This window comes from Macrotis lagotis, chromosome 6 (genome assembly GCF_037893015.1).
Source record: "Macrotis lagotis isolate mMagLag1 chromosome 6, bilby.v1.9.chrom.fasta, whole genome shotgun sequence".
Lineage (NCBI taxonomy): Eukaryota > Metazoa > Chordata > Mammalia > Peramelemorphia > Peramelidae > Macrotis > Macrotis lagotis.
This window is the reverse complement of record NC_133663.1, coordinates 100,552,006-100,683,867: the sequence shown is the minus strand read 5'-3', so window position 1 is coordinate 100,683,867 and position 131,862 is coordinate 100,552,006. Positions and strand designations below refer to the sequence as shown.

The window sequence follows — 131,862 nt, the reverse complement described above, 5'->3', positions numbered from 1 at the left end:
AAAACTGCCATCTAGGGTGTTAGCTTATTAACATATGCAAATCACTTCAAAGGTGTCGGTAAAACTTTAAAGTTAACATATCATCTCAAAGTTATCAGCACCATTGGTTTTTTCTGCTTGTCTTATTATAGATATCTGGAACTTCTCTGAGATTTATATATCACAGAACCAAAAGTCTTTGACAGCAGAGCCCAGGCCTTCCCATTAATCATCACCTCTTATGATAATATGATTTTTTTGATTAATATATGATAGTTTGCAAATTATCTGCCTTGATATTTGGGACAGTGATTTTCAGGGCCAAAATTTCACTTACTATTACTACCTTATACTTATAAATTTATGTATTACCCCAATTAAAAATCAGGGAATTTTCTCAGGGACCAGGAAAAACTACTATTTTAATATACCTCCCCTAAATGATCTCTCTGCTTTTAATCAATCCATTCTCTAATCCAAGCTATTGTTATTGTTCAGTTGTTTTCAATTGTGTCTACCTCTTCATGACTCCATTTGTGGCTTCATTGGCAATGATATTGGAGTGGTTTGCCATTTCCGTCAGCTCATTTAACAGATGAGGAAACTGAGACAAATGTCATTAAATGAATTATCTAGGTACACACAACTAGTAAGTGCCGAGATCAGATTTGAACTCCAATCTGCCAAACTTCATGTCTGAAGCTCTATTCATTGTGCCACCTGGTTGCCCCATCTTAAGCAAAGTTGAAAACTTGATGATAATTATAAAAGTGCAGGTTTGAGAGCATCTCTCCCCTTGATCAAGAAATTTCATTGATTCCCTCTTGCTTCTTAGATAAATTACAGTTTCCCCTCTTAGGTTTCAAAGCATTCACAACTTGGCTATAGTCTACTTTTCCCAACTTGTTGCATGATGCCCTCCTTTATGTATTCCAGCAAAGCACTTACTATGTGGCAACCACTAAGATCAGAGCTAAAATTAAAAATGGAAAAGTTAGATCATCGCAACTTTCCAAAAACTCATTCTAATTGAGGAGACAGCACGTGAAAGTTGTAGGGTTATAGATATAAAGTTATAGATATAATAGATATAATCAGTTATAGATATAAAGGCTTAGCATCCAGTATCTTCCTGGAGGGATCATCACTTATGTATCTGTATTCTTCAAGTCAGTATGACCAGTCATTGTATCATCTAGTAGGAAATAAAAGGGTCTCTGGTACTTAGAACCATTAAGAACGTTTTGGAAGTTCAAACATCAAGGTGAACTTTTGAGTGAGCAAGTGGAATAGGAAAAGAACTGGAAAAGATCAAGGGAATGGGATATTGGCAGGAAAGTTGGAGAAAATAGGTTTCATTGGAATGTGGGCAAAGGATTCCATCAGCCTGGTTTAGGGAATAGAATAGCATAGAGTACTGTCCTAGATATAGTTAGACAGCTATGAACAAATCATTTCAAATATGTGATTCAAATCATCCTAATTTAAGTTAGATGAAACTGAGGTTCAATCATTGGTCCATGATTTCATGGCTGACTGAAAACTATGTCTTCTGAATCCAGCTCAAGCATCCCCCCCTCCCAACAGAGATGTTCTTAGCAGACTTGCATGATTAGAGCAAAACAAGGAAAAAGGAAACAAGAAAAATCAAAATTTGAGAATCCAAAAAGAATTTCACTAAGTCTGTGTTCAAAAGTTATATTTTTTGAAAGCACACAAACTTGCTTTCTCTGAATCCATTTTTGCTTATTTTAGACCCAGTTTTATCAAGTTTGACCTTTTTATTTTCATAGCCAAAGGAGAAAAGAATAAAGCATTTAGAGAACTATGGGTGCATCAATAGCAGTAACAAAGGCTAGTTCAAACTAGCAAGAGTTGAGACAAAAATATTAAAAGAATGCTTAAATTCTCATTAAAAAGACAGACTATGGTAGAGAATAAAACTATGCAATATATTTCAATAGCTTATTACACATAATTTCAAAATATAATATTAAAAATGATAATTGGTTTTAGTACTAGAAGGTATTAGAGATTATTAAATTAAATCAGCTCATTTTTATTGATTAGGGAACTAAGGACCAGAAGAGTAAATAGCATTATCTAAGGCCAGAAAGATAAGTAGAATTTTGTATTTCTGGAATAGTTGTGCTTTCCTGCAAGTTTGAGGAACAAGGAATAGACAGCCTGAGAGATCTAAGGAGCTTTCAATGATAAATAGATGAAACCAGGCAATATATAAGAATATACTTAAGAGTGACTACCCTTTCTAACCCACTGGGTCAGGATCTTCTTCCTATCTTTTGATTTGTTTTGTACCTCTGATACATAGCATAGTATCTGACACATATTGAAAACTTAAATGATTTTCAACTGACTGGCTAATCTTATGGATCAAATATATATAGACAATTTGGGCTAATAGGTGACTCACTATATATTAAAAAAATGAATTTGGCACCAAGAACCCAATGAGGAAAATAAATAGGGAGGAGGTGATACTAAAAAGGGGAAGAGCACAAAGGAAACATCAAAGGCAACATTAAACCAAGCCTTAAATGTCATATAAAAATGAACAAATTAATCAAGTTGAGTAAGACTTGTGGATGCAACCTGACCTTCTCCCTTTGAGGGCTTTCTACTGACTCCAAATGGCTATACCATGAAGTGTTCTAGATGATCTTTAGAGACCCAACTACCAGAGGAGAACAGAACCATACAAAATAGAATTGAGTAGAAAATCCCCAAATCATTCTGATCAAAGTTATTCACATGCTATATAAGAACATTTGGTATAGTGGAATGATGATTGAATTTAGAATATGAAAAGCTGTGTTTGAAACAGATATTTAACACTTAATTCTGGTGTCACTTTAGGCAAGTCATTTAACCTCTCTGAGTATGATTTTCCTCTTTTAGAAAATTAGATGATTGAACTAGTTGATCTTTTTAAGTTTCCTCTCTCTTCTAAATCCATAATTCTTCATTTCTTAAAAAGAGGAAGGAGGGGACTGTCTTTTCCCCATATTTAAGATATCTTTGGCTTCCACCAAATGAAAATCATACAACAATTGATAACAATGAGAGTTTTTATCTGGGTTACCTGACCATGTTCCCTTGTACAAAACAGTAGAACTTAGCATTGTTCCTTATCCATGGTAATTGATTAATAAATATTCCCTTGCTCTTTTTTCTCTCTTCTTTCTTTCTCAGGTTGACTTTCTCCTTTTCTTTGTCAAATTGAACTAAATTAAACAGCAACTATGAAAGCAAAAAGCAAAAAACATATTGATTAGTTTTTTTTGTCCCCTCCCCCCTTCTTGGAAAAACTTTTCCTCCTTCCTTCCTTCCTTCCTTCCTTCCTTCCTTCCTTCCTTCCTTCCTTCCTTCCTTCCTTCCTTCCTTCCTTTCTCTCTCTCTCTCTCTCTCTCTCTCTCTCTCTCTCTCTCTCTCTCTCTCTTTCTCTCTCTCTCTCTCTCTCTCTCTCTCTCTCTCTCTCTCTCTCTCTTTCTCTCTCTCTCTCTGTCTCTCTCTCTCTTTTCTTTCTTTCTTTTCTTTTTATTTCATTTAGAATTAGTCACTTAGCAGAGTGCAATACCCTTTTAAAATTCCTCAAAACCTGGAAAGATAACTTTTGAAAATTTTAAGCAAAGGTATATTGTACTTTTCAAGCAATTTTGTTTAAAATCGGTGGGGGGGGGGGGGATTTTATCTTCCTTTTCAATTGTGCTTTTTCAGTAGAATAATCCATATGCTGGTTTACCATACTGATCGTAATTCCATAACAAGGCCATGAAGAGGTGGTGACTATATATATGTTTTACAAGTTTATCGTACATACAGTATAGGGTAATTTAATTAGATTCGTCAAGCAGGAAAGAATGGTGGTTTTTCATGTTGAAAACCTGCAGAGCACATTAAAAGAAAGAATAGTAACTTTCCTACAGTGAGTATTCTTTGCACAGGCCTCCAGCTGTTGTAAGAACCTGATCCATGAAAGGTAACTTGAAAGCTAGATTGCTAGATCAAGAGATTGTCATTATATAATAAAGGCCCTTGAGAATGCAGTGAAGGTAAAGATATTTTAATTTTAATTCAATATATCAAATCAGAATGTTTCAATTAGATACTACCTTTATCTTGTAAAAAGAACAGTAATGAGCTTTTTTGATTACAATACAAAGCATTGTAGATAAGCTATTTCATTTTGTTGTTGTGTTGTTTTGCTCCCTGCCCCAAACTTGGTTGTTTTCTAGGTCACAAACTGTTTTGAATAAAGACTTGCTTGTATTTTAGTTTTGACAGAATAAGTCAATTTTATCTAAACATAAATAATGACCATTGTTGTTTTCCAAAGCCCATTATTATTTTGCCTCACAAGTGAGCAATTGTATTACCTGTACTATTTAACTTTAATGTCTATTTATCAGATAATTTTAAACAATTATTGTAAATATTTAACAATTCTTAAGGCCTCCCAATGTACGACTCTTAGGAGATTCACTCTACTCCTCTTTAAATATTGTTGAGAGGGGATGCATGCTTAGGTTGTGTTGGTTAAGTGGTTAAACTGGCTGGAAGTAACAGAGGTGGGCTTAGAACTACCTGGGTAAGAATTTCTTATCAGAGCTAAGAAATTTTCATGAGATGCATAGTGATATGAGGGAAATGGAAGTCTATTTTTGTTTTGTTTTCATTCTATTTCCAGGAAACTCCCCAATAAAGAGGAGAGAATGTGGTAAAAGCATTAAGATTAGATTACTTGTTATTTAAAGCAGAATGATCAGGAAAAGAGAGCACTTCACTGGAATTCAGGAAAAAGGAGCCTTAGAAAAATTGGCAAGGAAACACAATTATATCTGCTGATTGGAGAAAGAATATTGAGTTCTAGAAAGAGTGGGGATAAGTTACACTAAATGGTCTCTGTCATAAAAGCTGTTTAGAAAGAATGTCAGCAGAAAGAATGAACAAAGAAGCAGCAAAAGAACTTTTAGCAAAATCTCACAAAGAGCAATGAAGTAGGTAAACATAGTAGTACAGAAGATCAACTGACAATTTATAGGGGGATTTAAGTAGGTCTCTACAGGATAGATGTATAGCAATAGAAAATTTTGGAAAGGTAGGGATTTGGAAGACTATAGTAAATGTTTTGCCTAACAGGATTACCTCAATGTGAACAAACAGCCTTTAGAATCAAACCTCAGCTGATTTGATTATTCCCAGGTGGATTATAGCTAGAATCATAACTAGTTTGTTGAAACAATTTAAAATATGAGTTAATCTTTAAAAAAAAGTGTGACAGGCTGGGGGTAGGGTGGGGAGAGGAAGCTTGAAAACATTGCTGTCAACTGCAACTAGCTATCAAATAGTTATTGTTCCTTGTCCAAAACAAGATGATTTTTTAAAAAATCATGATTTTTGTAAAAATAGGTTAAAATCAATTTTGAACTCCATAGACAGTAGAGGAGTAGAAGCAACAAGCAAACAAAAAGCATTGGCAATTAGAACAACAGGGCTTGGACTAGATGACAAGCAAACTCATTTTTTCCTTATTATTATCTTAGTATTTCTGTTTCTTCTTGGAAAAAAAAGAAGACAAAACCAAAAGAAATAAACAACATCAGCACTTACCCCCTCAAAGAAACTCTTTGATGTTGAATAATTTTTAGAGATTTCATTTTTTTTTTACTGTATAGGAAAAGCTTTGGGGCTCAAATAAGATGAAAAATATGTTGAATATTATATATTGATAGACTAGAATGTATTCAATAGTATATATTGAACAAGATAAAGGAATAGTGAAGTTAGATGACATAGTGAATAGGGAACTGAGCTTGTATATTCAGCAAGACCTGAAATCAAGTCTGAACTAAGACAATTATTCAGGAATAAGTATCTGAGCAACCTCAGCTAAGTTACTCAACCTTTGTCTACTTCAATTTCTTCATCTGTGAGATCTGTAATAATTGTACCAACCTCCCAGTACTGCTATTCAGTTGATTCTTGTAAAGTGCTTAGTGTTATGACTGAATATAATAAGTATCAAATTATCTAGTATTATTCATTAAACATGTACTATATTCCTAACCCTATTCTAAATACTGGGAATACATAGAGAAAAATAAATGAATATAGAACTAACCTTTTGAGTGACAATTCTCTTTTGTGGTCTTCACCTCAATTTTTTTTTGCCCAATTTTCTCTGGGCGATTTTAACACTTTTTTCAGTTTTGTTCTTTCTCTTATCCCTAGTTCCCTCTGCTCCCAAAATTTTCTCCCACACTTGTTTTCCATTATCCCTTTATACTTCATCAGCTATTGATCAGTGGAAGAAAAGGAAGAGAAAAATGACAGTTCAATTTCATTCTGCTCCTATTTTAGTATGTGCAGATTGCAGAAGAGCCTCACATTGTGTGTGTGTGTGTGTGTGTGTGTGTGTGTGTGTGTGTGTGTGTGTGTATGAACCTTCATGGTTTCTTAATTAAAGTGAGAAAGTAATGAGATGTTATGCATTTATTATGTAAATTATGAGTGAGTAATTTTAGAACATTTTTTTTGCTAGGTGATAGAGTGCTGCATTTTAGAGCTAGGAGGAATGGAGTTAAAATTCTATATCAGATAAAACATAATAGGTGTTCCACTCTAGGCAAGGCAAGTCATATAACATCTTTTAGTCGAGATTTTTCATCTGTGAAATGGGAAAATAATAATAGCACAACACCCATAGGTTTAATGAAATAACATATATGCAATGATTTGAATGCTAGCTAATATGCATTATAAACAACTGGGTGAATAAGCAGAGGATAAAGGTTTCATCTTCCTGAATTCAAATTTGACCTCAGATACTCACAACTGTGTGACCTTCGGCAAATCACTTAACCCTATTTGCCTCAGATCCTCATCTGTAAAATGATCTAGTTAAGAAAATGGCAAATCCTTCTAGAGGTAGATGTGACTGAAAAACATCTTAAACACAATGTTGCTCTTCTTTTTGTTTCTTTCTCTTCTTCTTCTTCTTCTTCTTCTTCTTACTTTTTTTCTTCTTTTTGAATTTATTGGATTAAATCTGCAATTTAAATGTTATAGAGACCTTCTATAAGGAGGGAAACTTTCTTTACAAAGACAGATTAACACTTATTCCGTAACTTATAGTAGTGACTCATAACCTAGGATAATTCATTCTCCCAAGGGGTGGCTAGAAAATAATTCCAAGTTATATAAGCTTTGATGGGTAGAAAAATGCACTTACACACTATTCTATACATACGTATATACATATATATGTATAATTTGCATTAGTGTATGTATATAAATATATATTCATTAATTGTTGAAATTTAGCATTTTCTTCAACTATTTAAACTTCTTCTGAAAAGCAATCCATAGGTTTTACCAGTATAACAAGAGTGAAGAACACACCCCAAAATTTATGATTTCATGACAGGTTATTAGAAATTCATAAGGTAGCTGAGACTGTGAAGAGTGACATTACTTACCAAGGGTTACATAGATGGTATATGTCAGAAAAGACATGCGCAGATCTTCTAGTTCCAGAGACAAATCTTTGTGTTTGTAATCAGGGAATTGTCACATTGACAGAATTTAATAAATGTGTATTGATGAATTTATTAATTGGTTCACCAAACTGTGTCTCTTCTGTCTTTATTGAAAAAGATTATATATTTTAAATTGTCTTTTTGAACTCATTGTTATTCCCTTATTGAGCTCTTGATAATTCTTCTATAATTTGTTCTTCCTTCAAAGAGAAAATCTGAATGTGTTCTCTCTTTTGCAAACTATTTCCTTTAAGGTGACTTAAAAAAATCAACCCTTGGACCCTAGCTCCTAAAATTAATAGGGTCTTATTTTTTCCTGTTTGTACCAAAAAAGTCTTTAACACTGGACCATATTTGTTTTGTATTTGAAATTTCCAAAAACAGCTTGTTTGGTGTGACTAGTGAAATAATGACTGACTCAGTAGTATTTCACTCACCTGTCATTTCCATTCAAAGCTATATTCATATATATGTGTATATATATGTATATATACATTTATATATACACATATACATATATGTATATATTATAAACTACATTTTTGTGTGAAACACAAACAATAAATGTTTGGCTTTTTGAAAGCATAAAATTGATGGTTCAGAAAAGATGGGATACTGCAGAATTGGAAGCACTAGTTGCCTGCTGGAGTATGGGATTTTTTTCAGTAGGTGTGATAGAGGCAGTCTTAGTTGACTACAATTAAATATTTCAGCCTGGCCCTATTAAAACCATGATTCAGACTAATAGTCATATTTAAAATGGAAAAAAAGTAAATTTGCAATTAGTCTCTTAATAATCCTGGAACTTCTTTTTTTAATTCCTTGTTACAGATTCAAAGGTAACAGCTTATAACCCTAATTAAACAAACAGTTGCAGAAGAGTTTTAAAGGAACTATTTTAAGGGTGAAGAGTGGGAGTTTGTTTTTTTTTTTTTTTAACAATGACTTGTTCTTATTTCTCTTGTGATCTTTTCTCTGGCCATTCTGTAGCAATAGGACAACAAAACCCAAATGGTACAATCTGAATTTCTCCTTTTTTTTTCTTTCTTTTTTAAGACAAAAGTTCTGTGTATAGGTTGTATAGTCTTTAGATGATGTGGAAGGAAGAATAGGAATAAAAGCCCCACTAGGGTTCACATAGTAGACTAAGGGGAAGAAAAGACCCCCTTCCACTCCATTTAAACTTCCTGCCTGCTGTGAGGCAGAGGCAAGAACATAAGAACAGAGAGCAATGATCCTTTCCCACAGGAGTCACTCCAGGAAATGTGGAACTAGCATCTGGGTTAAGGTATCACCCAGGGAATAAGTAAAGTCAATGAGAAGCTTTATGGTCTTTGAATGTTAAAGGGAATATAAATAATTACAGTGCCTTGGCACTGGGAAGCACAATGAAACTGCAAAAAAGGAAGGATGGAGGATGAGTATGAATCGATGACTATATAACGAAATTGGCTTTGGTTTCCTATGGAATTTGGAAAAGGTCATATGAAAGTGAGAGGAATCTATTCAATCTTTTCAGATTGTGTCCTTGTAATCAAAAAAAATCATACTGCTGGCTCCTTGCCTAAGCTATATCAATAAAACATGGTATGAGTACAGGTTTGTTTGCAAATAATTGTATCATAACTAATTATTCCAGGTTGTTTGGACTGATAGGAGCCATAGCACAGATTGTGCCTGACTTTTTCCAGGTGCATTTTAAAGAGAAAGGGATGTAGTGAGAAGAGAGGGTTGGGGTAGGATTGGATTGTCAATTTTTGAGACTAGAAATCAAAGACCTCTCTTTTATATCAAGTCAAATAGTTACTCCATAGTTTTTGGAGGGCATTGAAAGAAAATTTTGTAAATATATATACATACATACACATACACACACACACACACATACACACAGACACACACACACACACACACACACACACACACACACACACACATATATATGCTAGAGATTATAATCACAAGATTAAGTAGAGTCACAAAGAACTCCTACAGATTAAACAATCCTATTTCCTTCAACTGTGTCTTCTATTCCAAGATTTTCTGTTTATCCTAAAATGTGTCCCTGAAAACTGAGTGCAATATGTTAAGTACCCCCTGACAGGAAAAATAAGAAAGGATTATCTCCTTTGATCTGAAGATTATTTTATATTATGACAGTCTATCATTGTATTAGTTTATTTGTCTGTTATACCATATTACATATGATATACTAGATGTATACCATGCATAAAATAAACTTTTACCAAATAAAAATAAAATTCTTTTCCACAAAATGGGGAAAGTTATAACTTTGCTATTTTTAAATCACTGAAGAATGATTTTTTCCAAACTAAGTGCTATACTTTCATATTTATCATTATGAATTTGACCTTATCATTCAGTTTATCATTCTAGCCTCCTAATCTATTTTAATCCAATTCTGTTTTCTAAACTTTAGTGAATCTTCCTATAATTATGTCATGAAAAGATTTTAAAATGATATCCAATTTTAACTGTTATTGAACAATATTTAAATGGCATGGACATTCCCTCAATTTCCAAGTTCTTGCCACCAGAATAGAATTGCCCCAGATATTCTTGTTCATATAGGTGCTTTTCCTTTTTTGTTGGTTTTTATCTCTTTTGGAATATAAACCTAGTTGTGGCATTGCTAGGTCAATGAATAAGCATAGTTTTATACCCTTTAGGCATAGTTTCAAATTGCTCTACAGAATAGTTGAATCATTAACAACTCCATCAACAATGCATTGTTATCTCATTTTCCCCACATTCCCTCCAACACTCATCATTTTCCTTTCCTTTACTTATAGTCCTATTAATAGATGTGAGATATTATGTCACAATTTCTTCAATCAAAAGTGAGTTGAATATTAATATGTGACTAAAAATAACATCCATAACCTTATCTGAAAACTGTTCATATCTTTCGATCATTCATCAATTGGGGAATGATTCATTTTTTTTTTTTTTGCAAATTTGACTCAGTTCTCTGTAATTTTAAGAAGGGAGACCTTCATCAGAAAATCTTGCTTCAAATTTTCTTCTCTACTACTATTATAATTTCCATGTATCCTATTCTTCCCCTCACTTGTTTATTCTATTCTATCTCCTTTCAACCTGTCCCTTCTAAAAAAAGTTTTTTGCTTCTGACTATCCCCTCTCACAAAATGCCCTCCCTTCTATCACCTTCTCTTCTCTTGTCCTCTTTTCCTCCACCTTTCCTGTAGAATAAGGTAGATTTCTAAAACCAATTGAGTTTCATTGTTATTCCACTTTGTGCTAATTTTGAGGAGAATAATGTTGACCTAATTCCCCTCAGTTCTTTCTTCTTCCTTTCCATTGTAAAAGATATTTCTTGCTTCTTTTATGTGAGATAATTTACACCATTTCACCTCTCCCTTTCCTTTTTTCCCAGTATGTTCCTCTCTCATCCTTAATTTTGTGTTTTAGATATAATCCCTTCATATTCAACTCACATCTGTGTATTCTCTCTATACACATATATACATATACATGCAAAACACACAACTTCTGACTGCCTAATGAAAAAGTTCTCCTGAATTACCTGTTTCATCTTTCCATGTAGGAATGAAAATGAATCAACATCATTAAGTCCTTTATTATTTCCCTTTACTGTCTACCTTACTCTGATTCTCTTAAATTTTGTATTTGGAAGTCAAAATCTTGTTTAGCTTCAATCTTCTCATCAACAATACTTGAAAGTCCCCTATTTCCTTGAATATACATCTTCCCTCTTGAAAGAGCATACTCAGTTTTGTGAAGTAGTTGATTTTTAGTTGTGATCCAAACTCTTTTGCCTCCAGGACTATCCCATTCCAAGTCTTACAGTCCTTTAAACTAGAAACTGCCAAATCTTGTGTCATCCTGACTGTAACTCCATGATATTTAAATTGTTTCATTCTGACTAGTTGCTATATTTCCTCTTCAGCCTGGGAACTCTGTAATTTAATTATAATATTCCTGGGAGTTTTCATTATGGGTTCTCTTTCAAAAGGTGTATTTTTCAGTTTCCATTTTATCTCTGTGTCTGGGTCTGCACTAATATGACCCATGATAGATCACGTTCCTCTCTGACTCTGATGCAACAGACCTTCCTGATGACCTTCCAAGTTGTCTTGGCCTAGAAAATTGTTTCATTCCAACTTTTTATGGATTCCAATGCTGTAGAATTTGTTTAAAGTAAATAATTAAAGGTATTTGAAAAAAATAAAAGTATTTGGAGAGATTTGGTGAAGAGTTCAAGGGAGTCCCTGCCTTTACTCTGCCATCTTGGTTCCACCTCCATTGTTTTAGTACTCATCCTATCTAGATTTGATTACAGTAATTAGTGTTCATGTGACCTCTTCTAACAACAACAACAAAGAAACATGCTTGCATTTACCTTTTTAGTCCTCAAAGTGTCTGGTCAAAATACTTACTAAATAATAAGGGTTCAAATGTTATTGAATTAAATTGAATTGAATTGAACAAGTATAGTAATTGAGGTAGTGTGACCCAGTAGACAGAGTTCCAGCTTTGGAAGAGCTTTCTATATTAAGAGTATTGAATTTTGAGGACAACACTCTATCTATTACTCATTTATTCATTGTTCCTGGACTATACCCAACTGAGTACATATTGCTACTTATCAGATAACATGTCCTTCCCTTCACACCATACTCTCACATACATGTACAAGTAAGAACTTTCTAATGATAACCATCATTGTATAACCATCTGTGTTTAGCAATATGTTCCTCCTAAATGTGTCTTAAACTGTTCAAAAATGTAAAGTGGAAATCAACACATTCAACAATGTTTTTAGAATGGATTGGATCCTAATTGATTCAGTTAATAGATAATGTTTAATATTTCATTCAAAGTAAACAATACCTACTTTAGTTTTAAAAGATAAGAAACTGGGGAAGAAGATTATTGCAGAGTCAGTGTTTCCTTAATTGTACCAGGAGACTCAGATACCATGTGTATGCCTTTGTGACCTCTCTATTAACAGCTTAAGCAAAGCTACAGAAAAGAAGGGAAAGATATAACTTTAAAAAATGGACAAAAGAAGGAAATTGAACAAGAAATACCATTACTGGTAATAGGAAGTACAAAAGATGTAATCAACATCTAACTTTTTTTTTTGGTGTTCAGTAATCAGGGATAAATTGACCCTCAAATAAAATACTTTTGTTACTGCTATGCTTTTCTGGATCACTTCTTCTAAAGAGATCATGGAAGCCTTTATTCTTTTCTCTGGGCAATATGGTAGGTCTCCTGTAAGGCATAAAAAATAATCATATATATATATATATGTATATATATATATATATATATATATACACATATATATGTATATATATATGTATGTATATATACATATATATGTATGTATGTATGTATGAAATGACTCATTCTTTCTATTATAGGTAGCATAATTTATGAACATTATCAAAAGAAAGAGATGTCAATTCAACAATATTTCAAAACGTGATGCTTATCTTTGAATAAAACCAAAGAGAAATAACTTAGAAGAACAGCAAATGGACAATGAATAAATGAACAATAGAAAAGCAATGAATTGGGATACTAGAACATAATTAAATTTCAAATACTGGAAGATTAAAATGTAAGAAATTGTAAAGAGAAAAATCAGAAATTACCATAATGTACATATAAATATGTGTATATATATATTATATGTGTATACATAAATCTAAAATGGAAAATATAACCAGAAATATAGTTATGAATGGATGCAAACAATTAATGAGGACAAAACAAGAGGGAAAAATTGCAAAGTTGTTATTGATGTAGTTATTTTGAAATATATTTTTTTGAAGTTCTTATGTGAAGCAGTGAACACTAAGAGTTATCATAGGCTTATGAACAGAGGCTATTTTATAGTTTTTTTTCTCAAAACACTGAATACTTTTATTTTTCAATTGATCTTCAGTAGAAACAAAAGTTATTTAATACATTTATATATTTATATATATATTTATATATTTATAGTATATATTTATATTTATATGTTTATAGTTCAGGGATATATTTATATTTAATATGTTTAAAGTTCAAGAATGTCTCTCTCTTCTATCCTCTCTCTCTCTCTCTCTCTCTCTCTCTCTCTCTCTCTCTCTCTCTCCTTTGCTTCTTGTTTTGATCTGGAATCACCATCAGGCAACTTATTCTTGAGATAAGTCCTCTTTGACAACCTGAACAAAAGTGTCCTTGTCAATGCCAGAAATCTTCAGCAACTCTGCCAGCCTCCCACTTCTTGCCATGATAGCAGGTAGTCTTTGGCAACCAAATGATATGATGTCAGGTTCCTGCACCATGGAAGCAGCCTCAATTTCTTTTCTGCCATCCTCATAACAATGGATTTTCATAGTTAGATTGTGGCTATAGGCTACCTAGACACTCTCAAGGATAAGTTTCTTATCCAGGAGCTTAATTATAAAGGTATTTAGCACTCAGATGTTGATCTTTTCTTTCTTCAGCAGCTCTGAAACTGAGAAGGCTTCATGGAGGTTCACTCCAGCTCCAATCACAGTCACCTGGCCATCCTTGCTCTTTAGGGCCTCCTTAGTCTGGCCATTCTGGAAGTTTTCATTGTTATTTTACATGACTGTATTTTCTGGACAACTGGTCCTTATGAAAACAAATCCTTTTTATTGGTAGCTAACTCTACTGCTTTCTTAGTGGTCCCAGCATCAGTTGGGTAAAAGACAGTCCCATTGAGGATATGCTAGGACATGACAAGATCTTCAAGGGCCATCTGAGCAGGACCATCTTCACTGATGGACACTCCAATGTGTGAGTCACACAGGTTGATACTACTGTTAGAAATGACTGCCAAAAGGATCTGGTTGAAGACCCTGGAGAAGAAGGCAGTGAACCTGCTGCAAAAAGGCAAAGGCCTGTCCAGTGTGGGACATTGACAGAGATGCTTATCATGTTCTGTTCATCAATGAAACACTCCATGAAGGGATTAAATGCTTCTTCTTAAAGAAATCTGAAAAGTTGGAATTTTTGGCTTCCCAATCCAGGAAAACCACACAATCACAGGGGTTTCCTGACTCAGCCAGGGTGATGCCATAGGTTTCAAAGGTATCTAGCTGGTCTCTAAGTTTGCAATTTGGGGGAGATGGTATTTGCATATTGGTGATATTAGCTGCAGAGACATCCTATTTGGGGAGAGTAGCTAGAATCTTTTCCTTGCTTTGGATTTTAACATAGATTTTTTGATGACTCGATGGCCATATTTTTGGCAGACTTCCCATGCCAAGATATCTTATCTTCCACACCTGAAATTCCTTTAATGACAGCCGATGGCTTATGCTTGCCCTGACCTTGCAGGCCTTGCAGAGCTCTTCCAGTGTGGCCATCCACAATGATTGCATTTCACCAAATGGTTTCACATAGCTTCTGGCAAGCTTGCACTTGGTGCTGTAGTGGGAAGGGTTGCTTTGGTCCAGCTGGTTAGTTGCAAAAAATGGCAACTAAGTTGTCCAACTTAGAGAATCCTGAAAAGGTCACAGCCTCCTACACCATACCTTCAGACATTTCCCTATTGCCCAGCAAACAATCTATTGTGATAACTAGCTTTGAAGAAGTCTAGCTCAAAACCCTTGACTCAGGAAGCCAATAGTCACATCTGTAATGGCTTGTTTAGGCTATCTAGATTGGAACAGAATTTCCTCACGTTCAATGGCTCAGTCTCTGGAAAGAAGTCAGCATCGGCCCATATTGCATAGAGGATGGGAAGTACATGACCTTTGGAGAGCACAAAGTGGTCATTGTTGGGGTCTGTGATGTCCTGAAGTTTGTACTTTATGGTATGGAAAAAGAACTTTTGTGATCTTGGACATACTACAGCATGATATGGGCTGTGGTGGTGACATGGATGGGATTGATGTGCAGTCAGTTGACAGTGTCCTTCAGGGCCTGCAGTTTCTGTTGGTCCAGTTTATGGAATCCTCCATGTCAACGCAAATTTGATGAGGAACCTGAGCTTATGGCAGAGGCTGCAGCAATGTGGTTAGAGAAGGGAGTTGGAAGAGGAAGGAGAAGGGAGAACTTCATTTTTTATGACATACATAGGCTAATAGGATAAGGAAATATTCATGATCAAAGCATGCTTTGATTTTGATAAAGCAAAAACACTCTCAGTTTATTATACTGGACAAGATCAAGATATGAAGAGGTATTGTTAGGTAAATAGATTGGTTGAACTCAAAATCTGGTAGGGAAATTTCTAGGTCTTTTTTTTTAATCCCTGGGATATGTTCTTAGTCCAATGCTATTCAACATTTTTTCTCTCCACAATTTACATAATAATATAGACTGTATATGTAGCCAATTTGCTAAAAATGAAAAAAAAAATTGGAAGGGCTAGCTAAGATAGAGACATTATGCATTGGTGAAAACATGAAGTTAGGAAAGAGCAAGTTTGTAATATTGCCTTGGAAAAAAAAATATGTATCATGATAATTGTTTTCTCTGAACTGTTTATTTTTCTCCATTTTGGTTGTATGAAGATATCCAATTTCTAAACCATACCAGAAACTTGGAATTCTATCATAAATCAGCCCTACATGTAAATTCAAAATGCTGAAAAGATACAAAGGAAAAGAGAGAGATGTCACAGAATTCTTAGTCACTAGATGTTTTAAGGTTAGATACAGGAAAGAAGAATTTTTTGCCTTTTCAGGTTTATCTGTGAGCTTGCTCTGCACTGCATAAGCAGTGATAAGAAAGAGTAAATGGGTACTGATAGTGAACAGACAATAACAACAACAAAAAAAGCAGTAGGAATGAGTGATGGTTTGAGGAACCAAAATCAGGGTTCAATACCATTTCCATTATTATTGTTTTTTTACTTGTGTGGCATTGGAAAAGTAATTTAAAGTTTCTTAGTCTCAGGTTTATAGATATAAAAGTAGATTGGTTAACATCCCTAAAACTCTATATCTCTTTTATTGATTTTATTTTTTTATAACCATGTTATGAAACTTTTTCAATATTCATCCATATGCCTATGCATATTTTTAAGTAGCAAAATTTCTTTCCATCCTTCCTTCCCAAACCTGCTCCCCTCAATGGCTAACAGTCAGGGTAATATTGTACATACACATTTGTGTAAAATATCTTCACAGATTACTCATTTTGGGGATGAAGAATTAGGATTAAAGGCAAGAAATACATAAGAAATGTTTATTTAAGAAGTGAATGTAGTCTTCATCAGATTCTGAAGGATTTTTGTTTTGTTTTTCTTCCTCTAGGTGGGGATAGCATTGTCCATAGCCAGTATAATAGGGTTGTCCCAGTTCTCTGAACTGCTGAGAGAAGCTGCTTCCTTCAGGGTTTATCAACTCACAATGTTGTTGTTGATATGTAAATGGTTCTCTTGGTTCTGCTCCCTTCACTCAGCATCAGATTCTGTAATTCATTCTAAGCTTCTCTAGAGTATTACCATTTATGGTGTCTTACAGAACAATATTATTCCATAATATTAATGTACTATAACTTACTTGACTATTCCCAAAATGATGGGCATCCCCTCAATTTCCAATTTTTTGCCACTACAAAAAGAACTGAGATAAATATTTTGGACCATGTGGGACTTTTACAATTTTTTTTATGATTTTTGTCTGTATATAGGCTTAGAATTGGAATTGCTGGTCAAAAGGTAGAGCAGTTTTTTTTTGCTCTTTGGTCATAATTCCATAACACTCTCCAGAATGCTTGGATGAGTTCACAACTCCTCCAGCAGTGCACTAATATCCCAATCCTCCTACAACCTATCCAACCTTGATCATTTTCCCTCATCTTATTCAATTTAATAAGTGAGATAATACCTCAGAGCTGTTTTAATTTGCCTTTCTCTAATCATTTTTCTATATGATTATATATAGATTTAATTTCTTCATTTGAAAACTGTCTATTGATATCTTTTGACTATCAATTAGGGAATGACTTGCAAACTAATAAATTTAATGGAGTTCTCTCTATATTTTTAGAAATGAGACTTTATCAGAATTCCTAGTTGTGAAGATTGTGTCCCAACTTTCTGATTTCCTTCTAATTTTGGTAGCATTGATTTTTATTAGTGCAAAATTTTTTTAATTTAATATTGTCAAAATGATACATTTTACAGTTTATAATGTACTCTATTTCTTATTTGGTCATACATTTGTCCCCTTTCCATAGATCTGATAGATAGAGTAATTCTTGGTCTTTTCTATGGTGTCACTCTTTATGTCTAAATCCTATACTTATTTTGCCCTTATTTTGGTATAGGGTGTGAGATGTGAATCTATGCCTAGTTTTTCCCATACTATTTTCCAGTTTTCCCAACAATTTTTGTCAATAGTGAGTTCTTATCCAGAAACTATTATCTTTGGATTTATCAACCAGTGGGTTACTGTAGTCATTCACTTTCATTTCTTTTTTTTAAGGTTTTTGCAAGTCAATGGGGTTAAGTGGCTTGCCCAAGGCCACACAGCTAGGTAATTATTAAGTGTCTGAGGTCAGATTTGAACTCAGATACTCCTGACTCCAGGGCTGGTGCTCTATCCACTGCACCACCTAGCTGCCCCTACCTCTGTTTCTTTTGAATCCATCCTAATCCACTGATCCATTACTCTATTTCTTAACAGGGCAGGTTTTGATGAAAGCTGTTTTATAGTACAGCTTTAGATCAAGTAGAGCTAGGCTACTTTCCTTTAGATTTTTTTATCAGTTCCTTTGATGTAGTTGATCTTTTGTTACTCTAGATGATCTGGTTCTCTTTCTATGACCCTCTAATCCAATGAGACAAGTATAGATTTCTCTCTTATAAAGAGAAATTGCAGCCCATAACTGGAATTTCCAAACACTTCATTTTTGTATTCATTCACTGTATGCTGTTAGTCCAAGAACAGTAGGCAATAAACCTGTATTTCCTATATGGTTTATTCAGAAAGAGAAAAGACACACGAGTATCAACAGCCTGAATTCTGTGTTTCCTAAACTTTTTTTTTTTGCATTTAGCATAAACTTTATGTTGTTTGGGTTGTGACCTGAGTTTAAGAGAGGCGTTCTTCTACCAAATATTATTTATTCTTTTTTTTACTTTCAAAAAGAGTAATATACTATAAATAATATCCAAACAAGCTGAGCAGTTTATTTACTGGACCATCTCCTCAACAGAAGATCACTGCTCACAGTGCAGTTGGGGTTTTCTAATGGAAACCACAATTTCATAATAGCATAGATTTAGACCAAATTATAAATCTTGAAAACTTTAGCATATAGCCTTTGGAAGTAGCTATAACTAAAATTTTATTACCTTGTCATTATTCTGACCTTATTATGGTACTTGGATAATAACATAGTCCCCAACTTATAGTTGAGTGACTGATAAAAATTCAATCAGTACACTCTCAATTCATCTTGTTTTATTTGCATATATATACATCACTCCATTTTGTTGAACAGGATAGCATAAGAATATTTGGTCTTATTAAAATTGAAATACAAAAGCAAAAACAAAAAAGTACGATATCTACTGTAGTAATCTTATCAAATGAGATTAGCATGATTATTATTATAAATTAATTTATACTGAGTAACAGTGACCACTTATTGGGGATAAGATCAATGATTTTTCTGCAATTTACACTTTTCATAAGATGTCTAAAGCATCAATATGTGAAATTATTTGCCCAAGATCAGTCTATAGGAAAGGTAAGACTGGAACCTGGGACTTTCTATTGCTGAACACTAGTAATCTATCCACCATACTATTTTGTTTCTAGTTTTTGAACTGTAATACTGTATCTAAATTATCATATGCCTTCCCTTTAATTTCACCTTTTAAAACTCTGCCAATAACTAGTCAAATTTGTAATGAAGTTAAATAAGCTATTTTTTGCTTTTACTTTTTTTTGATATTTTATTTTTCCAAATATATGTTACAAAAGTTTTCCAATATTCATCCATAAGCCTATGTATATTTTTAAATTACAAAATTTCCTTCCACTCTCCCTTCCCAGTCCCTCCCTTCAATGATGAACAGTCAGATTAAAATTGTAGATACACATTTTCATTAAGCACGTTTACAGATTAATCATTTTCAGTATGAGGAATTAGGATTAAGGGAAAGAAATATGTCATATACTTTTTGAAAAGTGAATGCAATGTTCATCAGATTCTGAAAGATTTTGTTTTGTTTTCTTTTCTTCCTCTCAATGGGTATAGCATTGTCCATAGCCAGTTGAATAGGGTTGTCTAACTCTCTGAACTGCTGAGAGCAGCTGCTTCCATCAGGATTTATCATTTCACAATGTTGTTGTTAATGTGTTCATTGTTCTCTTGTGAACCTCTTTTCGTAATTTTAAAATATCAATCTTAACAGTCTTGTGATATCTTCATCTTTTGTTGGTCTATTTATCACTCCATCTTGAAAGAAGCTTAAGAGCTTAGAAGTATCATTAAATATTGCTTTCAGCAAAATACATTTCATTGGGTCTTAGTATCTTTGAACTTGTTGATGTAACATAAGTACTATTGAACCAGTCCCTTCAGCTTCAATTTCCTATTAACAAGCTTGGTGCTAAGTCCTGCCCAGGTTTAATGTCATTCTCCATGGTAGAGAAAAGAAGAAGCAACATTAGCATGAAGTAACTCAACCTGCCCATTTGGAACAAAAGAAAATCCATATTATATCATATTGTTCCTAACATAACTCAAATAGGTATGTGGGACAGCTAGGTGACTTTGGAGTCAGGAGGACTTGACTTCAAATCCAGCCTCAGACACCTGACAATCACTAGCTGACCTAGGACTGGTCACTTTACCATGATTTCCTTGCATTCAGGGCCATCTCCAGGCATTCTGATTAACATCTGGCCCCTGGACCCAGATGATATCTTTGTGATGATGAAGAGCAAATATCATTATCATCACTGTCATCATCAAAACAGATACATTATCTTTAGCACTGAGCAGAATCTGTTTCTTTTTGTCTCCACCCATTGGTATATATCCTTCTGTTTCTTACAGGACAGTATTTCCTATTGTGTACATCCTTGGTTAGGTTTTAAGAACATTTAACATTCCCTCCCCCCAAGTTTCCCTTCTTTTTTGTGTTTCTTCATATGACCCAAATTGTCTTACTCAGCCACTCACTTTCCTCTTCTTTGAGTATACTCCTTTTTTTCTCCTCTTATTTTTTATAACATCATATCAAAGTCAACTTTACCCACATCTTCTGTCTATATATACACCTCTTACTGCCCTAATAGATCAACACTTCCCAAGAGTTGTCAGTATAATTTTCTGGTGTATAGACTGAAATAGTTTAATCTTAATGAATAATGTTTTTTTCCCTTTCCATGTTTACTTTTTTTAAGCTTCACCTGAGACTTGTATTTGAAGATCACATTTTCTTTTTAACTCTGATCTTTGAATAATCTGAAAATTAACTATTTTATTGAATGCTTTTTCCCCCCTCAAAGATTATGTTTAATTTTGCTGAGAAGTTGATTCCTGGTTGTAATTAAAATTCCTTTGTCTTCCTGTATATAATATTCCAAACCCTTTGACCTTTTAATATAGAAGTCTTGATTGTGTAATTTTGACTGTGATTCCTTGATAATTGAATTACTTCTTACAAATGCTTATAGTATTTTCTCCTTGAGTTTTCATTTTGGGATGTATTTCAGGATGTGATTGATGGATTCTTTCAATGACTATTTTATCCTCTGATCCTAGAATATGATGGCAGTTTTTCTAGATAATTTCTTGAAAGATATTGTCTAGCCTTTTTTTTTATCATGACATTTAGGTAATCAATAACTTTTTTTACATCATTCTTTTATTTTTACTTTTAAATTTATTTTATTTTTAAATTTATTTCTCTCAGCTACATGCAAAAGCATGTTTCAACATTTAATTCCAAAACCTTGAGTACTTAATATTCTCCTTTCTTCCCACCCCATTTTCCACAGTGAGAAAGCAAATTACTTTAATCCAATAATTCATTTTTTAATTGGTAAAATCTTAAGATTTTGCATCAATATTAATTAGAGAGATTGGTCTATAATTTTATTTGTATGTTTTGGTTCTTCCTGGTTTAGGTATCAATGCCATGTTGATATCATAAAAGGAATTGTGTTCCTTAAATATTTGATAGAATTTACTTGTAATTCCATCTGGACCTAAAGACTTTTTCTTAAGGAGTTTATTGATGGCTTCTTCAATTTCTTTTTTTCTGAAATAGGATTTTTAAGTAATCTATTTCCTCTTCTGTTAATAATCCAATAATTCATAAATTTTCTCTCTTGAATTTATTTTTTTCAGGTCATTTTTCCCCCAATGAGGTGTTTTGTATTTTCTTCTTTTTTTCATTCTCTTCATTTTGTTTGACTGATTGCTGATATTTCATAGAGTCATTAATTTTCACTTGCTCAATTCTATTTTTAAAGGAATTATTTTCTTCACTCAAACTTTTGTACCTCCTTTTCCATTTATTCAATTCTACTTTTTTAAGGTGTTGTATTCTTTAGGGGACTCCCCCCCCATTTGCACATTTGAATTTTTCAAGAAATTTTTTTCCTCAGTCAATTTTTACCCTTCCTTTTTCTAAATTTTTTTTTAAGGCAATGGGGTTAAGTGACTTGCCCAAGGTCACACAGCTGGGTAAGTATTAATTGTCTGAGGCTGGATTTGAACTCAGGTACTCCTGACTCCAGGGCCCATGCTCTATCCACTGCCCCACTTAGCTGCCCTGCCCTTCCTTTTCCAACCTGCTGATTCTCTCTTGTGGCCCCTTCATTTCTTTTCCCAATTTTTCTTCTATATCTCTTATTTGATTTTCAAAATTCTTTTTGAATCCTTCCAAAAAGACTGGGACTTGAAACCACTTCCTATTGCCTTTTGAGACTTCATATGTAGTCATTTTGATCTTTTTCTCTTTAGAGTTTGTGTTTAGATCTTCTCCATCATCACAGTAGCTTTCTATGATCAGGGCTCTTTTCTGTTCCTTCCTCATTTTTTAAAGTTAGCTCTGACTTCCCAGGAGGCCATCTAAGCAAGGTTCCTTCCCCTTTCACCAAAGTGAGAAATTTCCTGGAGTACCTCCAAGTTCTCTTTGGCCAGAAAAATAGTTTTACTCCTTGTGCATTTTATCCTTCAAGAATTATCTTAGAAACTTGATTTAATTCTGTTTCTGAGGGAAACTAGTAAAAGTTCAGTCAACTCCTTCGCTCCTTGTCATCATCATTGCTTTCTATGATCAGTATTCTTTTTCTTATCCTTCCTCATTTTTTTTTTAAGTTGAGTTCTGCATCTACTAGAGTACTCTTCAAAGCATCTTGCACCGGGATCCAGGAATATAGTCACTGACATTGTCCTCTATGCTTGAGATTCTATCATCTTTCCACTAAACTGAAATTGCCTGGCCTATTTGGGACTCTTGTGCTAGGATTCCAGGGCTCACAATTTCCCTTCTACCTGGGAACTGAAGACCTCTCACATCTGGCCTGTTATGCCAATGTTCTGCTGACCTAAAGCTACAGGAGATTGGTTGCAAATATATCCTGTGAGTAAGCCCTTCCAGCTGGCTGGCCAGGAAGTCATCAAAACTGGGTTCCCCTTCCCTATTACCTCCATATGTCTGAAAATAGTTGTTAGATCATAAAAAATATTCAATTCAGTTTCATTCAAGACACTTCAATTAAATATTCTTTATGTAAAAACTACCATTGAAGGCCTTGAGAATACAAAGAAAAACACAAAACTACAAATTATTGGCTAATCAGTGACTTTTTCTTGTTGCAAGGTATTGTCTCTCCCAAATTTTCTAGTTGCTTTTTAAACTCCTTCCTTATTTCTTCAAGGAAATATTTCTGTGCTGGAGACCAGATCATATTCTCCTCAGAGTTTCTAGGTCTCTCTGAGGATCTTTTCCTTCCAAGAATTTTACTGTGGATCCACCTTTCATCTGACCCTTCTTCATTTTGCTAAGACCTTGAGTTGGGGAGGGGCTGGTTCACAGGGGTTTGGTGTTGGGATCCCTCCAGGCTTTACTCACTGAGTAAAGGTGGTTGGCCAGTAGGAGGTGCTGATTGCTTTCTCTGGAGTGTCTGTGACCTTAATTGAGGCCTTCTCCCTTAGCTTGAAGGGAGGGGTTGAAGCTATTGAATCCTTTTGCCTTCAATCAATGGTAGGCTCTAGCCTGGGGTGACATCATCCCTCTCCCTATTGTCAGCTGGGCTGGTTCTTCTACTCATACACCTGTGCCTGAGGCAGAAGTAGTCTGTAATTGTTCTGGGAAGAGGCCTCAGGGGCAATGGAGCATGGACTCAGAGTTCCTCAGATCTGTGGAGCCCAGGGATGGTGTCTGCAGCTCTCCTGCACAGGAACTCTCCCCCCAGCCTGGTCAGCAAGCTCCAGAGGGTCAGCACCAACACTAGTGCCTCTGCTCCCTAGTTGACTCAAGCCCCCAAGGTCTAGCCCCACCACTGATCCAGCAGGTCTATCTCTCCAGCCCTCAGACTCCCCAGTTCCAATTCAGCAGCTAATCTGGCTGATCTGGGGCTGATCTGCCCTCTGCGCCCAGACTCACCTGCCTGGACTTGCCCAAGGCTGCTGCTAAAGACAAATCCTGAGGTAGATGTTCTCTCCCCTGGCTTTTCTTTCTGGATTTTGTGGGTCAGATTTCTGTTAAGAGGTTGGTTTCATATGATAGATGGGGAAAGATCAGGAGACTTTAGAACTGTGCTTGTTTTCTCTCCGCCATCTTGGCTGGAAGTCAATTCAATGACTTTTTGAAGAAACTCATGAAACAAGAGCATAGCCTGTGTTGCTTATTGAAATCTATCAAGATACCTGAAGTCCTTTGTCTCAGATGGTTTTCATCTTTGGTCCTTTCTAAAGACAAACTTTCTGAAATATTATTTTACATTTTCTTCCTTGTTTTTCATGACAACAATAGAGCACGGAAAGCTGTCATATTGTAAGTCCCTTTGTACAAAGTAGAGAAAGGTTTGTTGATCTTGTATGACTTTTTTCATATTTGGCCTAAATGAAAAAGAGAATCAAATAGTATCATCTTCTGAGGCAGCTAGGTGGCATAGTGGATACAGCACCAGCCTTGGATCAGGAGGACCTGAGGTCAAATTTGACCTAGAAACTTAATGATTGCCTAGCTGTGTGACCTTAGGCAAGTCCCTTAACCCCCTTGCATAAATATTTTTTTAAATTTTAAATTAAAAAAATTAAATAGTATCATCTTCCAATGGGAGTATTTCATTCTACCACTTTTATAACTTTTCTGTCTGCATATATACATACACCATTCAAATATTGATGATAATTAAAAACTGATGGTTACATATTATTTGACTTTGGGGATAAGATCACCTTGCTTTGAATGGAATATAAATAAGAACTTGCAACTCAGCTATAAGATTTAGAAAAGTGAAGGACCAAACAGAATAACAACTGAGAAATGCTTTGTGAGCACACAGACCAGACCCTAATTATATTTGAAAAATCTCCATGTAAGTTTGTTTTTATTAGGTTACCAGTAATATTTCTGTCAGAACAAGTATTATTTGTGTTTGGTTCTGTTTATAAAGTGGCCTTTGGGCAATCCCATTGATTTGAAATTCATCAGAAGTGTGAATCACAAGGTCCAATTACTTTCCTCACTGTACAGCACCTTAGCATTGGGCATGATTTATAATTATGATCACTATCTGTAGGAGCACACACACACTGTTCTCTGATTGACACACTCTGTTCTTTTGAATGTCAGTTTTGGAGGCAGAGATGCATTACAAATATGATAATTTTGGAAATTCTGTTTGCATTGAATATGTTTATGTTATCTTAAATGAGAGTTCAGATGATAACCAAGGGACATCACTTTAAAAATAAACAACCTTGTTAAAACAACTACACATTTCTCTGTTCACCCTTATCAAAAGTAAACTGTGCAATGGTATAATATATTGTGTTTGTTTGCTGAGATAATGCTTTATTAAATAAAGCAAAACTAAGTAAAAATGGAAAAAATAATATGTTGCTCCTGAAACCTACATTCCTCTGCAGAATAATTTTAAATAAGGAACAAGTTTAGAAAACCTACTCAATCATTTCTGCCATTGCATCAAATCTCACTAGTTTTGCTTTCTCTTCAATTTTAATGTGGAGAAATTCTAAATTTGTGTGTCCTTACTTTTATGGAACTTTCCATGTATCTAAGATTACTATGTAATGGGAGCAGATAGTGAATCATTGTGAGTTGTAGTACATATCTTTGCAGGACAGCAGAAATGAAGTTTTTCAGAGGTTAATGGATGGCCAGTGCTCCCTCAACATATTTCTAACATGTTCACATGTGCCCAATGGCATTTGACAGGGAGGTTATAGAGAAATCAAGTACTAGAAACTTCCATATGAGGATTTATAATTGTCAAAGGGCAATATTTCATTATAACATCTTCACATAGATTAATTTCTTCTATCATGCCAGTAATTTAGAGGAAGATCATAAGCTTGTGAAGCTGAACCAGTCAATTATTTATTCAAACAAAATCCAATTACATCTTATTCTCTATATTAATTTTACTTCTTCATCATGCTTGGCTTTAGGTAGAGTAAGTTGTCTATAGGGCTATCTATGTAATTTAAGATTCTCTCCCAATCCAAAAGAAAAATACATATTTTTAGATTAATGTTTCAGTAGAACTATGCTCTAATCCACAAATCACTTTACATGCTTCAGGTTTCTTTTATATATATCACTCAATCAACAACTTTATCTTAAGCTTCTATTTTGCACCAAGCATTTTGTTCATGGAATACTAGGTAGTTAAAATGTCATCTAGTATAGCTTATAACCAAATATGAAAGCCTGTTGCAATTTGCAAGACAGTGGTCAATTACTCCTGTTGAAGAGTCTAGTGAAGTGGATCCTGCAATTCTAGAGACAGTACATTCCTCTTTTTGATTGTTCTTTAAATCTACTTCTCTCACTGTTTTAAGCCTAAATATTGCCCTTGCAATCATTTAAAAGAAGCAAATTAGCAACTTGTTAATTGAAGAGACATTTACTATTCTCCTAGGAGCTATATCTGCCTGCACTTTAAGCACAGATGATAACTGTTTTTTTCATGGTAGAAATATAAATATCAAATGTTTGAATCAGGTCATTACAATATTTTATCTCCTTTTCATTCTTTCAGGAATAACATCTGAGATTCTTTGCTATTATTATATTGGCTCTCTTCGAGAACTTGTATGACAAAAATACTTCTCTATCTTTTCCTTTGTTGTCAGCTCAAATGTATCACCTACTTATCCCATACATCCTTTATGTTCCAAAATAGTAATAAAAAATCACTAAAATAGTAGTCTCCATTCATGAAAACTAAAAAAGGGTTCAGTCAATGTACTAAAGGCTTTATTCAAGCCTTTTTTTGGTTTCATCTACACCAGTGTAGTATTCAGGTTCTTCATCCTTTAGCCCTATATCTTTTCATGTATTTTCTCTACCATACTCTGCTTCTTACTCCACTAATTAAGCAAATGTTTCAGTGAAAATAATTAAGAGATTAGTGTTGTCAGTCACAGATTTCTCTAACCACTTCGTGATAAACAGATACTTTGATTTTTCAAATATAATGATGAATCAAACTTCTCAACCACTGGGATAATACATGTGTAAAAGAGAAGTGTTTTTGTCCAGGGTGGTTATTAAAATCATGCTGTAGTTTCCCAGTTATATTTCCTTGTATTTACATTTTTCAGTTTGGTGCACAATTATACTTTCATATGTACTGTCTGTTCCAAAGATATTTACTGATATATCATTTGAATGGCTTATTCTTCTATTTGCCTTAACTACCATAATTAATTTTTTTTAGGTTTTTGCAAGGCAAACAAGGTTAAATGGCTTGCCCAAGGCCACACAGCTAGGTAATTATTAAGTGTCTGAGACTGGATTTTAACACAGATACTCCTGACTTCAGGGCCAGTGCTTTATCCACTATGCCACCTAGTTGCCCCAAATTAATTTTTAAAATTTTTTATATAGTATTTTATTTTTCCCAATGTAAAAGCAATTAAAGTCATTTTTTAAAAACATGGATTCCAAATTCTTTCCCTCCTCCTTCCACCTTCCTTAAAAACCCCAAAATTTGCTATAAATATATGATAATTCTAAACGTATTTCCAGATTAATTGTTTTCTGAAAAAAAAAAGACAAAAATAACAAAAAAGGATTAAAAAGCTAAGTTTTTATATGCATTCAGATTTCATCAATTCTTTCTCTGGAGACAGAATTTTTCATCATTGTCAATTTTTCAAAATTGTCTTAGATCATTGTATGGTTGAGAATAGCTAAATTATTCACAGCTGATCATAATTTATTGTTACTATTACTGTATAATATTCTTCTGACTGTACTCATTTCACTTTGTACCAGTTCACATGTCTTTCCAAGTTCTCTGAGAGAGTCCTGCTTATTCTTTATGATAACAGAATGACATTCCATTACAGACATATGCTAAAAGTTCTTTAGTCCAATCCCAGTTAATAGGTATCATCTCAATTTCCAATTCTTTGCCACCAGAAAATGTTGCTACAAATATTTTTGTTCATATAGTCCATTTTCTTTTTTGTTTCTTATATCTTTAGGATGCAGACCTAGTACTGATATTGCTTAGTCAAAGGATACACATAGTTTTATAGTCACTTATGTATAGTTCCAAATTGCTCAACAGAATGGTTGATTCAGTTTACAACTCAACCAACAAAGTATTAGTGTTTCAATTTCCCACATCTCCTTTTCTTAGATAATAGTCAATCAGATAGGATGGTAGTATAGAGTTATTTGATATTGCATTTCTCTAATCAATAGTGATTTACCATATTTTAATTACTATTGATAGTTTAACTTCTTCATTTGAAAACTGTTTATATTTTTTGGACATTTATCAATTAGGAAATGATGTTAATTTTTATAAATTTGAATCCACTCTCTATTTGAGATGGGAGGACTTAATAAAAGAAACTTCCTATGTTGCTTTTTCCCCAAAGTTATGATTGTTAATCTAATTTCTCTCTCTCCTCTTTGCCCCCTTTTTGTTCTACTCTTTTACCCTCCTTTCACCCTGTTGCTTCTCAATGATATGTTGCTTTTAACTATTGCCTCCCTCATTTGCCTTCTCTTCTATCACCTTTTTTAAACCCCTTTCCCTCCTACTTTTCTTTAAGGCAAGATAGAATTCTATACTCAGTTGAATGTATATATTATTTCCTCTTGGTCAATACTTCTTAGTTTACAGCTTCCTCTATATCCTTCATTTTATTTTCCTCTGTAAAAAAATTTTCACACATATTAGATAATTTACCCTACTGTAGCTTTCCCATCCATTACATTTATTATAAAAATATTCCAACATATTCAACTGTATACACGCCTTCTAACTGACCTAACAATGATAAAAATCTTAGGAATTACAAATGTAATGTAGGGAAATAAATAGTTTAACTTTATTGAGTCCATTATGGGATCTCTTTCCTGTTTCTGTTTACTTTTTTATGCTTCTCTTGAGTACTGTATTTGAAAATTAATTTTTTAAAATTTGTCATGAACACTTGAAATATTCTATTTCATTGAATATCCATTTTCCCCTCCGGAAGGAGTGTTCTCAGTTTTGCTGGGTAGATAATTTTTTAGTGTAATTGTAGTTCTTTAGTCCTACATAATATAATATTCTAATCTGTCTGATTCTTTAATGTAGAATCTATTAAATGTTCCATTATCCTAAAATATTAGAAATGCTTCTTAGTTGCTTGCTATTATTTTCTCTGTGATATGGGAGTTCTGTAATTTGGCTATGAAATTCCTGAGAATTTGCATTTGCGATCTTTTTCGAAAGTTGATAGTGGATTCTTTCAAATTCTATTATACACTCTGATTCTAGAATATTAGGGATGTTTTCCTTGACAATTTCCTGAAAGATGATGTTTAGGCATTTTTGGTTTTTTAATTACGGTTTTCAGGTAGAAATAATTCTTAAGTAATTTCTCCTGGATATACATCCATCTCTCTCTCTCTCTCTCTCTCTCTCTCTCTCTCTCTCTCTCTCTCTCTCTCTATTTATATCTATATATCTATATCTATATATACATTTTGTAGTGAGTTATTTTTCTGATGAGATATTTCACATTTTCTTGTATTTTTTTCCTCTTTTGATTTTGTTTGTTTCTTGATATCTTGGGAAGTCATAAGCTTTCATTTGGTAAATTCTAATTTATAAGTAATGATTTCTACCACTGAGCTTTTGTAATTCATTTTTCCTTTGGTTAAAACTACTATTTAGGCTTCTTATTGGATTTTTGTGCCTTCTTTTACCATTTGACCTTTTCTATTTTTTAATTTGATATTTTCTTCAGTTTTTTTTATTTCCTTTACCAAGTGATTGACTATTTTTTCATGTTTTTCTTGCATCAGTTCCATTTCTTTATCCATTTTTTCCTCTCTTATGTGATTTTTAAAATGATTTTTGAACTCTTCCATGTCCTGTGATCAGTTCACATTTTTTTTGATGCTGTATAGTTGTTTTGACTTTATTCTTTTCCTTTGAGCTTGTCTTTTGTTCTTTGTAATCACATGAGTAATTTTCCAGGAAGAAGATTTTATTTTTGCTGTTTACTCATTTCCACAGCTTATTTTTTGACTTTTAACTTTACATTACAAGTGTACTCTGTTCTTAGGGTCAAGGAAGCAATGCTCCATCCTTCAGATATTTTGTGCAGCTGTTTTCAGTATTACTATTGGGTGTCTATAAGCTTTCTGAACTTCCAAGGAAGTGTGATTTAAGAAAATATGTTTTGATACTCTCCTGGCCTGTGCTCTGATCTGTGAGGGACCACATGTAATCTTTTCTGTCCTGGACATATGATCAGGGTTTCAACTACCCTGAGGTCATAAGCTCTGTTGTTCTATTCATTCTGAAATTGTGACTCAAATATGAGTATGGTTAAGACAACAGGGTCCTGTACCCAATGACACCAAATAGATTCCTGTAATCTTCTGACCATTTGCTTGACTCCCTTGTCATCTATGACTTGAGCTCTCTAGAAAGTCACTGGTGCTACTGATGCAATTAACCTCAGTCACTATTCCTGGTTTTCTGGGATGCTGCCAGCACTGAACTAGCCAGCATTCTACTTTCATCCAGGATTGAGACCTTTACTTCCAACCTTCAAATTTGATTTTAGCAAGAAAATTGTTTCATTTATTCCTTTAATGTGCCTGTTGCTCAAAAATTTGCTTTGAGATGTTATTTAAAGTTGTTTGGAGAGAAATTTGGAGAGCACAGCTGAGTCCCACCTTTTCACTACTTTGTTGATTCTATTCCCCACATCTTTCTCTTGATGGCAGGGATGTTTCTTTTGTTGACTGTGAAAGTGATTTTTTTAAATAATCATAGACCATATGGAGAAAACCATTATAGTCTGTGACTTAATGAAATCACCACAATCGCATCTAGAAATAAGAACATCTTCTAGACACCATCTTTTCATTTGGAAACTCATGCATGGACTCATCCTTGACAGTGCTAAATATTATTGATAAGATGATATCTCCCTGCTTTAATCATCACTTGAGGATCATAGTATCAAAATTATTATGCCATCATCACAGTGGTATTTTATATTTTCTGCTTCTTTAAGTCATTAATTCGATGATTGTAAATACATGTTATTTCTTTTAATTCCATATTCATGAAATAACTTGCAAAATGATCTAAACTGCTTTAATAGACTACTCTCTTCAGCAGAGATCTCTGTTGTCAATTCTTAGGCTATTTTAATTGTCCTTTCAAGCTTCATGTTAGTAATTGTTCTCTCACCATTTTTGCTTGATCTCTTAGAGATTTAGATTCTAAATTTCAAATGAGGCAAAAAATTAAAAGACATTACTAAGGGTAAATTTATTCACATTTATTCTAAATCACAGATAGGGAGCTGAAAAGAACTTGTAGTACTCTTGTCCAAATTTCTTATTTTACTAAATAGAAAACTGAAGCCAAAGGAAGAAACTTGAATTACCTAAAATCTTTCATGTTCAGGTACATTGCATAGAGTGCTGGTTCTGAATGCAAGAAGATTCATCTTCCTGAGTTCAAATCCCACTTCAGACACTTCCTAATCATGTATCCTTAGATTAAATCATGAAAACTGACTTGTCTCAGTTTCCTCATAAATAAAATCAGCTGAAGATGACTAACGTAGACTATGGCAATATCTTTGCTAAGAAAAACTCAAAGAAGCATGGATAGAATTACAGGATCTGATGCTGAGTGAAGGGAACACAACCAAGAGAACAATGTACACATTAACAACAATATTGTGAGATGATAAACACTGATGGATGCAACTTCTCTTAGTAGTTCAGAGTATGGGACAACCCTATTAGACTGACTATGGACAATGTTATCCCCATCCAGAGTATATGATAGTATTAGTGAAAAGATTTCTTTCTCTAAATCAGAAAGGTTGAATATGTGTTATCTTATTAATAAATATTCTCTGAAGATCAATATAATACATAGCATTTGCAAGTCTGAATGTGTCCATTCTAACGTTCAATGATTTGTTGGATAAACTCAAGTATGTTTTGTCTGCCATTAGACTATAAACTCTTTTTTTTTAGTCAAAAACTAGATTTTTCTTCTTTTTGAATCCTTAGGGTTTAGCCCAATATTTAGCAAACAGCAGATTTCAGCAAATGTTTATTGATTGATTGATGGTCTGATTTACATAGTAAATGATTACAAAGAGTAATGTTCCTTTCTCTAAATTATATTAAAAATATTTTTTCAACTCTGAAATGTCTTTCTCTTGTTAGTTCCCTCTTTAAGAGTGGGGAAATGTAAAAAATGTTAGTCTTCAATTCTGTTTTCCAAGCTTCTTTCCAGGGTGGTGTACATGACCAGAAGGAAGTTTTACCTTATACCCATGTGATGTGAAGGTATGACAATAGGCATTTATTAAATACCCATGTTAAAGTATGTACCATATTAAGCACTGGAGATACAAAATGTACAGTTAAAAATTAAAGAGGAAAGGTAGAGACACCAATAAAAAAACAAACATTTTTAAGTCATGATACACAATTCAAAGTCAAAATCTCATCTAGATGAGTCAGAGGAGTCCAGGGATAGTAAAAGGCAATTTTGTTATTAGAGGTACATATTAGCTCAAAGAAATTTCAGTGTATTTCAGGGTGAAAATAAAAAAAATATCAAATTGAATGAAAATAGTAATTTTTGGTTCCATTAGGAAAGGACACTTTTGAGGAGGTGGGCACTAGCATTAAGGGGGAACAGAAAAGACTGTTTGCAGAATGTGAGATATTAACTGACATGAAACAATTTAGAGAAGCCAGAAGGCAGAGGAATGGTGGAAACATATTCCAGGCATGGGTAAAAGCCAGTGAAAATTCACAGAACTAAGAGATAGAATTTTGGGTATGAGAAAGAGCAAAGAGGTGAGTTTCACTGGATTACAAAATATATGGAAGGGAATAAACCATAAGAATACTGGAAATATTGAAAGGCAAATAGTATGACTTTATTCTCATTGATTTAATTAGAAGATGGCTGTACTTTTCAGGAAAAAACAAAGAAACAAATATATATGACAACCAAGTTAAGAATGGACAAACTGAATCCTCTCATGTTATTATTGACAAGAAATAATTCAGAATATTCAAGAGAACTGGACAGTATCTAATATTGTAGAGCTATCCTTCACAGAAGCACAGAAAGAGTAGCCTCAGGGTCAAATAAATTCTTAATCATGTCTTCAAGGAAGCAAAAAGAATATTTCAGATTCTTATTGATCATAAATTCAGCATATAATCTTCACCATGACTCTTTTAGATGTATTTGAAGTATGGATCTTAGACTTGAATTCATGCACACTTAAAGAAGTATCTATGATATAAAAAATAGTTATTTGTTCTACATGACAATGAAAACATGTTTCATCACTTCTGCTCTTGTATTAGGGAAATCAGGTAGAGAAAGCAAAAGATGTCTTCTGGGAATGAAACAACAGATTGACTCCAATTAGGATTTCATTGAATCTAAGACTATTACCCTCAAGTGAGGAAGATGAAAGCTTTTGAATTGGTGACTTCAGTAGCATGACCCATCATGTAGATTTGTTTTTCATATCTCACAAAAATATGCTCTAGCCTGAAGCCTGTTGCTGTTGGGGTTGTTTTTCATCAGTGTACTCTGATTCACTAAATGAAGTACATTTCCTCCATATGTTTATTAGAGGAAATTTCCATGTCTTTGGAATAACATAAAAAAATAGATCTAATCTCAGTCACAATTTTGAATATTTCACATTTATATAGAACTAAATGATTGTAAAGCACCATATAAAATTAATTTTTTTGCATCCTATTAGCAAACTGGCAAAATATGTAGCACGAATTCTATTAGCCCCTTTAAAGATGAACAGATATTTAAAGAGAATAAGCTACTTGCCCAATCTCAAAAATAATACTCAGGTCATACTGTCTCCTAAGTATATGTGGTGTTCTTTCAATTATACAATAGAGATTTTAGCCATACTAAAGTCATTATGCACTGCTCTAACTACCACAACTGTGCTGTCATTTTTGAACTTTTTTTTCCTTTCAGGCACATACTCTCATTTGAAAATACAAAAATTAAACTTTGTGCTCTTCTAGATCTCATATATAGAATCATATCATGCTTTATCTTCATTGCTGCTTTTTTTCACCTTATTAATGTTATGCTTTTCACTTCCACATTTCTTTCAATCATGATTTGATATTTTCTATTGGGTATCATAATTAATTTTTATCAGCTCATTTTAAAATCAAAGCAATAAAAATGTGAAATAGAAATGGGGAAAAGGACTTCTCCAAGGTTCTAGAGATAAAACTTTTTGATGAATGAAATAAACTATTAGTCAATTTCATGGCAGAAATATTATTGAGTTTTGTGATGTAGAAATTATTTTGGAATGAAAAATCTCTTTCAGACTCTCAACCAGATCAAAGAAAGGTCAACCTTAAGGTAAAATTAGGAGCAATGACAAAGATAGGAAGAATATTCTACATACAATGTCCATTTAATTCACCTTTTCAATAAAAATATACTTTATATCAATCAACTTTTCACTAAAATATAAACATTCATGTGATAGCAATATATATATATAGTCAAGCACAGAATTTAAAAATGAAATTCTTGCATTGGTCATGTCACCAAATCATTACATCTAACCTGACCTCCATAAAGTTTTACTCTGAATTCCAACTGAATGAACAAAGACTATGTTGATAAGGTTACAGTTTACAAATTTTTGAAAATTTCAAATATGCTACTGGTGGTAGATGAAGTCTCACATAAAAAGCAAAGAATGACTAGCAAATTAACTGTAAGAATTTATTCCACTATTGAAATTTTGGGGAGGAATTAGACATTGAAAGTTTGACAAAACTTCAAAAAATAAAATTGCCTTTGTCTTAATTGTTAACTGCTGCTTGAGTGAGTTCAAAAACAATATTTAATATGTAATTGTCCTGAAGACCAATGATAAAATTGATGTTTTAAAAGGAAAAAAGATAAAAGGATTATGTATATAAGTATAATGATTCCAACATTTCTTATTCAAATATATTAGTGCTGTTAAAAATGGAATATAGTTAAAAGGAAAAATAACATGACAATTTCTTGCATAAAATTAATAGATGCTTTTATGATGAGAAATCCAAAAGTAACTAAAAAGTGCCTGATAAAGATTTTCATTCATATTTTATTTTCCAAATGCATGTTATGAAATTTTTTCAACATTCATCCATATATATGTGTATGTATTTTTGTTACAGAATTTTCTTCCACCTTCCCTTCCCACCCTCCTCCCTTCAGTGGGTAAAATTCAAATGAATATTGTACATACACATTTGTGTTAAACACAATTTCAGATTAGTCATTTTTCATATGAGAAATTAACATTAAGGGAAAGAAATACATTAGATACTTTTTTTTTCAGTTTTTTTGCAAGACAAAGGGATTAAGTGGCTTGCCCAAGGTCACACAGCTAGATGTATTTGAGGTCAGATTTGAACTCAGGTACTCCTGACTCCAGGTCCAGTACTCTATCCACTGAGCCACCTAGTCACTCCTATGAGATACTTATTTAAAAGTGAATATAGTGTTCATCAGATTCCTAAGGATTCTTTGACTGTTGTTTTGTTTTGTTTTCTTCTTCTGGATGGGGTAGCATTGTTCATAACTGGTCTAATACAGTTGTCCTAGCTCTCTGAACTGCTGAGAGGGGTTGCATCCATCAAGGTTGATCATCAAACAATGTTGTTGTTACTATGTATGTTGTTCACTTGGTTCTATGCCCTTCACTAAGTTCACACTGTAGCTCCTATACTTCATTCCATCCTTCTCTAGAATCCAACCATTTATGGTTTCTTATAGAACAATAGTACTCTATAATATTCATATACTTGTTTAACCATTCCCCAATTGTTGAGCATTCCCTCAATTTCCAATTCCTTGCCACTACAAAAAAGAACTGCTATCAATATTTTTGAACTTGTGGGACTTTTCCCATCTTTTCTGATTTCTTCTGGATATAGGCCTAGAATTGGAATTGCTGGGTTAAAGGTCATGATCAGTTTTATTGCTCTTTGGGCATACATAGTTATATATTGCTCTCTAGAATGTTTGGATCATTTCACAATGCCACCAGCAATGTGTTAATGTTCCCATCTTCACTAACATTCACTAACTTCACTAACATTGGGCATTTTCCCTTTTTGTCATCTTGGTCAATCTGATATGTGGTAAGGTGATACCTCATAGCTATTTTAATTTTCATTTATCAAATCAATAATGATTTGGAGAATTTTTCATACGATTATATATAATTTTAATTTCTTCATATGAAAACTAGCAGTTCATATTGTTTGACCATTGATGCAATTCTCTATATATTTTGGAAATGAGACCATTATCAGAACTCTAGTTGTAAAAATTGTTTCCCAGCTTTCTGCTTTCCTTCTAATTTTGACAGTATTTTTGCACTTTATTAGTGCAAAACCTTTTAATTTAATATGGTCAAAATCATTCATTTTGCAATTAATAATTTACCCTATTCTTGTTTGGTCATAAATTTGTTCACTTTTCATGGATCTGATAGATGGAGTTTTTCTTGTTCTTTTAATGCATCGATGGGTGTCACCCTTTATGTCTAAATCCTGTAGCCATTTTGACCTCATTTTGTTTTAAGGTGTGAGATATGGGTCTATGCCTTGTTTTTGCCATATTACCCCCAGAAACATTAGCTCTCTCTCTGGAAACCAAGGAAAATAGTGATTCACAATAAAATTTCAGTGGAAAAATTCAGTAGAGGGGCATGGTAGGATATTCAAAACATACTTGAGTTTATCCAACAAATTAATGAAAGTTAGAATGAACATGTCCAGACTTACAAATATTATGTATTATATTGATCTTCAAAGAATATTTATTAATATAACACATATTCAATCTTTCTGATTTAGATAAGTCTTTTAACTAATACTATAATATAATGACAATATTAGTGATATAGGATCATAGAACTACAGATAGAAAGAATTTAGAATCTATTGAGTTCAAACTCCTCCATTTAAAGATGAGACAAACGAGGACAGTATTTAGTGACTTGTTCATGATCACATAGTTAATTAGTATTTGAGACAAGAGTTGAGTCTAAATCTTCTAACTTCCAACTTCTAACCATTAATTTCTACCAACAACAGTGCTGTAAAAGAACATTAACTATATAGTGCTGATGTTGGAAGCCAACACTAATAACAGTTTTCAATGCTGGATTTAAATGTGTATATAGATTTGTTTATAGAACATTTTTAGACTCATTGCATAGCATGTAAAAACATTTTGAGATACTGATATTTTACTATAGGTGAATAGCAACAATAAATTTATTATAGGAACCTGTTATTTGTATCCTTTGCCTGTGAAACTTCATTAGTCTCTGCAATTCAGTTAGGTAAAATACAACAGTTACATTTCTGAACTTCTCATCTGGAAGAATTGAATTTAAAATTAATCTCAAATACTCATTTCGAACTTAAGCAAGTCACTTAAATTCCATTTACCTCAGTTTCCATAGTGGAAAATGGTATAGAATCTAACTCATAAAGTTGTTGAGGTCAAATGAGATGATACGCAAATCTCCATATTTTGACTTATATTGGAATGAGTTGCTTCAAGAAATGATATATTCACTAACCTGGAGATTTAATTTTTTTATATGATATCCTACTCTTCTTTGAAACTCTGCAATAGCATTTCTCATTTCTTTTAAAATGTTACATATTAGAATGCTTCTTTCATTAGTTTTCTCTGAAGGTTCTGCAGGCATGAGGAATATATTTATTTGTATTTTATGTTTTTGAGTAGCATGTAAAGATAGTTTTCCACATTAGCTTTTTTTTAGGTTTTTTTTTTTTTGGCAAGGCAAATGAGGTTAAGCGGCTTGCCCAAGGCCACACAGCTAGGTAATTATTAAGTGCCTAAGACCGGATTTGAACCCAGGTACTCCTGATACCAGAGCCAGTGCTTTATCCACTACACCACCTAGCCACCCCTCAACATTAGCTTTTGTGAGATTCTGAGTTGCACATTTTTTGACCTTCTTTCTCCTCCCCTTCCCTAAGTAGCAAGTAATTTTATATATATACATACATATATATATATATATATTTGTTCAATCATGCTACACATATTTCTATATTAGTAATTTTCTAAAAGAAAAATCAAAACAAAAGGGGAAAAAACCCATGAGGAAAAAAAACAAAAAAAACTTAAAAAATGAAAATAGTATACTTCGGTCTCCATTCACACTTCATATTTTGTTCTCTAGATGTGGATGGCATATTCCATCACAAATCTTTTGGTATTGTCTTTGATCACTGTATTGTTGAGAAGTTAAGTTCATCATAGTTGATTACCACATGATGTTCTATGTTTATGTAAACAATGTTCTCCTGTTTCTGCTCACTTTAATAGCTCATTTAAGTTTTTACAGGTTTTACTGAAATCTGACTGCTCATGATTTCTAATGGAACAATAATATTCCATCACATTCTTTACCACAACTTGTTCAGTCATTCCTCAAATGATGGATATTCCCTCAATTTATAAATCTTTGCCACAACAAAAAGAGTTGATATAAATATTTTATACATATGATTTCTTTCCCCTTTTTATGAACTCTTATTGAAGAATTATTTTAAGGGGATATAAATTATCTATAGATAATTCTCAATCAAGTTCCAAGAAGAAAGCTAATTGGCATTCGTTTGTCCTAATGTTTTTATAACCAGACTTGCTGTTACAGTACAAATGATACATTTTTTTCTTCAAAACATCTAAGAGCAGCAATATTTGTTTCTTAAACCATAACTTAATAAAAAGAAAAATGACTATCAAGAATATAAAATGTGTTCTCTCTCAGTATCTTTCTATCATGCTGGGGATACCAAAAAACTGAAAAACTTACACTCAGGTAATTTATTTTTTTATGGCATAAAGTCTTGAAAAATAATGGAAGTGGTCTTGGAAGATAGACCTAATAATAAAAGGAAAGTGGCATTGTATGCTACTTCACTCTGAGAATTAGGTAGCATTATTTTCAGATAGATTAATCTATTGTTTGAACTGGAAGTGACTAAAAATTCTCTAGTGTAACTCACTTACTTTACACATTAGAAAGAACAACATTAAAGACAATTAAGTGACTTGTCAATGATCAAATAGCTACTGACAGCTAGGCCTTGATTTCAAGATTTTTGAGTCCTTGCCAAGTGCTCCTTCCATTGCGTCATTTTCCTCATATAAAGAATGAGTTTCACAACACAAAGCATATATTTTGGAAAATGATATATGCAGGATTTCATGTATAGTTAATTAAGGAAGATATATCAGTCTCAAGTATAAATTATTATGAGTGATAGAAACAATCACAAGCACATGAAGTTGAATAAAAAGGTTAATTATCAAAGTCCAGTTTTGTTTTTAAATATTCCACATTACTCTCATTTCAGAGAGCTGATTTTAGGAAGTATGATTTTTAGGGGATAGTAACTGAACCTGTGATTTTATTCCTGGCAGAAAAATGATCTAAATAAGGACACCACTTCTACTCAATGAGGTTTAGTATCTTTTCTGCAATTTAAATCTTAAGGAGTTATCTATGGGATTAAGAGATTAATATTCTTGTCTGAGAACATACAGATAATATATGTCAAGTCCAGAAGTAAATTTTAGTCTTCCTGGATCTTAGGGCTAACTATCCTCTATGCTATACCATTAGGTTTTTAGAAATCATGAAAAAATGCAAAGTAAAGAGAAACACAAATATATATCTATATATATATATATATATATATATATGTATTGTATATACAGATATACATATATATATATATGTATCTGATGAGCTGTGTCAAAATCATATTTTAACACTCAAAACTTTCTGCAAACCGGACCTTGAATGATTATAGTAAATATTGTAGAATATATCTGAACCCTGATTTGACTGATGAATAAAATTCTATACAGCTGAAGATGAGTCCAAAATATTAACATTTAACATTTTTGTATTTCTTTGATATTCAGGTCTGTTTCCTTGACTGTGTCAATTGAGAGAGTAAAGCAACAGGAAAAGTAACAGAGTGTAACATTGTCTATGTCTGTCCCAAAATGAACAATTCCGAATTGGGCATCACTCCAGCTTAACTTCTCCAGTGTTCAGTTTCAGTGAGTTGAAGAGGTAAGCTGACAGGCAGAATTACCTGTCTCACAGATCACTGACAGAACTCTAGTATGATGGACAACATATGCAACAGTGGTTGTGAATCAAACTTCAATAATACCTGGCATCATGGAAGAGGAAATTTAGTCTTTTTACATGAAAGTATATGCAACAAAAAAGCATGTAACCATATAATCCTTAGAGGAGAGATGACAGGTCTTGGGCTACTAAAATTTTTTTTCAAAATTTTAATTATGAATACTATAACATTACAAAAATAGATTAACAATTAGCAACTTGAGTGGCTTAGAAATTGTTTGACACAAACCAGAAAAATAATAATAAAATTAAGAGAGAAAATTGGGCTATATTTAATGTTGAATAATGTGTCAGTTTCACTCTTTAACAATATAGTTAAAGATGAATTCTCTCTATTTTGTGGAAGCTACTTTGATCAGGAAATATGTGAGGTTTCATTTCTTCAGTTTATGACCAGGACCTGTTTTACCCTTCTTAAGTAACCTAAAGATTTCTTGCACCTGAAGTTTTATAATATTAATGTCAAGAACTGGAGACTATTAATTTGCTTAGTTCACTGCAGCACAGAACTATTATATTCAAGAGATGTATCTGTGTGAACTTCTCTGGTGGCAGAGATATCAGTAAGGCGCTGTAATGTCTGCTGCAGGTCATGCTTGTTAATAAATAATTTCAAAATTTCTAGTGGTGGAGTCCCTTTAAATGTTTATACTTTCCTCTTTATACCAGTCTCCAATCACATTCCCTATAATGATTATTGTAAAACTTTTCATCTCTTTTTATTTCCCTAAATTCTCTACCCCGTTGTCATTCTTTACTGATGATATAAATCCATTTGACAAAGGAGATTAACAGAGTGCTCATTCTTTCTTCCTTCTCGTCAGTTTCAAATGAAGCAAGCCTCTTGCTTTCAGAACTCTATGATTACAACTCTTTTTTCTATTTTTCAATAACCTATAAAATATTTGCAAAACTTATCAGCTAAAGTATTATTTGCTAATACTTACATTCTTTTGTATTTATTTTTTTTCTAATTACATGTAAAATTTTATAATCTTTACAAGAAATTTTCAGTTCCAAATTTGTTTTTGCCTTCATCTCCTCTCTCATTTTGAAGGCAAGAAATATGATTCAGGTTATACACATGCAGTCATGCAAAACATTTTCATATTAGTCTTGCTTTTCATTCTCTGCAGGTAGATATCATATTTCATTAAAATTATAGATTGTCATAGTTTTTTGAGAATGACTAAATCTTTCAGCTAATCATTGTGCATTTTGCTTGCTGTGTTTGTTTAGTGTTCTCTTGGTTCTGTTCATTTTACTTTACTTGAGTTCATGTAAGTCTTTCCATGCTTTTATGAAAGTATCATACTCAACATTTATTAGAGCAGAATAGAATTTCACTCATACTATTAAGCAATAACAGATTGTTTTTATGATTACCAATTTGAAATACAATTTGAGATCTGGTCTGCTAAACCACATTGTTTAATATTTTCTTCCAGATAAATTAGGTTGCAATTTTTATACATCTCTCTGTTTTTTTCCTAATTTTCTTTCCATGGCACTAAAAAGTAAAGAAATTTAGGTAGCATTGCCATTTTTTAATTATATTGGCTTGTTTTATTCATTACAGTTAATATTGTTTCAGTTGTTTGAATCTGTTTTTGTGTGAAAAGTGTTTATAATTGTGATCACATAATGCCCTGGTTTGCCCTTGCTAATAGACTTCAAAGTCTGTTATATTGTCTGTTGTCATTTTATTTTATTTTATGTTTTACTTTTTTGCATAGCAATAGGTTTAAGTTACTTGCCCAGGGTCACACAGCTCCAGGGCCAGTACTTTATCTACTGCACCACTACCTAGTTGTCCAACATTTTAAATGGAATTTTTTTTCTTTTTCTTCCTGCAAGGATTAGTGTAAGTCATATATGGAAATGTTAATATTTATGAGTTTATTTTATATTTTGCAACCTTACTAGTTATTCATTGTTTAGCATATGAGTATATAAATATATTTATTGATGTATACTCTCATTTATGCCATTCTCTAATCACACACATATACATACATGTATGTTTATAAATGATAAGTGTATATTTACACATGTACGAATTATGTATTTTTCCCTCTTTTCTTCAATTCCAATGAGACAGAGGTTCAAGCATTCCCTACCACACTCTGTCTCATCTCCTATTGCACAGGGAAAAAAATTCTTTCTTGTGAATCTTTTTACATGGAGTTGATTTTCTCCATTTTTCTTCTCCCTTTCTTCTTTTCCAAGTAAATCTCTTTTTCTTGCTCCTTTATTTTAATTTTTTTGCATCATTACTATGGTTAACTCAAAATTATTCTTTTGGCATGTGTATACTCCTAACTGTTTCAATAATCTTAAAATTATTAGAAGTTACATGTATCATCTTTTCATAAAGTAATGTAAATGTTACTATGCTCCTTAGCATTTCTTTCTCAAGTTTACTTTTTTATGTTTCTGTTGTCTTTCGAATTTTGTTTAGATCTTGTCTTTTCTTCAAAAAAAAAACTTAACAATCCTCTATTTATTAATTGCCTCTTTTCTCCTGAAGGACATATATTCAGTTTTATTGGGTAGGATATTCTTGGTTGTAATACTATTTCCTTTGCCTTCCAGAACATCATATTCCAAACCTTCTGTTTCTTTAATATAGAAGCTGATAAATTTTCTGTGATCTAAATTTTAACTTAGATTCAGATTATTTCTTTCTGACTTCTTGCAATATTTTCTTGATTGGTAAGCTCTGAGAGTTTTCATTTTAGGTTCTCTTTTATGAGGTGATTGGGGAATTCTTTCAATTTCTATTTTACCCTCTGAATCTAAAACAATAGGACAGATTTGTAATAACTTCTTGAAATTTGATGTCAAGGCTTCTTTTTCTTTTCTTTGTTCTCTTTGATCATGGATTTCGATTTCAGGTAATCTTAAAAATTCTTCAATTTTCTCTCCAAGATCAATTTTAAGGCCAGTTATCTGTTAACAGGAAAATTCTGTATTGGGGCTTTTGCCCTCATTAAAGCATCAAATCTCCAGGAGAGAGAGTTAAAAAGGTAATTAAAATATCAAAATAAAATAAAAAGTGCATATATATGAATATATCTGTGTGTGCATACATATGCATTTATATACATATAAATTTAATGTTCTTCCTATACATATGTATATATTTGTATATATTATGCATATGTATAATTATACATATATTGTATACATATTATACATATAGTATACATATATACATATTATACATAATATATATGCATAATATATATTATACATATGTATATATGTATATATATTTATACATATGTATATATTTGTATATATGCATGGGTATAAATATTTCTATTTTTATTTCTATATAACTTAATTTGTCTATCTATCTATCTATCTATCTATCTATCTATCTATCTATCTATCTAAATGCATGTCCAAGACTGGAACAATAGGATTACTAAAATTGATTTATCAAATTTCAATAATTACCCCCCTCCCATGCTGCTAGCTATACACAAGTGGTTCAGCACCACAATTGTCCCTGTATTGATGATCTATCCTCAACTACAGCATTCCAACCTCTACTACCTATAAATTTTGGAGCTGGCTTGGTGATCAGTTCTTTAAACAGAACACAGTCACCATTAGGACCCACAAGATAAAAACCACAAACTAGTATTTTAGCAATGAAAATCCTGTATTGCAAAACATAATTGCAACCATAGACTTCAATAGTGCTGTACAGTCTCTCTGTAAGTGTTTAAGCGACAGGGTTTCTACTTTAATCCCTCTTTTACCAGGTTCCTTCCACAATGAGTTAGTCTTTTAATAAGAAAAAAGGTAGAAATCACATGAAGTATTTCTTTATAAACCATAGGGAAACCATGAATGGCAAATATGAAGTTTGAGGATCTTGGCTCCTACAGAGACATCAATTCAAACAGAAATAATAAGCACTTTTAGAATAGGTAGTGGATCTATAATGCTCATATTAATGACATAACAAGCAGAGTAGGAGTAGATGAATAAAAAAATGCAATAAATCAGTAAATTTAGGGGCATCAATTTCTTTTGTAGCTTCCATTAATTTCAGGCATTCTGGTAAACACTTCCTGTGCATCTTTCAAACAACTGTGTATGTATCAAGGTGAGTTTGTATAGGAATTTCCTTGACCATCTCCATGGACCAGGTCATTAGGAAAGATTCTCTAGATAATGCTGCGAAGTCCAGTTAGTGATAAGACTTTGCCTTATTTAGTAAACCATGACACCATGACAAAATCTAATAAGATTGACTTTCTAGTAATTAGATTATGTGGTGAGAACTAACTCAAACCATATGGATTTAAAAACTATTAACAACAGAGTGATAAGAAGAATAACAAAATAGGAATCCATTATTCATCTTAAATGTAGAGAAATTCAATTTTTACATATCACCTACTCTTTTCTTCTTTATCCAAACTCAGTATCAGTTATGGACAATGTCATCTACAAGTAGACTTAGAAAATAAGCCTTCCTGTTCTTTAATATTGTTGCACAGATACTTTGATGTAGAGGGGAAAGAAAAGGTTTAGCATTCTCTGAAATTATCAAGGTAATTATATAACTCAGATTTTCCTGATCCATGTACTTTCTCGCATATTATTTTAAAGCAAAACAACCAATATATAGTATATTAAATTGATTTACCACAATCATCATAACAGGAAAAAATCTTACTGTAAATGAGATTACATGATGTTTTAGTTTTCAAGCCAAATTATGAAGAAATAAAATCTGAATTTGTAATTACTAATGTTAACATTAAAAATTTAAGGGTCATTTCATGCCAGCACCCTGAATTTCAGGACCTACTTCTTATAAATTTGTTCATTTTTTATAGTGGTGTCTTTACCTCATCATAACTTATTATTCTGTAGATATGTTCACATACATACTTATACACATATTTATACATAGAGACAGATATTGGTTGCTTGTTTTCCTTCATTCTTGAAAAGAAGCAACACTGCCTGACTGGTTGATCAGAACAATAGATCTCTGAAAGGTCTATACACATTGTTTACATGAACATTTGAAGTGAAGATATCTCTAAATTTGTGCATCCTGTGTTTCTTTTGAGCTTCTTCAATTATTCTACTTTGCTCATAAAGTACAGTGCCTTCTTTCATGTGGGTATGACATAATGGGTATAATTATATATATATATATATATATATATATATATATATACCTATGTCCTATTTTTTCCCTATGGGTATTATTCAATGCATATTTCTTTGTCCACTACAGTGTTTCTAGGATTATGTTACTGTAAACATCAGTTCTATGACTGCAAAACATTATCTGAATTTGAAAGCTTCTAAGACACCCTCTTCAACCATGATTTTTATTTTCTTTATGCAATGTTCCAAGACTTCAAATAGATCACTTTTTAAAAATACATATTTAAACATTTCACATATTTATTCTCAGTTTGTTTGTTCAAAAGATTCATATTTTATTTTCTTTTTTGTGCATTGTGAATAATCCTATTAAGAAAATTCAAAAATGGCCTTAATTTCATCTTTATATAGTGGGTAGAGTTTAGGATAGGGCCATCATTATATGAGCAAATGCTTTTTTTGTTTGTTTTTGGTTAAAAGTTTCAATTTTTTAAGGTAGATTCTATTGGTACATTGAACTTTGACTTCTTTGTTTCTGACCTGAATTTAGGTCATCTGACATCTCTCTATTTTAGGAACACCCCCACCCAGATTGATATCAATAATTGACTTCAGTCCTTTATAGCTCAGAACACTTGAGTTCAAACAATCTTCCAATTGCAACCTCCTCAGCAACAATGATTACAGGCATGTGTCTTCATGACTGTCTCAAAACACTTGGATACATATTGTATGGTGGTCAAAATGCCATGTCTAACCTAAAATGAAAATCTACTCATCAGTTATTTAATGTGACAGAATTAGAAGGTTTCCTAACTCTTTCTCTTTCAGTTATGAATCATCGAAAAGATGTCAAACATTATTCATTTTGGGATTGAAAATATTTTCAATTTGAAATAAGGCAGGCATTTTTGGTTTCATCTGCATATATTTTTGAGTGGGGTATCTCTTTAAAAAACTTTATGAAAAAGTTATGTTTAGATTGCACAATCAAATTTCAAATTTTCATTTCCTATGAGTGAGGACACATTAATAGAGAATTTTTGGAGAATTAATCTGAGATCATATCTTAAAGATGCTAAGGTATAGATAAGGAATATGGTCACTAGATATAATTGTGACTTGATACAATAAATGTGAAAGAAAAATGATCTAGATGTGTTGGGAGATAAAACAAATAATTTTAGAGAATGGTCATATTTCTATTTGCTGAAACTGCCTTAAGCTGCAAAAACTATTTCAATTTTTTCTGCTCTTTTCTGAAGGAGGTGTATATGGTAATTAAGATCACCTCGACCGATTTTGTGTCTGAGAGGGCAGGGCATCTAAGGAATAATAAGACAACCCAATTTCAATTGTATTAATAGTCATTGGTCTTCAATTTTCAGCATAGAGAATTTATAAAGTCTTAATTTTACTGGTAGATATAAAATGTATAAATAATTTGAAAAATTATAAATAATGCATAAATAAATGTATAATTTCAATGACAAAAACCAATGTATGCATAGTCTGTGTTTATTTTATTTAAAGAGATAAATTAGACTATCATATTCTATTGGCAAACATTTTGTAAATTACAAGAATCTGAATGGTTCTGAAAGTTCAAATACATTCATATTTTGTTCAATTTATTGCACATATTGTATTTTTCTTTTTAACAAATATAATAAGATCATCATTGTTATAATTATAGTTCATTGAGCTTTAAAAAAATCTCAGATCCTTTATCAATGTCTCCTCACTCAGCTTTTGCTTCTTTTATAACTTAGCATACTAATAATCTAGAGATTATTATTTTATTATAAATTGCAAACCAAAGTTCTCCTTCATATTATTATTTCTTGACCACATTGTTTTCTTCTTTTTGTTTTATAAAACTTTGTGCCCACTGCCAGACCTCAGGGCACATTTATTTAATTTAAAAACATATTGACCAAACCATCAAACACAAAGAACTCTTGAAGTTGCTACCATAACTCACAGCCAAAATCTCCTGCTCAGCTACTCCTTCAGGCAAAAGATTAAGTATTTGTGCATTTAATTATTCTGCCTTATGTGTGCCACTTTTCATTTGTGCTCATTGAATTTCATTTTATTGATTTCATCCTATTCTCCAATTTTTCAGAATTGCAATGCATTTCAAAAAATATTTGGGTTATTTTAGTGTCCTTTGAAACTTTGAATAACCTGTCCTCCTTCCAGTGTCTGCATCTTTAACTTTAGTCAACCCTGAAAATTAATGTATTCCTGCTTAAGAATATTAACTCAATATATAAATATACAAATGTATCGAAAAGCTGAGTGAGAAGGAAAAAGACAAGAGATTAATTACAGTGACAAATAATATACTCAGTTATACTCTTAAGTAATGAGCTCCTCTTCTACCTATTAAGTATTTACATAAGGATCATCAAGCATTTAACTGAAATATTGGAAGGTATATATACATTTAGCTTTAGAAGCCCCTTTCAATCAAAGATCAATTTGAACTGAATAGAAAACAATTCTGGAATTGTAAGAAAAATCTCAATTCTACTTTGAACTGGATGATTTAGCCTCTCTCATATGCAGTTTTTGTATGTATAAAAAGGATTTAATATAGTTTGTGTGATAACTGTCACCTCTGTTTTGAAACAATCATTGTATATATTTTAAAGCGCTGTTTAAATATGAACTATTATGAATCTGATTATCATCATTTTATTTTTCAATATAGATAATATATGACTTTCCACAGTTATGGGAAAAAGTGTTAATCTGCTAAAATTCTTTTATTTTATATTATTTTGTCTATTATATGAGTGAACAAAATAACTGTTTTGTTTTTATAATTGAGTAAGAGTTTGAAGCATAAAAACTCATTTTCTGAATGCTCACCAAAAGTTTCCTTGGTTAAATTCAATAACAAACTGCAAAACAGAGATAACTTGGACTTTCATCTTGCTCTCACCTGATTCTGATTCAGTTTCAAGACTTTATCATTTTTTAAGTGAAAACAAAGAATTTATTAGATAGTATTTAAGTGTTATAGTGAAATTTTTCGCATTTAAGAAAATGGCAGATCATTATTTTCATGCTATTATGTTGTCACAAAATTAAGGATTTGATCTTTCAATATGATTTTTAAAATAGTTACTGACTTATTTGGTTTATATCATCCTTCGTTCTGATAAGTTTCCCCTTTCACCTCCCCAAAGCCATGCTTTATAACAACATTTAAAAAAGGGAAAAATGAAATGTTCACAAACCAATTAGCATATTAACCAAATCTGAAGATATGCAGTATTCCTTGCCTTTGATATACCAACTCTAAAAAGAAGAAGAAAAGTAGCTTTAGGGTCCAATTTGGTCATTATCATTAAATAGCATTCTGTTTGTTGTTGTTGTTGTTTTTTATTATGTCTTTGACTGGTTCTGTTTGCTTCACTGTTCATCAGTTCCTAAAAGTCTTTCTAAACTTCTTTGAATTTGTTATATTCATCAGTTCTTTAGAATGGTGCAGTAACATTTCATTATATGAATATAGCACAAGGTGTATAAAATTGTCCTAATTTTTACTTTGTCAAAACGTGCTCTTGTTACATATGGGGCTTTCTCTTCTATCACTGATCTCCTTGGGGCCAAAGAAGCTAGGTTTGAAGAGATCAAGACAGGTTAATTACAAAGCAATCAAAGTTTTTAAAACTCTAGTTATATTTAAAGATCACTTGATAAGTTACATATATATATATATATATATATATATATATATATATATATATATACATTATGGTTACAATATATAATATATGTTAGGGTTATTTGCTCTTTGATCTCAAAGAGGACCAAAGACATCAGGAAGATGTTGCCATAACCTGCAAGTGAACTGAATTTAGCCTCCAGAGTCATCTGTGTACAGTGGCAAGATATAAATCAGAAAAATTGGATATAATTCTGGATGCAGTTGGGAGTCCTTGTCCTTTGTGAAGATAAGGTCTTTCAAAGGTCTTAATTTGTCTGATGAAGGCTAATAGAAAATGAAGCCAAAATGATCTTTACCTAGTCAAAAAAAAATCAGTCTTGAAGGGACCATCAGATTTTCTGGTCAAAATATAAATAATTATTATTTTAATATTCTCAGACACATAATAATTACTTAGCTGTGTGACCTTGGGAAAGTCACTTAACCCCTTTGCCTTGCATAAACCAAAAAAATTAATAATATTTCCAGTCACTCTGAACCATCAGAACCAAATAATGTCTAAGTGAAGCTTGAAGTAGGACCTATACTTGGTCAACATTTGACTGTCAGGTGATTGGGTTTAAAGCATGGTCCTTAAAAAAGAAATCAAGGTCATAAACACAAAAATGTCTTGTGATGTTTCAATTATCAAAATTTATATTTCTTTGGAGAGAATAGCAGCAGGTAAGGGTATGATTCCCTACAGGCAAATTTAGATGAGGGAAACCAGGGACATGAGGGAGGGAGGGAGAGAAGGAAGGAAGGAAGGAAGGAAGGAAGGAAGGAAGGAAGGAAGGAAGGAAGGAAGGAAGGAAGGAAGGAAGGAAGGGAGGGAGGGAGGGAGGGAGGGAGGGAGGGAGGGAGGGAGGGAGGGAAGGAGGGAGGAAACCAGTGACAAAAGCATATAAACTTAAGTAAATAGAAAATCTACGTTAAATTTCACACAAAGTTTGAGAGATGGAAGGGGGCCTTAGAGACCATCTGGTTCCACCTCCATATTTTATAAATGAGACCAAGGAAGTTTGGGTGGCTAGTCCCAGGTCACTCTGATAAGTTCAGAGACAGAATTTAAACCAAGATCCTATGGTTTCAGAGCTGGGACAATTTCCACTGAGCAAATCACTTTCAGTAGTTTAAAGAGATTGACCCTATCACACCAAACATATACATTATTTCTGGACTAAGAGAATACAACCACCTAATTGGACTAAATTCTCTTAACTTTTCCTTAACATATTCTCTCTTGAGGAAGAATAAAAGGAAGATATATCTGATTAAATTTGTTTTAGGGCAACCTTTGCTTAGGTTCACTTAATTCTCATCTTTTATGTATCAAAAATATCATCCTTTGTAATTTTATTTTTGGTTTCAAGAAAATAAAGTTGAGAAATGTGCCCCTTAGCCTGTCTGGGGTAAAGTAGAACTCACAGGTTTACAATACTTTTTGTCAATTCTGATCTTCTGGCCCCCTTGTCTAACACAATCAATATCAATATTCTGATATCAGGGTATCATTTCATCAACAAGATTCACATCTAAAAATGACAAACAAAATAAAATAAATGTGAATGATGATGGTGAAGCATTTAATTTACTTTTTAAAATTGTTTCCATATATTATAGATGAAATTTATCTTTTTCGAGTCAGGTTTAATTTATGAAGGTTCTAATAATATGAATATGGATTAATTTGCCCAGTTACCATAGAAACATCAATAATTAGGTATTTCATTTAAATTATCTTTGTCTCTAGGTTATTTTGGAATTTTTTTCTCAGTCTACAAATCCTCCCAGGTAATTTATTGGCAGAATGAGATACTTACTCTTTGGGTAGTGTGATGCCCCTTTCAGAAAATTAGTGTACCAGTAACGATCTGGAGCTTTAATTATCAAATGATACCCTTGTTGTTTAAGAGATTGAATTGAGTCACAGAGAGTATTTTGCATGCTGAGATAATATAGATCATTTAAAAGAACTACTGAGAAATGGAAATTTTATAGTTTTCTTTAAAAAAGAGAATTGCAGTGACTTAAAAGTGTAACAAAGAGACAGTGTGGCATTGTAGATAGAATATTGGGCTTGGAATCAGCAGTATGCGGGTTAAAATTATCACTGCAAAAGACTTCTCCAATCTTGGGCTGCTAAATAACCTAGGAAGGTTTCAGAGATTATTTATTCTAGATACATTGTTGTTCTCTCTCAGAGGAAGGTTTTTCAGTATTAGGAGTTCATAGATCTGGATCAAAGATAACAAAAATAAAAATAATTAGAAAATTATTTTACATTTCTTATTTATTCTATGGGATCTAGAGTATTTTCTTATTGACATGCAAGTTTCTGAAGAACACCTGATAAAGTTTACAATCAATTAGAGATATAGATTTATAGATGTAGAGATATAAGGGACCACAGAGAAACAAGCAGAAATAGAGCACAGACAGGTACACTATCCTCTGACTTTGGTGCCATAACACTTTTCCACTACAATAATATCAGCAAATAAGTGGAATTTAGAGACCTGGGGGTGGAGCCAAGATGGCAACAAGAAGGGATCCAATCTTAGGGGCTCTCTGATAAAACTCATAAGCTAAGGATTTTAACTAAATGTTTGAGAGACAGAACCCACAAAGGGACCCAGTGAGGCAGTTCTCCTACTCAAGGTAACCTGGAAAAGAGCAGAAAGGCTCTGCTCCCCGGGGTCTAAGGGGCAGGCCGCCAGAGCAAAAGAACTTCAGCCTGCCTGAGGCAGCCCCAGGGCGCTGTGAGACCCGGCTCACAGCAGTGGAGGAGTCTCCTGAGCTGCACCCCAAGGAGCAACGGGCACAAAGTGGGGGAACAGCGGGGGTCTTCTGCCAGAGCAAGCACATGGAGCCCAGCGCTCAGAGCACACAGCAAGCAGCTTGGTCTTTCAGCAGCCTAGATCCAGAAACAGAAGCAGGTGGAGCCAGTAAGCAGGAGCCCCTAGGGCATGAGCCCATTGAGCTCAGGGAGGGGAGTGAAGAGAGACTGCAGAGCTCTGTCCTCTGCCTCTGGAACAGGACTCTGGAGCTCTGACCACATTCACCTCTTAATCACAGTCTAGGGCCCCCATAGAACAGCAAGCCCCTCCCCCCCCCACCTCAGCCCCGTGGCAGAGAGGGGCGCTTATGGTCATTCACAGACCAGGAGGGAGGACAGAGCCTCACACACTGAGACCCTTGTGGGAGTGTTCCAAAAGCTCAGGAAGCACCCCAAAGCCAGGCCCAGGCTGGGAAAATGAGCAAGCACAGAAACAAGAGGAAGACCATTGAGAAATATTTTGCATATGAGCCCAAGAAGGATCAAAATACTCAGTCTGAAGATGAGGAACCACAAACTCCTGCATCTAAAGACTCCAAGAAAAACAGAAATTGGGCTCAGGCTATGACAGAGATCAAAAAAACTTTGAAAATCAAATGAGGGTGTTAGAAGAAAAACTGGGAAAAGAAAGGAGAGAGATCCAGGAAAAACATGAAAATAAAGTCAGCAGCTTCATCAAGGAAATCCAAAAAAATGCTGAAGAAAATAGCATGCTAAAAAACAGCTTAGGTCAAATGGATAAAACAGTTCAAAAAGTTATTGAGGAGAAGAATGCTATAAAAAGCAAAATTGGCCAGATGGAAAAAGAGATAAGAAAACTCTCTGAGGAGAACAAATCCTTCAGACAAAGAATACAATTCAGGGAGATGGATGAATTTACCAGAAATCAGGAATCAATACTTCAAAACCAAAAAAATGAAAAATTAGAAGAAAATGTGAAATATCTCATTGAAAAAATAACTGATATGGAAAACAGACTTAGGAAAGATAATTTAAAAATTATTGGAATACCTGAAAGTCATGATCAGGAAAAGAGTCTTGACATCAATTTCAAAGAATTACTACAGGAAAATTGCCCTGATATTCTAGAAGCAGAGGACAAAATAGAAATGGAGAGAATCCACCAATCTCCCCGAGAAAGAGATCCCAAAAAAACAACCCCTAGGAATAGTATAGCCAAGTTCCAGAACTCCCAAGTCAAAGAGAAAATATTACAAGCAGCCAGGACACAGTTCAAATATTGTGGAGCTGCAGTCAGGATCACACAGGACTTAGCAGCAACTACATTGGAAGCTCATAGGGCTTGGAATATAATATACCGGAAGGCAAAAGAGCTTAGAATGCAGCCAAGAATGAACTACCCAGCAAGGCTGAATGCCCTCTTCCAGGGAAAAAGATGGACTTTCAATGAACCAGGGGAATTTCAAATGTTCCTTTTGGAATGGCCAGAGCTGAACAGAAGGTTTGATCTTCAGACACAGGACTCAGGTGAAGCATGGAGATTGGAGGAGAAGGGGAAAATATGAGGGACTTAATGATGATGAACTGCATGTATTCCTGCATAGAAAAATGACACTAATAATACTCATATGAACCTTCTCAATTAATACAGCAGGTAGAGGGAGCTTTTATAGTTGAAGCACAAGAGAAAGCTGAATTCGAAGATAAAATATGGTGTAAAAATGGAGTCAACAGAAAGAAAGGGAAATGGAATGGGAGAAAGAAAAAGGAGAGGGGGACTAGGCCAAGATATTTCATATAATAAGATTTTTTTTTGTTACAATGAGCTATTGCAATGATATGGAAGGGGGGAGGCAAGGGAGAATGAGGGAACCTTTGTTCTCATCAGAAGTGGCTAGGAGAGGAAACAGCATATATACTCAATGGGTATATACATCTGGAGTAAGAAGGAGGGGGGAGCAAGGGGAAGGGGTGGGGATGTGAATAAAGGAGGAGAGGATGGACCATGGGGGAAGAGTAATCAGATATAACACATTTTCTTTTTTACTTCTTGCAAGGGGCTGGGATTGGAAGGCCTTCCCAGGACCATAGGGCCAGGTAGATTCTGGGCCTAAGAGGTAGTATGGGAGCTCAGGGCTTCTTGGCTCCAGGACCAGGGATCTTTCTGCTGCGCCATTCAGCTACCCTACAGCAGCGTCAGAGTGAAAGGAGAGAGAAAATATAGTACATGATAGTGGAGAAATACAAAAGGAGGGTGTTGCAATTAGCAATGGCAATGGTGGAAAAATATGGAAGTAACTTTTGTGATGGACTTACCATAAAGAATGTGATCCACCCATGACAGAGTTATTGGTGTTGGAACAAAGACTGAAGCACATTTTTTGTTATTATTATTTGGGGGAGGGTGCAGGGCAAATAGGGCTGTGTGGCCTGCCTTGGGGCCACATAGCAGGGTGATCTTTGAGTGTCTGAGGCCAGATTTGGACCTGGGTGCTCCTGGCTCAAGGGCCAATGCTCTGTCTGCCACTCAGCCACCCCTACTATTATTACTCTTTTATTTTATTTTGGGTCTTTTTTTTTCCTTCTTTTTGGTTTTTTTGCAGGGCAGTGGGGATTGGGTGCCTTGCATGGGTGATTGTTGGGTTTATGAGGCTGGATGCGGGGTCGAGTACTCGTGGCTCCAGGGCTGGTGCTTTGTCCATTGTGCCACCTGTCCATACCTACAATTAGTACTATTTTTTTTAATTCTAATTTTTTTCTGTCCCCTTTACTTTTTCACCCAAGCAAGTCTATATTCATGGGGGGAGGGGTATTTTGTTTACTCTTAAACAAGAATATTTTATTAATGTAAAAAAAATTTGTACAAAATGAGAATTAAATAAATAAATAAATAAATGTGTCTAATTTAAATTGTACTTTAAAGCCTGAAATATATTTTATAAATATTTCACTTTATCCTCACAAAATCCTGGGAGGTTGGATACTCCAATTATTCCCATATTTTGGTTTAGGGACTTCTTCTCAGATTGATCCTTTTATGAGGGCAAATTAGGACATCTCTTACTGCAAAATAACTCATTTTATTTGGAAGTATATCACTGACTTTCAAGGACACTGGAATAAAATGTGTTTTTGATATTGTATTGCTTTAAAAAAGCCATTTCATAGTAATGCTTAGTTGCAGAACTTTTAAAGTTTCATCGAGAATTTATTAGTGTTATTATTATTTTTTCAATATTAAAGCAGAGTAGATGTAAATATAACTATAAACATGTACCAACCCCTATTAGAAACAACTTCTCCACAAAGGAAACTAGGAAAATTCCATACTATCTACTGAGGACTTAGCCATGATGAGGAGCAACATGGTTGAACCGATCAAAAGTGTACCAGAGAATCTAGAATCCCTGACTTCAGTCTTAACCTCTGACACATTATAACTCTGTTATGTTGGATAAATTACTTTATAGATCAACATAATCTCTAGTCTATGCTGGAGGAGGGTAGTCTTTCTACTTCCTACACACAAATCTTGTTCTGCTTCTAACGACAAAAAAAAAGAATGCACATATATTTTAATATTTCCATTTTATACAAAATATCTCAAAGAAAAGAAAAACAAGTGAGCAAAATTAATCTTATCAAAGATATTTCATAATGTTTTAACAAAATGTAGTGATAAATAACAATATATAACATACCAAATTGACTTGTTTGGATATTTTATTGAAGGAAAGGGGGGGTGTTGCAATTGATTGTTTCTTAGTGAGAACTTCATAATTGATCATAGTGTGAAAGAAAGCAGTCTAATCATTTGCGGGCTTGAGGATTTTTTTGCTTTTTAAAAAATTTTTGTTTATTTAAGGCAATGGGGAGAAGTGATTTGCCCAAGGTCACACAGTTAGGCAATTATAAGTGTCTGAGGCAGAATTTGAACTCAGTTCCTCCTGACTCCAGGGCAAGTGCTCTATCCAGTGTGCACCTAGCTGCCCACAATCCCTTGTTTTAACAAATCAGTATGCTTAAAATATAGATTTAGTATTTGGAATTCTATCACTTGTCACATATTCCTTAGCAATTCTAAAGATTCTTTACAAGATATAAGTATATTATGGTCCTTAAGATCATTCATGGAGACATTTTGAAATAACCAGCCTCAAGCCTTGCTTCAATTTATTTTATTTGTTTATAGACTCTAACTAACCGCTCAGATATGAAGCCTGTAATTTCTCTCTGCTTGAGTGTCTATCCTCTTTTATTTGCCAGCTTTCACTTTCATAATCCTCTCAGATAAAACCCCAGGTTTACAAACCACAGTTACTAGGTCATGTTCTCATGACACAGTCAATAGACAGACCTCTTACCTGCCTTCTGTTATTTGGAGGCAAACTCTGCTATGGGTGGTCAGGCAATCTAAACTTGTCTTCTTACTGAGATTACTTTGGTATTTTCCAAGGGATATAGGACATTTTTATGACTTGTACTTTAGAGATAATCCTTGTATTTTTTCCATGTAAAATGAAAAGGACATGTGGGTTGAGGTGGGAGGAGAGTTAAACCTAGTAAAAACCTACACAATTCACTCTGAAATTTTTATTTTTAATTTTAATATTTGAATTGAAATTGAAATTTTATTTTTAATTCGTAAAACAAAAGATATTTTGAAAAAAATACTTTTGAGACCTTCTGAATTGGGTAGAAGCTGTCAGAGTTTTCCCTCTATTATGACAGCAGCAAAATATTAGGGGTTACCTCAATGGCACAGGGAGATAATCAGTGGAAGACTTTAATAGATGATCTCACTTTGCAGTTTTCACTGATAAAGTTGTGAAATATTGATATTGGTTGATCTCAATTTGTTATTTATCATTTCCAGAATTTCAGAGAACATAAATTTCCAGGGTTAAGCATACTATTATGTACCAATTCCTTCTATCAAATTAAAGGGTCCTTATCAAACTAATGCAATAAATGTATATTTATAAACATAAATACTTATATAAATATATATACATTCACATATATACATTTATGTGTATATGTGTGTGCGCATTTATAATTGATTTCTTTTGTTCCAGAGCAGTTACTTGAATTCGTTATAATCATTGTGAGTCCAGAGAACATTGGAGGTTGAGAATATAATCAGATTCCCTGAAGCAAACATGAAACCAAAACTCAATAATTAATTTAAACACATTGACTGGGGAAACTCAAGAAGCAGAAGATTATTGTGGTTTAAGCATTAGCTACAACAAGATAGTTCTCTATTCTATAATAGAGTCCAGCTAGAATAAAAAGGAGCAGAAACACCTGGGTTAGGATGACAATGTGGGATGGAAACGAGTCCTGCAGCCATAGAGACTCACCTTCAGTTAGGATCCATTTTGTCTTCTCAGTTGTCACTTGGGTAGAGACTGATGAATGGGAAAAGTGAGAAAGTGAGTGTCTATGCACAGGAAATGATGAAGATACCTTTGAGGTCTGACTAGGGAGTTGGACCTCAAAGGAAAATGAAACAGAAATTGAAAAATAAATAAATAAAAATAAGCAAGTGAAGAATATAAATATCAACATAAAATGTGTTTAACTACAAGTTACTACAAGATTGATACAGACATTCCCTAAGCATTATTGTAAATATGTCTTTTATTCAGGTGTAAAATTATGAGAACTTAAAAAATAACACTACAAGGAAAAGTTAGTATTAAATTGTATGTTTTACTTTGTAACTAGAAATCACATTTTATTTCTTTGTGGTACATCATGAAATTATACAAATTGTGGCATATTATTAAGGTTATAACCAAAGATCATCAGTCAATTTCAGTAGGGAAATTTTGAAAAATAAACAAGTATGTTTATAGACATGTATATATATGTATATAGTAATGTGTGTATAGGTATGTGTATGCAGGGTTATGCATATATATGTATATTTGTGTATATATATATATATATATATATATATATATATATATATAAAACAGTTTTAATTTCTTATGATACAAAGAAAGTAAAACTGTTAGATTATTTTCATTAGGCACCCTTGGGAAGATTTGATTTTCTTTTTCAATTACAGTATTCAAAAGATAGAATAAATTAAAAAACTTTTTTAAAAAAAGCAACTAAAATGAAAAAAAAGATTTATGGGGCATTAGTGGTAACTGAATCAGGTAGCAGTTTATATTATACATTGCCCTTGATAAATTTTGCTCTTCAAGTTAAGGAAAATCTCTTTGTGCTTTTTTATGAGCAAAAGGGATTTGGTTAGGGAAGTAAAACCTAGGAAGAAGACAAATACATTTCTTTAAAGTTTGAATGAACCCAATTTTGACTTTTTTTTTTGCCATGACAGACAACAATGACCTTACAAAAATCGAATTATAGAAAACTCAAGTACCATAGGAATGGTTCCTTGATTTCAGAAGAGAAATATGAGTTGAGAAGGATGACAGGCATTTAAAAAAAAACTCGATACAATCATAAACATTCTTCAAAAAAGTAAAAGGGAAGCCATTCAGAGAAAGTGAAGAGGCTATAGAAGCAGTTCTCCATTTGGATCAGATTTCAATGAGAGTTGTACAAGAGGGATTTAGGGCATGGTCAATGAGTATGAAAAAGAGGCAACATGTAATTAAAAGAATAGTATCAGACATACTAATTTGTAGAGTTTAGTAAAAGTGCTATATTATTTTAAATCCTACATTATTTTAAAATAAATATTAAAGGTATTTTTAATCATTGTGAAAGTAAGGGATGGAAATTCTCTTTTGGGGTACATGGAGTATAATGTTATCTGAAAAGAGATATGGTGAGAAAACCATTTTGATTTCTTTTCTATCAAAATTAATACTATTATAATCAGAAATGGTAGTATAAATATGATATAAATCAAATTGAAGTTAAATTTGTGAATCAGCAATAATATAATATATTATCTTTTTTTTTTGCTAAATTCCAGGCTTTTACTTCATTTAACCAACATGCTGAAATGTTAGGAAGAACCTACAGATGTGATTGCTTAATTACCACAGATGAACTTTTGAGAATCATGAGAAGACATTGAAATTATCCTGAATTTTAAAATTTGCAAAAAAAGATTAGATTATAGAAATTATTGAACTCAAGGCTAATTCCTGAAAATTTCAACAACAGCAAAAAAATAAAGATGGCCTTTTAGCCTTTGAAAAGACAAGTATTTGTGGACTGAATAAGTTAACTAAGATAAAATTATGTACCCTCAAAAAATTTTCATTTCATTTTATAAATATTACAACTAAAGTTGAATAAAAATTCTAGATGATATATGAGGTTCAGTAAGAAATTTGATAAAGTTATTTTATCACATTTTATGGGTTAAGAAGCAGATTCAAGGTTCATATCTATATAGAGAGTCAGTATTCAAAGAACTGATATATTTGAAATTAGAAATGGAAAAATATAAAAAGAAGAGAAGGAAATCTATAATCTGCTTAATACACCCCTGAAAATGACAGAATAAGGGGCGGCTAGGTGGCATAGTAGATAAAGCACTTGGAGTCAGGATTACCTGGGTTTAAATCCGGTCTCAGACACTTAATAATTACCTAGCTGTGTGGCCTTGGCCAAGCCACTTAACCCCATTTGCCTTGCAAAAAAAACCTAAAAAAAAAAGAAAAAAAGAAAATGACAGAATAATAGTATGAGTAGAAAACTGAATTCACAAACATTTTATAAGATTTTGATAGATCAAAAATTTAGAAAACTCTATAGCTGCTAAATAATAGAAAATCTTCAACCCCTAAACAAGTATATGGTAAAACATAAGAACTCATCTACAGTTGTATCTACTACTTGCTCTTTTTGAATAAGACAACAAATTTATCTAGAAGGACTACTTCAACAATTGCAGGAAAATATTTCTTTCCCCCTGGGAAATGTTTTGTTCTGATAATAAAGCCTGTCAGTTGCATTCCAAAACATTCCCTTTTCTCTTTTGGCTGATTTCCTCATTCTCTGCTTCTCCCCCTCCTTTGAAATGCTTAATATTTGTATACTAACTAGCCACAAAATGACTGTGTACATTAATATAAAAAGTTATTAAAATATATCCCAAGAATATGATTTGACTATCAATTTAAGTAGATTCTTAGCATGCTAACAAGTGTCTTATTTTCATTTTAGTCTCCTATATTTAACCCTATAGTAATCATACAATTCATTTTAGAGCATTCCCTATAGTAATCAGGAGATATCAACAACAGAGGAAGGTCATTATAATGTCATAGGAAGAAGTCAAAAAAGTGTAGTGTTTTAGAAAGCAATGGATCTGAAATTATACATAGGATTGAGTCATCAATAATATTAAATAATGCACAATTTAAGAATGATGGATGTTAAAAAGCCTAGGAACCATTGAGTTTGGAAGTAATTAAAGGCACTTCATTTTTTTCATATTTCCTTTTTTTCAATTACATGCAAAAGAAAATTTTCAAAATTCATCTTTTGTAAGATTTTGAGTTCCACTTTTTTTCTGCCTCTCTGCTTCTCTTACCTCTCAAGACAGTAATATCACATAGGTTATATATGTTCAATCATGCCTAACATATTTCCATATGAGTCATGTTGTGAAAGGAGAATCATAACAAAAGGAAATAATCCACAAGAAAGAAAAATGAAGCAAATTTTAAAAAGTGAAATTGCATGCTTTAGTCTGCACTCAGATTTCATAGATTTTGTTCTGAAGGTAGATGGCATTTTCCTTCACATATTTTAGAATTGTCCTTGATTAATGAATTGTTGACAGGATCTATTCCCATCATAATCGTTCATCTCACAATGTATCTGTTAATATATACAATGATCTCCAGGTTCTGCTTACTTTTGTCAGCATCATTTCATGCAAGTCTTTGCAGGCTTTTTTGAAAGTCCTCATGCTCCTGATTTCTTACAGAACAATAATAGTCCATAACATTCATAAACATAACTTGTTCAGTCATTCCCCAATTGATGGGCATCCTCTCAATTTCTAGTTCTTTGCCACTACAAAGAGAATTACTGTAAATATTTTTGTATATATGTGGGTCTTTTTACATTGTCCATAGTTGGGCTAGTAAGATTGTCCTAGCTCTCTGAACTGCTGAAAGGAGCTGCATCCATCAAGGTGAATCAACTCACAATGTTGCTGTTAATATGTGCAGTGTTCTCTGGGTTCTGCTCCCTTTACTCAGCATCAGATCCTGTAATTCATTCCATGCTTCTCTACAGTTTGACCATTCATGGTTTCTTATAGAACAATAGTATTCCATAATATTCATATGTACCATAATTTGTTTAACCATTCCTAATTGATGGGCATCCCCTCAATTTCCAATGCTTTGCCTCTATAAAATGAGCTATGAATATTTTGGAAATGTGGGACTTTTTCCATTTTTTTATGATTTCTTCTGGATATAGGTCTAGTATAGTAGTTGTTTGGTTAAAGAATATGATCAGTTTTATTGCTCTTTGGGCATAGTTCCAGATTACTCTCCAGAATGGTTGGATCAGGTCATAACTCCACTACCAATGAATTAAGGTCCCAATCTTCCCATAATGTCTCCAACATTGATCATTTTCCCTTTCTGTCATGTTTGTCAATCTGAGAGGTGGTAAGGTGATACTCACAGCTGTTTTAATTTGCATGTCTATAATCAATAATGATTTGGAGGAACTTCTGGCAAGATGGAGGAAGAAGATAGGAACTGTGATAGGGTCTCCTGATATTCCCTTTTATATAATAGGAAACAAATCTCTTAACAGAAATTCAATCAACAAAACTAAGAAAAAGAAGCTAGGAGAAGAACATCTACCTAAAGGTCTGGCTTTTGATGATCATAGGTGATCTGGGGATAGAGAGCAGAGAGGAAGGCCAGGGGCACCTGAGTGAGACTATGACTAACCTAAGATCAGCAACATAGATGTTGACTGTGGGAGCCCCAGTCCAAGAGCCAACTGGGGCATGGAGCCTTTGGCTGTAGGACTGAAAGTCTGGGATGCTCCCTCAGGAATGGAGGGCAAGTTCCAGCACAGAGAGACAAAGACATCTATCCCCTGGGTCTGGAAGACCTCAGAATACATACTTCAGTGGAGTCCTCTTCCTAGAACAAACACAGTAAAAACCCACCCCATCCCCTAGGCTCAGGCATGGTCAGCAGAGCTCTTTCAGCTGAATAGGGAGATTAATTACCTCTCCCCAAGGCATAGCCCACATTATTCAAGGATAAAGTATCCAGCAGCTCTGCCCACTCCATCCAGGCCAAGGGAAAGGGCCTGAAATCAAGGTCATAGACACTCCAGAGAAAACAATCAGAACCCCCCTACTAGCTGGTCCACTTGGAGTTATTAAACTCAGTGAGTAAAGCCTCTTTGGATTTCAACACCAAACTTCAGTGAACCAGCCCCTGTCCCACAGAAGATCTCAGGAAAAAGAAGAAATGCAAAAGAAAGGAGTGGTCCATAGAAAATTACCTAGAAGATAAAGATGTTAACTCAGAGAAATCTATTGCTACCCCTGCTTCTTTCATTTCAGCTGAAGCAAAATATATTTTGCTCCAACCTCTTATCTCTCTCTCTCTCTCTCTCTCTCTCTCTCTCTCTCTCTCTCTCTCTCTCTCCACTTTATCCATATTCCCCAATATTTTGTTTCTGGATACCATCAACTTTAATGTGTTTGTCCTCTTATATTCAACCCCCTTCCCTTTCTTTGCTCTTTACCTTTACCCCTTCTTCCTTCCCTTCCTTCTTAGTTCCCCTTTTCCTCCTCCCCCCCTTTCCTCCTTTTGATACTTGAAAGGTAAGATGAGTTTCTTAACACAAATGAGTGTATGTATATTAACTTTAAGCCAAATATGAAGAGAATAAGTTTCAGATGGTTCTCAGCTCCTCCCTTCTTCTCTTCAATTGCAATCTTAATGTAATGAGATTTACCCCCATTCAATCTCCTCCATCCTCCTATCTCTTTATTGTCCCCCTTTTAAAAGAGGTATTGTTTATAAATCTTTCTGTTAGAGTCACAGAAGAGTCATGAGTGTCCATCATGTCTGGCTAAGTGTATTCTCTCTACAATTATTGAGAGGTATTAGAGTCTTTCTTCCAAGTAGAGACATAGCCAGTTTCATCTTATAGGATAGTACTTCTTTTCTTTACCTTTTTTTAACTTTTCATGTTTTTGGGGGGTTCCTGTTTGAAGTCCAAATTTTCTGTTAAGTTCTTGTAAGTCTCCTATTTCATTAAATGTCCATCTTTCTCCCTGGAACAGAATGGTCAGTTTACCTGGATAGTGAATCCTTGACTGCATTCCAAGCTCCTTTGCTTTTCAGACTATCTCATTCGAGTCCATTTGATCCCTTAATGTTAATGCAACCAAGTCTTGAGTAAGCCTTACTTTGGCTCCTTGGTATCTAAATTGTTCCTTTCTGCCTGCTTGTTGAATTTTCTTTTATTTGATAGTTCTGGAATTTGACCTCAATATTGCTTGGTGTTTTCATTTTGGTATCCCTTTCCAGAGGGGATCATTGTATTCTTTCAATAACTATTTTGCCCTCTGGTTGCATCATACCAAGGCAATTTTAATCACTAAACCCTATAATATTAAGTCCAGGCTTTTTTTCCTCTTCCATATTTTCAGGAAGCCCAGTGATTCTGAGATTGTCTCTCCTCATTCTATTTTCGAGGTCAGTGGTTTTGCCAATGAGGTACTTTACATCTTCTCCTATTATTTTTTTTTATTTTGGGGATTTGTTTAACAGATTCTTGTTGTCTCATGAAGTCATTAGTTTCCACAGACTTCATTCTTTTATTTAGAGAAGAATTTTCTTAGTCAGTTCTTTTTTGTACAAGTTTTCCTTTTGATCAATTGTAGTTTTGAGAGAATTATTGTCTTTTTGCCTTTGTCCAGTTGTATTTTTCAAGAATTTTTTTTTCTTGTTGCAAGGTGTTAATTTTCTCTCCCAAATTTTCCAACTGATTTTGAAATCCTTCCTGATAACTTCAAGGAATTCTTTCTGGGATGGAGACCAAATCATATTCTCTTCTGAGGTTATAGATTTCTCTGAGTCATCATCTCTATCTTCCAGGTAATTTTCTATGGACCCATTTGAAACCATCTGACCCCAGAGATTTTTTTCTTAGGGAGTTCAATAAAGGCTTGTTGAATTTCTTTTTCTGAGAATGAGTTATTTAGGTATTTAATCTGTTCTTCATTTAAGCCGGGCAACTTATATTTTTGTAAATATTCGTCAATCACACTTAGGCTATCGAATTTATTGGCCTAGACTTGGATAAAATAATTCTGAATTATTACTTTAATTTACCCTTCATTGGTGGTGAATTCTCCTTTTTATTTATGATACTAGCAATTTGGTTTTCTTCTTTTTTAAAACCAAGTTAACTGGAGGTTTATCAATTTTATTGGTCTTTTCATAAAACCAACTCTTAGCTTTATTTATTAGTTCAATAGTTTTCTTGTTTTCAATTTTATTAATTTCTCCTTTAATTTTTAGAATTTCTTATTTGATAATTAATTGGTTTTTTTAATTTATACTTTCACTAACTTTTTGGTTGCATGTTTTGTTCATTAATTTCCTCTTTCTCTAATTTACTCATGAAAGCATTTAAAGATATAATATATCCCCTGACAGCTGCCTTGGCTGTATCCCATGTTGCTTCACTATTGTCATTATCTAGGATGAAATCATTAATTCTTTCTATAATTTGTATGATTCATTCATTCTTTAAAATGAAGTCATTTAGTTACCAATTAGTTTTGGGTCTATATCTCCCTGTTCCAATATTGCATGTGAATTTTATTACATTATGAGCTGAGAAAGATGCATTCACAATTTCTGTCTTTCTGCAATTGATTATTAAGTTTTTATGTCCTAGTACATGTTCAATTTTTGAGTGTCATGTACTGCAGAAAAAAAGTATATTCCTTTCTATCCCCATTCCTCCATAGGTTTATCATGTCTAGGTTTTCTAATGTTTTATTTACCTCCTTAACTTCCTTCTTGTTTATCTTATAGTTAGATTTATCTAAATCTGAGTGAAGGAGGTTGAGGTCTCCCACCAGTAGAGTTTTTCTGTCTGTGTCTTCCTGTCACTCCTTCAACTTCTCTTCTAAGGATCTAGATGCTATACAATTGGGTAAATAGTATTTTGTATTGAAATTACTTCATTGCCTATGGTACCTTTTAGGAGTATATAGTTTCCTTCCTTATTTCTTTAAAGGATATCTATTTTTGTAACTGCTTTGTTTGAAATAAAGATTGCTACTTTAGTCTATGTTCAGATTCCAATGGCTCTGTCTCTGGGGTGAATTGCCTTCTTTATCATAACTCCACCATAGTATTTGCTTCAATGTTTTTCCCAGTTGCTATTACTAGCTGTATGTCCTTCCACTCTATTCCTCCCCACTCTCCTTTATTCTATTCTCTCTCTCCTTTCATCCTGGCCCGGTCCAAAAGAGTGTTGTTTCTGAGTACCCTCTCCCACAATCTTCCCTCTCTCCTATCACCTATTCTCCCCCTTCTCCCCCCTCCATTCCCCCTTATCCCATCCCTCTCTTCTCATTTTTCTCTAAGGTAAGACAGATTTCTTTACCCTTTTAAGTGTGCATGTTATTTCCTCTCTGAGGCATTTCTGATGAGAATGAAGACATACTCATTCCCCTTTTCTTCCTTCATTCCACTCCATTGAAAAAGGTTTTTCTTGACTGTTATGTGAAATTTCTTAGCTCCTTCTTCCTCTCCTTTCTCTTCCTCCCAGTACTTCCCTTTATCACCCATTGACTCCAACTTTTTACTATATTTTACAATTATCTTCTGCTCCTTCCTGTGCCCTGTCTATATTATCCTTCTAACAAGCTCTTATAAATGGGAAAGTTCATATGAGTTATCAATATCTTCTTCCCATGTAGAAATACAAACAGTTCAATATGATTAAGTTCCTCATAGTTAGTCCTTCTCATCTTCCCCCTCTATGATCGACTAGAGTCTTGTACCTGAAGATCATACCTTCTGTTTAGCTCTGGTTGTTTCAATAGGAAAGATTGAAAGTCCACTGTTTCATTGAAAGTCCATCTTTACCCCTGAAAGTAGATGTTCAGTTTTCCCTAGTAGTTGATTCTCAGTTGTAAACCAAGATCTTTTGCCTTCCAGAATATCATATTCCAATCCAAACCCTTAATGTAGATGCTGCCAGATTCTGTGTAATCCTGACTATGGAGCCATGGTAAGTTGAATTGTTTGTTTCTAGCAGCCTTTAGAATTTTCTATTTGACTTGAGAGTTTTGGAATTTGGTTATAATATTCCTGGAAGTTTTTATTTTGGGATATATTTTAGGAGCTATCCAGTGAATTCCCTCATTTTTTATTTTATTATCTACTAGCATCTCAGGGTAATTTTGCTATATTATTTCTTGAAAAATGAAATCTAGGTTCTTTTCCTGGTCATGACTTTCAGGTAGTCCAATAATTTTTAAATTATTTCTTCTGGATCTGTTTTGGAGTCTGGTTGTTTTTCCAATGAGATATTTCACATTTTCTTCTATTTTTTGGCTTTTTTGGAAGACTTTTATTTCTTCCTGATTTCTTGCAACATCATAAGTTTTTTTTAGTTTATTCTGCATTTGAAGGAGTTATTTTCTTCAAAGAGCTTTTTTAATTTCCTTTTCCAGCTGACCAATTTTGCTTTTTAATGCATTCTTCTCCCCCTTTCACTTTTTGTTTTGCTTTTTCCATTTGACCTAAACTGGTTTTAACATGTTATTTTCTTCAGTTTTTTTTGTATTTCTTTCACCAAGCTATTGATTTAGTTTTCATGATTTTTCTGCATTACTTTCATTTCTCCTCCCAATTTTTCCTTCACCTTCCTTAATTTCTTTTCAAAGTATTTTTTGAACTCATCCATAGTCTGAGACTATTTTGTATTTCTATTGGAGGTTTTGGATACAGAAGCTTTAATTTTGTCATTATCTGAGTATGTGTTTTGATCTTCCAGGGGACTAAAATAATTTTTTATGGTCAGGTTCTTTTTTTTTGTTTACTCATTTCCTCAGTACAAGACTAATTAGAGCATTTCCATGGCTTTGGGAGTTTTCTTGAACACCCCACTGGGACCTTTAATTCTTCCAAGGTCTTATGCTCTCTTGTCTGCGCTTTGATATGTAGATGACCACAGGCACTCCCCTCTTCCCTGTGGCTGTAAGGAGAATTCCTGCTATCTTGTTATGGAAGGCCAAACTGTAAGATGGATCTGAGTGTGGATAAACAGCAGAGTCCTGGCCCAGGGAGAGCAGAAATATTCCTGCAATCTTCCCTGACCTCGTTAACATTTATGGGCTGTGCCCTGGACGTGCAGGCTGGTTTCTCTCAATTCTCACTGCAGGTTTTGCAGCCAGTGCTCCTCACCCCACAATCATTCTGGTGTAGCAGAGTTCTCTCACAACCCCTTCAAGCTGTTCCTGGTGATACCTGGGCTGGGCTAGACTAGGCTGGGCTGCACTGAGGCCATGCAACTCCCAGTCCTGATGAACCAGATATTTCCAGTGGAGCTTCTAAGTTATTTTGAACTGGGCAAATGTATCACTCAGATTTTCTGTGGGTTCTTCCCCTCTAAATTTTGTCTAGAGTAATAATCTGATGACTTTTGGAGTTTTTGGGGAAGGAGCTCCTGCAAAATCCTGCCTTCACACTGCCATTTTGGCTCTGCCCATCTGCCTAACTCTCTATGACACCAATATTGTGCTTATACCTAAAGCAGGAAGAGTGAAAATATAGAAAGACAATTATAGATCTATCTCCCTGATGGATATAGCTGCAAAAATCTTAGATAAATTCTTAGTAAAATGATTACAAGTTATTCCTAGGATAATATGTTATGACCAAATAGGATTTATCCCAGGATTGTTGGGTTGGTTTGATATTAGGAAAATTGTCAGTATAATTATTTTTATCAATAACAAACCTGTCAGAAATCATATGATTATATCAATAGATGCTGAAAAAGATTTTGACAAAATACAGCATCCAGTCCTAGAGGACATAGAAATAAGTGGAATGTTCCTTAGAATAAAAAGTGGTAACCATCTGAAACCATTAACAAGCATTATATGTAATGAGGATAGGCTCAAGGCATTCCTAAAAGGATAAGGGGTGAAACAAGGATGCCCATTATCACCACTACTATTCAATATCATGTTAGAAATTTTAGCTTCAGCAATAAGAGGAGTAAAAAGAAAGTGAAGTAATTAGAATTGGGAAGAGAGGCAAAACTCTCACTCTTTGCAGATGACATGATGATGTACCTAGAGAATCCAAAAAATCATTAAAAAAACTACTGGAAATAATTATGAAATTTAGCAAAGTCGAAAGATATAAAATAAACCCTCACAAATCCTCAACACACACACACACACACACACACACACACACACACACACACACACACACACACACACATATATATATATAACTAGAAAGAAAAATCCCATTCAAATTAACTTCAAACAATATAAAATACTTGGCAGTATGCCTGCCAAGGCAGAATCAGAAACTTTTTGAAAATAATTGCAAAACACTTCTCACACAAATAAAATTAGATTTAAATAGATGGGCAAATATGAGCTGTTTGTAGATAGGTAGAGGTAATATAATAAAAATGAAAATACTACCAAAATTAAACTTCTTGTTTAATCAAAATTCTAATAAATTACTCTAATGATTTAGGGGAAAAGTGAGTAAATTCATATGGTGAAATAAAAAGTCAAGAATTACCAGGTATTTAATGACAAAAAAGTGCAAAAAAAAAAGTGGCTGAACCTTACCAGATCTAAAATTATGTCATAAAGCATCAGTCTTCAAAACTGTCTGATATTGGCTAAGAAATAGAGTGGTGGATCAATGGAATACACTAGATGTAATAGCAGGAAATGATTATAGTAATCTGCTGTTTGATAAACCCAGAGTCCAGCTAGTGGGTTTCATAAAAACTGTTGGGAAAATTGGAAATTAGTATGGAAGAAACTTGGATCAGGCCAGCACCTCACACCTTATACCAAGATAATATCTAAATGGATACAGGATTTAGACATAAAAAACAATATTGTAAACCATTTAGGAAATCAAGGAATAGTTTATCTGTCAGATCTATGGAAAGGGAAGTAGTTTAAGACCAAGGAAGAGATGGAGAACATAATTACCAATAAGCTAGATAATTTTGATTACATTAAAGTAAAAATTTTTTGCACAGACAAAACCACTGTATCCAAAATCAAAAGAAATGTAGGGAAACAATTTTTACAACTAGCATTTCTGACAAAGGATGTATTTCTAAAGCAAACAGAGAACTGAGTCAAATTTTTATATAGACAAGTCATTCCTCAATTGACACATGGTCAAAGGATTTGCAAAGGCAATGTACAGATGAGGAAATAAAAGCATTCCATAGTCATATGAAAAATTGCTCTAAATCACTAATTATTAGAGAAATGCAAATTAAAGCGTCTCTGAAGTACCACCTCACACCCCTCAGACTGGACAATATGACCAGAAAGGACAATGATCAATGTTTGAAGGGATGTGGGACATCTGGGACACTAATACATTATGAACTCATCCAAACTTTCTGGAGAACAACTTGGAATTATGCCCAAAAAGCAAAAAAATTTGCATAACCTTTGATCCAGCAATACCACTACTGGTCTATACCCTGAAGAGATTATGACAAAGGGTGAAAATATCACTTATACAAAAATATTCATAGTATGGTGGTATAGAATTGAAAATTGAGTGAATGTCCTTAAATTAGGGAATAGCTTAATAAACTGTTGTTTATGCATATAATGGAACACTTTTTTTTAGAAAACAGGAGGGATGGCAATTCAGGGAAGCCTGGAAAGATTTGCATGAACTGATGCTGAGCAAAATGAGCAAAACTAGAAGAACATTGTACACGCTAACAGCAACATTTGTGTGATGATCAACCTTAATGGACTTGCCCATTCCATCAGTGCAACAATCAGATATAATTTTGGGATGTCTGCAATGGAGAATACCATCTGCATCCAGAGAAAGAATTGTGGATTTTGAATGAAGACCAAAGACTACTACCTTTAATGTAAAAAACAAAAAAAAAATTATTATATAATTTTGCTATCTCATACTTTATTTTTTTCTTTAAGGATATGATTTCTCTCTCATCACATTCAATTTAGATCAATGTATACCATGGAAACAATGTAAAGACTAACAGATTACTTTCTGTGGGGTTGGGGTTGTGAAGTGAGATTAGGGGCAAAATTGTAAAATTCAAAATAAATAAATAAATTTTAAAAAATAATAATTTGGATCATTTTCTCATATGATTTTATATTGATTTAATTTCTTCATTTGAAAACTGTCTGTTCATATCTTTTGACCATTTATCAATTGCGGAATGACTTCAACCTTACAATGAAATTCTCTATATATTTTAGAAATGAGACTTTTATCAGAACTTCTAGTTGTTAATGTTTTTGTGATTTTCTTCTAATTTTGGCCACATTGGTATTATTAGTGCAAAACCTTTTTAATTTTACATAACCAAAATCCTCCAGTTTGTGATTTGTTATGTTCTATATTTCTTGTTTGCTCATAAATTTCTTCCTTTTACATAGATCTGACAGGTAGAATATTTCTTGGTCTCTTCATTGATCTATGGTATTACATTTTATGTCTAAAACCTGTTCCTATTTTGACTTTATTTTGATATAGAGTGTGGAAGGTAGGTCTGTGCCTAGATTTTCCATATTTTTTTTCCAGTTTCTCCAAAAATTTTTTCAAATAGGAGCTGTGATCGCAGAAGTCATTGTCCTTGAGTTTTTCAACAATTCCAAAGTTCTTAAGAGGGACTTTTAGGGTGTTCTCATGGCACTTTTTCTAACCCCCCTTAGGAGCACTTGCTCTGTGTGATTTCTCTTGAAAATAGTGCTTTTGACAAGAGAATGTTTGGCATTATAACAACATGCCCAGACCATTGTAGTTGCACTCACCATAGTAATGTTGGAATGCTTGGTAGTTTAGAAGAAGAAAGGACACAAAAGTTCTCTTCTCCTGACACATGATGTTCAGCATCTTCTTTTTTTCTTCTTTCTTTTTAATTTTTATTTATTTAAGGCAATGGGGTTGAGTGACTTGTCCAAAATAACACAGCTAAAAAAATATTAAGTGTCTGAGGCTGAATTTGATCTCAGGTCCTTCTGACTCCAAGACTGGTATTCTATCCACTGTACCATTTAGTTGCCCCCAGAAACTTCTTAAGATAATTAAATGGAAACAGTTCAGTTTCCTTAAATATTTCTGGTAGACTGTACAGGTTTCACAGGCAAACAGTTCTGAGGTCAGCACAATGGCTTTGTAGACCTTCAGTTTAATAATCAGTGCAATGCCTCTTCTCTCCCATACTTTCTTTTGGAGCTTCCCAAACACTCCCAAACACATGTATCAACCCCTGTGTAGCTCCCTTGAAACTACACACCCAAATTAAATGAACTTATCCATAGCATTCAAAACTTCTTTATTTATCGTAATCTCTGGTTTCACATATGGAGGATGTGGTGCTGGATAATGGAGCACCTGTGTTTTTAGGTGCTAATTGTTAGAACAAAATTAGCACAAACAGCAGAGAATCAATCAAAATGTTATTTAATCAGTGCTTCAGAGACTGTATTGTGTGCACAATCATCTGCATACAGAAGTTAACACAACAACACTCCCTCCACTTTGGTATTGATTTGTAATCTTTTCAAATCGATGAATGCGCCATCGCCATCATTGTGCTAGCTGACCTTGATACCATTTTCATCCCTAGTTAAAGTGTTTTAAAGCATAGCTGAAGACATTATCCTAAAAAACTATTATAGCAAGGAAATATTCTTGTTTCATTCCTTTGGTGACTAGGAAATCATTTAGAAACTTGATTAGTGTTGATTCTGAGGGAAGCTGAAAGAGCTCAGGGAAGTTTTGACTTATCTCCATCATCTTGGCTGTGCCTCAGAGGCAATTTTTATAGTAAATTTCAGTCAGATGGGAGGATAAATTTGGGATTGAGTGTTTGAGTCATGTATGGTGATGAAGTGGATATATAATAATGTAGTCATTATATTTTATTACTTGACTAGGAACAAAGAAACATGAAATGCTAAACTGCATTTCCTCCATTTTAAATGGTCAAATACATATGTCATATTACATTTTTCTAAATGATTTTACAAGGTTTTTCTTTTTTTTTTTTGATTGTCACAGAAAGCCTTAGAGGTACTTAAAGAAGTTCTCTTTTTTTTTTCTGATTTAAAAATATCAAAAGAGCTTCAAGAAAATTAAGAGATAATCAAAATCAAATCCAAGAAGTGCAATCACCAGATCTACAATCCAGGCATTCTGGCTCCAAATATAATGTCTTTTATTGTTTTAGTAAGTTGAAGATTATTATATTGGTAGCAGGATGTAAATCAGGCAAAAGTATAGTCTTGGCCTCAGTGTTCTTGAATGTAAAAATATAGGTTTGGACTATTATCTCAAAGAATTGCTTTCTGATAATGTTTTACTAAATCTTTTACTTCTATGCTTAATAATATTTTCCACTTATTTACAATATGAAGAAACATCCCCTCATGTCATTTTAACTTGAAAATATGGTGATTTTTGTATAAATTATGATGTTTTTAAAAAATTCTTGCACAATTGATTTTTAATCTATTTTAAAATGGTGCTGGAGAAACGAAGATTAGAATATGAAGACAGAATTCAGGCCTTGTGCTGATGAAATATGCCTCCAAATCATGAAAGAAGAGCAGACTAGCAGATAATATTAGTGAAATGATAATACAAACTATGAGTAAGCTTTTCTAATGTCTGCTTGCAAGAAAAGGAGATCCAGTTCATGAGAGGTAAGTTGGGCCATTGTTTGTTTAAGTCAGACAATAATTATGAAAAACATGGTTTGTAAGCAGAGTTTTAAAGAGATGTAAGAATACAAAGGTTTCTGTGGATGAAGTGAAATGGGGGAGGGGCCAATGTAGGTCAATGAACAATAGCACATTGTTCTTCTGTTCATTTTAATTATTGCATTTGTCACTCACTATCTAATTGAAGATCTAACATCCCTTATTTAATATTAACAAGTTGCTAATGTGAAAAGGATGTACATATTCAATTTCATATTAATAAAACTTCTATTCTTAGGATTCTGTATTTTTGATCAACTGTGTAATTTCCTACATTTATTCACTTTCACTTCTTTTTTCCCCCTCAAAATGACTTCATAATTTTGCTATACACTTTCATTATAGCCATTGGTTACTCTTTCTGTATAGTCCAACATTGTGATAGATGGTAAGCAAGGAAAACATAAAAAATCACCCCACAAACAAAATTACTTAAAACCAAATACAAATTGCATTCACCCTTGTTGGAATAGGATATTTTTCTTAATCCTTTTCCAATCTAGTTTACACTACTTATTTCCAAGAAAATAATAGGTATCAGAGAGTAATAGAAAATTCATTCCCACAACTCATACATAGGAATGAGCACAATTCATGTTATTTATTAATTTAAAAGCTCTATTTTCATGTTGGAAATCTTAAATAAATTTTGCCTAAATTGCCCCCTTTGAGTGTTCATTCCTTTCTGAATTTTTCTATTTTTGGATTATCATATTATATCATGATTTTAATTATTATGTATATCATCTCTCCTATTAGGGTATAAAATACTTGAGGGCAGGAACTGTCTTTTGACATACTTGGAAGAATTTAGTATAGCACTTAGCTCATAGTTGGGCTCTTCCCTTGCATTTCAAATGGCCTCTAAGATTCTTTTACATATATATATATATATATATATATATATATATATATATATATATATATATGTTTATATATATGTTTATATATATGATCATAAATAAGCTTAAGATCTTTGTAATTATTTTATTGCTGAAGTGATAATCTATAAATTAGTATTTCTTTTCTCCTTTTGACAATATTTTGATAAGAAATTAAGAAATACTGGAAAATAAGAAATTAAAGCAAACTCTCATCTATAAATTCTTCCCCCAATCTTCAATTAAACTAAATCATTTGTTCTTTCATCATTTCTTTTAATAACTTTTAATATCCCATATTATTGTCTACCAAAAAACAATTATGACAGTGGTCTGGTTCTATTGAATAATTAGGAAATAAAGTATGATGATACTGATTTTGGGAAAGAGAGAAGATCCCTCTAACAAGTGTTGAAACTCAGCAGTCTGTTGACATGGACATTACAAGAAAACCCCAAGTCTGGCCTAATTGTATAAATATAACCTTGTATTTCTTTCTGTGATAGACTTCAAAGTAGATTTCTGATAAAATGAAGAGAATCACTCATGCTTGAAGGGCTTGGATTTGCTTTAATCAAATCAGATAAAACCCCCAAAATTTCATAATATTGTGGGGCTGATTGAATGACTTAAAAATATTAAAAATAGAAGACATTTTTATGAAAATAAGCTTTATTGTGATGCCTGCTTCTTCATGTTAATTCTTGCTTCTAAGATAAACACTGCTAAAATTTGCTTTACTTGTATAGCTGTTAAGTTTAAACTTTATCTACATGTTTCTGATACCATAATTATACATATCAAATTCCATCATAATCCCTCATTATACCACTTTTTCTAGTCAATTGAGACAACTGACTGTATAATAAATTTGTGGTTCTTCCCATTAAAGTGAATTTGGATTTTTTGAGAAGATTGCAAGTTTTACTTTTTTACTTATTGATGAATTAGATCCACATATGCCAAAATTAGAGAACTGGACAAAGCAAATAGACAAAAGTCTTAATAAATACATTGCAGCAACAAAGTAGCTTAATGTAGCATCGCTTTTAAAATTGGGAAGTAAGCACTCTTCTAAGAGCATTTTTAGACAAAAATAAAACAGTACAGCAACAACAACACTGATAAGGAAAAAAATGCTTTACTAATTGATTTTTGTTGATTCAAGAATTTCATTGAGTAATAAAGAATTCACACTATTTGATGCAACTTAGAAATTATCTCCTGAGATTATGAATTCCTAGGAAAAAGCAGAAGTATATATATATATATATAAACAGAAAATAGAAAGGATGTCCTCATATATATATATGTAGGGGGTATTTTGATTCACTTAATCATTCAGGAATCATTTTTTAAGCACCAACTGTTAGTTGCCAGGGTTTGTTGTAGGTATTAGGGACTCCAAAGTAGAAGCAAAGTATCCTGTTCCTCCCTCCTCAATGAAGAACTTGCATTCTAAAACTGGAGACAATAAAACCAGACTTAAATTAGCATATTCCTCCATGTATAAGATGCACAGTAATTTGGGGGCCTGAAATTTGAAAAAAAAAGTATTGCATAAAGTTATTGAACTCAAGTTTTATTCATCATAAAATTCATGCAGCTCCTTATCACTATGAAAAGTCCCAGCCATTAGCTGTGTTTGATCAGGAATCAATGTTTTAGAATAGACTTTGACTGCTCTCCTGCCTGATCTCTGGTCTATGGTTGACCACAAGCATTCCCTGGGCAAGTATGTTGCATGGATGCATGTTTAGTCCATTCCATTTCATGAACCTGAAGCATTAATTGCTACTTCCATGGAAATTAGTTACTTCTTTTTCATATGGTAAACTCTCCAAAATTAATGAAAAAAATCTTAAGATGCAGGATTCATATATATATGTAGAAAGATATAATTAGTATGGGTAATAAAAAAGTGAATTAAACATCTTCACCCAAGGAAGTAAATCTGACAATCAACATTATATATTAGGTGGAGTATTAAGCTTAAAATGTGAAAGGACATGGTTCAAATGTAACCCCAGAATATATATACATATATTTATGAAAAAATATATACATATACATATATCTAAATTCACATACATACATACATACATATACACATATATATGCTTATATAAATCTATATATGCATGTATAAATCCTTGCATGCATGTGTATTCTATCTGAGCCTGGGCAAGTTCTGGAATCTCAGTCAGTCTCAATTTCCTTAAGTTGCACTTGACCTGTTATTTACCTTCAATGATCAATGATCATTACTGAATCTTGTTACAAGGTGATATATGAATAAAATGCAAAAGTAAAAGGGTAAAGTTTTTAAAAACAAAAAAAAATGGCAAAGAAGATGGATATTCACTTATTCATTAGATTGCTGTTTTTTTTTAATCTAGCAAGTGAGTGGGATGAGTAAGATGACCTCTTGAGTCTCTTTTAGTTCAAAATTAATGATTCTATAACAATTATAAATAGCATCGTAGAACATAGTAGCATAAATAACAGGTGTTTGTGACATATTTAGCCTTTAAAAATTGCATTTGATGAGTAATAATGTTATGGAAAGACAATAGAATTATTTGTAGTATGGGCAAACGCATATTTGTCTTAATTTTTTTAAAATGTGAGTTTGGGCTCTGTCCATATTTTAAATAGTTATGAGTAGTTTTTTTCCATTGATTCTGATTAGTTCATCTCTCTTGAAATTGAACTAATTTTTAACTTGATCTGTAATGCCTGTTTATATGGAATAAATGTTATCTTAATATTATTTTTGCTCAATTTACTTTGTCACTTCATAAAGGATATGGTTCAATGAAGCTAAGTGTTTCATTTGTTGTGAATTTCTGACACTTCTTTATAATTTAATTTCATAGTTAGAGGATAGTTTTGAAGGGGACTTTTAACCTTGCTGACTTTATGATAAAATTTAAAATGGAACTTTTTTTTTGTTAATGAAACTATAATGTATGGTATAAGGACCAGGGTAAGACGATTGTTGTCAAACAGGAGATGGAAAGATTAAGCATTAATTTTATGGAGATATGTAAACTTACTTGGGCAGGAATAGGTAAATTTATTTCATGTGATGATTACATTTAATATTGTAGGTAAGAATTTCTCAGAAACAATGAAGTAATCCTCATAGTCAATAAAAGTGTAAAAGTACTGGCAATAATATCAAAACTGGCAGAATTATATGTTAGAATCCAAGGCAATACATTTAATATCATAAACAAGACTGTGCTGTAAATGTTGATGCTAGAGATCAAAGTTGATCAGTTCTATGAAGACTTACCATATCTTCTAAAAATAACACCAAAAAAGTTGTTACATTTATTGTAGCAGATTGAATGTTAAAGTAGGAATTCAAAAGGTAATTAGAATAGTAGAAGAAATTTGGCCTTGGAATACCAAATGAAACAGGGCAGAGTTTTGTCAAGATAATTCAGTGATCATAGCAAACACTTTCTTAGAAACCCAAAAGGTGACTTCACAAAGACATTAAAAGATGGTCAATATTTAAATCAGTTTGATTATATACTTTGAATCCAAAGGTTGGAGAGGCTCTAAATAACTGAGGTGTTGACTAAGGCTTAGATCATGAGCTTTTTAATTGAAAAGTTTAGACTTAAATTGAAGAAAGTAGAGAAAATTCAAAGTAGAAGATTAACATCACCAATAGTGAAGATGGTGTCATTATTCATCTAGAGCTAGACATCCTGGAGAATGAAGTCAAATCACTTTTGGGAAGTATTGCTCACAAGAAAGCTGATGGAAGTAATGGAATTCTATCTGACTTATTGAAAACCTTACAAGATTTGTTATTAATATACCAGTAACTTTAGAACACAGAACATGGGTCAGTGGTTTGGAAATGATCAATTTATACTTTAATCTTAAAAAAATTGCCAAAGAAAGTTCAAATACTGAACAATCGCACTCATTTCACATGCCAGCAAGATTATCTTTCAGATTCAGCAGGTTAGGGGAGGCTAGGTAGTACAATGGATAAATCACTGACCCTGGAGTCAGGAGTACCTGAGTTCAAATCCAGCTTCAGGCACTTAGTAATTACCTAGCTGTGTAGCCTTGGGCAAGAAACTAAACCCCATTGCCTTGCCAAAAAAAAAAAAAGAGCTAGGCACTAATTGCCAGCATTCAGTGGATTATGGAGAAAGAAAGGAAATTATAGAGGGGGGAAATATCTTCTGAATCATTGAATACATTGAAGACTTCTACTTATATATTACAACAAAATGTGGTAAGTGTCCAAAGAATGAAAGTACTAGATTATCTTGACTTCTGAGGAACCTATATGTAGAAAAAGAAACAACAGACCCAAACAAGGAACAACTGATTGGTTTGAAACTAGAAAAGGAGTATGGCAAGACTTTATGTGGTCACTGTATTTATTTATTTGGTTTTTTTCAAGGCAATGGAGTGATTTGCCCAAGGTCACACATCTAGGTAAATTATTAAATGTCTGAAGTCACATTTGAACTCAGCTTTTTCTAAGTTCAGGACCAGTGCTCTATCCACTGCACCACCTAGCTGACCCAAGTCACCTTAGTCATTTAACTTATATGTACATTACATCAAGTGAAATTCCAGGCTCAAAGAATCAAAAGCTGTAACTGAGGTTGCTAGGGGAAATATCAGTAATTTCAGAATTGCAAATGATGCCATTACCTGTTGATAGAAAGTGAAGAATAATTAAGAAGTCTCTTAATAAGGGTAAAAGAGAAAACTGGAAAAATTGTCTTGAAGTTTAACTGTTAGCCTCCTCTAAAAAAATAGAAAAAGTGAGAAAAACTCAGCACATTCATGGCATCTAATTCTATTACTCCCTAGTAAATAGAGGGTCTAGAAGAGGAAACAATGTAACTTTTTTATTTGGGGACTCAAAGATCTCTGCAATGACCACAGCCATGAAATCAAAAGATTCTTGCAATGTAAGCTATGATAAATTTCAACAGCATACTAAAAAGCAGAAACTTCAATATGGTTTTTCCAGTAATGTATGACTATGAGAGCTGAACTATAGGAGAGAATAAGCTCTGCAGAACTGATGTTTTTGAAAATTCCTTGACCAGAAAAGTGATCATATCATTCAGGACAAATTATTCATTGGAAGGTCAAATATTGAAGCTGTAGCTTAAATACTTTGACCAAATAATGAGAAAAATAGAACTCACTAGAAAAGATTCTAATATTGGGAAAGAAGGAAGTAAAAAAGGGAAGAGTGCAGCAGAGGATGAAATGAATAGTTATTATCATGGAAGCAATAAACATGAGATTGGACAAATTTTAGAAGATAATAGAAAATAGAAGGGTCTAACATGAGTACTTCATGGAGTCTCAAAGAGTGGACCATGGCTGAATGACTAAAAAATAAGTAATTTTTGACAACTGGAATCACATGCATCAGCTCTGCTACTTTCTTTTTTTTTTAGCTTTTTTCCAAGGCAAATGGGGTTAAGTGGCCTGTCCAAGGCCACACAGCTAGGTAATTATTAAGTGTCAGGGACCAGATTTGAACCCAGGTACTCCTGACTCCAGGGCCAGTGCTTTATCCACTGCGTCACCTAGCCAACTCAGCTCTGCTACTTTCTTTAACAGATTTCCCATTATGAATCTAACGACCTTTTAGGGAAATGAAATTGTTATAAGCACTAGGATTCTTTTTCCCCTCATAATTATCATTTGCTAAAATTCAAAGCTTAGACAAATGTAACTCATCATTTCATTATAGCAGAAACTCATGAATGTTAAAGATTATCTAAACAACAGTATAGAATCTATAACAAAACTGTCAGGATTTACCTCATAGGGTTTTTAAAAAATGAAGTAATTCCAAAATACTAGATAAATGCTAGCTATTTTATATTGTTATTATTATTAATTACTACTACTGGTGCTAATAAAGATAACATCACCTTATGTGAAATAAATAAAGGAATTAAAACACTATCTTAAAGAAATACATCTCACTAAACTTTCGCCTTCTTTATTTTTTCCTTTATGAATAGAATCATAATATGTTTAGTTTAACTGGTTTTCAAGGTCCAGTACACAGCAGTTCACACACACACACACACACACACACACACACACACACATGCACACACACGCATACTTTGTATTTTGTATCTTAGATGTCCATACTAATCACTTTTTTTCTTTTCTGAAGGTTTATACAGATTTCATTAGTAATCTTAATGCTATCTCAAAGTAATTTTATCAACAACTTGGTTAAAGGATTGTGGCATGCTTATTAAATCTGCCAATGATACAAAACTGAGAACACACTGGGAATACAAAACAAGGATTGAAAAATATTTTGATAGCTAGAATTGTAACCTGAATGTGATCATATGTATTTGAAAGCTTTGCAAATAGTTTAAAATTCAACTTTATAAGTAGAAGATAAAGTATTTTATTAGACTGCAAACTTTCTAAACTTCAATAAAGTTTTATGACAGGCAAGAAATCTATATTCATTTCAAACTATATTAAAAGAGATATAGCATCCCAAACAAAGGAAGTCATAGTACTTCTGCAGTCTTTTCTCATCATGTCACACACAAGGAGTATGGCGTGTTTTTCCATAAACATATTGTAGAAATAATACTTTTAAACAAGTTTTATAGGTAGACGAATAAGCATGATGGTAAAGATGATGGAATACCATATATGTAGAACATCAAGATGAAAACTGACAGGAAAAGAACCTGAATGATGGAGAGAAAGATAAAATTGATTTGGAAAGAGAGATCAGAGAAAATTTGTAACAATCTTTAAGGGTTAATCAGAGGAATCTTTAGCTTTTTAAAGATTGTTACCTAAATCTTCCAAGACATGGGTAACTTCATAATTAGTTTTCTGGAATCATCTTATCAGATGTTTTGGTCTTTAAAGGTTGATAAATTTAATTTTTGGTTGTTAAATTATTTTATTTTATTTTTGTAAGTGTCCCATGAGAGAATTTGTTATAACAAAAATTTGTTAGGATTTCTTATTTTTTTCTTTCTTAGTTTCTTAGTTTTTTCTTTTTCCTTCCTTCCTTCCTTCCTTCCTTCCTTCCTTCCTTCCTTCCTTTTCTTTCTTTCCATCATTGTGAGGATGGGAAAGAGTGGAATAAATACTTGTCAATGTAAAAGTAGTGGCATCATTATACTTATGCCTTAGGGATATCAAACAGGTTGGCAAGTATGAAAAAAAATTATGAAGAGAAAATGGAGAAAAGGAGAATAATTAGCAGACTATTGCAGTAGTAGTTCAAACAAGAGATAATATTAGCCTAATCTATGACTCTGAGCATTTGTGTAGAGAGAAGGATATTGATGAGTATATGTTGAGGAGATAGAATTGATCAGATTTAGCAACTGATTAGTTATAGATATAGAAATTAAGTGAGAATAAACTCTTAAGACTACAAAATTTGGGTCTGAAGGGATGTAGATACTTTTATCAAAAATAAAGAAGTTAGGAAAAGGAGTATGTTAAGGGTATCAATCAACAAACACTTTTTAAACATGCACTTTCAATAACTTTAATAGCCTTATTCTGCCTGCTCTCTCTCTCTCTCTCTCTCTCTCTCTCTCTCTCTCTCTCTCTCTCTCTCTCTCCCTCTCTATATGTATATATATATACATATATATATATATATGTATATATATATACATATATCACCAAAATGTACTACTGTAGAGGAGGCCTGGTGAATACTTAGGAAAGAGTAAAGTTTAATTAGGAATGGCAAAATTTTGTCAATTTTTCAAGTTACCTTGACTCTTTGACTTTTCAGTGATAATGGCAGTGATTACTGATGCTGATTAGAGTCTCTTTAATGGTTTTCTTAGTAAACTCAGCTCTCCTAACTCAACACCTTATTCTCTCACTCTTTCATCAAACACTTTATACTTATGAGATGATATTTAAAAAAATGGAGCATGATCTTCAGGAATTTATATGCTCTAATTCACTAATTTCCTTCCATGAAGCCTATGTAATTGATACAAGTGTACCCAGAACTTGTCATTCACAGCAGCAAAACAACTCATAGATGTCAGCTTACCCCTAAGTAGCAAGAAACTAGATAACCTTTGTCAGACCTTATCAGATATCTGCCCCACACAGCAGGATGGTTAATAAGAACATTCATTTCAGTAAGTGAGTAAAACTGGAATATTGTCCATAATACAGTGTATTATAAATAGCTACAAACATTTTCCCTAATTAGTTAACCAGATCTTTTACTTTCCCACCTTTGTAGAACAATACTCTTCAGGAGTCTGTACCCTGTGTCTGAAAGCTGCATTGACATTTTCAGGTCTTTGTTTGGTTTCTCTCTTTTAAGCCTTTATTATATACTCCCAAGAAGTCAAGCACTTTGGTTGGCATTTGCTCCAGTGTTTCTGGGAGATATTTTTTCCTAATCAAAATAAATAGGTTGTTTCATGCCAAAAGTGATCTTATTGACAAATCCTAAAAATGTTAAATGAGCAACCTATTCTGGAAATGTTGCTGCTCTAATTTAAAATCATTACTGCACTGGAGCATTGACACAGTGTTATTTGTTATCATTTCTTGTTTGGTTAGTGTAAGTTATTCCAGTGATTTCTTCTTTGATTTTAGTTTTATTTAAAATCATTAGCATCATATTTACATTTGTGTTAGCAGTCATCGTGTCGAGAAGATATATTGTGGAAGTAAACACCAATTCTATTTTATTATACACTATGGCATTCATTAAATTTAGTTCTCAGAACTTTTCAGTATTTAGCAACTGCATATTCTTTAATTTTTTTCTTCAATGGACTTCATGAGGGTAATGTTTTAGATAATTTCTATGGCTTCATAGATCTTTGTTTTTGTACTTTAACAGTTTTCAAAGTGTACACCAGGAAGATAAAGTGTCCTTAAGAATGTTCATGATTTCAGCAGGTCAAAATTATTTTCATAATAATAATTAAATATTTTAATTTTAATGGGTCAGATAAATTATTACAGTAGATAGACTTCAGGGATTAGAGTCAGGAAGAACTGAGTTCAAATTTTGTCTCAGAAATTGAGTTTGTGCCTTTGAACAAGTCACTTAAATCTGTTTGCCACAGCTTCCTTATCACAAAATGGGTTGCAGAAGGAAATAGAAAGCCACCTCAGTATCTTTGCCAAGAAAATCTGAAATGGCATCACAAAGCATTGGTTACAATTGAAGAGACCACAACAAAACAACTACAAACATTTCTAATTATGTAAATATCAACTTCTACAAGTCATATAAAGAAAAAATTCTTTTTGGAGGAGGGTTGTGGATCCTCTCCAGGTTTCAAGATTGTAAAAGAATCTTGAAAGTCAAAAATTTTGAGAACTTCAGTGTCCCACATTAATTTACCTTACTGCCCATAAGGGATTGAAGTGAGGAAAACACTTTGTAAACATGAAGTCCAAAAATGAATATAAGTAGATGTTTTTGCTATTGCTTCTGCTATTTGTTCTCCTAAAAAAGTGAAGAAAATAAAGTTGTATAAAATTACAAATTAATTTTAACTCCTTTTTAAAGAACTGATGTAGCTGGCATATTAGATTCACTCCCTGTGAATCTAAACTACTTATTCTTATAACCTCACCTTTCTCCTACATTCCAGAGAAATTTCCCTAAAGGTCAAGCTTAAGTCTTTTAATTGTTATTGTTCAATCATTTTAGTTTCACTTTCAGTCTTAATGACTCTTCAAGACTTTATTTGGAGTTTTCTTGCTTGGCAAAGATATGTTAGAGTGATTTGCCATTTCCTTCTCTAGGTCCTTTTAAAGATGGGTAGATGAAGCTGACAGGGTTAAGTGACTAGTCCAAGGCCACACAGCCAGAAAGTATCTGAGATCAGATTTGAACTCAAGGAGATGTCTTCCCTATTACAAGTTTACTATTCTATTCCCTGTGTCACCTACCTGTCCATGCATTCCTTTGCTACAGGAGGCCCAAGTTATGTACTTTCAGACCAATTAGAAGGAAGACATACTTAGGTTTAAAAAATCTGATAGATCCTCACATCAGGTCATTTGCTAAACTAAGACAGCCATTTGATCACCCTATTAATTTATAGATTTCTTTTAATAAACTGATAGAGTGTAGAAATTTTGAACTTCAACCTACTTTTATCCATTTCTATTGACACAGTAGGTTATTGACATATGCTATAGAACTTTTAGTCAAAAAGAAAGAACCTCCATATTAAAATTCTCCATTTTTAATTTCTTAAGGCTTTTTATTTCCCAAGTTAAAAATCTAATTAACATTTCAAAATAATATCAATTCCCTTAGTTAAGTATAATAAAAAATAACACTTTAGTTGATAATAGTTCTTTTGCTGTTTTATATTTGAACCTTCAGTTTCATCCCTGCTGCCCCAGGAAAGAACATTTAACTTCCAAAACAGATAGGCACCTGAGAAATTTGCATTTGTTAAGAATTTAATTGACTTACATAAGGTGACAAAGAAAAGGTAGGTAGCCCCACTGACTTCACACTCATCTCTTTCTATACTATCCTCCATGAAGGGATTTTTTACTGTTTTTGTTTTGTTTGTTTTGTTTTGTTTTTCTTCCTCAGAATGGGGATAACATTATCTATAGCCAGTCCAATATGGTTATTCTAACTCCCTGAGCTGCTGAGAGGGAATGCTTTCATCAATGCTAACCCTCTCACAAAGTTGTTGTTAATGTGTCCATTGTTCTCTTTGTTCTGCTCCCTTTGGTTAGCATTAGGTCCTGGAACTCATTCCATACTTCTCTTGAGTCTGGCCAGTTTTGGTTTCTTATGGAACAATAATATTTCAAAGTATTTATGTACCATAACTTTTTTAGCCATTCCTCAGTTGATGGGTATTTCCTCAGTTTCCAATTCTTTGCTGTTATAAAAGGAGTTGATATTAATATTTTGAAACATGTGAGACTTTTTCCATTTTTTTATGATTGCTTCTGGATATAGATTTAGAATTGGAATTGCTGGGTCAAAGGGAATGAACAGCTGATTGCTCTTTGGGCATGGTTTAAAGCTGAGAGAGAGAGAGAGAGAGAGAGAGAGAGAGAGTGTGTACTTTAATTTCTTCATTTGAAAACTGTCTATTCATATCCTTTGACCATTTGTCAATTGGGGAATGACTTCTAACCTTATAAATTTGATGTAATTATCTATATATTTTAGAAATGAGACCTTTATCGGAACTCTTAGTTGTGAAGATTGTTTCTCATGCTTTCTTTCTAATTTTCGTAGCATAGACTTTATTAGTCTACTTTCTTTTCAAAGAAGGGAAGTACATTGGGGGCATAATGCATTTATTTTCAGTGTTTTCTGATGTATTAATTAGTTTTTGTTGATTTTCTTAATTTCCCTTTTTTCTTTTAAAAATAATTTTCCTTTACACATAGCTATTTCTCTTACAAAAGAGGAATTCAAGTAGAAATAAATACGCAATACAAATATAGATCTATGTTTAGGTTTAATAAGCTTAGATAAGCTTGGTACTGATGATGCAGAGGTGCACACACACACACATACACACACAGACACACACTCAAACATTCTCACATAATTTGCATCAGTAGGAAAATGGTGGAATCATTGATATTTCTCTATGATAACAAAGAATAAAGCAGTAATTATAAACATACTGAAAATATTCTCTGAGGAGACAGAAAAATTGTTCCTGGGAAATGATACACCATAGAGAGGAATAGTGTCAACCATCTAGATAAAGGTGGGAAAAAAATCTTGTGAAAAGAAAAGGGATGATAAATTTCAAGAATTTAGCAAATTTTGGTTATACATAGAACTTAAAATTACTAGAGTGATGTTATAAGAAAATGTCTGAGTGTATTTATAAGTAGAACAAGCTTAGTCTGTATATAGAGACAGCTGACTCAAGATAAAGTAATAATGATAATTATTAGAATATTAATAGTATTTGGTGGAACTAGGTGATACAATGGACAGAGCACTGGTACTGGAGCCAAGGAAACCTAAGTTCAAGTCTGGCCTCAGACAGGTAATAATTACATAATTTTGTGACATTGAGAAAGCAAAATAACTCCATTGGTTTAAATACATAAAATTTAAAAAGAATATTAATAATATTAATTGAAAAGAGAAGAAAAATAAATGAATAGTGCTAAAATATAAATATTTATAATATAAATAAAACATTTTGGGTTTTCTACAATTTGATGACAAAAATATGTACCATGTGGTTTACTCATTTAACTTGGGGACTTATGTCCATTTATCTGTTTCAAGTCAAATGGAATCATTCTTTTATTGGAATCAATTTTTACAGTATGATAATGGTATTTTTAGTGTGCAAGACACAGGGAAGTTATTTCCTCACCAATAAGTGTTCATCTACTATAGTCTTTTAACTTTAATAGGAGTCATTTATATGATATTTAAGGAATTGTAGAAGTATTGTACCCCCAAATTTTTCAATTATTTAAAATATTTTTGTCTTATTTATTTAATATTATTACAATAATCTTGTGAGAGTAAATGTAACCCCACACACACAAAAAGATGAGAAACCTCAAGAACAGTGAGAGAGAAAAAAAATATATACTTCAGTCTGTGGTCAGATTCCTGCAGCTCTATCTCTGGGATGTGAGTTGCTTTCTTTATCATAAATGCACCAGAGAAGTTAGTTCAATATTTTTCCCACAGTCACTATTACTAGCTGCATTTTCCTCCACTCTATTCCTCCCCACTCTCATTTATTCTATTTTCTCTCTCCTTCCATCTTATCCCTGTTCAGAAAAGTGGTGTATTTGAGTACCTTCTCCCACAATCTTCACTCTCTTCTATCACCTACTCCTTCCCTCCCCCCATTCCCCATTATCCCATCCCTTTAATCTCATTTTTCCCTAGGCTGAGATAGATTTCTATACCCTATTAAGTGTGTATGTTATTTCCTTTTTGAGTCATTCTGATGAGAATGAAGGCTCACTAATTTCCCCCATCTCCCACCATTCCATTCCAGTGTAAAAACTTTTTCTTGACTCTTAGGTGAAATATCTTAGCTCCTTGTACCTCTCCTTTCTCTTCCTCTCAGTATTTTCCTTTATCATCCATTGACTCCATCTTTTTACGATATTGTACCATGATATTCAGTTCTTTCCTCTGCCTTGTCTATATGTGCTCCTTCTAACTGTTCTTATAAATGAGAAAGTTCATATGAATTATAAGGGTCTTCTTCTCATGCCGGAATATAAACATTTCAGCATTATTAATATCCTCAAAATTAGTTCTTCTCATCCACATCCACCAAGTCCTGTACTTAGAGATCAAACTTTCTGTTCAGCTCTGGTTGTTTTAATAGGAAAGTTTAAAAGTCTCTGTTTCATTGATAGTCCATCTTTTCCCTGAAAAGAGGATGTTCAATTTTGCTCAGTAGTTGATTCTCGGTTATAAACCAGGATCTCTTGCCTTACAGAATATCATATTCCAGGCACTAAGAGCACTTAATGTAGACAATGCCAGGCCTGTGTAATCCTGACTGTAGAGCCAGAGCAGTTGAATTGTTTATTTCTGTCAGCTTATAGTATTTTCTCTTTCATGTGGGAGTTTTGGAATTTGGCTATAATATTCTTGGAAGTTTATCTTTAGGAATCACTTTCAAGAGGTGATCAGTGAATTGCCTCAATTTCTATTTTACCCTCTGCTTCTAGGGCAATTTTGCTGTATTATTTCTTGAAAAATGAAGTCTGGACTCTTTTCCTGGATATGACTTTCAGGTAGCCCAATAATTTTTGAATTATCTCTTCTGGATCTGTTTTAAATATCAGTAGTTTTTTCCAATGAGATATTTCAAATGTTCTTCTAATTTTTGCTATTTTTGTATAGTTTTATTTCTTCCTATTTCTCACAAACTCAAAAACTTCCCATAGTTCCATTCTGCATTTGAAGGAGTTATTTTCTTCTGAGAGTTTTTTTAAACTCCTTTTTCAACTGGCTAATTCTTCTTTTTAAGGCATTCTTCTCCTCATTTGCCTTTTGTGTTGCTTTTTCCATTTGGCCTAAACTGCTTTTTAGCATATTATTTTCTTCAGTATTTTTTGTATTTTTTTCACCAAGCCACTAACTTGGTTTTCATGATTTATTTGCATCACTCTTGTTTCTCCTCCCAATTTTTCCTCCACTCCATTAATTGCTTTTCAAAGTCTTTTTTGAGCTTATCCTTACCTGAGTCCATTTTCTATTTGTCTTGGAGGTTTTGGATACAGAAACTTCAACTTTGTAATCTTCCAAGTATGTATTTTGATCCTTCATGGAACCAAAGTAATTTTCAGTGGTCAGATTCTTTGTTTTCTGTTGTTTGCCCATTTCCTCAGCCTTTGACTGATTTACTGCACTTCCAAGGTTTTGAGTTTTTTTGGAGACAACCCACAGGAGGCTTAATTCCTCCAAGGTCTTATAAGAGGTTCTAATTGCTCTCTTGCCTGTGCTCTGTTATGTAGATGACCATAGGCCCTCCCCTCTGCCCTGGAGCTGTGAAGAGGGTCCCAGCTTGGCTATAGTGGTATAAGGGCCCAGACTACAACCTGGATTTGAGTGTGAGCAAATAGCTGAGACCTGTCCCAGGGAGAGCAGAGAGAATTCTGTAGTCTCCCCTGAAGTCCTTACCATCTGTAGGCTGTGCTCCAGAAGTGCTGGATGGCTTTCCCAATTCATGCTGCAGGTTCTCACAGCAGGGCTGCTTTGAGGCCAGTACTCAACTCCATGCTCACTGTGGTGCAGCAGATTTCTCTCACCATCCTTTTCTGCTGTCCCCAGTGATCTCTGGGCCAAAAGGTCAGGAAACTGTCCACTCTTCCATGGACCCAGATGCCCCCAGGGACCTAGGCACCTGGCCGGCTAAGCTGTGGTTCTTTCCTGGTGAAACAGACCTTTCCTGGGGACCTTCTAAATTGTCTTAGACTGGGGAATTTTATCACTTTCTGCAGGTTCTGCCCCATCTAAATTTTGTCTAGAGTTATAATATGACAGCTTTTGGAGTATATTGGAGAACGAGTTTCCAGTAATCCCTGCCTTCACGCTGTCATCTTGGCTCTGCCCTCCATTTTTTGAGTTATTAAACTATCAATTCAGACTTGTCAGATTGCAAGAAAAAGGATATCTCCCATAATATTTTTTATCTTAATACATGGACTCATAGTTCAGAATTAGAAAGGGAAATTTCAATTGTAACATTTAGTAGAGTAATACACTCAATGGTTTACAACTGTGTTTAGGTCCTGATGTCTAACTAATTCAATCAAAATATGCCCATATACTTTAAATGTAGTTCTTTTTCAAGTATATAACTGATGTGATTAAAAATTTTATAACTGTATATCCATATGTGAAACACAGTAACTATTCAGTCATTTTATTGAGGATATCTTTGAAAATTAATGTCATTGGAACTTCAGGATATTTTTCTCTTCAAGGTGTATTCATCCAAAAGAATATTTTTGAAAATTCAAGTTAGAGAAATAAGATACTCAGTCTCAATTTATCTGACTCTATAGAAGTAGTGAACATAGTTCAGTCGCTTATGGTTATAATTATATAACCATCCCCATGTATAGAAACTTAACAAAGAGAAAATTGCATCTCAATCAAGAAAATTTCTTTTTAATCTTTTTTTTCACTTTTTTATTTCTCAGTTACTAAATTTCAACTGGAAACTTACTTTATTCCATTGTACCTTCAGATAGAGAAAAATAAAGCAATTTGATATCTTAATGTCCAAACATGGAATGAGATAAATAGATTTCACAGATCACAGATATGATAAAAACATTATACTTTTCATATATTGCTCAACTTGTATCAACAAAAATTTATTTGGATTGTATAATAGGTAAGGAACTAATTGAATACTGATGGTAAAAAAGAATTTATTGCCTAATAGGCAGTGACAATTTGGAAGATGTGTGTATACACACACACACACACACACACAAACATACATATATGCATAATATACATTTACACAAATAGATGAATGTATATATATAATGCATCTATATCTATGTAAATACAAATTCAGATGTACTCACAGATGTACCATGTACTTGCATATTCATCCCCAAGTCTGGGAAAATGTACTCTCCATCTAGAAGCAGAGCCATTCTTTAAAAAAGAGTTAAAATTAAAATATTAGGCTGGGAAAATGAGAAAATAGGAAAAAAAGGATTAGCATAGAAAGACACTATAATGAAAAAGAAGATCCAAACATACAATCAGCAATAAATTAATTCAAAGTTCCTTATACCAACCCTCCAAGAAAAATATGGATGGATCTCAGACCATGGAAGAAATCAAGGAGGATTTTGAAATTAAATCAAGAGAGCTGGAGGAAAAAATTTAGCAGAGAAATGAGAGTCACACATTATAATCATGAAAAATGAGTCAATATCTTTGTAAAGAAGACAAAAAAATTTGAAGACAATAGTACACAAAAAACATATTAGATGACACCAATATAGTGCTGATACCAGAAAGACTAGAAACAGACAAAGAAAATTATAGACTAATCTCCATCATGAACATTGATGTAAAAAACTTAAATAAAATTTTAGGTTTCAGTGATTTATTACAAGGATAATACAACATGACCAAGTAGGATTTATAACAGGTATATAAGGATGTCTCAATATTAGGAAAATACTCAACATAAGTGAATATATCAATAGCAAAACAAAAAGAAATCATATGATAATATCAATTGAAGTTGAAGGAGCTTTTCATAAATTATTTAAAACACTATAACATATAGGAATAAATGGAATTTTCTGTAAAATAATAAGCATTATCTATCTAAAAAAATCAATACATATTCCATATAATGGGGATAAAGTAGGAATTCTTCCAATAAGATCAGGGGTGAAACAAGGATGCTCATTATCATCATTATTATTAAATAGAGTGTTTGAAAAGATAGCTTTAGAAATAAGAGAAGGAAAAGAAATTGAAGGAATCAGAATTGTCAGTGTGGAAGTAAAGCTTCCACTCTTTGCAAATGATATGATGGTATACTTACAGAACCCAAGAAAACCATCTAAAAAAAACTAATTGAAACATTTAACAAATTCAGCAGAGTAACCAGTTATGAACTAAACCCATCTAAATAATCAGTATTTCTATATATGACAATGAAACCCCCAAGCAAGAGAAATTCCATTTAAAGTAACTGTGGACAACATTAAGTATTTGGGAATTTACCTCCCAGGATAAAGTAAGAAATTGTATGAACACAATTACAAAGCAATTATCACAGAAATAAAGTCAGATCTAAACAATTGGAAAAATGTCAATGGTATATGGTTAGATAAAGATAATATAATAAAAATTGCAATTCTACCCAAATTAAATTACTTATTCAGTGACATACCAATCAAACTATTATAAGTATTTTACCAAGCTAGAAAAATTGTAAAAAAATTCATCTGGAGCATAAAAAAGGTCAAGAATTTCAAGGTAACTATGAAAAAAATGCGAAGAAAGGTGACCTGACTCTGCCAGATCTAAAACTATGCTATAAAGTGGCAGTCATTAAAATGCCCTGTTACTATGAAATAGAATAATGGACCAGTGCATTAGGATAGGTTCAAAAGAAACAATAGTAAATGATTACAGTAATATTTGTTCTATGATAGCAACTCACTATTAAACAAAAATTGCTGGGAAAACCAAAATAGTAGGGTAAAAATTAGGCACAAATCCACATCTCACATCCTTTATCAAAATAAGGTCATAATGGTCATAATCAGAAAAGGATTTAGACATGAAATGCAACACCATAGGTCAATTAACAGATCAAGAAATATTTCTGTCAGATATATGGGGAGAAATTTATGACCAAAGGAGAAATATAGTACATCATAAATTATCAAATGAATGAATTTGATTATATTAACTTAAAAATTCTTTGCTTTAATAAAACCAATGCTGCCAAAATTAGAAGGAAAGGAGAAAGCTGAGAAAAAAACTTTCACAGCTAGGGTTTCTGATAAAGTTTCATTTTTAAATATACAGAAGATTGCATCAAATTTCTAAGGTAATTGATAATTGATAAATTATTGATAAAAGATTGATAAAATATAAATTGATAAATTGATGAAATGATAAAAGATCAATGGAAATGAACAATTTTCAAATGAAAATATTAAAGTTAGATATAATAATATGAAAAAATACTCCAAATCATTACTGATTAGAGATATGTGAATTAAAACAATCATGAGGTTCCAATTTCTCACCTATCAGATTGATTAAGATGATAAAAAAGAAAAATTATCACTATTGGAGAGGTTGTGAGAGAACTGGGATATTATTGCATTGTTGGTGGAGTTGTGGACTGATCCAGACATTGTGGAGAGCGATATGGAACTATGCCCAAAGGTCAATAAAACTGATCGCACACTTTGACCCAACAATTCCAATAGGCCTATATCAAAAATGGGAAAGATCCCACATGTTCCAAAATATTCACAGCAGCTCTTTTTGTAATGAAAAATAATTGAAAAATGAGAAGATACTCATCAACTGGGAAATGGCTGAACAAATAATGGTTTATGAATGGATTTTTTTTTTCACATGGCAATGGGGTTAAGTGACTTGCCCAAGGTCATACAACTAGGTAATTATTAAGTGTCTGAGGCTGGATTTGAACTCAAGTCCTCCTGACTCCAGGGCTCTATTTACTGCACCACCAGCTGCCTCATTTATGAATGTTAAGGAATATTATTGTTTTTTAAGAAACCATGAATGGCCAGAATCTAGAGAACCATGGAATAAATACAGAAACTGATGATGAACAAAGGGAGCAGAACCAAGACAATATTAACAACAATATAGTCTCAGCAGTTCAGAGATGTAGGACAACCCAGGGAGATCTGTTATGGACAATACTATCCACATTCAGAGAAAGAAAAACAAAACAAAACAAAACAAAAAACCTATAGAATCTGAATGAACAATTCATTCACTTTTAAAAAATTTATCTAATGTATTTTTTCCTTTCTTATGGATGTCTTTCTTTTCCCTTAATCCCAATTTATCATTGCGAAATACCTATTCTATAAACATGTAAAACATAAATATTTATGTTTTCTCATCTAATTGTTCACTGCTGAGTGGAGGGGGTATGGGAAGGGAGGGTAGAAGGAAATCACGTACCTTAAAATATGCGTATGTTACCTAGCTGTGTGGCCTTGAGCAAGCCACTTAACCCCATTGCCTTGAAACAATCTAAAAAAAAATTATGCATATTCATGTGGATGAATGAATTTTTTTTAGGTTTTTGCAAGGCAATGGGGTTAAATGACTTGCCCAAGGCAATACAGCTAGGTAATTTTTAAGTGTCTGAATTCAGATTTGAACTCCAGTCCTCCTGACTCCATGTCTGGTGTTCTATTCGCTGTGCTACCTAGCTGTCCCCATGTGGATGAATGTTGAAAAAAATTTTATAAGATGCAATTGGAAAAATAAAATGAAATATCAATTGAAATAAAAATAAAATTAAAAAACATTCTAGATCAAATGGCAAAAATATGAAAAGTCATAAAGAATAGAATTGTAAAATTAGAAAAAGAGGTTTAAAAAAGCTTACTGAAGAAAATGATTTCTTAAATATTAGAATTTAGAAAACTGAAGTCAATCTATTTGCAAGAAATCAAGCAAATCAAACAAAACCAAATGAATCAAAAAGTACAGCAAATTGGGCAAACAAGTGATCAGGAAAGTAGATACAGGAGAGATAATTTAAAAATTACTGGACTACCTGAAAGTCATGAATAAAAATGGAAATTTGGTCTGATATCTTAGAACTAGAGGGCAAAGTAGAAAATTTAAACTGTTCATGAATTACCTCCTTAAAGAGCTTCTAAAATTAAAACTCTCTGGAATATTAAAGCCAAATTTTAGATTTCTTAGATCAAGGATAAAATATTGCAAGCAGCTAGAAAGAACTAGTTTGGAGTCACAGTTACAATAATACAATATTTAATAGCTTCTACCTCAAAGGGCTTAAAAGTTTATGTTCTGGAAGGCAAAAGAGTTTGGATTATAACCAAGAATCAGGAAAACAGCATATTTTTTCAAGGGAAAAAATGGACATTCAATGTGAATACAGGACTTTCAAATTTTTCTTTTTTAAAAATTATTTTATTGATTTAAGGCAATGGGATTATGTGACCTGCTCAAGGTCACATAGCTAGGCATTTACTAAGTATCTGAAGTCAGGTCCTTCTGATTCTAGGGTTGGTGCTCTATCCACTATACCACTTAGCTGTCCCTCAGATTTTTCTGATGGAAAAGTCAGAGCAGATTAGTAAATTTGACTTTTAAGTACAAGACTCAAAAAAAAACATGAAAACATAGACAGGAGAGAGAAATCAAAAATACCTTAATAATGTTAAACTGTCTGCATTCCTACATGATAACTCATGGCAATTTCCTGGTAACTCATAAGAACTTTTTCATTATTAGGACAGGTACAGATATATATATATATATATATATATATATATATATATATATATATATATATATATATATATATGTATATGTATATTTGTATACACACACACGGATTTATCTGTATGTAGATATAGGGACAGAAATAGATAGAGGTCATTGGATTGATTTGAATATGGTGGGATGTTATCTAAAATATTAAAATTAAAAGGTGAGTGAGAAATATACAGGGGGAAATAAAATTGGAGTTCCAAATAAAATTGGAAAAGAAAAAAAGATTGCACTGAAAGTGAAATGGAAGATGAGGGGGAGAGAGTGAACCTTACTCTCAATATAATTTAGTAAAGGACGGAACCACAAAGACTTGATTAAGTAGAAATTAGAAAAAGAGAAGAGAAAGGAAATGAGAGAGGAGGGGATAATAGAAAAGATTAAGGGAAAAGATAGCCAGAAATAAAACACCTTTGAGGAGGGACAAGGTGAAAAGAGAGATGATAGATTCAGTGGACAGAAATGCGTTGGAGGGAAGTAATAATATTCCCTGAAAATAATACTACCTGAAAAAGAATTGAAGCAAGTTTCTCTTATAAAGACTTTATTTCTTAAATGTATAGAGAATTAAATAAAATTTTGGGTAAAACAAAGAGTCATTCTCCAACTGACAACTGATATAGGAAAAATCTGGCTCTGAAGTTTATCTCCCTTCTGATTTAGCATTACTTTCCTTCCCAGCTTTCAGTTGAAGTGTTATAAATTATACATAGTCATATGAAAAAATAGTCTGAATTCCTTTTGTTGAGAGAAATGTAAATTAAAATACCCATTAAATTTGCTAATAGCACGGAAATGGAAAGTGAAAATGGTGTTGGGAAGATGGGTAAAATCAAACATTATCGCCCTGTTATTTGAATTCCAAATTCATTTAAACAGTTTGTAGAATAATTTGTAACTACCATATTTCCTCATGTATAAGATACACCTTTTTTTGAAAAATTTGTGTTCTAAAAACTGGGAGCATCATAAAGTGGCTATAGATTTTTTTACTTGATTTTCCCACTTTTTCATGTTTGTTTTTGAGCTCATTGCTGTAGATTTTTTACTTGCATTTTCCAACTTTTTGTGCTTGTGTTTGTGCTCGTGTTTCACATTTTTTACCAATATAGTGTTATGTTTTATCACATTCTGCCCAGAAATGGCTGAGAAAACATTTCATTCAATGCTAAATTCAAGTTGAAAGTGCTGAATTTGAATCAGAAGGTTTTATTCCTTTAAACAAGGTGCTAATCCACATTCCCAATATATTTTCTCATAACATTTAATTAATTTATTTTCAAAGATAGTTTTCAACATTCATTTTTTTGCAAACTTTTAAGTTCCACATTTTTCTACCACCCTCCTTTCCCTCCTCCCTCCCCTTGGGAACAAACAATTTGAAATATAGTTTGTCCATGTACAATTATTTTTAACATGTTTTCTTATTAGTCATGTTGTTAAATAAGAAATAGAACTAAGAAGTAAAACTGTGAACGAAAGAAAATATATAAAATAAAATTTAAAATGTGAACATGGTATGCTTTGCTCTTGTGTTCAGAATTCAGTTTCTTGTATGAGTGAGGATATTTTTCTTAATAGGTCTCTCAGGATTGTTCTTGATCACTGAACTGCTGAGAGAAGTTGTTCCATCATAATTGATCCTCTCACAAAGATTCTATTAATGTGTACAATGTTCTCCTCCTTCTGCTCACTTCACTCAGCATCCATTCATAAGAATATTTCCATGTTTTGTCTGAAGGCAGGTCACTCATGATTTCTTACTGAACAATAATGCTCCATAACATTTATATACTATATTTTGTTCAGACAATTCCTGGTTGGTGTACATTATAAACTAGTATTACACAAATTTCAAAATATAGCTATTATTTAAGCTTATTTTTATTTTTCTCTTTCATTATCGCTTTTAATTAGATCTATTTTGTTTTTACCTTGTCTGAGATTAGAATTACTACCCTGTTTTTTTGTTAAGGTTGTTTTTTACATCAGTGGAAGTATAATATATTCTGCCCCAATCTTTTATCTTTACCAAGTTTGTATCTCTCTACTTCAAATGTGTTTCTTATAAAATATATATTGTAGGATTCTGCTTTATAATCTACTCTGCCGTCTGTTTCTGTTGATAGGAGAGTTCATCCGATTCACATTCATAGTTAAGATTACTAACTCTATATTTCCCTTTACCATATCTCTTGCCTCTGTACTTTTCTTTCTCTGTTGAGTCCCAATTCTGGACTCTTATGTTGAGTCCCACTTCTTGACTCCCTCAGTCTTTTCCCAGGTAAGCATTGGAGGGGCAGGAGACAAGGAGAGGCAGCTTCTCCCTTGGCACTGAGGTCACCAAGGTCTCCAAGTACTCTTTATTCACCAGAATGCAAGTGCTTAAATAGACTTCTTAGACCCTAATCCACTCCCACTCCTATGGTACTTAGTAAAACAAGGTTCTGATGCTCAAAGACACCAGGTGATGATAATGTATAGTAATCCCACACACAACAGTCCCTAACATATCCCCCTTCTTGTTTATAAAACAAAATCATTACATAATGATACCACATAAATTGTAATAAAAGTTCAAAAATAGTGCACACAAATGTGAATTTAACAAAACCAAATATTCCCAGATTCCTTGAAATACATTTCATCCCCAATTTACAAAGATTACAAAGTTTTTTTCACAACAAAAGAACCTTTCAAAGCAATCAAATTCAAAATTCAAACTCAAAGGAGTAACATTTAACTTTATCTAACTATTTCAGAGTTTAGACACTAATACACTCTCAACACAGAAAGCAACTCTTTTGTATTTCAAATTTATCAGAATGGGTTTGTTGGATACACTGGCTGACACCAAATCTCAGAATATAGAAATATTCTCTCACCTTTCTAGGCCAGTAGAGAGAGGTAAAATTCCCTATATATGTTCACATACACACATACACACAAAACCAATCAAAATTGATCAACAGAAATATAAGACATAGGCACAGACTTCATTTGAAAGACAAAATCCAAATTTCCCAGTCCCAGAAAAAAATTCTTCTTCTTCCCCTTTTTTCTTAACTAATTAAAACAAAGCTTCCCAATGAATAACCTATTGAAAAACATAGTCATTGCCCAACCACCCTTTCCTCCTCAAATCAGGAAAAAGGCATGGGGTCCTTTGATTTCTAAAATAAGGTTTTTGAGACATAGGTTTGAGTTCAAAGTTCCAAAAAGAAAGATTTCCCTTCTACACTCCCCCCCCTACAGAGAATGAAAGAGAGTATTTGAAATCATCTAAGGGGTTAACATCAGTACAACCTGGAGTTGCCACCCCTTGTGAACACTAGCCATCACCAAAACAAAATGTCCAACAGCATGTGACACTTTTGCTCTCAACACAGGAAGGAAGCAATTCACAGTCTTCTATTGCCCCAGCAAAGGTCTTGACACTGCTGGCTGTAGGCTGAAAAGTGAAACTAGCTGTATTCCTTGTAGGCATCAGGGTCTGTGTCAAAGTTTTTATCAAGGTGTATCAGGGTCTTCCACAATGAAAAGCAGTTTCAAAAATTCCCCGTAGGTTTAGGGATTTGGATTACAATTAATTGGCATAGCACAATCAGGGTGGCAGCCACGCCAAAAGGAACAGCAAGCAGGTCCTCTGCATCCTGTTTATGGTACTGGTACTGACTCCTGCTGAGCACGAAGCTTCATCCCCTGTGGCACTGACTTGGAGATTCTACCTCCCGCTGATTCCTCAATGTTAAATAATTGTTTTCTCACTTTTGCTGGATCCTCTTTGTTTAAAAATCAGCCCCCTAAGTAACAAATCAACCTGTTGCTTTCTCCAGAATCCTCTGCTCTGGAATGTCACCTGGTTATCTTGCTTGTATCTACTATGTCTTTATACTGGACTTCACTCAGATAACTCTGCTTTTATTGTCCCTTTACATGTACCATATGTTTAATCCCTGTTGGAGGCCATATGTTGAGCCCCTGTCCTGGATTTTTATGTTGAGTCCCACTTCTGGACTCCTTTAATCTTCCCCAGGCAAACATTGGATGGTCAGGAGACAAGGATGACAAAGGAGACAAGTACTCCATCAAGATCTCCAAGTGTTCCGTTTATTCACCAGAATACAAGTGCTTAAATATCCTTCCCAGACCCCAATCCACTTCCACTCCCACAGCACTTAATAAAGCATATTTCTGATGCTCAAAGTTACCAGGTCATGATAATTTACAAGAATCACACACACACAACAATCCCTAACATTTCTCTTTTCTTTTTATCCCTCTTCCCTAATTCTTTGCTTCTTACTGCTGCATCACTCAATCTGCCTTTTCTTCTATTGACCTTTCCTTTTCATTTCATTTTCTTCTTTTACTTTTTTTCTTTCTCATTACCTTTCTTTACTTTCCCCTTCACTTTTAACCACCATAAATTCTTTGAAGTCCAATTAGGAATGTATGTCAGTTATTCCCTCTTTGAGCCAAATCTATAAAGAGTAAGATTTACTCGTGTCTCATATCATTCCTTTCCCCCTTTTCTATAATAGGTCTTTTCTTCCTCATCATGTGATGTTATACATATCCTCTAATGCCTTCTTCTCTCTTTATAATGATCTTTTTCATGTCTTGTCTTAAACCTCTATTGTACCAACATTTGCTGTCAAAGTATATTGCTTTCATCTGTCCTGATAGAAGTATAATTCTCAAGGGTTGAATGAATGATTTATGTTTTATCGTATCATAACCACTCTGTCCAACATCCTCTTTCCAAGTATCCTCACTACAACTGTTCCATTAGAAATACAATTCTCTCTTTTTGCAGTGGCCAAGAATTGGAAATTGAGGGGATGCCCATTAATAGGGGAATGGCTAAACAAGTTATGATACATGAATAATATGGAATATTACTATTCTATAAGAAATCATAAATGGTCAAACTCTATAAAAGCATGGAATGACTACAGGATCTGATGCTGAGTGAGTGAGCAGAACCAAGAGAACAAGGCATACATTAACAACAACATTGTTAGAAGATCAACCTTAATGGAAACAGCTCCTCTCAGCAGTTCAGAAAGCTAGGACAACCATATTAGACTGGCTATGGAAAAAGCTATCCCCAAACAGAGAAAGAAAAAAAAAAAGAAAAAGTAAAAGCACCCTGTATTGTGATTTTAATGAGGTTTGGAATCGTTCCTGTAAATGACACTCTTACACAGTTGAAAATGAAAGTATTTTAATAATGCAAGGAATAGATTGCTTACAATATTATTCTATACAGCAAATAATATATATATATATATATAAGAGAAAGGATTATTAATACTATAACAAAATTAGAAGAGAAAGATAAAGAAAATATCACCAATTTGGGGTAGCACCAACTCTTAATCGGTTTGGCTGGATAATTTCCATTCAATAGCCATGAGTCCCAAATGGGAGAGTCAAAGGCAGAATGTCTTCTCCATGGGTGGGATTCCCTTTCTTCTGCTTCTTCTCCTTCTTCATCTTCATCTTCATCTTCATAATGAATGATTGGACTCTTAGGATATTTCTTAGGGGAGAACAAAGGTTTGTTGCCAAATCATTTGAAAAGGATCCCAGAATTCTTATCATGAACGTAGGAAGTCAGTAAGTGTTATGACATTAGGAAGATGTCATATGGGGCCTCAAGACCCAACATAATTAAATACTGTGAGAATAGCCAGTTCTTTTCAGTACTGTTCATGTTCCAAGGAATGGCTAGTTCCTGGGACTCTACGAATGAGGTCAGATGACATAGGACATGTTCCAGGGGGGAAGGACACATTCTCATGCAGGCTCAAGTGAAATAAGAATTTCATTTTCTTATACATTTGGGCTTAAGGTCACGAGAAATATATGAGGATGGGTCTATGGGAGTAATCTGATTATAACAATTACAAATGCATAATAATAGGAAGAAAATCATTAATGATAATATAAGAATAGCTAAACTGTTAAAATATTTAGTATAAAGAAGTATAAGTGAAAAGGTAACAATTTGGGTACCCAAGTCAAATTCTTAATAACATCTGTATCGGGGAAAAGTAAAAAACATCTCCCTGTCAGAGCAAATTCTTAAAAACATCTGTATCAGGGTAAGAGCAAAAATCATCACCCTGCCAATGTAGGAAAGAGATGTTAGCAAGACATCCAGAAAAAGGGGATTTCTGTGAGACAGAGGCTAAATCAGTACTATTATTAGAGATTAAACAAATGTATTGGGAAGATACTTCATATAACATTGAAAAGTTAGAGAGAGGATATACAGTTAAGTCACATAGGTAAGGGGAGTGTGAGAGAAGGCCGGGCTCCATCTGCCGGGTCATCATCCCACACACAATACCTTGGTTAGTAAAAGTACAGTCCTGTAAAGTATGAGTTACATTGTCTTGATCTACATAGTTGCTATATACATGTGGCAAAGCAAAATAATCATGTAACACAAAAGAAACCACATGGAATTGACACATAATTTTCCACATATGAGCTTGATAATATACTACAGTCCCACTACAACAAAGGGGAGTACATCGAGTTTGTTCAGGTTTAGTTGTTTCCAATATTTAACCATTCTAGGGAGTACACTGTACCAAATATGGGTATCTCCTTCTTGTAACAACCTTTGAGCATTCTCTTTTTATATTAAAGTGTACATATTTTGTAAAGAAAATTTGGTCCATTTAAACAGGGAACTTATCTGGGTATCCATCTGTATATTAGCTAAAATGCTATTATTAAAAACTTGTTAGAATTGGCCTTGGTATTTTAAAGTATGTTGGTGTGGCAGGATTGTTGTGGGCAACCAATTAGCATTAATTGTTAAAGTTTGAGATACATCTTGTCCAGCACTGTGCAGTCTGCTGGCCAAGGTCTCAAGAGCTATAGAATTTACTATACCCAAACCTGTTCCAACTCCACCAAGTAGGGTATCATACCAAGCTCTTTTAAATCTATTACAGGGCAATAAAGGTGGGAAGGACACATTATAATAAAGTACAATTTTATGTTGAGCAATAGATACATCTACACAAGATTTAGGAACTCCTACTACAGAAGGAGGATGCTGATTAGGTGGAGTCTCTGGTAACAATGATATATATTGTATCCATGATCCATGTAGTTCTGTTAACTATAGTGGAAGCATTAGAGCAGACTAAATACTGGTATCTATTTTCAGTAGTAACATTTATTTTATAAGTAGAGTTATCTATATTCCACTGTGTACAATTCTTAATTAGTTCTTGTTCCATTGTTGATGGACAACTTTCAATTAATCTGTTACACCGTGAGGCTGGGGATGCAAAGGGAAGAGGAGTAATACAACATGAAATGTCAACTAAGGAAGAGATAGTAAAACTTAAGTTTTAAGAAGGCCCTTTCAGGATATAGGACAAAGGAGTTTGATAAAATGTAGCATTAGTGATAGTCCAATTAGCAATGTTACAAAGTTGAATGCAGGGCAGGTGTAATTTCCCTGTTGTGAAGAAAACAACAGACGACCACCATTTCAATTGGATCTTGTTCCCGGAGAATCTCAACTGGGCACCCAGAGTCCAAGTCTGTACTACAACATAAAACCAGAAGCCTATAAAACACTTAATACCAAATGAAGATTTGGGTTAGTGGAACATGATGCCAAGTGTCATCTCCTGAATAACAAATAATAGCTGTATTATTATTCCCTTGGGCTATTAATTCAGCTGGCCTAGGAGCATCTGTAGGGTGTTGTTTTTATCCATACTTTTGCTCCTGGGATTATCTTCTCAGGTAAACATTGCATTTCATCTGAGCTACCAAATCCTTGATCCCCTCTAGTAGTCTTATCAGGGAATTGGTTTTTTTCTGTCCATTGTTCAATGAGGTATGGTAATATAACCACCTGACATATCCTCTCCCCAGTCTTACAGCAGTAGGTTTCATACACATGGGAACTTTAATTTCTCCTCTATAATCATTATCTATTACTCCTCCCCATACACACATGTACCTGTGCCTTATTGGCCAAGCTGGATCTAGAAAATAGCTGACCATAATATCCAGTAGGTAGTTTGACCCCAATATCGGTATTACATAATAATTGGCCTTGAGATTTTTTCTTCCACATCATGTATTACATATAAATCATAGCCTTCAGACCCAAGTGAGGTCCTCCAAGGTTTCCTAGCATTATCATGAAATCTCCACCATTATATGGTGGGAATATAGAATTGCTTTCCTTATTTGTAAGTTAGGAGTCATCATTCTGGACAATGGAGTACCTTCTCCATCAGCCAATGGTCTATTATTTAACTGTGTCAAAGTTTCAAATAAAATTTCCTTCCATTTCTTTAAGTTATTATCCCCCAATTTCTTTAATCTTTCTTTTAACAGGCCATTCATCCATTCAATGAGGCCTGCGGCCTGTGGATAGTAAAGGATATGATATATCCATTCAATATTATTGCATTCAAAATAAGCATCAATTTCCTTTCCCTTGAAGTGAGTTCCATTGTCACTTTGAATTTGTATAGGGGTTCCATAGCATAAGGAGATGATATCTAAAATCCTACAAGTATTCTTTTGGGTTGCCCGTCTATATGGGCAAGAAATTAGTATTCCTGAATAAGTGTCTACACAAATACAAGCATATTGGCACCCTTGATTTAGAGGTAATGGGCCTATATAATCAATCTGCCAAATTTGGGCAGGCAAAGTGCCTCTAGCCAATTTTCCAGTTAAAGTTCGAGGTATGGAGCACTGATTGAAGAGCTGGCATTGGGGGCACTCCTGAGTTATCTGTTTAAAAATATCTAAGGGAATATTAATTCCTCTAGCCAATGCCCACCTGTAAGAGCAAAAGCGCCAAGATAGCCTGTGGTGATGTGAATCCATTTTTCTAGCGTCAAATCACCCCTATTCTCCAGGGGCATCATTTGCAGGGATTGTCCTTCTACTTTTGAGAGTTCATCAGCTTGGGCATTATATTCATGTTCCACCCAAATTAGCTTTCACATGGGCATCTACATGAAACACAGACACAGTAGTATACTGGACCAAAATGCATTTTTCTTTCTACATTTTCATAAGCCCAAACTCATTTCCCATAAAAATCCCAATTTTTTGCATGTCACATGGTCATCTAAGTAGTTAGGCCATTTGCCACTACCCAGGTGTCTGTAAAAAATATGACATTGTCTCCCCTTCTCTTGTTTCAATACTTGACATACAGCTATCAGTTTTGTCCACTGACTGCTTTCCTGCTCTTTCTAAAATATTATTTGTTACAGCCTTCCAATACCTAATTTGTCCTAAATATTTAGCAGAGCCATCTGGTAAACCAAGTGTTTTTCTTTTATTCGGGACTCAAGGCATCATATCTTTGATTCCATTTGACTGGTGAAACTGCCTTCTGAGGGGGAGTGGTCAGTGGAGACTGCACTGAGGTTGATTCAGATACTTTCTCAGGTGGGGAGAGACACCAGATTCTCTTAGTTTAGTTCTGTTCTGTATGTACCATTTCCATTTAATTATGCTGGACTTCTGTGCATGTCCTATCTTATGAGAGATCAGAGTCTCCATTTATCCAGCTCACAATAGTTATTTGGGGCCTTTTCAGAACTTCATTATTTAAAGGGAGCTTTTCAGTTTCTACTAATGCCCAATAAGCAGCTAGCAATTGTTCAAAAGGAGTTCTCTCCCACAGGTAGCAGTCTAATATTATTTTTTTTTAATTTCCCCAATCACTTTTAAGAACACATCTCAATTTAGTACAAATCTGGGTTGCCAATCCCAGAAGAAATTCCATAACTTATTAGTTGATTCATAGCTCTCTATGTTCTTTCCTACTTTACATTCATTTACAATCAATTTACAAAACTTCCAAAACCAGTATCTTATTTATACAAAGTCAAACTTGCTCATACCTTCATTCTATGTGCATTAGCTTCCATACATTAAAAATAACCTAACCTTCTCTATGCCTCCTTATTTTTCTTTGCACCCCCTTTCACTATTTTCTTTACAGGTCCTTAAATCCAGTATTCAGACTGCACAACTTTCATTTTCTCTTAACATACTATTTAAGCATATTTCAGACTTTTTCACCCCTCCTTTCTCCTTCTTTTATTTTAACACATAATGTTCATGACCAGATCCAATGATTCATTTAAAACCTTACTTTTGCAGCTAAATAGGCATAGTTCTATTTACAAATTCTTGGGCAAGATTTTTCAATGTCCCTAATTCCATTGTATACTTAAAATTTTACAGATTGTAATCATCTTTGTACTTTTGCAAGAATAGTTTCTCATCAGGTAAATTGAGAGACATCCCCCTTAAAATGTAGTAATATGTACTCTGAGAGAAAGGGAACAATTATCACTGAGTACTCCTTTTTTGAGTAATTGACCTACCTTCATCATTATTTTAACTTGTTTTACCTAAATTTCTTTTCCTCCCAAGCCTGTAATTTTAACAGACATTCCATTTCTAAATATACTAGGATTGCCATCCATCAAAGAGGTCTCGCCCCAATTTCAAAACAAAACAAAGAAGCAAACTTTAGTAACAGTTGTATATCCATTTTTCCAATTTATAATTAATTAATCTTATGAGGGACCAATAGTTCCTCTGTCTGATCTCCCTTACTGGGGTTTGGTCCATATCTACTATTCTCCTTTAAAATGTTCTAATGAGGTATACAAGGAGGGAAGAGGAGGGGGGGAGGGGGACAGAGCATTAGGCTCCACATTCAAGGGAGAAACTTTTCCTTTATCTCCCACTTTCTTATCCAAAGCTTGACATACCTTCAGATATGCTGTTAAAAGAGCCCATCCCCTTCTGCAAATACCATTCATCTCCTTTCCCTTTTCTATGGCAATTTTACTTAAGCACTCAGGAAGTTGGGGAGGCTTTCCAACCCTAACACGGCTTCCCCAAGCTTCACATGAGCCCATGTTTTGAGCCCAAACCTTTGCTAAAGAAGGAAAAAGGGGGAGGTCCTCCCATTCTGGTACTTCGACAGGGACAGGGGTCTCTGTACTTTTCTTAACTAGAGGCATTTACACAACGAATGCTGTTTGTTTCACCAATTTAATGTGTGATTTTAATGAGGTTCAGATTCGTTCCTGTAAATGACGCTCTCACATAATTGAAAATGAAAGTATTTTAATAGTGCAAGGAATAGATTGCTTATAATAATATTCTATATAGCAAAGGATTATCAACACTATAACAAAAGTAGAAAAGAAAGATAAAGAAAACATCACCAATTTTGGGGAGCACCAACTCTTAATTGGTTTGGCTGGATAATTTCCATTCAACAGCCACGAGTCCCAAATGGGAGAGTCAAAGGCAGAATGTCTTCTCCATGGGTGGGATTCCCTTTCTTCTGCTTCTCCTTCTACTTCATCTTCATCTTCATCATCTTCATCTTCATAATGAATGATTGGAGTCCTAGGATATTTCTTAGGGGAGAACAAAGGTTTGTTGCCAAATTAAATTGGAAAGGATCCCAGAATTCTTATCATGAATGTAGGAAGTCAGTAAGTGTTATGATGTTAGGAAGATGTCATATGGGGCCTCAAGACACAACATAACTAAGGTCAGTACTGTGAGAATAGCCAGTTCTTTTCAGTACTGTTTATGTTCCAAGGAATGGCTAGTTCCTGGAACTCTAAGAATGCGGTCAAATCACATAGGACATGTTCCAGGGGGGAAGGACACGTTCTCATACAGGCTCGAGTGAACTTACTCATATAAGAATTTCATTTTCTTATACACACCCCTTCAGAATCTGATGAACTCTTTATAAAAATTATTTCTCATTTATTTCCTTCCCTTAATCCTAATTCCTCATTCAAAAAATGACTAATATGTAAACATGTTTATCCAGAATTTGTATGTATGATGTTAACCTGACTGTTCACCACTGAGGGGAGGGGGATGGGAGGGAGGGTGGAAGGAAATTTTGTAACTTAAAAAAATACTTGTGCACATGGATGAAATTCAACAAATTATTTAATTAAAAATAAAAAAGAAATACAATTCTCATGATCCATAAGCATCATCAAATTATAATCAACCTATATCCATACACATATTCTAAGTTATGTCCCCACCTATTAACAGTCTAATAGAAATGCAACCCTCAAGAATTAAAGTGTGGTAACATCATAGTCAATTTCTACCCATATCCTCTAAGTATACTTCTTTCGACTGTCCTAAGAGAAATGCATTTTCCAGGAATTACACGTATTGTCTTACTATGTATGAAGTTAGAGTATTTTTTTGACTAACGTTTTTCCCCTTTCCATTTATATTTTTATGAAATTCTTGAGTTTGTGGTTATTTCTGTTCAGTTAATCAAGTAAGTTTGAAAGTCCTCTATTTTGCTGAAAATTCATCTTTTCCCTGAAAGAATATGTGGAATTTTGCCCTTAAGATGTTCATATTCCAGGTCCTCTGATGCTTTAAGGTTCAAGCTCATAAGTCCTATGTAATCATGACTATGACTCCCTGATATTTAGATTGTCTCTTTTTGGTTGCTTGCAGTATTTTCTATTTAAGTTGAGAATTCTAAAATTTGACAATAATATTCCTTTGATTTTTATTTTGAATTCTCTTTCTGGGGATGATTCTTTTCTAGGATATTAGGTCAGTTTTCTGTGATAATTTCTTGTAAACTATTTTACAGGCTATATTCCTGATTGTAGTTTTGAGCTTAACCAGTAATTAATTAATTAGGATATATTTTCCAGGTTGGTAGTTTTTTCTTAAGAGGTACTTTATAGTTTCTTCTATTTTTTCAGCCTATTGGTTTTGTTTGATAAAAAGTTGTAATCTCTTAGACATGAGTTTCCCTTCTTCAAATTTGAAATCTAGTGTTTTATATTCTTTAATTAGATTTTGTGTTTCATTTTCCAATTAGTTAATTTACTTTTAGGTGAGTTATCTTCCTTTACCAGTTAATCATTTTTGCTTTAAAATAGTGGATTTCCTTTTTTCCAAATTCACCATTTTTACTTTTAAAGATGTTATTTTCTTCATTTAATTTTTCCTAATTCTTCTGCCTATCCTATTATTTTTCTTCTCAGTTTTGCTTCTTCATCTCTTTTTTTTTGAGAACTTCCAGGAGGTCGCTTTGAATTTGAGACTAATTTACATACCCCTTTGAGACTTCTCATGTTGTTATTTTATAACTGCTTTCCTCATCTCAGAACCTTGTAATCATACCTGGAAATAGTAACTTTTTAATGGTTAGCACTTTTTAAAAATATTTTTATGCATTTTGTTAATTGAGCTCTACTCCTGGTCCCTATTTTTTACTTCCCTATGGTGCTACCTATTCTTCAACTGTTAGAGGTTTGTTCTCTGTGTTAGGGTAGCCCAGTCCAGTCCCACCGGTTGCCTCAGCATCCCTGGGGCTCAAACTTTTCCTTCTGAGATGGGGCTTTCACTGCTGGCATGCTGTACCACTGACTTGTTGAATCCAGAACTGAAATGTGCTTTGACTAAGAGTCTCACTCTGGCTTTCCAACTCCTGCCTATCCTGGGCATTTATCCATATGAATTAGATCTTTACTGAAGATCCTCCTTGATAGTTTGAGTTGAGAACTTGGCTCACTCTTGTTTAGGTGGCTTCTGTAGCCTTAGACTGTGTAGAGACTTCATTTAATGTTGGTAATGGAAAAGTTCTGTGAACTTCTTATCTTTGTGCTGCCGTCTTGAATCCCCTTCTTAAAATGTTAAAGCAAACCTTACTTGCTTATGTTTCAGTAAGTTTATTGGGGAAGCATTCCTAAATTCTTATGACATGGATAAATTATTTAATTTGATAAAAATCATCATTCCTTGTCTCATATGCCATGACATTTGTTCATAATGCTTATGAATCCATAACCACTAATTATATGACTCATGCTGAAGAAGTTATGTAATTTTAATTTTTAACACAAAGTTTTCTCAAACTATTATAAATATATTTATTATGATCCATTAATAGAATATTAAATAAATAATTAGATAATTTATTAAGCATAAATGTCAATGCAATCACTCACCATTTATTAGTTAACTATATCTACTGAGAAGAATTATAAAGGGAAAAATATGGGTAGCAAATTTAAAATTTTTTAGTGCCCTGAATTTTTATCATATTGTTCTAAATAGGTGAATTTATAGATCATATCATAGAATATAACATTGCTCTACTTGATTAAGTTATTCATTCATCAAAATTAACAATTCTTTTGAGGAAAATGAATGAAAATGACTGGCAACACACTTAGAGACATTTTAAGATTTTATTCTTATTAGTTCAATTTTATCCTTTAGCATTATCACTTTTTTTTGGTTTTTGGTTTTTGCAAGACAATGAGGTTAAGTGATTTGCCAATGGTCACACAATTAAGTAATCATTAAGTGTCTGAGGACCCATTTAAACTCAGGACCTCCTAACTCCAGGGCGGATGCTTTAATCACTGTGCTACCTAGCTGCCTCTAGTATGATCACTTTTGAAGAAGATGAATTCATTCCATCCTTTTTCTTTTGCTAAAATTCTGATTTAGTACTTCTCTAAGTTAAATGAGGTATCACTCAGTGAACTGGTATACAAATTTAAATTTTATGACTTCATCTGCACATTCATTCATGGGTAGTTACTTAATATTTAGTACTTGAAAGGGACTGAGGGAGGAAAAAAGTATTAAGATATGTTCTATGGACATAAGGTTTAGTAGAGAAGTTAAGAAATTTATGAAAATAAATATAATAAAACATAACTTTGAGAAGTTAATAAAAATACTATTACAGTTCTAAGATTTGAAAATTCTTTTCCAAATACAATGATGCAAGAAAGATTTTTGCAGTAATATTTGCATTTTAATTAGGCAATAATTGTGTGTGTGTGTGTGTGTGTGTGTGTGTGTGTGTGTGTGTGTGTATTTTAGGGTAGCCCTGTTCAGTCCCACCTGTTGCCTCAGCATCCCTGGGGTTCAGACTTTGTCTTCTGATCTGGGGCATTCCCTGCTGGCATACTGCACCACTGACATACCTTCACATACATATTTGTGTATGTTACTATTTATAAAACTTGTGCTTTTTTTGGTGTCTGTATCTTTTGATGAATGAACTACCCTCTAATGATGGAACTTTGTATCAACTGGGCAAATAATTGTCTAGAAAAATAATTGATAAAGTTGAATCTATGATTAAAATATTTTCATAAATGTAATTTAATATCACTCTTTTTATGTAACTTTGTGAATTTTATTTTTTGCATAGAAAGTATTATTTTGAGAAAATGTTCATTAGTTTTACCAGATTTTCAACAGTATGCATAATATAGAAAAGCTTAAGAATTAAACTAGTCATGGTCTGAGATATGCTTGGGGAAACTAATAGATTCAGCAATTTATCCAAGAAGACCTTCATTACCACAGAAATCTATTACATAAGTATATTAATTAAGAAAGTGGCAAGTGGATAGAACACTGGGCATGGCTACAGGAAGATCTAAGCTAAAACTGACCTGCCATCACCCACAAGCTTTGTGACCCAAAGAAAGTCACAACCTTTGGCATCAATTTTCTTTTCTATTTAATGGGGATAATAATATTAACTTCTTCCCAGGGTTATTGGAATTTACTAAGCATAGTGCCTGCCACATAATAAGGTATGTATATAGGGTACATGTCTATGTATAAATATACATGTATAATTCCATGTGTATTCATATGGTAAGTATTATTACTAAGGAAGAAAATTCAATCAGTATTTTTTAATTTAATCAAATATTCTTTTAAGTTCTTATAATCAATATATATTTGAACCTCCATTATCATGATTAAAAGGAAAACCCTAATTTGGTGGTAGAATTTCTTTTTTTTCAGTTAATAGTGTTTTATTTTTCCAATTATGTGTAAAGATAATTTTCAATATTTATTTTTGTAAAATATTAGTTTCCAATTTCTTTCCCTACTTTCACTTCCCTGTCATCAAGATAGCAAAACTTCTGATATGTACTATAGTTGTACAGTCATATAGGACATATATCCACATTAGTCTTATTGGGAAAGATGAATCACAACCAAAAAGAAAAACTATTTATATAGTGAAAATGAAGTGCTTTGCTTATCGTTTAGATGCTATGATTCTTCTTCTCCATATTCCATCTCAAGTCTTTTGCAATTGTCTTAGATCATTGTACTGATGAGAAGGGCTAAGTCTTAGCATGGTTGAACTTAAGACAACATTGCTCTTAGTGCAATGTTCTATCATTTTTGCTATCTTTACTCAGCAAAAGATAATGTAAGTTATTTATCAGTCTTTTTCTGAAATCTACCTGCTTACAATTTCTTATAGAGCATTAGTATTCCATAGCATTCATATACTGCAAGTTGTTGAGATTTTGATCTATGCCTAGTTTCTGTCCTACTATTTTCCAACAGGTTTCCCAGAAGTTTTTGCTGAAAAGCAAGTTATTATCTCAAAAGTTGGAGTCTTTGGGTTTTTGAGTAGTATATTATTAGAATCATTTGTTATTCTTCTTTTGTACTTAAGCTATTTCATTGATGCTCCATGTCTTTCTTAGTCCCAACTAGTTTTTATTATTGCTGCTTTATAATATAGCCTTTCATCAACTATAACTAGGTTACCTTCCTTTGCATTTTTTTCAATAATATCTTTGATATTCTTGAGCTTTTGTTGTTCCAAATGAATTTTATTATTGCTATTTATACCTCTATCAGATAATTTTTGCTACTTTGATTGATATGACACCTAATGAATAACTATTTTCTATCAACTTTGACCTCCCTATGAGCAACTGACATTTTTTAGTTGTTTAGATCTGAATTTATTTGTGTGAAAAGTGTTTTCTAATTGTGTTTTTATAAGTCCTGAGGTTTTTGTTGGCTGCTAGATTCCCAAGTATTTAATATGATCTACAGTTCCTTAAAATAGAATTTCTATTTCTATCTCTTGTTGCTGGATTTTGTTGATAATATATGGAAATACTGATGATTTATGTGGGTTTATTTTATATCCTGAAATGTTACTTATTTCAAGCAACTTTTAGTTGATTCCTCTTGGATTTAGTAAGTATACTATCATATATTTTGCAAAGAGTGATAGTTTTGCTTTCTCATTGCTAATCTAATTCCTTTAACTTCTTTTTCTTTTTTCATTGCTATAACTAACATTTATAGTATATAATATAGTGATACAATGGAATCTTATTTTTAACCTGGATCTTATTAGCAATGCTTCTAGCTTATTCCCATTACATATAATGTTTGTTGATGATTTTAAATATATACTACTTAATATTTTTAGGAAAACTCTAAATATTCCTATGATCACTAGTGTTTTTAATAGAAATGGAAGCTGAAAATAGATGCTGAAAAAGCATCTATTTAAATAATCATATAAATTCTGTAAGTTTTATTACTGTTCTGATTAGTTATGTAGATTGTTTCTCTAACTTTGAACATCCTTGCATTCCTAGTATCTGACTTGCTCATAGTGTATTAACTCAATGATAAATTACTGTAATATCCTTATTAATATTTTATTTAAAAACTTTTTATTGATCTTCCTTAGAAAATTTTATCTATAATTTTCTTTCTGTTTTTTTTACTTTTCCTGGTTTAGTTAGTAACACTATACTGATGAGATAAAAAGAAGTGGGTGGAACTCATTCATCTGTTTTTTTAACAGTTTATATAGGATTGGAATTAACTGTCCTTTAAATATTGGAAGAATTTACTTGGGAATCCACCTGGCCCTGGAGATGTTTTCTTAAGGAGCTCATTGATAACTTGTAACATTACTTTTTGTCTGAGAAGAGTTATTTATGAATTTTGTTTTCTCTGCTGTTAATTTGGGAAATTTATATTTTTGTAGATATTCATCCATTTCACTCAGATTGTCAGAATTATCATCATATAGTTAGTCAAATTTACTCCAAAGTTTTACTTTAATTTCCTCCTCATTGGCTGTGAATTAACACTTTTCATTTTTTGATATGGTAATTTGTCTTTCTATTTATATTTTTAATTTTATAGTATATATTATATAATGTGTAATTATGATTTAAATTATATTTTATTATTTTTTCTTTTTTATTAATAAAATTTATTATAGGATTCCCTATTTTTTCTATAAATCTAGCTCTTAGTTTTATTTTATTAGCTCAAGTTTCTTTTATAAGTTTTATTAATCTCTACCTCGATTTTCAGAATTTCTAATTGTACACTTAATTGGAGATCTTTAATTTGTTCTTTTTCTAACTTTTTAAATTGTACTTTATTTGTGTAAGCATTTAGAAATAGACAATTTTTCTAAGAATTTCATTGTCTGCATTACTAGTTTTAATGTTGACTCATTATTGCCATTCTCTTGAATGAAATTATTTATTGCTTCTATGATTTATTGTGTGATACATTCATTGTTTAAGATAACATTATTTCACTTCCAATTAATTTTTAGTCTGTCATTCTGTGGCCCTTTATTTCATGCAACTTTTACTGTATCATGATCAGAAAAGAATGCATTCAATATTTCTGCCTTTCTGCATTTGACTGTAAAGATTTTATGCCTAAATACATAGTCAGTATTTCAGTAGGTTCCACATGCCACAGAGATAAAAGATATATTCCTCTTTATTCTCATTCAATATTATCCCAAAGTCTGTTATATCTAACTTATCTAAAATTCTGTACAATTCTTTAACTTTTTCTTGTTTGTTTTTTTAGTAAATTTTATCTAATTCTGAGAGAAGGAGGCTGAGATTCCCTACAAGTATGCTTTTTTCTTTGCATTTTTTCCCTGTAATTCACTTAACTTCTCTTTTAAATACTCCATTTCTATATTACTTCATGCATATATTTTTAGCATTGATATTACTTCATTTTCTTTGATGCTATTTAGGAAAATGTAGTTTCCTTTCTTATGTCTTTTAATTGAATTCATTTTTGTTTTTACTTTGTGTTAGTTCTGAATTGCTAACTCTCTTTTTTAACTTCATTTGAAGCATAATATATTCTCTTCCAGTCTTTTCTCTTTACTTTGTTTGTTTTTCTATGTTTCAAATGTGTTTCTTATAAACAACATATTGTAGGATTTAGTCTACTCTCTACTTCCATTTATAGGATACATTCAATTCACATCGAGTTATGATAAATAGCTTTGTAGTTCTTTCCATTCCATCCTATTTTTATACCAGTTTTATACTTTTTTCTCTTCTTTTTATTTATCCCCCCCACCAGTGTTTGCTCTTGCCCACCAATCTGTCAGCCCTTATATCAATCTCTCTTTTTCCTTTCTTCTTTCTATTCCTGCTTCTGGCTTCCTATCTGCCTGTTCTTCTATCAACTCCTTTCCTTTCCTCTCTCCTTTCTCTTCCTACTTTCCTTTATGATAAGATAAATTTCTAAACTTATCTTGGTTTGTAGGTTATTTCCTCTCTGAGTCAACTATAATGAGAGCAAGGATCAAGCAATGCTCAGCTACTCTCTTTTTTTCTTCTACTACAAAAGTCATCTATACTTCTTCAAGGAATCTATTTTACCCTTTTCTGCCTCTCTTTCTTTTCTCTTCTTCCATAATAATCCTTTTTTTTCAAGCCTTAATTTTTTTATATCTTCACATCAAAATCAACTTAAACTCACAACCTCTGTGTATACTCCTTCCAACTGCACAAGTATAGTTCTCAATAATTATTTTCCTGTGTTGAGATGTAAATAGTTTCATCTTATTGAATGTTATTTTTACTTATATATTTATCTTTTTGTGAATATCTTGAGTCTTAAATTTGAAGTTGAAATTTCCTGTTCAACTGTAGTCTTTTCATCAGGAAAGTCCAAAAAATCTCCTATTTCATTGAATATCCATCTTTTCCCATGAAGAATATGTAGGGTAGTTGATTCTTGGTTGTAATTAAATCTGCTTTCCCATCCTGAACATCACATTTCTGATTCTCTTATCCTTTAATTCTGAAGTTGCTATGTCATGTATAATCCTGACTGTAATTTCTTGGTATTTTTTATTATTTTTCTCAATGTCTGTATTATTTTCTCCTTTAACCAATAGGTGTGGAATTTTGCTAGAATATTTTCTGGAATTTTCATTTTGGGATCTCTTTCAGGAGGTGATTGAACTATTCTTTCAAAGACTTTTGATTTTGGGATATCAGAGAAGTTTTGCTGGATAATTGCTTAAAAGATGTTACAAAAGTTTTGTTTTGTTTTGGTTTGGTTTTGGTTAAGGACATTTGATCAATTTTATTTTTTTAAGGAGTTGTTTTCTTCACTGGCTTTTTTTTAATTTTTAAGGAGATATTTTATTCAATAAATTTTTTTGCTTCCTTTTCCATGCTGTTGACTTTTTTCTCATAATTCTCTTTTATGACTCTCATTCCACCTCCCCCCCTGAATTTTTCTTCTTCTCCTCTTTCTTAATCTTTACAATCTATTTTAAGCTCTTTCAAGAAAAAGCTCTTGGACTTCAGATCAATTCATTTTTCATTTTGAAGCTTCACATGTAGGTATTTTGCCATTTTCTTCTTCTGTGTTTTGATCTTAACTATCACCAAAGTAGATTTCTATGATTAGCATTAATTTTGATTTTTTCCTCATTTTATATTTAAAGTTGAGCTCTGTTCTTGAGGAAAAGGATTCATTGCATAAGCTTCTTGAGTTCTTGGACAGAGGCCTAATCACTGACTTTCTATCCTGAGGTTTTAGGTGCTAACAACTTTTTCCCTGTGCTGGGGTTATGCGGTTCACAATTTGCCTTGTACACTATATCTGGAGACTTCACACTGAACTACCATGTTGCTTGCCTCCTGAACCAGGACCCAGAGTCCATGGTTATTGATCTGTCCTGTGGTTAAGAACCTTCCAACTTTAGGGGTGGGGTCAAGATGGAGGTGAGAAGCTAATAAGCTCCTAATAATTCCCTACCAAAGAAACATGAAGCTTCTACTCTGACATTTGCAATACAGATTCCACCAAGAAAAAGAGAAGGTACAAAGAAGCTTTCAACAGCAGACATCATTGAGGATCCTCAATGAAGGTCTCTTTTGGGGAAAAGAGGAAGAAACGTCCAGGAGGTGGGAGAGTAGGGAAAGCCAGCAGGAGGTTTTTAGTCATAGTGCAATCCAAGTACTAACAGCTTAATCGTAACAGAGCACTAGGTATCTGGATAGCAAGACAGCAGGGAGGATCCCAACCCCAAACAAATTCTGAACCCTGAAAACACCAAGGTAAAAGACAGGACTGGATCAGGAACAATCCTCTGTTAAGTCAGAGTGTAGAAATGGGGGGGGGGGGGGATAAACCTCTGCAAAGGAAAGGCCTTGACTGCATAGGGGACATGTTGGTCAACAATAAGCCAAGGATCAGACCCAAGTCCCAGCAAAATAACATTTTGAATTTATACTCCATACACCCCAGGAGCAGAACTACAACAACAAAGAGGAGCAGAAAAGCAAAAAGAGCACTCAATATAGAAAAAATACTTCACAGATAAAGATGACAGCAATGCCATGTGTGACAAAGAAAGCAGTGAAAAATCACTCATGGGTAAGTACCAAAACAGTCTCTAAATTGGACACAAATACAAAAGTTCATTGAAGAGCTTAAAAAAGAATTTAATAACCAAAGAAGAGAGGAAGAAGAAAAATGGAAAAAGGAAATGAAAGTCATGCAGGAAAATTGTGACAAATTAAACAGAGAATTTAACACCTTTTAAAAGGAAACACAAAAGGTAATTGAAGAAAGTAAAATCCTAAAAACTAGAATTGAAAAGTTAGAAACCAATGAATATATAAGACTACAGGATTCCATCAAAGTAAAAAGGTTGAAAAAATTGAAGAAAATATAAAATACCTTCTAGGGAAAGTGAATGACTTGGAAAACAGATCCAGAAAAGACAATCACTGAACTACTAGAAAGCCTGGACCAACAGACAAACTTGGAAAACATCAGTCAGTAATTTCTAAGGAATATTTCCCCAATCTACTAGAACAAGGTAACAATTGAAAGAATCCACAGAACCCCTCCAGAAAGAGATCCCAGGATAAAAACTGCAAGGGTAGTAATAGCCAAATTCCAGAACTCTCAAATAAAAGAGAGAATATTGCAAACAGGAAAAAAGAAAACAATTCAAATACAAAGGGAATACAATAAGACTAAATAGGACCTATCAACGTCTACATTGAAGGATCTGAAAAACTGGAATAACATATTTCAGAAAGCTAAAGACCTGGGATTACAACCCAGAATGTACAATGCTGCAAAATTCAGAATATGTGTTGTCAGGGAAAAATATGGATGTTCAAAGGAATACAGGACTATCAGAATTTCCTGACACAAAGACTGGAAATGGACAGAGAATTCAATTGTCAAATACAGAAAAAAAGGTAAATGAAAAAGGGGAATGAAAAAACAAAACTATTTTAAACACATGTTGGTCCCTAAAAGGGAGAATATAATAATTTTAACTCATTAGAAATTTACTTCTCTAAGGATAATTAGAGGAAAGGAATATAATTGAAGAGAATGAACCTAAGGGATATAGGTTTAATTGGGTACTGTCTCTCAATTGAAGAGGTCCAAGAGCTCATCACTATGATTGAGATAAAAAGGCCTGAAAAAAAAATCAGGAGTATCAACTTTAACTTAAGTATCTCATTAGATTTTGACTGGCTCTAATCACAAGGTACTAAGCCCCTTGTCTAATGAGAGCGTCATAAGCTGCAAGGACCTGAGACAGTGTCTCTATTAGGTAACGTTTCCAGTGAAACCTCCGGAGCCTCCAAGTTCTTAGAGTTCTTCGAGATACTTTGAGTTAATTAGATCAGATTGCTTCCCTTAACAAAGGGTTAAGTACTCTGGTAGGTGGGTGGGAGTAAAGTGGGAGCGACAAAGGGCCTTGGTTCATTTAACTAGGTATTAAGTATCTTGAGTGAAAGGTGGGGAGGAAAAGTGGGAAAGAAAGTAGGCCATTGGGCAGGGGCACAAATAAGTCAAGTAATGATATGGCTTTGAAAGATACATTGGCTTGTGAAGAGGATTGTGTATGTGCTTGAAACATATTTGAAAAAGGGGTAAGGTTAAAAAATGATTATAATTATAATTTGATGCAATTTGAGCCAATGCTGCTTATCAAACAATCAAGTAAACAATCTGTGATGATATCTTAATAGCAATATGAGTTTATCAAGCAATCTAGAACTGTAATTGATGATACTTGACTAATAATTTTAGAGCACCAAGGGAAGAGACAAAAGATTTTTAATTTCAGAGGGAAAGAAGGAATGTGAATACTGTGCAAATTCTCTTCAATTGATTTAGCACAGTGAGGGAATAAGATACATTCCCACTTGGGTTTAAAACCTTACTTTATAAGGAAGGGGGGACTGGGAAAGAGGAAGATAAGGGAAGAAAGGACTGATAAGAGGGAAGGGAAGGTATAAGTGAAAATAAACTGAAATTTAAATTTTTCAAAGATAAAATTAAAGGGGAAATGTAGTACAATTTTGGCAATGAGGAATAAGAGAAAAGGAAAGAGATAAATATAAATGGAGAAAGATAGCATAGAGGGGAAATATAGAATTAGTAAGCTTACCTGTAAATGTGAATGGGATGAACTGTCACATAAAACAGAAATGGATAGCAGAATGGATTAAAAAACCAGAATCCTACAATATGTTGTTTACAGGAAACACATTTGAAGCAGAAAGATACACAAAGGGTAAAGGTAAAAGGTTGGAGCAAAATATATCATGCCTCAGCTGAAGTTAAAAAATCTGGCATAGGTATTCTATTCTCAAAGAAAAAGCAAAAATCAATCTCATTGATAAGGTATAAGGAAGGAAACTATATCTTCTTAAAAGAGACTGTTGGAAATGAACCTATATCATTACAAAACATGAATGCATCTAGTGGGATACCCTGCATTTTCCTAGAGGAAAAGTTGATTGAATTACCAGGAGAAACAGACAGCAAAATTTTAATAATGGGAGACCTCAACTTCCCTTGCTCAGAACTACATAAATCTAACCACAAAATAAACAAGAAGGAAGTTAAGAAGGTGATTGAAATCTTAGAAAATTTAGATATAATGGACCTCTGGAGAAAACTTAATGAGGGTAGAAAAGAATATACCTTTTTCTCAGCAGTAAATGGCATCTTCACCAAAACTGACTATGTACTAAGGTACAAAAACCTTAAAAATCAAATGTAGAATGGCAGAAACAATAATTGCACACTTCTTAGATCATGGTGCAATAAAAATTGCATGTAATAAAGGGTCAGGGAAAGATAAATCAAGAACTAATTGTAGATTAAATGACTTTATCTTAAATAATTCATGGATCATGGATCAAATTGCAAATAATAGAAATAGTCAATAATTATATGCAAGAAAATGATAATAATGAGACATCATACCAAAATTTTTGGGATGCAGCCAAGACAATTTTGAGGGGAAACTTTGTATCTTTAACTGCCTATATGAATAAAACAGAGAAAGAGGACTTCACTAAATTGGGTATGCAATTAAAAATAAAATTAGAAAAAGAACAAGTTAAATATCCCCAATTAAATACCAAACTAGAAATTCTGAAAAACCAAGCAAGAAATTAATTAAAATAGAAAGCAAAAAATCATTGATCTCATAAATAAAACTGGAAATTGGTTTTATGAAAAAGCCAATAAAATAGACAAATCTCTGGTTAATCTGATTTAAGAAACAGAGAAGATAATGAAATAACCAGTATCAAAAATTAAAAGGGTGAACTAACCACCAATACAAAGGAAATTAAAGAGATAATTAGGAGCTACTTTGTCAAGCTGTATGCCAATAAATTGTACAACTTGAGTGAAATGGATGAATATTTAAAAAAATACAAACTGCCCGAATTATCAGAAGAGGAAATTAATTTCTTAAATAACCCAATTTCAGAAAAAGAAATGGAAGAAACCATCAATAAACTCTGTAAGAAAAAGTCTCCAGGTCCAGATGGATTAACAAGTGAATTCTACTAAACATTTAATTTAAGGAAAAATATGACAACAATATGATGCTAATACCTAAACCAGGAAGAACCAAAACAGACAAAGAAAATCATAGACCAATCTTTCAAATTAATATTGATGCAAAAATCTTAAATAAAATTTTAGCAATGAGACTACAGCAAGTTATTACTAGGTTAATATACCATGAGCAGGTTGGATTTATGGCATGCAGGCAGGGATGGTTAGACATTAGGAAAACACTCAACATAATTAAACATATCAATAGTAAAAACCAAAAGAAAGCATATGATTATCTCAAAAGATGCTGAAAATTTTTTTGATAAAATACAACATCCATTAGTATTAAAACACTAGAAAGTATGGGAATAAATGGAGTTTTCCTTAAAATAATAAATAGTATCTTTCTAAAACCATCAAAAATATTATATTTAATGGGAAGAAACTTGGAACATTTCTAATAAGTTCATGAGTGAAACAAGGAAATCAACTATCACCATTACTATTCAATATAGTATTAGAAACACCAGCAGAAGCAACAAAAGAAAAAAAAAGAAATTGAAGGAATCAGAAGAGGGAATGAGGAAGCAAAATTTTCACTCTTTGCAGATGATATAATTGTATACCTAGAGAACCCAAGAAAATCATCTTAAAAAAACTCCTTGAAACAATAAACAAATTCAACAAAGTAGCAGAATATAAAATAAACCTACAAAATTCATCAGCATTTCTTTATATAAACAACAAAGCCCAAGAACAAGAGATAGAAAGAGAAATTCCATTTAATATAACTATAGATAATATTAAATACTTGGGAATGTACAAACTCAGAAATTATATGAACACAATTATAAAGCTCTCCTCACCCAAGTAAAGTCAGTTCTAAATAATTGGAAAAATGTCAAATGCTCATGGCTTAGGTAGAACTAATATAATAAAAATGACAATTCTACCCAAAATAAATTATTCAGTGCCATACCATTCAAACCACTGAATACATACTTTACCTAGCTGGAAAAAATAGTGACAAAATTCAACTGGTGTAACAAAAGGGCAAGAATAGCAAAGGAATTGATTAAAAAATGTAAAGGACAGTGGCCTAGCTCTACCAGATCTAAAACTATATTAGAAAACAGCAGTCATTAAAACCTCCTGGTACTGGTTAAAAAATAGCGTAATGGATCAGTGAATTAGGATAGATTCAAAAGAAACTGCAGTAAATGACTACAGCAATCTCTTATTTGACAAACTCAAAGCCATCAGCCTCAGGGGATAAGAACTAACTATTTTACAAATATTGTGGGTAAAATTGGAAAACAGTATAGCAAAAACTAAGCATAGATCCACATCTTACACCCTATACAAAATAAGATCTATATGTGTACAGGATTTAGACATAAAGAGCAATACCATAGATCAATTAATAGACCAAAAATTATTCTATCTGATCTATGGAAAAGGGATAAATTTGTGACCAAAGAAGAATTAGAGCACATTATAAACTGCAAAATGAATAATTGTAACTACATTACATTAAAAAGATTTTGCACTAATAAAATCAATGCTGCCAAAATTAGAAGAAAAGCATAAAGCTGGGAAACAATCTATACAACCAGGAGTTCTGATAAAGGTCTCATTTCTAAAATATATAGAGAATTGCATCAAAAGTATAAGGTCATGACTCATTCCCCAATTGATAAATGGTCAAAGGATATGAACAGACAGTTTTCAGATGAAGAATTTAAAGCTATATTTAAATATATGAAAAAGTGCTCCAAATCACTTTTGAATAGAGAAATGCAAATTAAAGTGCAATGAGATATCATCTCACACATATTAGATTAGCCCATATGAGAAAAGAGGAAGATGATCAATGTTATTGAAGTTGTGGGAGGATCGGGACATTGATGCATTGTTGGTGCAATTGTAAATGGATTCACCCTTTCTGGAGAGCAATATGTAACTATGCCCAAAGAGCAATAAAACTATTAATACCCTTTGACCCAGCAATTCCAGTTCTAGGACTATATCCAGAAGACATGTAAAAAATTGGAAAAAGTCCTACATGTTCCAGAATATACATAGCAGCCTTTTTTGTAGTGTCAAAGAATTGGAAATTGAAGGGTTGCCCATCAATTGGGGTGCAGCTAAACATGAAGACTATGGAATATTATTGTTCTATAAGAAACAAGAAAATATCAGACCTTGAGAAGCATGGAATAATTTATGGGATCTGATGCTGAGTGAAGGGAGTAGACCAAGAGAATAATTTACACATCAGCATTATGAGATGTACAACCTTGGTGGAAGCAACTCCTCTCCGCAGTCCAGAGAATTAGGACAACAGTATTTGACAGATAATAGACTATATTATGCTCAACCAAAGGAAGAAAAACAAAATAAAACAAGACACACAGAAAAAAAGTATCCCTGTTGAATCAGATGGACACTTTATAAAAATTATCTCATCTCTTTCCCTTAATCTTAATTCCTCAAGCCAAAAATTACTAATTTGTAAATATTTTTTAAAAATTTGTCTGTAAAATGCTAACCAGAGTGTTCCCAACTGAGGGGAGGGGCGTGGGAAGGGATGGTGAAGGGAAACTTTGTAACTTGCAAATATACATGTACAAATGGATGAAAATAAAAAGAGAGCCTTCCACTGACCTGATGCACCCTATGAGTGGTGTGCTATGCTCCTCCTCCACCTGAGAGAGAGAGAAATTCCTTTCCTGAAATCTTTCTAAGACATTTTAAGCTAGAAAAATTTCTCCACTTTTGTCTTTTTTATGTGTTAGCTCACTCTGGAATTTTTTTAGAGATTTGAGTTATTATTTCTGAGGGAAATGGAGATAGAGCTCAGCCATTTTCCTGGCTTCTCTGACATCTGACCTCTACTCAAAGTTAGTATTTCCAAACAAGGGGAGAGAAAGGAGATAGTTCCAAACTCAGAATTGATTTGAAAAAATACACACACACACACACACACACACACACACACACACACACACACACACACAAAGACATTTATGTATGGAGAAAGGAGGAAATAAGAAAATGCAAGGAATAAAGGACAGCTCCTATACTTGGAAAAATTTACCTGAAAGAAAAACTCCTTTCCTACATTTATCTGTACTTTTTTATGTTCTCCAATTCTCTTTGCACCAGAAAATCTTTCTGTGCAGCATACCAAAAGCATACCGACAGATAATCCTTTAACTTGGAAACTGAGATCACTTTTTGTTTGTTTTGTTTTTCTTTTCACTCAACTTATTTTTCTTCTTTTGAAATAGTAGATGTTTGATATTAATTTTCTCTTTTCAGGAGTTTTCATCATTTGGTTGTTATCCTTATTTTCCAATATTTCATTTTACTTTCCTGGTAGTTTTTCATCATTTTAATGACTCAGTATACATAGCTACTCTATGATTTGAACCTTGCATTCCTACTACATTTTTTCTTCCTTCCAAAAGAAATAAATAGAATGTGGCTTTGAATTTGACTAAGAGGAATCAAAGATATGGCAAAGATATCCTTTGAATTACTCTAAGAGGAATCAAGATATTTTTTCCCATAGATCCACATTGCTGTATTAAATAGAATTCAAATGAGGGATGCCAAGAATAGTTGTAAAAGTTAATAACCATATCCTTGGCCTTCATGGCCTCTGAGTTTTCCCTCTGATATAACTGTACATTATATTATGATCCACAATTTTTATGATGAGCTTTGAGCCAGAATCTGAAGAGAAAAATGTTAAGTCAGGAGCCAGTAGGCAATCCAGAAGAAATATGCTTCTGATAGCATTTCTAGAAAGAGTAGCCATATGACTGTGGGAATGTGAATTATGCCTCAGGTTCAGATCTTTTCCAGTCTAATAGTTTCTGAGGCATGGCAGAAACACAATTGACCTTTTTGATCCTAAAATTTTGCAAGTCTTCCTCAAGTTCATTTTTTTCTGATTTCCCCAGGTGGTAATATTTACTCCCTTTTCAAATTACATTGCTATTATTAATATGTTTCCAAATGATATCTCCCAGTATTCTGTAAGCACCTAATGGGGAAGGATTATTTCTTTTCTTAGTATTCCTTTGTACCATTATAGAGTTTTGTATATAATTCTAAAGGGAAGGTTTATTGTTGTTCAGTCTTTCAGTCATGTTTAGCTCTTAGTGTATTTCAGTTCTGTGTGTCCTCCATCATTCTGTAGCCATAGATATTACACTCCCTTATCCCACCAACCTCTTTGAGTATTTCTCCTGGCCCCCATGCCTGTGACGAATCTTTAACACCACTTCTCATAAAATTAAAAAAAAATGTAAGAAACCAGGATACATCTAGTCCAAAATTTTAAGTATGAATTCACTCTATTACAAGAAAGCACCTAGTATCCACATAAAAATCTCCTCTGAATAGAAATGTATTACTTTCCTAGGAAGTAAACTAAATCATATAGACATAAACAAAAAAAGTCAGGATACAAAGAATATTAATTAAAAGAGAAAATATTTAATTTAGTTCATTCTATTAGTCCCTGGACAAAGTGCTAAGAATACAAAGAAATGAAAAAAAAACATAGTTTCTATTTTCAATGACTTTACAATATAAAGAAGAGACATGGAAAAATTTTCATGCAATAGATAAGTAGATCTAAATCTATCCATATTTATCTATATGAATATCCACATGCCTTTATGTACATATATCACTGTAAAGAAGGAAGAACAAAGTTATAAGAATGAGGATAATAAGTTAAAAGAAATAGGGACAGGACTAGGATAGAGGAGGAGGAAGAATTAGGTGAAGGTGAAAAATGAGGCAAAAAGGAAGAAGAATAAAGGGAGAAGAAAAGAAGATGATGATGATAAAGAAAAAAAAATAAGAGAAGAAGAGGAAGAAGAAGAAGAAGAAGAAGAAGAAGAAGAAGAAGAAGAAGAAGATGAAGAACCAGGATATGGATATGAGTGAAGGATAAGCAAGAAAAAAAGTAAAAAGGGCTAGGACTTAAAGGATTTTAAAAAGCCTAAGCCTTTATATTTGTTACTAGAGCTTTTGGGGTGTCATCAGTTTTGATTTAGTGAGGAGCTGATGTGGTCAGACACTATGATAAAAAAAATTACATTTCTAGTTTAATGAAGGATTTTTTGTAGAGTAGAGCCACTTGAGGTAACGAGAACAAGGAGAAAATATAGCAATAGATCAGGAATAAAAGGTAAGATTCTAAAATGATTGTGAATGAAAAGAAAGAAATATTTAGGAGAGATGTTATGGCAGATTTAGCAATGTATGTAGAGTGAATGAGTATATGCATACATATATATGTGTATATATCTGTCATTTATCTATCTATTTATCAATCAATCATCTATTCATCTATATCTTACACTGGGCAGGTTACTAAATTTGGGGTATATAAAAACAAGTAAAAATAGTAAATATACAACCTGCCTTCGAGGGTAATGAGAGAATATAATATACAAAATGATGTCGAATATCCAGAGGATACTAGTGGAGGGAGTTGGAGTGAGTTAAAATAAGGAGGCAAAGACAACACTGAGGTTATAATTCTGAATGATTGGGATGATATTGATATTCTAGATAGTAATAGGAATGCTTGGAAAAGAAAAAAAGACTTTTTTGGAAGGAGATATATGGGTAAGACTATAAGTTATGTTTTGGAATATTTATTTGAGATATCTATAAGTCATTCTCTTCTAGATATAAATAGATGGTGATTATGTGAAATGTGATCAGCTGATAGGTTGGACTGGACATAAAGATTTGGCAATCATATCCATAGGGAGAATAAATGAAGACAAGGGGTCAGATTAGATAACTAGAACAATAATTTGTAAATAAAAATTATTCTAATTTTATTAAAAAGTTTAATTTTATCAAAATTTGAGGGAATCTTATTTGTCAAAAGCAAGACAATGATTAGGTTGCAAAGGAATATTGACTTTCTTTTTAGAAAACAGGTAAATAATATATTTTGAATGATACTGATATTGGGTTTGAGTTCACTTTAGGGAGTTAAATTCAATAGGATTAAATAGTATGAATAAGTGTTGTGACAGACTAAATAAGGAAAATTAAGACAGTATTGTAATAGACTCTGGGAGAGGTGATGAGGGGTTATATGTGTCATTAGTGACAATGGAAAAATATATAAATGCAGTGATTTTAAAATAACTAAATAGAGAATACTCATTAGCTAATTTGTGTAAAGAGAAAGAAGGTATGCATCAAAAATGGCAGTGAATTTTAAGCATAGTATAGGTAAAAAGAAAAAAATACCTCCATTAATTGAAAGAAACAAAAGGAAGAATATATTTTTGGTGGAGATAAATTTATTTTCTACAAAGAGGAGTGGATACTTAGAAAATATTAAGGATCATGTGTCTAGATCAAAGAAAATAAGTCACAATTCTACATATAGGAGTTTTAGAGAGATAAGGCAGCATTTGTTCTATAGAGATTGGGTTTGGACCCTGATCCTACAATTCTGAATCCAGTGTTCTTTCTTTTGAATCATACTAAAGTGATATTCAACTTCTTAACAAAATAATAGATCACATGCCGAAAAAAAATAAGTGATAAAATCAGGTTAAGAAGTTTGAAAATTGTTCATTCTGAAATTGGAAAGACAATTGACCAGAGAATAAAAAGGAAAGACTATGAAACATAAATACAAAAATTATAGTCCCTGCCCTGAATGATTTAAGTTTATTAGAGACAAAGGAAATGTTAGGATTAATACATGTATCCAAAACATTTATAAAGGAATTAGCATGTAAAAAATTTAAAGGAAGGATCTGGACAAAAGAACTCTTTAAAAAAATTGAAGATAATGATTTAACCTATGATATCAGGGACTACTGCATAAAGAACACATCTCAGTTGAATCTTAAAGGAAAAGAACAATTTCTACACAAGGAGGTAAAGGAACTATTCATTCATCACAATTCCAGTGTTGGAAGGAACTTTAGATGCCATCTAATTCAATATAGACCTCAACACAAAAGCCTTTACAATAGAACCCTAAATGAATATCTGCCTTATGCTTGATGCCTTTCAAATTGAAGATACTACAAGAAGCAGTCCATATTATTTTCAGATAGCTCTAATAAGCAGTATTAAATTTTTCTATCAACTTTAAATTTATTTCTTTGAAATTATACCTTTCACTCAGTTATTCTCTGAGACTAAGCAGAAGAAACCAACTCTTTCAAGATGAATCTGTTTTATAAACTGTACATTTTTAAAATACTTGAAGACATTTGCAGTCATAAGATTACTCCAAATTCTTCTCATTTTGTAAAATAAATACAACCATATTATAACATCTAAATCTTCTTTTTCTAGATTAAACACTTTCAAATCCTTAAATCATTTTTATATTCCAAAAATTCAAGAATATTCATCAAATTTATAACAATTGTCTAGCTACTCCACAATTTATCAATTCTCTTCCATAATTTATGACAACAGCTGCACATAATATTCCAGATAAGGCTGATCAATTCAGAGAATATTGACACTATTGTGTCTCTAACCCAATACTTCTAATCCCTCTGTTTCTATCTTTCTGTCTCTATCTCTCTTTCTCTCCAACTTTTCATCCTCTAATATATACATATATATGTATCTATGTACACACACACACACATACACATACACATACACATATACATATACATATACATATACATATACATATACATATACATATACATATACATATACATATACATATACATCAAGTATTGAATGCAGACTAGATTCAAGAAAATTCAGTGTCAGAGATAAAGGTTAGTTAGTTTCCCCTCAAGTTCAGGAATGAACATAAGGAGGATATTAACTAAGATGGAAGTATTGTGATTAAAGAAGGGTTTAAGGAGATACAGAGATATAATTCTGAAAGTTCTTTGAGAGAGAAGAAAAAATAAATGATAGGCTAGCAGTCTAAGTAATATAAGTTTTACATTTATAGAACAATAATGATAGATAGATTTTAGATGCATAGATAGATGATAGATAGATAGATAGATAGATAGATAGATAGATAGATAGATAGATCAAACCTCACCAGAACATACTCTCCTCATACCCAATGTTATACTATTCTACTACAAAATAGTAATCTTATTTTGAAACATTTAGGGATAGTATTTCCATAGATATCCAAGTTACAAAGAGTATATTTCAAAATGTTCTGTCATCAACTTAAAAAAAAGTAGATAATATGGAATGTGAGAGAGATGAGAAGATACCTGGTGTATTCCTAGACCATATCAGATACTTGACAGTGAATTCTTCTTCCTCTATTGATGGTGTAAAATTGATTTTCATAAACTCCCTTTCATGTGCACTAACTCTTAGCTAAATATGCCATTCTCACAGAAGTTACTACAAATCATACACATACACAAACAATTGCACACATACACAAGCACACACACATACACTCACACATTAAGTACATTTCCTTAGTCTCTTTAAAAGTGAAAGTTCATATATATATATATATATATATATAATATAATTATTTCATCCTCTTCATAAGCTATAAATTGAGAAGGGTACAAGAATGAATTTCACATTATGATACATAATAAACAATTTCAAAAATAATACCAAGAACTAAATATTAGTATATTATGCTTAGAATTTGAACTTTCCTGTTCTTTGAAATTAAATATATGAAGAGACATACATTTTTTTATTGATAAGATTTTTTAACTTTTGGACTCAAGAAATTAAAGAATATCACCTGCTGTGGGGGCTAACTTTTAGTATGGAATTCCCTTTGAACAGGGAATATGCCTCATAAAATTTGTTTCCAAGAACTGAACATGAAGAATTGATTATGTTTAAAATTGGAGGAATCTGAATCACCAGGCTTCTAACTACACTGTTGCTCATTCATCCATTATGATGGGCTTCATGATATCCACAGATATCGAAGAATGTGATACCTTTAAGATTAAAATGAATGTATATTTAAAAATTAGGTGATTACCTATCATAGCAATATCCTTGAATTCTAGAATCTTGGAAATCGATATGTTTCAGGACATCTAGTTCAATTCATATCTGAAAAGGAAAATTCTTTAAAACTCAGTTGACAAATATGTCATCCAACCCCTATTGGAAAACATCCAATGATAAAAATTGAATGATATCAACAGTTGGACCCCTCTAATTATTAATAAGATTTTTTTACATTGAGTAGAAAATTGGGATTCCACAGCTTTTTTACCTGTTGCTCTGACTTCTATCTTCTTGAGGCAAGCAGAACATTTTAAGAAGTAGATATGTTTTGATTTTACAGGATCTTCTTATTTGAATCTACTCTGCGCTTTAATAACACTAAAAAAAAGAAAAAGAAATTAAGCAATTTAATAAAATCAATGAATATAATCAATGTGTTTAGTAGTCTAACAAATGTTTCACATCCTTCATACACAAACTCTGCAAAACAAGATAAGCAGTAACTTTTTTCTCACTTTTTCTTTGAGGTTACTAGTTGCTAGTTACAACTTTAGAACATTCCAATCCATTTTTTATATTCTTTCCATTTGCATTGAGTTAGATTCTAAATCTTCTTCTTGATTTTATGCAAAACAAATTTAATGCTTCTCCTGATTCTTCAAAATTTGAAAATGATTGGGATTTCATATGTATTTTCAGCTTTAATCAATTATGAAATTGGTATCTGAATTACTAGTCATATAGAATATTTCTCTAAATCTATTTATTTTGTTGAATAACAAACAATAACCTGATAATGCCAAGGTTGCTACTATTGGCAATAAGTGTAATAATTATTTAAGAATTTTTGTCAAAGTGAGCAAACATGGGGAGATGTCTTCAAATATTTCCTTTTAATTATTTCCTCATGGGAAATCTACTACATGGAAAATATCTAGTGTCTGTGAAAATGGGTTTATTACCATGTAATGAGAATTTCTCCCAAGAAGTTCATAAATATCTTCATAGTGTTCAAAGGCTTTCATGCATCACAAAGGTCATGACTATATTGGGGAGATATCTAGCTTTACCTCTCTTTTGCCAGGAAACTGAAAATCAAATCCAATTTCCAAATATAGTAATTAGATCCTTTAGATATCTGGTATCATCCCACTGCTCCTTATTAAATAATCTCTGTTTGGTTTTTTAAACATTATCTCCCAATTCTAATTCTAATGTTTGATTTTCTAAGCTGCCTCAAAAGCTCTTAAAAGTAGGAGGGATGTAAGTTTTAAATAACCAAACTCTGAGAAAACCAAGAGACAGCAGAGTTCATTCCAATTGTCATTCATTCCACAGAGTGATGAATATTGGCATTTTTTATATTTAAGTTGCTCCTTAACACACTTCTAAGTATTCTATAAGTATAGCCAATACACTCTTTCCTTTCTACACTCTAAAGTCTCAATACCTCCAAAATGTTTTAAAATATTTATTCTGACATGAGATAAACAGGTTTCACTGAACTACTTAAAGAATCCCTCACACATATGCCCCCCCCACACACACACACAAAGACACAGACACAGACACATACACACAAAAACACAAACAGAATCAAGTTAAGAATTGTAGAAATAGATTGCTTTACTATACTATATTTTTCTAAACAAAAGAAAAACACTGAGAAGTAGCTTCTACTGTACTTTTTAATCCCTTAATCCCTTTTCTCCTCCTACCCATTCCATGTCTATATATTCAAAATATCATTTGTTTGGGGGGGGGAGGTGTCAGTATAAATACATTTTATTTCTGAAAAGAAAAATTCCCTCAAACAATGCTAAAATATTTTATGAAAATCTAATAGCCAGGATATCTGTAAATCAAGAAATAAACATTATTAAGTTTCAAATCTATGCCAAATTCTCTGCTAAGCACTAGAGATAAGAAAAAAATCTAAAAATTCAAACCCTGTTCTCACCTTCTAAGGAATTTTTTAAAACACATACATTATATTCAGTGTATATGAAAGGAAATTTCATGGAGAAGACATTAGTATTGTTATTATTTGAACACATAGAGTATCAGCTATTTTTGAATATCTAGTTTGAAATCTTTAAGAACCAATTGATGATGTGAATCTAGAATTCAAGAGAAAGTTTAACGAGAACTGGGAATTATCCACATAGAAATTATAATTTAATTGAGGAGACTGATGGGGATATGAAAAGCATGTAAAGAAATAAGATAAGAGTTACACAAGACAGAGCTTGGGAAACCACCCTTGAATATTGGGTCAAAAAAGGTACAGAGACAGAACTAGAAGAAGTACCTAGAAACCAAGAAATGAGAGAATCTTTAGAAGAATCATGTGCTAAAGATTGCTAAGATTTCAAGAGGGTTGAAAACTGAGAAAAAACTCTTAGATTTCAAATTATGAGATAACTGTTAACTTTAAAGATAGAAGTTTCTATTGAAAGATGAAAGTTTAGCAGAAATACTTACTTGAATTGATGTAAAGTGAACAGAGCCAAAAGAAATACTACTCAATAATAGAAATGTTGTATAGTCATCATTTCTGAATTACTTAGTTTTTCCTCAACAATAGTGCTCCAAGACAATTCCAAAAGCTTCATAATGAAAACTTTGTTCCCCTCCAAAGAAATAATTAATGGAGTATGAATGCATATAAAAGCAAACAATTAATTTGCTTTATTTTACTTTCTTTGGAGTCTGCTTCTTTCACATTATGACTAATGTGAAAATATGTTTTCCATAATTGCACATATTTAACATATATTGATTTCCTTACCATCTCAGAGAGGGGGAGTTTGGAAGTGAGAAAACTTAGAACACAAATGTAAAAAATAATGGGTGTTCAAAACTGTTTTTACATGCAATGAGTGGGGAAAATTATTTATTAAAAAGATGAAGGTAAAAGTCGAATGAAGCAAGTTTAGAATCAATTGAGAGGTGGCATAACTAAATATAGATGATTGTTTTTAAAAAAATAAGTTACAAAGAAGATAGATATCACATTCTATAGCTATCTAAGGTGATTATATTAAGTGAGATTTTTTTAAGGGTGGTCAGATATAATTATAGACAGCAGAAAAGATGTGAAGAAACTGAAGATAAGAAGCAGGGTGTGGATAGCCAAAGGGAACTACAGTGGAGAAAATACCCTGGGATT

General features: G+C 33.0%; 1 pseudogene; it reads right to left on the bottom strand.

The window, feature by feature from the left end:
* Positions 1-13,732: 13,732 nt before the first annotated feature.
* LOC141492165 (transketolase pseudogene) lies at positions 13,733-105,610 on the bottom strand (annotated as a pseudogene).
* Positions 105,611-131,862: the final 26,252 nt, after the last annotated feature.